Below are 142,040 nucleotides of genomic sequence, written 5' to 3' on the forward strand. Positions count from 1 at the left end.
GTCCAGCCTTCAACATAAGACCACCATGGCCATTGAACCATATCTCAAAGTTCCATGTCCACACATTTCTTCAACACCTCCAGGGATGGTGACCCCACCACCTCCCAGCCTGTTCCAATCCCTGACCACTCTTGCAGCAAGTAAGTTGTTCTTCATACCCAACATAAACCTCCCTGGCACAATTTTAGGCCATTTCCTCTCATCCCATCACCTGGTACTAGGGAGAAGAGGCTGACCCCCACCTCACTCCAATCTTCCAGGGAGTTGTAGAGAGCAATGAGGTCTCCCCTCAGCCTTCTCCAGACTGAATAACCCCAGTTCCCTCAGCTGCTCTTCACCAACCCTGTTCTCTAGACCCATTACCAGCTTCTCTGGACCTGTTCCAGCTCCTCAACGTCCTCTTGAAGTGAGGGCCCCAAAACTGAACTCTGTTTGAGGTGTGGCCTCCCCAGTGCTGAGTACAGGGACAAAATCACTTCCCTATACTTCTTGCACAAATAGGTAGAGGCAGGAGACTTTACTCTTCAATGACATCCCACACAGAAAGCGGGCTAAACAGTGCCAGGGCACAGCTTTATTACAATGAAGACAGAAGTTAATGAGTGACAATTACAACAGCTCCAACTATGCTGTAGCAGATCCATTAAGTCAGCTGAGGATCAAAGGTTGCACTGAGAGACCCAAGTAAACGTGACAGAAAGTGACAGAGGTGGCACAGCACAATGGTCCCTCTGGTCACTTGCAGTGATCCAGCGGATGCTTCCCTCCTGTGTCCAGGTTGGAGTCTTCCTGCTGTTTCCCAGCTGTCTGCGAGCACCACCTGGGCCCCACTGAGTGACACAGAAAACTCACTGAAGACTACAGCAAGAGACTCAAAGCAGCTTTCTAGCAACACACCTCATTTCTGCCAGCAGCTGCTACAGCAGTGCTGGCTTCTTCAGCCTTACAAACCCCAGAAACTGGCATTCCAGACTCATCATCCTCGTTTGATTCTTCGACCGACTTTTCACTTTCTTCAGAAATCCTCTTGCAAGCCTGGGAGAGAGAACTGCCAGAGGGCAGCAATTCTCCTTGCAAATGGTCCATCAGCTGCAGCAATCTCTCTCTCTTTCCTTCTCCCCATACCCAGACACTGTAAGGCCACCTGCCAACATCACATACTTGCCCCACAGGCATTCCACTTTTGTCAAAGATGTGTTTATTTTTGAATCTACCACGAAAAAGACCAAAATGTGTCACTAGCTTGAGCTCAGTGGTCTAAGGAAGGAAAGCGAGACTGATTCAAACAGGGATTAACCAAACCAACCAACCAACCCACCCCCACAACTTTGTTCTTATTAAAAAAAAAAAAGGAAAACCAGGGTTTAAGATACTACAAAGTTCAAGAGTACAAAAATATTCACCTTTTAGAAATAACCCAAAGCCCAGAATCACAATAAAACATCAACTTCATACAAAAATCTCCATTCAGATACAGCCCCCTGTGTTCAACCAAGTCCTCAAACAAGTCCTGTGGCGCTAAACAGGTTTGGATGAGAAATGCAGTTCTGCCCAACCAGCTAGTCTGTAGATTAACTCTGCAAGAAATAAAACCAAGATTAAATACTGCTGTTGTTAAATGGGATTTGGGCTTGACAAGGGATGAAGAACATGGGGGAGGTGGGAGGGTCGCAGGCTTGCTTCATGCCACTTGACATTTCTGGCAAAAGCATGCCTGCAGCAAAAGAGTATGAGAGGAACCCGAGTATTTCCACATCCCAAAAGAGCAGCTTGAAAGAACTGCACAAATTCTTTGCATTTAAATGTTTGAAAGCCTTATATTTGTGCTTGAACCTACTGGGAGAGCCTCACTCCTCTGCCAAGTGCCAGCACAAGACAATTTGCTGTGAGCTCCCCATGTCTGAGATGAGACAGTGTGATTTTGTTGGTCCCTACAGAAGGTGAATCGTGGCTTAGGCTGTCATTTATAGAGCATAAAAATCAGTCTACCAGGCCTGATAGACTCTATGTGACCAAGATGTGCAGGCACACCCAATAAGTAGAAAAATAAAAGGTATTTACTTATTATTTTTCTGTTTGTTTTCAGACTCTGTAGTGTTCATAAAACAGTAGTAGCACAACCCTTAAGTTCCATGTTTGAGTTTTCACCCAACCGAGCTCTGTTGAAGACCTGAAAAGTAGGATTTGGAAAGCAGAACATTGGCTTTGTTTGCTTTTGTTTGGTTTTAAAACAGCTGTGCTCCCAAATAAGCCCTTTAGTGTTTTCTGACAAGCTGCAGGTGAGCATCTCCAGTGCAAAACATCAGCATTTCAGGAGCATCAAATTCTCTCGCAGTTTGTAAATGCTACACAAAGGTTTTGCAGAGGGTTTGGAAACTGCAGCAAGCTTTCTCCAATGGTACAGGACAATGTCATAGCTAGTCAAAGGAGAAATGAAGGGCTTTAAAAACAAACAAACCAACCCAAAAGATCTAAACAACTACTTATGCCAATACACCCTGAAAAACCTGAAAGCTAAAACTGCCCAGCATGTTCAGATAGGACCAGTGACTTCTTAAAGCCTCTGTTTCTTCTGAAAGCAGGCTCAGCCCACCAGAAGGTCAGCAAGCTCTAGACCTGTCTGTGTTAAGGGCTTCCCCCTGTCCTACAAACCCCTGAACACGGATGAAGCCCAAAGATTTCAATAGGCTCAGGCTTTATGAAAAGCTTTTAGAGAGAGAAGTGGATCCCAGCTCCTGAGGAAAGCAAGCAACATCAAAAGATGCTCTGATGCCTTGTTTAAAAGACATCCTCACAGTTAAGCCTGCTTCTGCTATGCTACAACTCAGTTGTGCTCCCACTTAGTCTATGGGGCTTTGGTCACAGATTTCAAAGGAGGCTGGGATCTTTCATTTAGGGGCACATGCTGAGATTTTCCAAGCCAGACCCACAGCTCCCCTTCATCCAGTCAACACCCAGAATGAGAAACCCATCAGTGCTCTGTTGGGTTTTTTGTTCTTTAAGCAGCTTTCATTGAGAACCTGACTGACTGCAGTCTTTGCTGGTTTGTTCCTAAGGCTCATTTCTGGATTGCTCCTTGCATCAATCATGTTCAGCACAGGCAGGCCACCATTTCTCAATGGTGTCTGCTGACAGAGTCCAGGCATCAGGACACTGGATTACAGATAAAAAGTCCTACAGGAGCAGACAGCATCTGTTCAGTTAACTATGTATTTGGGTACAGTAGCACAGGGAATAACAACTATGGCACAGTAGACTTGACTGTTGGGTTTTGTTTGGTTGTAGAAAATGCTTGTTGTGAAGATCTTGTTCTTCTTTTGGCCCCATAGAGTGTGCATCCTTCTTCACAAGGGGGTTGCCAGTATTTTAGGACTCTCCTTTGAATTTCTAATGCCAGTAGTTTGCTGCTCATTCCTGAAACTGAAAGCAAGAAAAGATTCAGAATCACAGAATGGTTCAGGTTGGAAAGGGCCTCAGAGATCATCTACTGTAGCCTCCGTGCCATGGGCAGGGACACCTCTCAACTAGACTTGGTGGCTTCAAGGCCTTATCCAACCTAGCCATGAACACCTCAAGGAAGGGGGCATCCACAACCTCCCTGGGCAACCTATTCCATAACCTTACCACCCTCATACTGAAGAACTTCTTCCTAAGATCCAGTCTAACCCTACTCTCCCTCAGTACAGAGGGTTGGCGCTGTAACATCTGCCTTGCCAGACAGCAGAAGCTGTGCAGCAAACACTTGGAACTTGAACACACAAGATCAGCAGCACAACTCTAATCTCTATGTTAGAGTTTTCATCCAATCTAGTTCTGCTGGACACTAAAAATGTAGGATTTGAAAACACAAATATTGGCTTTGTTTGCTTTTGTTTTGTTTGAAAACCACTGTGCTCCCACACAAGCCCTTTAGTGTTTTCTGACAGCTGCAGGTGAACATGGAATTGTGCTTGACTCTAGGATTTCTAGCTACAGTTCATCAACTGGATGAGAGGGAATAGACTGAAGCTTGAGGAGGGGAGGCTTAGCCTGGAGATCAGGAAGAAATTCTTTAGAGTGAGGGTGGGGAGACACTGGAACAGGTTGCCCAGGGAGGTTGTGGATAGGCTGTGCCTGGAGGTGTTCAAGGCCAGGTTGGATTAGGCCCTGAGCAACCTGGGCTAGCAGAAGACATCACAGGCCATGGCAGGGGGTTGGAACTAGATGATCTTCAAGGTCCCTTCCAACCCAAACCATTCTATGATTCCATGATAGTTGCTTATAAAGGCAAATTCTCTTCCAGTACAAATTCTCACTAAACTGAATGGTAGTTATGAATGGTAGACACTTCAGTTTCCCTGTGATGCTTCCAAGAGTCCTTCTCCCATGACAGTAGCTCTCAAACACTGGCTGTCTCCATTGCACCAGCGCTAGAATCTACATCCACAGATTTCAGTGGAGATGTCTGCCCAAAGTACCCTAAAGAGCAAAAGAAATATCACTGCTTAAAGCTAAACCAACTAAACCATCAGAGAAGCTGTCCTGGTATGCCTCTAGCCTCTGAAAGTAAAAAAGTCAGGGTCTTCAAATCCTGTGTTTAATCTGGAGTAGTTCCTCATGAAATAACACTATGAAACACTTTACTCTTCCATCCTACCACGTGAATAATTTAAGTGAAGAGTTAAGGAGAGTGAAAGATATAAAAGGGTGGAAAGCCTTGGGAGAGACGAAGCAGCAGCTTCAAGGTGATGTGAAGGTCAACTTTGCTTTGCAGTGCCTGCTTTTGAGCACATCAGCTCTCAGGTTCAGAGATTTGGAGAAACTGCCAAAGTCTGTCAAATTAACAAGCCTCAGAAACAATCTAGAGGGCACTTTGGAAGCTTTGGTGTTCTGCAATGGATCTGATGAAACATGTTCAGTGATTGCGAAAAGGGCGTAGAAAGAGGTCCTGAATTCTTATGAGGCAGGGGATGAGTGAAGGCCACCTTACCATTTCACCTTCAGCATTTGCTCAAAGCTCTCAGGCAGAGGATTGCCATAGCTCTCCGGGAGGAACAGGGTGAGGATCCCAATCAGCACAGTCAGGCTCCCCATCAGGATATATGGTAGGAACCTGTCGTAGGCACCTGGCAGAGCACAGGACATGACAACAGTGCTTAATGTCCACAACCAACAGACCCACATGTCAGACTCATATTGCAGGCAGAGATGAAACACAGAATTAATTTGGAATAATTACAGATTCACAGATTGCATTGGGTGGGAAGAGACCCTCAAAGGTCATCTTGTCCAACCCCCCTGCAGTCAGCAGGGACACCTTCAACTAGATCAGGCAGCCCAGGGCCACATCAAGTTTGATCTTGAATTATCTCCAGGAATGGGGCCTCAACCACATCCCTGGGCAGCCTGTTCCAGTATTTCATAACCCTCATTGTGCAGAACTTCCTCTTGATGTCCAACCTAAATCTCCCCTGCTCCAGTTTCAAACCATTGCCCCTCATCCTGTCACCACAGGCCCTTCTAAACAGTCCCTCCCCAACCTTCCTGTAGGTCCCCTTCAGATATTGAAACGCAGCTCTAAGGTCTCCCTGGAGCTTATCCTCTCCAGGCTGAACAGCTCCAACTTTTTGAGCCTGTCTTTGTAAGAGAGGTGCTCCAGCCCTCTAATCATCTCTGTGGCCCTCCTCTGGATCCACTTCAGCAGGCCCATGTCTCTCCTGTGTTGGGGGCCCCAGAGCTGGGCACAGTACTCCAGGTGAAGTCTCACCAGAGCAGAGTAGATTGGCAGAATCCCCTCTCTCAACCTGCTACCCACTCTTCTTTTAACGCTGAAACGTTCATAAATACCAAAGGTGAATCCAAAACTGAATTATATCTGTCACCCATCAGCAAACAAAGGGATTTTTCAGTTAAAAAACTACAGTTTCATGCCATGCCCCATGTTTGTATACAGCTAATAGGGTTTTTTTTTTGTGTGCATTTTCAACTGGGGTAGCAAACATCATCCTAAGTGTGCTCTGCTGTGATCACTGCTGAGTCTCCACTGTCAATGAAGCTGAAAGAGGGTAGATGTAGACTGGAGATCAGGAAGAAATTCTTGACAGTGAGGGAGGAGAGACACTGGACCAGGTTGCCCAGGGAGGTTGTGGATGCCCCCTCCCTGGAGGTATTCGAGGCCAGGCTGGAAGAATAGAATAGAATAGAATAAATAGAATAGAATAGACCAGACCAGACCAGACCAGGTTGGAAGAGACCTTCAAGATCATTGCGTCCAACCTATCATCCAACACCATCTAATCAACTAACCCATGTAACCAAGCACCCTGTCAAGCCTTGAGCAACTTGGGCTAGTGGAAGACATCCCTGCCTATGGCAGGGGGGTTTGAATTAGATGATCTTCAAGGTCCTTTGTCACCCAAACCATTCTATGATCAGGAAACAAAAGCTCCGTTAAATAATTCAATATGAGGGAATAAAACTGCTCCAAAACACCCAAGCATTCATCAGCTGCCTGGGATTGTGCAAAAGGGAAGAGACTGAGAGCAGCTGAGCATGCCAGTTTCAGACTAATGGGCTGTTAACGAGGGAATCCTTAAATATCTTCTTTATTGCAAGGGGAGACAGGGTCAGGCCTCCTGTGACAGACAAGAGGTTCTGACCTTGCTCTGCTCAGAATATTATTTTGGACTGGAAGGCAGCAGCCCCTGCCAGCAGCCTGAAGCTAGAGCACAAATGTTTGGGCTGGGTGCAAGAGCTTCAAGTCACAACAGCACAGCAATGGAAGGTCTTTCAGTAAAGGGATTAGGGGGCAATTCAAAGTTGAGAAAGTATCAAATTGAATTTGACAGCATTATTTTTCAGTTGGGATAGAGCAGTGAGTTTATAATGTAGGAAACAAACTGGGGCTAGAGGGAGGAGCCCAGGGTACTGCACACAGAGCCAACCTTTGTGATTTGATCTGTGTTCATGAGCTGGTCCTAATTTAGCTGGAGCAAGTAACCAGCAGCAGCTGATGAGGTTCTCTTAAACCCTCCAAAAGTTTAGGAAACTGTTATGATGAGTGGAAGATGAGTTTTCTAAAGGCTCAGCCTATGGAACCTTGTGAGAAAACCAAACCAAAACAACAACAACAAAAAGAACAAAAGAGTAAAAACTTTGTACTGTCTACATCTTTCTGTCCTATTACCTATTCTGCAATGGAGACTGAAGACCCTAGGGAGCATCACAGTCCTGCTGGCCCTTTTCCTTTACATTTGCCCTGTACAAGTATGAAATAAAACTGATGTCATGCCATCATTTTTGGTAGAGTGTGCTGCAGCCACACTGGGATGTAGAGGTGAGACAACACAGGTGAGCTACAAGTAGCAGTGTCCTTTCTCCTGGCATGGGGAAACAGCATTAATCCCTTAGCATTAACACCAGCACAAGAGTCAGGCTCATATTGTGTCAGAGGTCTCAGCAGGAAGAAAAATTGAGTTGCAGGGGAGAGCTGAGATGGGTCTTGTAATGGCAAATCAAATCATGTGTGAGCAAAGGAAACAGGAGATTGAGCACCCTGGACTCAGAGAGTATTCAGATACTTCCACTCTTAATCCCCTAAGCCTTGTCACCCTTCCTTGTCTGCAGCATGAGGATCATTTCTGTGTGCTTCAGAATTACCAATTCGTATTTGTGCAGCACTCTGAATGTGATAATAAGGAGGGGGAGGGGGGAAGCCTCTAAGGCCAAAGACCAAGGCAAGAGCAGTATGAAAAAGCAAAATTAAATCTGAGTTTCCTGGCTTAGTAACTCAAAAAAAAACAAACCCCCAAAAGAAAACAATCACTTCATGAAGGTCACAAACACACTCTGGTGCTGCTTGATGTGCATGTTTACCGTGGGTTTCTTCAGGGAGGACAAGTTCAGGGGATGTCTGGATTCTCATCTGGCTCCTCTGCTCCTGACATACCCATCCTGGGATGCCCATGAAGAGAACAATGCAGTGACTTTCCTACTGCTAGATTTCCCTACTTCTTGTCACACTGTCCTGGGACACTAACCGTCATCCCAGAACTGTCATTCTGGTCCTGGCTGGAATAATCCTCACTGTCAATACAGGCTGGGGGAGGAGGTGATACAAAGCATCTCTGTGGAAAAGAACTGGGGGGTGCTGGTGGGTGAGAAGCTGGACACATGAACAGGCAATGTGAGCTTATATCCCAGAAGGCCAGTCACATCCTGGGCTGCATGCAAAGCAGCGTTGCCAGCAGAGAGGTGATTCTGCCACTTTGCTCTGCTCTGTTGAGACCTCACCTGGAGTACTGTGCCCAGGTCTGGAGCCCTCAATACAGAAAGGACATGGACCTGATGGAGAGGGTGCAGAGGAGGGCCACAAAGATGATCAGGGGGCTGGAGCACCTCTGTGAGGACAGGCTGAGCAAGCTGGGGGTGTTCAGCCTGGAAAAGAGAAGGCTTCAGGGAGACCTAATAGTGACCATCCAGTACCTGAAGGGGGCTGCAAGAAGGCTGCAGAAGGACTGTTCACAAAGGCTTGCAGTGACAGGACAAGGGGCAATGTCTTCAAACTAGGGAAGAGCAGATTTAGATTGGATATTAGGAACAAGTTCTGCATCATGAGGGTAGTGGAACACTGGAACAGGTTGCCCAGGGAGGTGGTTGAAGCCCTATCCCTGGGGATATTCAGGGTGAGGCTCAACAGGGCTCTAGGCAACCTGATCTAGTTGAGGATGCCCCTGCTGACTGCAGAGTGGTTTGGACTAGATTACTTTCAGAGGACCCTTCCAATGCAGACCATTCTTTGATTCTATGATCCCAGGGGTAACATCCATTACTAAGATGTGGCCGGTAATCATCCCAGCCACTCCATTTCTACATCATCATCTTGGACCAGCTTGGCCCCACTCTGGTGCTGAATGAACGGCTCCAAACCTCAACAAAGGAACAAAAAGTGCCTGGTTGTGTGAAACCCAAGGAGCTCCAGTTCATTTCCACTGTGTGTACTGAGTTCCAACCAGGAACTCAGACCAAGATGATGACTTAGAAGATGACAAATGAAGGGACTTAAAGCTGAACTGCAGAAGCTCTGATAAATTCCCTGGGTGGCTGCGTGGCACAGGGAAAGAAACAAAAGATCTCTCACCCAGGTACACAAAGTAAGGAGCGATGATGCTGCCCAGCCTGGAAGCGGTGGAGGTAGCTCCCACTGCCATGTTCCGCACCAGTGTTGGGTACAGCTCCACGTTGTAGACATAGAGCATAGAAAACGCAGCTGTGATGCCAAATTTCCCAAGCATCACCAGGCCAATGGACAGCACATAAAAATCTAGAAGGAGAAAAGAATACAATCAAGGTGAAGAAACACCACCCGCTGCGTACCACTTGTGTTGCTTTCACATCCTAAAGGTTGTATCACATTTTATTTCCCAGCAGTTCACAGCATCATTGAACCACAGAATAGTTTGGGTTGGAGAAGACCTCTAAGATCATTGAGTCCAACCTTCAAGCTAAGACCACCATAGCCATTAAATCATGTCCTAAACTGCCATGTCCACACATTTCCTGAACACCTCCAGGGATGGTGACTCCACCATTTCCCTGAGCAGCCTGTTCCAATCCCTGACCACTCCTGCAGTATAGAATTTTTCCCTAATCTCCAACCTCCCCCCCCCCAGCATAATTTCAGGCCATTTCCTCCCATTCTATCACCAGGGAGAAGACATCAATCCTCTGTATCGCTCCAACTTCCTTTTGGGGACTTGTAGAGAGCAATGAGGTCTCCCCTCAGCCTCTTCTTCTCCAGACTAAACCACCCCAGTTCCCTCACCTGCTTCTCACAAGACTTGTTCTCCAGACCCTTCACCAGCTTTACTGCCATTTGTTGTTCTTCCAACCTTCAATTTGGTTGGAAAAGAATTCTAAGATCATCAAGTCATCTAAGATCATTCTAAGATCATTCACCATCTAAGATCATTCAGATTGGATGTTAGGAAGAAGTTCTTCAGCATGAGGGTGGTGAGACACTGGAACAGGTTACCCAGGGAGGTGGTAGAAGCCTCATCCTGGAGGTTTTGAAGGCCAGGCTGGACGTGGCTCAGAGCAACCTGATCCAGTGCAAGGGGGTCACTGCTCATGGCAGGGGGGTTGGAACCAGACGATCCTTGAGGTCCCTTCCAACCCTGACAATTCTATGATTCTAAGTCCAACCATTAAAGTCTTGTACCTGCAGGAACCAGCTGAATGAAGAGGACAACACCCCCTCCCAAGAAGAAGGTGCCAGACAGGGAGTAGCGGCGAGGCAAGGAGCGGAGGAGAAGCCAGGCGATCACGTAAGCTGGAACCTCAATGACAGCTGAGAGGAAACAGTTGATGTAGGCATTGCCATGCCAGTTTGGAGTGCTGAGGGACAGGCCAAAGTAACCAACGGACGTGAAGAACCTGAGAAAAAGCAACAAACCCCGGTTATTCCAGATCCCCCAATCTCTGAGCGCCCCCTGAGTGGCCTCAGGATGTTGCAAAGCGTCGCCACGGGCATTGTGGCGGAGGAAAAACTCTCAGTGGCAACCCCTTCTTTCTAATCCTGCCACCCCTTCCAGTCACCACATCCACAGCGGCTTGAAGAGACCTCTGATTTCTCTGCTCTTCCTGCTTGCGCTACACCAAGTGAAACACGGCCAAGTGCAAGGTCCTGCACGTGGCCTGGGGCGATCTCAAGCACAAATAGAAGCTGGGCAGAGAATGGCTTGAAAGCAGTCCTGAGGAGAAGGACTTGGGAGTGTTGGTTGATGAAAACCTCACCGTGGCTTGGCAGGGTGCACTTGCAGCCCAGATGGCAATCATGTGCTGGGCTGCATCAAAAGCAGTGTGAGCAGCAGGATGAGGGAGGTGATGCTGTCCCTCTGCTCTACTCTTGTGAGGCCCCACCTGGAACACTGCACCCAGTTCTGTTTCCCCCCAACACAAGAGGGACATGGAATTGTTGGAGCAGGTGCAGAGAAGACCATGAAGATGATCAGAGGGCTGGAGAACCTCCCCTAGAGGGCAGGCTGAGAGAGCTGGGGCTGTTCAGCCTGGAGAAGGCTCCAGGTGGACCTTAAAGCAACCTTCCAGTACCTGAGGGGGCTATGAGAAAGCCGGGGAGGGAGTTTTTACAAGGGCTTGTAGTGACAGGACGAGGGGCAATGATTTTGAGCTGGAAGAGGGGAGATTTAGACTGGAGATTAGGAAGAAATTCTTTATAGTAAGTTTGGTGAGACACTGGAACAGGTTGCTCAGAGAGGTTGTGGATGCCTCTTCCCTGGAGGTGTTCAAGGCCAGGTTGGATGAGGCCTTGAGGAAGCTGGTCTAGTGGGAGGTGTCCCTGCCCATAGCAGGGGGATTGGAATTAGATGATCTTTAAGGTCCTTTCCAACCCAAACCACTCTACGATTCTATGACAAAAGGCTTTGTGGTAGTGGTTCACAAAGGCTTTTCACTGGAATGTGCTCATTAATGGCACAATGAAATAACTCTTGGAAGCTTTCCCTGCCAGCTAGGTTCCTACTTGTAGCCAGCTCCAGTGACAGGATCTCCCACCCTCAGCAGTTCCATTCCATCTTATTTAATCTTCACCAGACAGCTGGGTGGTCGGGCTGCACACCTCCAGAGCACCTTGCTGCGGCAGAAGCCATAGCTCAGTGTGCTAGCCAGGTCCTTTCTGCTGGGGAAAACACGGACAGAAAAAGGGTCCTGCTTTATCTACATGCTATAATTTGGGTCCTCATTCCTTGTGGCTGCCCAGGTAGGGACCAGGATCTCACTGAGTTGGGCACTGCACAGAAACGGATCAAAACCGCTGGCCGTGGCTGTGCTCCTTGTTATGTTACTGAGTTGCTGCCTCTGCTTCATGGACAGCTCTCTTCAAACAGAGGCTGGGAGCTTCTTCAAAACAACCACAACAGAGAGCAACAGAATTTCAAATACACAGGTTGTTACACCTGTTTTACACCAGAGTCGAGGCTAACGTCTCCATACCCTTGGCTATAAATGCAGTGCAGGTGCAGGGACACTGAGGGCCACATACTGGCCAAGGACCACCTGTAGATGGGCTCCGAGGCTGAGCTTCCTTATCTAAAGCTGGTGGCACGTGCCCTCAAGGATCAGCAAGAGTTCTATTGCCTGGGTACTTTAGGAATACACATTTCCTTACCACAAAAGTAATGACATAATAGTAATAGTTGCAATGTTTCGGGTTCGAAATAGGTCCAGAAGGATAGCCTTCTGCTGCTGCTCAGGCTTCGAATCCTGCATCTGAAGGAAAGAGGAAAACAAAACCAAAAAAATTCCCACACACCTAAGAGCAAAACAACCTCTGCACACCCAACAAGCCTGGGCAGTTTAGGTAGGACTCTAGCACGGGGGAAGCGCTCAGCCCAAGGGCCACGGCCGCACCGGGGAGGATAGTGCTTAGGTTGAGCTTGTCTCTGAGCCCAGCTGCGCTCATGGGAGCTTCTGGGGGGATTGGTTAACACACAGGAAGCGCTGAGACCACTGCACCAGGCTGACTTGAATTAAAGAGGAGTGTCAGCTGATGGCACAGGTGCATTGAAACTTCCTGCAGGATCTAACAGTACTTCAGGAGTAACTTCATTACTGAAGACATTTCTCCACTCAGCTCTCTTCTGTTCAGCCTTCACACATTAATGTAGAACATCACTCAGCTTTGCTGCCTGCTGGCACTCCACCAGGGAGGGGAACAGCTGCCAGAGCTTGGAATGGTGGCCAAGGCACATCATGGGAGCAGCCACCACCCAAGATGGGAGATGGAGGGTCCAGTTTGAGCCTTAAAGCAGGAATCTTCTGGGGGGCATTCAGGTGCCCTTCTCCCTGCATGGAGACTCCTCCCTGGGGCAAAGCCAGTGCTTGTGGTCAGGCTTTCCCCCAAGCCCAAGTTGCAAACTACCCTGGCCATCCCTGTAGGGCTTTCCAGGAGATTTCCCCTCCAAGGATGAAAGGATGGTTTCCATGGAATGTTCTTCTACAAGCATTTGAAAAGTACTTCCAACAGAGGGCTTAAGGTGCAGACATCATCCTCAGGCTTGCCTTGGCACACAAGATTCCCACAAAGGACAGGACAGCAGAGCTGCCACTTGGTCTCAAAAATACACAGAAGTCACGGTGAAGAACAAACTCATCTCCTGGAGCCTGAAACAGTCATGTCCAGTATGAGACAGCTGAACTCTTGGCTGTGAAGTAAGGAAAGTCTTTTCCTGTGGTTCCTGTAGGATGAGCTTCCCACAGCTGGAATGTGCATGTCAATTTACACCAGAAGATACGCTTGGAAAAGAAATCTTCAGCAGCTCAGCCAAAACCTAAGCACGACATTCAAGAGATGGATCCTGCCCACGCAGCAGCCTTCTCCTGCAGACACTGTGAAGGAGCACATGGTGCTTTGCTTTCTGCTCTATCAGGAGGCACAAAGCATAGGTGCTGGTTCAACAGAACAAGGTCAGATCTGACAGAGGGACACATGGCCACTGTGGACACAAGGCTGGAAGCATCTCTGCTTTCTCTGCACAAGAAAAACATCTGTGGCTCTTCAGCACGGGGACAAAGCCACTAGAGGGGGAGATGAGCACAAGAACCAACCACCCTGCTACTGCTGTTGTGCTGCTCCTTAGCTTGCTGAGTGCTGGGTTTGTGCTGGGCCATCTCCTTTTAACCAGTAAATATGAAACCGGAAAAAAACCACAGCTGGAGGAGAGCTTTGTGTTCTCAGCACTTTTGCTGCTAGCATGGCTTTCAAGTGCCCTTATAGCACTTGGGTGCTTTGGCTGGTTTCTGCAGCCTGAGGAGTTCCCTGGGGCTCCACACAGCCCCCACACGTGAGTGCTGATTGAGGGTCCCCTGCACAGCCCCACTGTGAGGGCTGTTGTTAAACTGCAAATCACTAAGTACCACACCAAGCTGAAATGGGGACAAATGCATCCTCCTCAGGTCTTCTCAGCACCCAGAGGACGAAGCAATCTGGGTCACCCTTGCTCTGAAAACCACAACCAACCACTGCTGAGGAAGAGAATTTAACTGCAAAAACCAAACAAAAACCCCTCTGGCTTCTCATTTTGAAGTCTGCAACCCAACACTTACCTCACACCGACAGCCACTAAAGAACTGCTGGTGCAACCATTTCTCTGCTGGCATTTCCCCAACAACTCAACTTGGCCAAAGAGGGGGAATTGCCAGTGAGATGGAATACCAGGCTGTAGGAAACATACCTCTGTGGTGTCAAAAAGCACAGCTGGGACAGGGACACCATTTATTTTTGCAGCCTTTTGGATAATTGCTTCTGCCTCCTTGTATCTTCCCTGGGAGATCAGCCACCGAGGAGATTCAGGAATGATCCTGCAACAAGGTGAAGAATAAATGACTCAGGGTTTTACGCAGAGCTTATTAAAAACACATGTATGGCTTTCAGGAGTTGGGCTCTCATCTCTCAGACTGCTTGCAGCAGAAGATAGGCAGCACAGAAGCACGTGGGCAATGTAATTTGTGGATTTGTCCCAGGGGGAACCAGTGGGAGAACTCACTTATGGGATGTCTTTATTCTTGTGCTGAAGGAGATGGCCCTTGTCCGTGGTGCTTAGAATCATAGCATTGTTTCAGTTGGAAAGGCCCTCTAAGATCATTGAGTCCAACCATCAACCCAACACCCCCATGGCCATTAAACCATCAACCCAAGTGCCATGGCCACACATTTCTTGAGCACCTCGAGGGATGGTGACTCCACCACCTCCCTGGGCAGCCTGTGCCAATGCCTGACCACTCTTTACAGAAATAAATTGTTCCTAATCTCCAATCTAAACCTTCCCTGGCACAATTTCAGGCCATTTCCTCTCCTTTTTTCACCTGATGCTAGAGCAGAGACCATCCCCCACCTGGCTCCAATCTCCTTTCAGGGAACTGTAAAGACCAATGAGGTCTCCCCTCAGTGTCCTCTTCTATGATGATTATAGAATCATAGAATCAATAAGGTTGCAAAAGACCTCAAAGATCATCAAGTCCAACCTGTCACCCAAGACCTCATGACTACTAAACCATGGCTTCAAGTGCCATGTCCAATCCCTTTTCGAACACAGGATGGGGAGATGATGGAGAGATGCAGAGATCAGGAGATAGCGAGGGACATGGGGAGGAGAGTGGGATGTGGGGAGGAGTGGGACGGAGAGGGGAGACGGGACGGAGGGGGGAGAGGGGAGACGGGACGGAGGGGGGAGAGGGGAGACGGGACGGAGGGGGGAGAGGGGTGACGGGAAGGAGAAGGGAGAGGGGTGACGGGAAGGAGAAGGGAGAGGGGTGACGGGAAGGAGAAGGGAGAGGGGTGACGGGAAGGAGAAGGGAGAGGGGTGACGGGAAGGAGAAGGGAGAGGGGTGACGGGAAGGAGAGGGGAGAGGGGTGACGGGAAGGAGAGGGGAGAGGGGTGACGGGAAGGAGAGGGGAGAGGGGTGACGGGAAGGAGAGGGGAGAGGGGTGACGGGAAGGAGAGGGGAGAGGGGTGACGGGAAGGAGAGGGGAGAGGGGTGACGGGAAGGAGAAGGGAGAGGGGTGACGGGAAGGAGAGGGGAGAGGGGTGACGGGAAGGAGAGGGGAGAGGGGTGACGGGAAGGAGAGGGGAGAGGGGAGACGGGAAGGAGAGGGGAGAGGGGAGACGGGAAGGAGAAGGGAGAGGGGTGACGGGAAGGAGAAGGGAGAGGGGTGACGGGAAGGAGAAGGGAGAGGGGTGACGGGAAGGAGAAGGGAGAGGGGTGACGGGAAGGAGAAGGGAGAGGGGTGACGGGAAGGAGAAGGGAGAGGGGTGACGGGAAGGAGAAGGGAGAGGGGTGACGGGAAGGAGAAGGGAGAGGGGTGACGGGAAGGAGAAGGGAGAGGGGTGACGGGAAGGAGAAGGGAGAGGGGTGACGGGAAGGAGAAGGGAGAGGGGTGACGGGAAGGAGAAGGGAGAGGGGTGACGGGAAGGAGAAGGGAGAGGGGTGACGGGAAGGAGAAGGGAGAGGGGTGACGGGAAGGAGAAGGGAGAGGGGTGACGGGAAGGAGAAGGGAGAGGGGTGACGGGAAGGAGAGGGGAGAGGGGTGACGGGAAGGAGAGGGGAGAGGGGTGACGGGAAGGAGAGGGGAGAGGGGTGACGGGAAGGAGAGGGGAGAGGGGAGACGGGAAGGAGAGGGGAGAGGGGAGACGGGAAGGAGAGGGGAGAGGGGAGACGGGAAGGAGAGGGGAGAGGGGAGACGGGAAGGAGAGGGGAGAGGGGAGACGGGAAGGAGAGGGGAGAGGGGAGACGGGAAGGAGAGGGGAGAGGGGAGACGGGAAGGAGAGGGGAGAGGGGAGACGGGAAGGAGAGGGGAGAGGGGAAGGAGAGGGGAGAGGGGAAGGAGAGGGGAGAGGGGAAGGAGAGGGGAGAGGGGAAGGAGAGGGGAGAGGGGAAGGAGAGGGGAGAGGGGAAGGAGAGGGGAGAGGGGAGACGGGAAGGAGAGGGGAGAGGGGAGACGGGAAGGAGAGGGGAGAGGGGAGACGGGAAGGAGAGGGGAGAGGGGAGACGGGAAGGAGAGGGGAGAGGGGAGACGGGAAGGAGAGGGGAGAGGGGAGACGGGAAGGAGAGGGGAGAGGGGAAACGGGAAGGAGAGGGGAGAGGGGAAACGGGAAGGAGAGGGGAGAGGGGAAACGGGAAGGAGAGGGGAGAGGGGAAACGGGAAGGAGAGGGGAGAGGGGAGACGGGAAGGAGAGGGGAGAGGGGAGACGGGAAGGAGAGGGGAGAGGGGAGACGGGAAGGAGAGGGGAGAGGGGAGAGGGGAAACGGGAAGGAGAGGGGAGAGGGGAAACGGGAAGGAGAGGGGAGAGGGGAGACGGGAAGGAGAGGGGAGAGGGGAGACGGGAAGGAGAGGGGAGAGGGGAGACGGGAAGGAGAGGGGAGAGGGGAGACGGGAAGGAGAGGGGAGAGGGGAGATGGGAAGGAGAGGGGAGAGGGGAGACGGGAAGGAGAGGGGAGAGGGGTGACGGGAAGGAGAGGGGAGAGGGGTGACGGGAAGGAGAGGGGAGAGGGGTGACGGGAAGGAGAGGGGAGAGGGGTGACGGGAAGGAGAGGGGAGAGGGGTGACGGGATGGAGGGGGGAGAAGGGTGAGGGGAGAGGGAGCTAAGAGGGAGGTGATGGGGAGATGGGGAGGGTGGCCTGGGGCCAGGGGAGACTCACCACCAGAGCGGGATGCAGAGCAGCCCTGGGCCGGTGAGCGCCAGCAGCAGCATCCGCCAGTCTCTGATGAAGTAAGCAAACAGTGGCAGCAACATGTAGCCAATTGCAAAAAATATGCAAACTCCTAACGTAGCGAACAGAATACGAACTGATTTGCCCAGAATTTCTGTGCCTGTTTAAAACAAGGGAGCTTGGGTTAGCATTTTAACTCCTCCTTTCTGTGGCTGAAGACTTCACTGCGGTTACAAACGGAGGCACGCGGAGCAGCCTTAGGAGAGAGCAGCACAGCACCGACCCACCTGGTTCCAAGAAGCTGCTGGAGCTTTGGAGAATCACAGAATCAACCAGGTTGGAAAAGACCTCAGAGATCATCAAGTCCAACCTATTACCTAACACCTCCTGACAACTAAACCATGGCTCCAAGTGCCACATCCAATCCTTTTTTTGAACACCTCCAGGGATGGTGACTCCACCACCTCCCTGGGCAGCACATTCCAATGACCAATTACTCTTTCTGTGAGACCTTCAGATGAAGGAGTGACTTCTGTTTGCTTTGATTAATGCACTGTCAGAGGCAGATAAGAGCACAGGGAATGGCCAGCAGACTTTCAGGAGCCTTCTTGACATGCTTGGCTAAGGCACTGCCTACTTCCCCACTTCACCCAGAACATATCCTGCCCCACCATTAACCCAGAAGACAGCCTGCTCCCCCATCTGGGATTTAAGGTGCAATTGTCTGCTAAGCGCTTCTGGAAGAGAGCAGGCCTGAGGACAGCAGACATGAGATGGAAGGATGTGAATTTAGAGCAAGGTGGGAACACATTTCACATAGATTTTTGTGGAAGAGAAGGCTGGAATGTCAGAGGGGCACATACATCATGGGGCCTGGGACACAACCAGGGAAGATGCCACCTGACAGTAACACTGCTGCTCCAGTAGCCAATGAAAGCATCCTACAAGCACTGTGTCACAGAATTCCAGCATGGTCTGAATTGTGACACCACTGCTTCAAAATGACATCTTGATTTATGTGCACACTTGGAAAACAGTTCTTGAAAATCCCAGCTCCAGTCATCCCCATCAGCCACCCATGCAGGCACCTGTCCTGTGACTGGTGGGAGATCCTGTGGGGTCTCCTTCCCAATGGGGTCCTCTCTTCCCCACAGGGTCTCCCCTTTCCTATGGGGTCCCCCAGGAGCATCTGCAAGTGTGCAGCCTCCCCACAGCCACCAGCTCTTTCTTCCTACACTTCCCATAGAAAACAAAGCAAACCCTGGCCCCTAAAAATCAGGACTATGTTGCTAACCTCAGCATGGAGACTGATGACTTTATGGCTAACAGAGCTCTGATGTCCACTCAGCTCCCCCACTTCAGGCCACCCCACATTCACTGTCCCTGGAAAATGGTTTGCTCTGAGGCTTTGCCCTCAGGTATACACCAACCCTGCTGTGAAGCACAGGAGAAACACAGGGAGGAACCCAAATGCTGTCCCTAGCTCAGATCTGCTTCTGCTGATAACAAACCCTGAACATTGCCTTGAGCTCTTGCTGCAACAAGGAGGGAAATGGATTCATAGATTATAAAATGGTTGGAAAGGACCTTAAAGATCATCTAGTTCCAACCCCTCTGCCATGGGCACAGACACCTCCCACTAGCCCAGGTTGCTCTAGGCCTCATCCAACCTGGCCTTGAACACCTCCAGGGAGGGGGGCATCCACGTCCTTCCCAGACAACCTGTTCCAGTGTCTCACCACTCTGTTAATTCAGAGCCTTCCTGCTCTCTTCTTTTTCTCTAGAGCCTATAAGAAGTCCAGACTTGAAGTATCCAGGAGCAAAAGACTCATACTGGCGTAAATCAGGAACTGCACCAGTGAGCATTCACTGCTCATTCAATGGTGATGATTCAGAGAGGGAAAATCCAAACCAAACCAAACAGAGCAGTACATGAAGCAAGCATTTAATCTAATGCAGACATGTTCATACCCAGTATGAAGGCTGCCACGTAGTTTGAGATCTGTCCCATCCCCACTATGACGAAGAGCACCGTGAACATCTCCCAGCTGGTAGAGAAGATCTGTAGGAAGCTGAAGCCAGTCTGCACAGCCATGGTCAAGAAAAGGATGTTCTTCCTGCCAAACCTTTTGCAAAAGAGAAAGACTGTTATTGACACAACAAAGATTCGTGGAGTGGGGATGTGGCAGAGGGCAGCAGGGAGCACAAAGGGCCAACCTCCAGCAATGCAGCTCAGCACAGCTTGCCTAGAGAGGTGGTGGAGTCACCATCTCTGAAGGTATTCTGAAAACAAGTAGCTGTGGCACTTCAGGACATGGCCTAGTGGTCATGGAGATGCTGGGTAGAAGGTTGGCCTTGTCAGAGATCTTTCCAACCCTAATGATTCTGTGATTCTAAGTTTGGTTTATCTTAAAGAATTTCCAAGAACATTGCAGGACCCAGGAAATAGACCAAGAAGAAAAATGAAGATCAGAAGCTACTGGAAGCATTAAAGAGACAACAGTATGCAAGTGAGACACATGAAGATTGCAAGCCGCACAGCTGAAAGTGAGGAAATGATGGCCTTTGGGCTACTGGCATCTATATATTCCACCACCACCACACTTTGAATGTGTGCAGCAGCCTTATCAACTGGTTTCAGCCTCTCTGAGCTGCCACACCTTGCACCCTTTCCTCTCACCTGTGTTAGAAGCACCTTCTGATGGAAGGCATGACCAAGCTTGTGGAGAGGTCTACACAGCCACTTGGGCAGAGGCTCAGAAACAACCCTTGCTCACAGATGGCTTCCAAAATAACCCCAAACCAGCTGACACTGGAAGGTGAGGGAGCTCCTGGGATGCTGACAGGTCATGCTGCCACTGGGGAGCAGATGGCTGCTCAGATGAAGGGGCAAGGGGACCTGTGAGGAGGCTGGGAAGGGACTTTTGACAAGAGCTTGTAGTGACAGGATGAGGGGCAATGGCTTTGAGCTGGAAGAGGGAAGATTTAGACTGGAGATTAGGGAGAAATTCTTTATAGTAAGTTTGATGAAACACTGGAACAGATTGCCCAGGGAGGCTGTGGATGCCCCTCCCTAGACTTATTCAAGGCCAGGTTGGATGAGGCCTTGAGCAACCTGGGCTTGTGGGAGGTGTCCCTGCCCATGGCAGGGGGGTTGGACATGGATGACTTTTAAGGTCCCCTCCAACCCAAACCAGTCTGTGATTCTATGATGATGCTCCCAGTGGGCACAGGGCACCAGGGGGATTTAGTGATTATCTCATCTCCCTTTCAAACAGTAACACTGTCTGACTTCTGTATGAGGGCAGGAGTCAGGGGATTAAGCTCAGATCACAAGGAATTTAATGCTGGAGGTTTGAGGATTAGGAATCCCATCAAGGTTTTGAAAAAACCCCTCTCTGTTCAACAGCCTGAGGAAGGCTGGAATCTCATGAATTCCTCACCAACAGCCAGCAATCCAAGCTGTATTTGAGACCCTACCTTAACTACAGGGGGAAAAAAAGGCTCAGGAGCGTAAAAAGAGGGAAAGAGAGACTGACAGAAGGAATGGATGTTCTGAAAGGGGCTAGAGCACATCCAGAGAAGGGCAACACAGCTGGGGAAGGGTCTGGAGAACAGGGCTGGTGAGGAGCAGCTGAGGGACCTGGGGGTGTTTAGTTTGGAGAGGAGTAGGCTGAGGGGAGACCTTCTGGCTCTCTACATCTCCCTGAAAGGAGGCTGGGGCTAGGTGGGGTTTGTGTCTCCTCCCTAGTATAGGTGATAGGATGTGAGGAAATGGCCTGAAACTGTGCCAGGGGAGACTTAGATTGGGTATGAAGAACAACTCCTTTCCTGCAACGGTGGTCTGGGCACTGGAACAGGCTGCCCAGGGAGGTGGTGGAGTCACCATCCCTGGAGGTGTTCAAGAAATGTGTGGCCATGGCACTTGGGGATATGGTTTAGTGGCCATGGGGGTGTTAGGTTGATGGTTAAACTCAATGATCTTAGAGACCTTTTCCAACCTTAATGATTGTGTGAAATCAATGATCGTGAGGCCAGAACTTCAATGCTGATGAGAGAACTGTCAATGCCTGGGATGTCTTCTGGATATTTTGCATCCCCTTAGTTAGAGGCACAAGACAGCCATCCATTCACAGCTTATCTTTTTTTTAAACACCTCTTGGATATGACTTCATTTGCAGCAAACCATCTCTTCCATGGTTTGTCCATTTGAAGGACAAGCTTTGATCCCACAGTTCTATGAATGCACTGTCAGGTAACATGAGACAAAACCCAACATCCTTTAAGTTACTGTAAGGGCCAGATGAAGAAACTAATGTGGTTGTGAAGTGAAAAACACGTCCACTTGCAATGCAGTTCTTTGTGGAGATCAGCTCTTGGTCTCCTGAAGCACCCCAGAGACAGTAATGCTACCCCTGGGGTAGATGGAAGTTGGAAGGTCTGAAGAAGCCACACCAGTTACCTTGTTTTGAGCAAAACCTCATAGCATTGGACATTTAACTTCCTCACACCTCTTAAAAACAAGCTTAGCAGCAGGCCTGCTCTCTGGAGCAGCAGCAGGAGCTGTGGTGTTACCTGTCTGAGAGCTGCCCCGAGATGAAGGAGCCGATGAGGACCCCCACGAAGAAGAGGGAGGTGGTCAGTGGGGCCTTCCAGTCATCCTCACACACCAGGTTCCACTGCAAGAGAAGGGCCATGCTCAGGTGCAACCACAATGCTACATCCAGCCTCATCCAGGCACAGAGGTCCTTGCCAGGAGACACCATGTGCTGGGTTACACTCATCCTGGATGAGGGCTGGAAGAACCCAGCCCCCAGGTGGACAAAAGAAACTTGATCCAGGTGGGCAGAGAGAGACTTGGTTTTCCCCTCCCAGGAGGAGGGCTCCTGGCTTGGTTTTGTGTATTTTCCTATTTATGCTTATCCCTTACCTTTGTGAACCCTCCCTCTATCCCTTACCTTTGTGAACCCTCCCTCTTACTGCTAGATATATATTTTGTTAAAACATTTACCTCTCCTACTTCCAAACCATTTCTTTTGTGACTTTATCTCCCCTTTCCCCCACCCCTTTTTATTTCATTTTATTTATTTTCCTTACTAGGGAAAGGGAGGAGGGGAGGATTCTCAATGTGTTGTCATTTGAGCTTGTAACTCCAGCTAAAGCTCAAACCAGCACACACCACTTTCCCTTGCCATTTCATTCAGCTTCCCCCACACCCACTGGCAGCAGCCCTGGTTTCACAGCCAAGGTCACTGCTGGAATACCCTGCTTCAGGACAAGAGGTTCCTCCCCAGACCAGTCCCATCAGGCTGAAGCTCTGAGGGGATCCCGTTACCTCTGAAGTGGGTGAGCAGCCAGCAATGCCTCATGGGCACATGGTATGTGCAGCCCAGGGGCTGTCCTGGCCCTGTTTCTGGCTGTGATGAGGAGATCACACTATCAGACCACATAGCACCCAGGACCTGGCTCCTCATGGCCCTAGATGCTCCCCACAGGGATCAGGGTGAAGGGCTGCCCCATCCCCTAGCTATGGACTGTTTCCAGTTTACCTGACCTCATCATCACAGAATGGCTTGAGTTGGAAGGCACCATGAAGATCATCAAGTTCCAACCCCATGCCATGAACAGGGACCTCCTGATAGCCCAGGTTGCTCAAAGCCTCATCCAGCTTGGTCTTAACACTTCCAGAGATAAGGTGTCCACAACTTTTCTGGGCAACCCCTTCCAGTGTCTCACCACCCTCACAGAGGAGTTTCTTCCTAACGTCTGATCTAAATCCACCCTGCTCCGGCTTCAATCCACTGCCCTTTGTCCTGTCGCCACAGACCCTTAGGAACTGTCCCTCCCCAGCTCTCCTGTAGCACCCTTCAGGACCTGAAAGGCCACTTGAAGGTCTCCCCAGAGCCTTCTCTTCTCCAGGCTGAACAACCCGAACTCCCTCAGCCTGTTCTCATAGGAGAGGTGCTCCAGCCCCCAGTCCTCTTTGCAGCCCTCCTCTGAACCCTCTCCAACAGCTCACAAAAACCACTGCATTCCTCTAGCTTCTGGGCTTGACAAAACATCTGCAAGAAGACACCCAAAATGAACTCTCTTTTTCACCCCCCCTGCTGTGGTGCTTCCAAATTCTTCTCCATCCCCACAACCTGCAGGGCTGACTCACTACCTATCCTCACCACCAAAGCCAGCTGGGGCTGGAGGCTTAGGACGGGAGCCAGCATGGAAACTTCCACTTAAAGCTGCTGGTAACCCCAGACAAGGCTTAAAAAAACTACCCCCCCCAGCATCATGTGTCTCTGTCCACCAGAGCACAGCTTGCTTCAGTCCCAGTGACTAATCTCCCAGTCAAGGCATGCCAGCAGTGGTTGGGAATGGACTTCAAACATGTCAAGTCTCAGATCAGATAATTCTACCCACAAAGGTAAGCTAATCAGACCACAGATCAAAGTAGAGCATAATCTTAATAATTAGCCATGCTATCAGAGAGCAGGGCTGAGATGTCCTGGGGAGTGGTGGCCAAGCCTGGGCAAAGGCAGGGGTGGTGGGGCTGAAACCTTTCCTCTGGGCTGCTCAGGCTTCTCACCTCAGCTGCAGGGATCTCTTGCAATACAAGAGATCAGGTCCTATCTGACCAGAGGAAATGGCCTCAAGCTACAGAAGGGGAGGTGGAGGTTGGACATTAGGAACAATTTCTTCCCCAAAAGGGCTGTCAAGGCCTGGCTCAGGCTACCCAGGGCCTGAGCCCCCATCCCTGGAGGGGCTTCACAGCTGTGTAGATGTCGTGCTGAGGGCCATGGTTTAGTGGTGGGTTAATGGTTGGACTGGATGACTTTAAAGATCTCTTCCAACCAACATAATTCCAGCTCTGAGATTGCCAGCACCGAACTTGCCCCTGGACCTTCAGACTTGAGTCGCTCCAGGTGAAGAGTCAGTGTCTTTAACATGCCTGCAACTGTGCCAAAGGCACTTTGGCTGCATTATATTCCAGCTAAAGAATAACTTGCCCATGGAACCGAGCTGCTTCCTCTGTTTCCCTGGTGCCAAGTGCTTCCTGCCCAGCTTCTTGCTCTCCCTCTTCCCATGGCACACTGCACAGGCAGCAAAAACTCACAGCTTGGGGTCAGGTCTAAGGTTTATGGGGTGTGGTAAAGAGCACACAGCAGCTGGCTGGCTGTAGAGAGGTCACTGTTTGCAGGAACTTGCTATGTTTGACCAGAAAACACACAAACACATCAAGTCCATCCAACTCCAAGTATACCTTGAAGCTGTGGAGTAAAAGAACCATGCCATCTACTTTAGATCTAATATCAGGACCTGGGTGATGATCTACAGAATCTCATTTTGGTTGGAAAAGACCTTTAAGATCATCAAGTCCAACCACCAACCCAACACTATCATGACCACTACACCATGTCCACATGGGTTTTGGACACCTCCAGAGATGGGAACTCCACCACCTCCTTGGGCAGCCTGTTCCAGTGCCTGACCAGTCTTCCTGCAAAGAAATTGTTCCTAATGTCCAACCTAAACCTCCGCTGGTGCAACTTGAGGACATTTCCTTGTCCTAGTGCTAATTGCGTGGGAGAAGAGGCAAAACCTCACCTCACTACAGCCTCATTTCAGGAGAGCAATGAGATCTCCCCTCAGCCTCCTTTTCTCCAGGAAGAACAATCCCAGCTCCTTCAGATACTCAAAACCCTTGCTCTACAGCTTCAGCTCATCTTCTCCCCAGACACCAGCCTGCCTGCCCCAGAGGTGCTCACTCCGATGGAAGCTCAGCCCCTAGCACTGCCTGGTGATCAAGCATGGTGACATGTTATTTGTGCTAGATGTACAGAGCTTTAAGGTGCTCATTGCTGACTCCTCATGAACAGTAATTGGGGAGGGGGGAAAAAAGAAGTGAAATTTAACTTATTTGGCCTTTTCCTCAGAGGTTTCACCCGTCACAGCCAGCACTGAGCACACCATGGGCAGGCACAGGAGCTCCAGGGCAGGCACAGGAGCTCCAGGGCAGGCACAGTTGGATTACCTACAGCTCCAACTTCCAAACTCCCGTGGCCAAATTATTCATTAACCAGAAAATAAGTAACTGTAATGGCCCTGGCCAAGCATTCTGGAGAGCAAAGTTTGTATAAGCTTACAGGGAAGTGCTTTGGACACTTGGCACACAACCTGCTTGAGAAGAACACTCTTAAATCACTTCATCACTATCAATCCCTCCAAACTTTCCCCAATAGTTCCCAGCTACTGGAAGAGCCAATCCTGCTGGTGGGAATGCTATGGATGGAGAAGCTTCCTGAAAAACTGAAGGTGCCCTGAGTGCTCAAAGCTGATCAGAAATCACTAATTAACCATCCCAGGTACCAGCCTGTTCACATCAGAGAAGAAAACACTAGCAGAGCCTTGTGTAGATGGCCAAGGCTGTGAATGTGAAGCAGGGAGAACCTGGCCTTGTTTCCAAGAGTAAATCTGAAGGTGAAGAGCTCAAGAGACATTCCAGAGCTCATGGACTGCTCCATGCTGCACCTCAGGCACCAAGCCCGGCAGTGAGACCTGCTCTGCTCAGTGCATGAGTGATGAGCACAGACCTCTCCATGCCCAACCACAGGGTAGAGAGCTGCTCACCACTGGTGGTAAAAGACTTGAGGGAACAGAAAAGCAGTTCACATTCAGCTTCTCCTGGGTTCTGCCTTCACCAAGAAGCCAGTGCCAGGACTGGGATGGGGGTGGTGATAAGCAGCACCAGCAAAGCTTCAGCACTTACTCTGTCCTTGGCAGGGGTCTTGTGGTGGTGCCTGGGGCATGTGCCATGCCCTGACAGTGGTGGGCTTTTGACTGGAGATTAGGAAGAAATTCTTTCCAGTGAGGGTGGTGAGACACTGGAACAGGTTGCCCAGGGAGGCTGTGGATGCCTCCTCCCTGGAGGTGTTCAAGGGCAGGCTGGATGAGACCTTGAGCAACTTGGGCTGGTGGAAGGTGTCCCTGTCCACAGCAGGGGGGGTTGGAATTAGGTGGTCTTTAAGGTCCCTTCCAACCCAAGCCAATCTGTGATTCTCTGATCTTGAAGGCCTTTTCCAGCTGACTATGATTCATCTGATCATCTCCGCTTTAAGACCAAGCAGAGGACTGAGGCTGAGCTCCTCTGTTCCCAGGGTTCAACAGATCCCTGCACACCAGTGCTGAGCTGGCCTCTCCCAGCCTGTTCCCTCCAGGCAGCAATAACAACAGGATTTGATGCAACTGCACAAATCCCATAAAACCTCCAGCACTTAAGCCTGTGTCATCAAGTTTTGCTCCTCAGCTGAGTTCTCAAACTGAAGATTTGTTGTGGTTTTGGGGTGGGTTTTTTTTTTTTGCACTGAGCTTTTCCAACAGCATGTCAGGGCTTGTCTTTCCTAACAGAGAGAGAGAAAAAAACCCAACCCATTGGGTACAGAAATAGTCATCTGCAGTTCCACTGAATGGCTTCTTTTCATCACTGACTCTTTTCCTGCTTTCAAACTCAAATTCTCCAGTTTGCCTTTTCCAAATGTCCATGACAATTTTCAAACCAAACAAAACATGCCTCTTTTCCATCTGCCTGACAGATGGGAACCTGGCACTTGGATTCCCAGCCCTGAACACGCTCTTGCCTCTCTGGCACGTCCAGTGTCCCCACGGCAAATCCCACGGCCGCATCCCACCCGAATCCAGCACGGAAAGCTCTCCTTTGGCATCTGCCAACACCACTTGTGTGCTTACGAGAAGGGACATCATTTCTCCTCCTTCTGCTTCATTTACTGTCTCCCTCAGAGCAACATTTAACTCCAAACCAGGCTAGGAGTCCACAGCCACCCCAGGATAATCCAGTCTCTCTCCAGCAGTGAGCCCTGAGGCACTGCCAGGGCCAGTGGTGGAACCTGGGCATCTCTGGGCAGCTGTGCCAGCCCACAGATCACAGGAGCAGCAGCATGCGGGTTGCAGCCAGGCTGTTGCTGCAGCTCGCCCACAGCCAGGATCTGGGAGAGCTTCCCAAGCTTCCCAGCCTTGGTTTAGTGTTGAGGGGGGATCTCTGATGACCCAGCATCACTGCCAGGAGGATGGCAAAAGACACGCACATGCCAGCCTGTGGATGCTGATGACTTTGCTTTGGGCACCTGAGAGGGGGCTGGTGGCCCCTGCCCAAGTCCTGCACTTTCCTGCCTGCTCCCTGCTTGTCTCACTCCCTGCACACTTCAGTGCAGCTCAGCCCATGCCAGCACACCCCCAGCACAGCCCCTGACAGTATGCTCATGTCTCTGGAGCACAGTGACCATGTCCTCAGATCTCCAGGGCACAGACCCTGCCCATCTTCCCATGGCAAGGATCCTTTGTCTCAGATCCTGACCATGCCCTCCTGTCCCTGTTACTCAGACCCTGACCAAGTCCCCATATCCATGGGGCATATCCTGTGACTGTAGCCTCCTGTGCCTCCACATCCCTGTGACCCAGATTTCAAGGGCACAAACCCTGGCTGCGCCTCCATGTCCCAAATCCTGACAGTGTCTCCATGTCCCTGGGCTACAAACCCTGACAGTGTGTCCCAGCGGCACAGACCCTGACAGTGTCCCCATGTCCCCGGGGCACAGACCCGCAGCCACAGGCTTCTTGGTCGGGACCCTTCCCGGCTGTGCCCCCGGGGGAGCATTCCTTGGTGGCAGATGTTGCTGCTGAGTCACAGAGACACGAGACAGGGGCCACATGCCAGCTCCCTGCCACATCCTGCACCCTGGGCACGAGCAGGGTGTCCCTCGGCTACCCGAGCGCACTGCTGGACCAAACAACTGTGGAGACCACCAGTTGCTGAACCCAAACTCTGGCTGGTGTGAGGATGAGCCTGTTACTCCCTGAATCCCCTCAACACAACACGAAGAGCAGCAGGTGCCCTGCAGCTTCAGGGCCCTCTCCTTTCCCTTCTCCTCCAGGGCTAGTCGCCAGCACAGGTGGGCAGGCAGCCAGCATGTCCCTGCTGTGGCACCACGGCACAGCCACAGAACCCAAACACCTCCTCCATGACGCACCACCATCAACACTCCCACCAGACACCTGGTACAAACGGCACCATCCTGAGCACCAAGCCCACAGCCAGCGTGTCACAGCCAGTGTGCCACAGCCAGCCAGACACGCCACACGCCGTGAGTGGCAACCACGGCACCTGCCTCACATCAGCTTGCCTCACCCAGCACTGGCGGCCAGCAAGCCACCAGGGTGGCTGGCAGTGCTAGCACAGGGCAGTGAGGCCAGCAAGGACTCATCCAGGCTGTCAGTGTGCTTACCAGACATGTCCCCATCCAAAGTGACACTGGGGACAAGTGATTCCATCAGAGAACCACAGAACGCTTTAGCTTGGAAAGGGACCGCTAAAAGCCATCTGGTCCAACCCCCCCTGCAGTCAGCAGGGACATCTGCTACCAGAGCAGGTTGATCAGAGCCTCAACCAACCTGACCTGGAATAGTTCCAGGGAGGGGGCATCTCCCACCTCTCTGGATAACCTGTGCCATGGTCTTACCACCCTCAGTGTCAAACATTTCCCCCTTCTTTCCAGTCTGAATCTCCCTCTTTCAGTTCAAACCACCCCCGCCTTGTCCTGTCACAAGAGGCCCTGCTCAAAACCCTGTCCCCAGCTTTCTGATCAGCCCTTGAGGCACTGAATGGCCACCAGTAGGTTTTCCTGGAACCTTCTCCAGCCTGAACAGCCCCAACTCTCTCAGCCTGGCTTCCAGCCCTCCCATCACTGGATGTGGCCAGGGCAGTTTATGGGCAGAAGGAAACTATTGGGTTTCCGTTGGCATCTTCAGTTTCCCCCCCACCCCAAAAATCCCTCCAAGCAGAACAAGTTGAAGTGCAAACCACAACCCAGACACCTTGCACAGGCAGCTCCTCTGAGGTGCTTCGCCCTACACGTCCTATGCCTGGAGCATCCTACCCTTTCCCACAGGCACTTCGTCTGCTGCTCCTTATTCACCCTCTCCCAATGCAGAGCCCAAACCCCAGCACATCCTGGCGGACGCACCAGCCCTGGAAGGGACTGGGATAGGAATAGGGATGGGTTTGGGAATGGGGATTGGGACAGGCATGGTGTTGGGGATGAGGGCAGGAATGGGGATGGGAATAAGCATGGATCTGGGAATGAGGATGGGGTCAAAGACTGGGATGGGAATGGGAAAGGGGATGGGGACAGGGAGATGTTAAGCTCGTCCCGCACCTCGGTGACGATGGTGGAGTGGTAGACGTCGCGGCTGTACTCCCAGCCGTCCAGGCACGGCTCCTGCTCCAGCGAGCTCAGCTCCACGTCGGAGCCGGGCCGGAGCCCCAGCGCCGAGAAGTTGCGGAGCGCGGCCAGGCGGTAGCGGCGGCAGTGGCTCGGAGCCGCCTGCCCGCCCTGCGTCTCCAGCGGGATGCTGGCGTTGAGCCACTCGGCGCTCAGGTTGGCGCCGGGGGGCACGGCGCAGTGGTGCTCGGGGGTCCCGGCCAGGAACACGGCCGACATCCCGTTGAAGCCGTTGGGGATGGTGCTGGCGCTGAGGAGGAAGAAGACGAGGCGTTGGAAGCGGCCCCACTCGCCCAGGAAGGCGGTGGCGGCATCGTAGTCACGCATCGCACGGCACGGCACGGCGCGGAGCTTGCGCGGCTCTTTGCGCGCACCGCGGCGAGCCCCGGGAAGAGGCTCCGCCCCGGCCCCACTCCCCCCCCCCGGTGGAGGCGGTGCGTCCCAGAAAGGGCCGGGTTCAGGGATGCGGGGAAGGGGGTTGGATGCCGCCAGATCCCAGTTCCACCGCCCCTTCCCCACCCCTCCTCTCCCTGCACCGCTCAACACCCGCGATGGTTCCGCAGCCAGCTCCGGGGCTTCCCAAATAGACCTTTCCTGGTTTTTTTTTCTGTTTGTTTGTTTGTTTGATTGATTGATTTGTTTTTGTTTTCCTCACCCAAAATATTTCCTAGTTTTATTTCGAGTCTCTTCCGGCGCCAGGCCCGGGAAGCCGGGGCTTTGCCGCTCCCGCATCCCTGCTTCCTGACGTCCCTTCATCCCGGCGTTCCAGCATCCCTGCCTCCCGGCATTCTTGCATCTCGCCACCGCGATCCTGGGATGAGGCGGGATGTGTGCGCTGCTGCTGCCGGGAAGGAAGCAGTGCCCGTCTGGATTGGCGTTGCCTGGGAGCAATGGGATGGCTCCGCTGCCCCGAGCCCCTGCATCCAGCTGAATCCCAAAGAGGGCTCTCCTGTAATGTGGCTGCCGGATGAATCGAGATCATCACACAACTGCGCTGGCAGGGCTGGGCAGACTCAGCAGGGAATCACTGAGATGGTTTGGTTACAAGAGACATTTAAGATCATCACGTCCACCTGTTAACCCAGCACCGTCAGGTCACCACCAAACCATGGCCCTCAGCACCACGTTCACAGAGCTCTGAAACCCTTCCAGGCATGGGGACTCCACCACTGCCCTGGGCAGCCTGGGCCAGGCCTTGACAACCCTTTTGGGGAAGAAATTGTTCCTCATGTTCAAACTAAACCTCCCCTGGAGCAACCTGGGACCATTTTCTCTTGTCCTATCACTTGTTCCTTGGGAGAAGGGCTGACCTGGTTCCAACCTCCTTTTAGGGAGTTGTAGAGAGCAGGCTCCTCTTCTCCAGGCTGAACACCCCCCAGATCCCTCAGCTCCTCTGGATTACCACTTCAGTCCCTCAATGTCCTTCTTAGAGTGAGGGGCCTGAAACTGAACTCAGTATTTGAGGTGCAGCCTCACCAGTGCCAAGTTCAGGATGATGATCCCTGCCCTGGTCTTGCTAACAGATGACAGATTAGAAACTGAGACAGGTATGGGTTAGGCCATGAGCTAGGGTTTCTGTGGCTGGTAAGAACACAGCTGGAAGGCAGCAGGCTCTTCACTACAGAGATCTCTTCCAACAACACCTCATGAAATGGGGGCTGAGGGGGAGCAGGGGTGATGTGAGCTCCTTCTACACACTGTCAGAGGGGGAAACACAAGCATCACTCACAGCTTCATTAACCAGCTGTGTTCCCAGCCCTGGAGAACCTCTCATTAGCTGCAGCTCTGCATTTTTCCCAGCAGCATTCACTCCACACAGCAGTCAAGGTCAGTGGGGTCCACTCTGAAGTAGCCTCTGGAGAAGAGCTTTTTATATCCCAGTTTTCTATCTGCTAGCTGTGATTGCCTTGCATGTGACTCTGGGCTTTGCTTGCAGCCAGATCTGGAGATAGCTGCTGTAGCCACCTCAGACAGCTGAGCAGTGCTGTCATCCTCTGAAATAGCTCAAGGGGCACTTAGAAACATGGTGCTGTTTAAAATAGTCACAGCTCCTCCTTGCTTCTCTGCCACAGCTCCCTGGAGGTGTGTGGCAGGGCTCCTGCTTGGGAATGCCCAGAGAATTGTGGAGCCTCCGAGCCTGGAAGCGTTCAAAGCCAGGCTGGATGAGGCCTTGAGCAACCTGGTCTAGTGGAAGGTGTTGCTGCCCATCTACTTGAAACTGGATGATCTTTAAGATCTCTTCCAACCCAAACCAGTCTGTGAGTCTGTGAATGGGACAATTCTGCTGTGCAGAGCTGTCAGTGCTGCTACCAGATCAAGATGCAGTGGAGATGACTTTCCAGAGGGTTATGTGGAAGGTGGAGGCACAGATCAGGGAGCAGTGGCTGTGGCAGGAGGATGGCTCCTAGGGAGGAGAAGCAGATGGCAGATTTTATCCAAGTGTGGCAGAGACCTGCTGCTACTCAGGATAAGGGATGCAGAGCTGGTGTCAGATGGTCATGGAACCCGCTTGGATGGAAAAGACCTTTAAGATCAAGTCATGTAGCAAGCCAGGAAGATTTAGATACCTCCTGCCTGGAGAGGTGACATCTCAATGCCAGGCTTGGGCCACCCCACAGCTAAAGCTGTCCCCAGTGATAAGAGCAGAGCAGGAGCCTGGGTGGGGGCTGATTTGGGCAGATCAGGGGCTCACAGGCAGCAGCAGGCAGCTGCCCTGCCCTGCCCTACCCTGCCTTGGGGCTGTGCAGAAACCATGGTGAAACCAGGGTATGGCTAGGGAGGAAATAAGGATTTTGGAGCAGATTGTCTGAAGCATTTATGCTCATGCAAGCCTCAGAATTATTCAGTCAACAGCAATTGTTTACAGAGGAGTAATCTGCAGTGCTCATAAGCAGCTGGTTTTTGGCAGCAAATGGGGCATGTCGAGCAGAGGGCATGTACAAAGTGATTGGGCTTACCTGGTTTGCAGATGGATCCTTCCTGTCTCATAAATTCCACGTGTTCAACGGGGAAGCACCGTGGGGTTTGCTCTCCTATTGGGAATTTACACAAATCAGCAGTTATAGGCAGACCCTGTGCTCCAGCCAGCCCTGACACAGCACCTACCCCTACTGCATGCTGCTCCTCTGGCCCTGAGTGACGCCACTCTCCTGCCACTTCTGCTGGGCGCTCCCCTCTCTGCAAACCCCACTCATGATCCAGCATAGAATCAGAGAATTGTTTTGATTGGGAAAGACCTCTAAGTTTATCCAGTCCAAACATCAACTTAACACCACAATGGTCATCAAACTATGTGCCATGACCACACACTTCTTGAACACCTCCAGGGCTGGTGCCTTCAAAACCTCCCTGGGCAGCCTGTTCCAATGCCTGACCACTCTCAAAGGAAATAAATTGTTCCTCATCCCCAACCTAAGCATACCCTGGCACAATTTCATTCTATTTGCTCTCCTGATACTAGGGAGCAGAGACCAACCCCCACCTCACTCCAACCTCCTTTCAGGGAGTTGTAGAGAGCAAGGAGGTCTCCCCTCAGCCCCTTCTTCTCCAGGCCTTCATTTTGTGTAGGGATCTGCCATGAGACATCACAAATGCTTCATCCAGACAGGTAGGTGATGAAAAGCAGAGGGAAGTCATGGCTGGGAACTGACTTGGGCTGGCATGGAGCAAATTTCTGTAGAGGAAGGACCAGTTCTAGTTGTCCCAAATGTGCCTGTTGAAAGTGGTCAGTGAGTTCCACTGCAACATTCTGAAACCTGCTATCAGCTATGGATGAGGAGCAGGATGTGGGAAGTGAGATTGGAGAGATTCCTGCATGGTGAAAACAGATCCTGAGGAGCCAGCAGAGCGAAAGAGAATCATAGAATTGTCAAGGTTGGAAGGGACCTCGAGGATCAGCCAGTTCCAACCCCCCTGCCTTGAGCAGGGACACCTCACACTACAGCAGGTTGCTCACAGCCACATTCAGCCTGGCCTTAAAAATTTCCAGGGATGAGGCTGCCACCACCTCCCTGGGCAACCTGTGCCAGTGTCTCACCACCCTCATGGGGAAAAACTTCTTGCTAACATCCAGTCTGAATCTACCCATTTCTAGTTTTGCTCCATTGCCCCAAGTCCTATCACTCCCTGACACCCTACAAAGTCCTTCCCCAGCTTTCTTGGAGCCCCTTTCAGATACTGGAAGGCCACAATTAGGTCTCCTCAGAGCCTTCTCTTCTGCAGACTGAACAACCCCAACTCTCAGTCTGTGTCCATAGCAGAGCAGCTCCAGCCCTCTGCTCATCCTTGTGGCCCTTCTCTGGACACTTTCCAGCACCTCCAGATCCTTCCTGTACCAGGGGCTCCAGAACTGGACACAGTACTCCAGGTGGGGTCTCACCAGAGTGGAGTAGAGGGGGAGAATCACCTCCCTGGTCCTGCTGGCTCTGCTTCTCTTGCTGCAGCCCAGGCTCTGCTTGGCTCTCTGGGCTGCAAGTGCTCACTGCTGGCTCCTGTTGAGCTTCTCCTCCCCCAGCACCCCCCAAGGCCTTTTCTCCAGGGCTGCTCTCAAGCCACTCCCTGCCCAGCCTCTATCAGTGCTTGGGATTGTCCTGACCCAGATGCAGGACCTTGCATTTGGTCTTGTTGAACCTCATGAGATGGTGCCTCTGTCCCAGGAGAAGAAGGAGCAAATCTTAGAACAGCTGAGAATCCACCTCTGGTGCAAACATTTTGTTGTTGTGCAAACAGATTTTTCTAAGGTGGCCTAAACCAGTCAGGCAGGGGCTGGGAGACAAAGCCACACTGGCGGGCTGCTGTGTTGCTACAACAAGCCCAGAGGCCATGGAGCAGCCCAGGCTCTGCTCACTTGTGGTCACACCACCCCCACCCTGGTGACACTGCTGCTAGGCACAGCCAGCACCAGAGCTGGTCTGCTCTGGGTCAGGGTGATTACTCCCCTTGGTGGTTCTGCTCTTACTGTCCTGCTTCAGCAAGATCCTTCTCAAAGGATCCTCTGCCTTGGTGGGACTCCTGTGTCACCCTCCCAGTAGCCCCCTGGAGAGCTGGGAATTAAGGAAAGAGGTGAAAGTGGAGAGCTTTGTAATTGCCTGTTGCTTGTGCAGCATTTGGATTGTGGAGGTGTTCAAGAGGGGATTGGACGTGGCACTTGGTGCCATGGTCTGGTCATGAGGTCTGTGGTGGCAGGTTGGACTCAATGATCTTTGAGGTCTCTTCCAGCCTTGGTGATACTGTGAGAAGCTGGCATATGGCTGGGGCAAAGCAAAAACCCTTCTCTAAGGGAATTTTGGTCTGGCTATGCTCTGCCCAGTCCTGGCTTCATGCTCCTGCCAGCCTGCTGCCCACCCTGGAGTGGCTGCAGTTGGTGATATCCTGTCCCACTGGACCCACAGCACCTAGGAAGGAAATAGCTCTTGAAATGGCAACTCTTGAAAAGGCTCTTAGGATACTTCACCCTTGCTGCTCTGCCAGCAGCGCCTAGAATGGCCCAGGGCAAAGCCCACTCGAAACAACGTTAACAGATGGGACGTAGAGCTCCGGGGGCACTCGTGGGCATGGTGTGTGAACTCTTCCCCTCCTAGGCAAGGGTTGGGCGGATAAAGTCTCCGTGGGGGTTATTCTTCACAGAATCCTGAAGCTGGCTATTTTGGTTTCCATCACTAGATGGTGCAGGAGACAGGCAAAGAGCCTGGCGGGGCGGGGCTGGAGCGGGGCTGGGGCTGTCCCATGTCCCCGAGTCACATTCTCTGCAAGTACCTATGGACCCCCCACACTGCAGAGTCAAAGACTGGTTTGTTTTGAAAGGGACCTTAAAGGTCATCCAGTCCAAGTCCCCTGCAGTCAGCAGGGACATCTGCAACTAGAGCAGGGTGCTCACAGCCCCAAACATCCTGACCTGGAATGGTTCCAGGGATGGGGCATCTCCCACCTCTCTGGGCAACCTGGGACAGGGTCTCACCACCCTCAGTGAAAAACATTTCTTTCTAATAGCTAACCTAAATCTTCCTCTTTTAGTTCAAACCATCACCCCTTGTGCTGTCATAGGCCCTGACAAAGTCCTTCCCCATCTTTCCTGTACCCCTCTTTAAGCACTGAAAGGCCACCAGAACGTCTCCCTGGAGCCTTCTCTTCTCCAGGCTGAACAAGCCCAACTCTCTCAGCCTGGCCTCACAGCAGAGGCCTTCCAGCCCTGCCAGCATTGCTGTGGCCTCCTCTGGCCCCACTCCAAAAGGTATCTTCTGTGCTGAGGACCCCAGAGCTGGATCCAGTACTGCAGGTGGGGTGAAGCAGATGTTTGGAACTCCCCTGGAGTGGTGCCTGCCTAGGGGAGCTGGGACTCTCCATCCTGAAGACCTCCCAGGCAGGGATACTGCCTGGGGACAGCAGCAAGGACTGGGTGGCCTCTTGAGGTCCCCTCCAGATACCTATTCCAATGCTGCTGCTCAGCGTGTCTCAGATGAGCCCCAGCCTTCATATCCCACTTCAGCTTGTGTTTGCTCTAAGTCAGTCATCTCAGGTGGGGGACAGATGCTCACCACTGGTTTCCTGGTACTCCTCCCTCAGGTTTGGGAGTGCAGAACTGTGGTGTCACTTCCAAACAAAAGCAGCAGATTTCATCAATAAAGCTAAACCCCCAAGGGCTGCTCAAGCGGCAGCTTTGCATGGCAAGATGACCCTTTGCACTTTGACCACCTGAAGCAGCCTCACTGGCCACAGCCCCGGCCCTCCCTGCACAAAGAGCTGCTTTAGGACCACATAAAAAATGCCAAACATTTCCAGTTCCCTGCTGGAGAAGCTGCTGCTGGGCTGGGGAGGGTGGTGGTGGTGGGGGAAGCTGGGTGGGTGTTTCCAACCAGCCTGGCCTTTCCCTGAGGAGAAAGAGTGAGACAAAACAACTCCCAGAAAAGATCCCTCACAGTCAGGAGCAGCTCTTCATGTGGGGAAGAGGTTTTTTTTTAACTCCCCCTGAATTCATTCAAACAGCCTCTTCCACAGATGAGAAAAGGAGGAGAGGGCACTTGTCCAAAAAGCCTCTTTCCCTCCTGTGGCACAAGAACCTTTGTCCTCATACAAATAGACCCACTGAGGTTGTTTTTTTTTCAAGATCCCTGGGGCAAGCAGCCAGCAACCAAAGTCAAACAGCTCCAAACAAAAGCAGCAGAAGAAAAGGGGTGTGGTGGTGGAAATAATGCCCAGCTAAGTAGGAAACTTTAATGATGATACATGGAAAAAGTTAAACAATTAGAACTTGAATCAGTCTGGCCCCAGTCCCACCTCATTTAGTTAATAAACCAGACCTTCATCGCGTCTCATCTTACTTTCCAAAGCACTGAGGAGCCTGGACGAGGAGCCTGGGCTTGGGCAGGTCAGAGGGTGGCTGCTGGGCAGGCTGGGGCTGCCATGGGGACAGTGGGAGGTGGGTCTCAGGGAGACCTGTGACTCCCTTTCGGGGTTGGGCAGGCCCCACAGAACCTGACCTGGAATGACTCCAGGGATGGAGCAGCTCTCACCTCTCTGGGCCACCCGGGCCAGGATCTTACCACCCTCAGACTGAAGAATTTCTTCTTTCTATCCCATCTGAATCTTCCTCTTCTTGTTCAAAACATCATTCCTTGTCCTGTTAGAACAGATCCTGCCCAAAAGCCTGTCCTCAGCTTTCTCATCGACCCCTTTAAGTTACAAACTCACCAAAGCCCCACCGACACAGAGACCAAATCTCAGCCAAAGCTCTCAACACATGATGCCAGGAGAAGTGCAGCTCTCCAAGATGCTCTCTAAACTTTATCCAATGTCCTCCTTATCTGGATGCCGAGGCACCTCTGCATGTAGTGGGGCCACCGTGGGAGAGACCAAACCAGGGTCCAGACAAAGTCCAAACTAAGTGATGTGAGACATAAACCCACCAACACAGCTTTATTTTGTGTCTCATACAAACAGCATCCCTGGTGCCACCAGACCCTCACTTGTGGCAGCACCTACAGACCTCCATCATCAGCTGAATGAGGTGGCCCAAAGCCAGGATGCCCCCCAGAATGGGGCTGTGAGAGGCTTTAAGCTCCATGGGGGGATCAGTTGAGTTGGTTGGTTACTCCTAAGGGTACCACAAGCCAGCCACGTGGACAGATGGACTTGTGGGAACTTGGTCTGCAGTGAAAAGAAATGCCCTGTGCCCAGTGCTCCCAGTGCTGTACTGGTGCCCTACCAGCAGCCTGTTACTGATCAAACTGAAGTCACTGAGGCAGGCTATGAATTCCTAAGGTGTTGCTTGTGCCAGGGCTGCAGGACATCCAGCGTCCCCACAAGGACACAACCACCGATGGAGTCCAACAGGGGACAAGAGCTGCCGTGAGTGACCCCTGGCTGGCAGCTGGGGAGGATGGGAAAAGCCTCTTTGCCATTTGTGTCACGAGTTTCCCATGGCTCAGCCAAGATGGATTCAGTCCCAGGTGTGGGTGACGCCTGAACTTGCAAGCTACAGGCACTAGAGCTCAGCCCAGCACAGAGTGAGGTTAGTGGGGGAATCCAGGCCAAATGTTTCTGACAGTTGAGGAGAAGCTCCAAGCAGAGGCTGCAAAAAAGGGCACCAACAATTCCTACCTGATTATTGTCCATCTCCTCCTCATTTACAGTTGTCCCAAGTATTTCCCTTCAGGTGGTCATAGAATCATAGACTGGTTTGGGTTGGAAGGGACCTCAAAGATCATCCAGTTCCAACTCCCTGCCATGGTCAGGGACACCTTCCACTAGCTCAGGTTGCTGAAGGTTCCATCGAACCTGGCTTTGAACACTTCCAGGGAGGGGACAACCTGTTGAGCAAGGCTATGAAAATACAAGAAAAACTGGGAAAGCTTTCCATGTTTTTCTTGCACTTTAAGAACTGAAGCTCCTGATGGCAGGAAGGAGGTGGTGGAGAAGGAGGAGGTTCTGCTCTGAGCAGGAATCTGCATGGCCAGCATCCCTCCATTGCGCAGTGGTACCCAGTGAGGATACCACCAGGCACAGGGCAGGAGCTGCCTCAAATCCTATAAGGCACCTGGTGAAAAGGTCCAGTATCAGCCTAAAACCCTTACCCCCACCCCCTTCTGGGGAGGAAACCAGTAGGATGAAATTGAGTGCTCAGCCCCAGCCAGGATAACACAACCTTCCTGCAGTCCCAGATTTCCTCCTTCCACAGGTGGAAGGGGAAGGAGCACTTTGCCCATCATCCCATCTCTTGTTTTCCTTTTCCATGGAAGAGAAGACAGCACCAAACATTTCTATTTCTCCCTCGTGTCTTCCCTCTCTGAAGTGAGGAGGAGGAAGGAGGCTGTCTCAAAGCAGAAGGAACCTCAGGGTTCCAAACCCGTGGGTGGCTCCCACCAGCACCCAGCAGCTGAGTGACAAACCCTCTCTTCTCCAAACACTACCAGGAACCCTGCATTTCTCCAACCAAGCAACATCCCAACAGCCTTGAAAACCTGTCCCCATCAAATAAGGTGGATGGTGGACCCAGCTGAAAGCACAGCCTTTGGATATGGGGGTAAATCTCAACCCGCTGCCTCTGGACTCAGGGCTTTCCACCACTCCAGCCACTTCCCAAGTGCTTGGAGGGATTTTGTCAGCAGCTCCCTGCTGGCAGGCAGACCCAGATGACAGCAGTCTGGGGATCTGGAAATAAAGGTCAGGATGGCCAAAGCAAGGACAACATGAGTGTGGAAGGTGGGAACAGCCAAGGTGGGCTCTGTATTGCTTCAGTGTCCCTTCAAGGTGTGGTGCTTGGCAGGGTTAGATGACAGAGAACAAATGAATGAGGAAGGAGAGAAGGAAGAAAAAGCCTGGTTGCGTGCTCAGTATGGGGAGCTCAGATCCACCCCTGTCAGCCTCAAACTGCCGTGCCCTGATCCAGGGAATTGCATAGCAAATACTGCCTGAGGAGACCTCCCTTCCTTGGCACATCTGCTGGGGTGGGGCTGAGCTGGGGACCCCAACCCACTGGTGCCACATCCCTGACTCCTTGAGTGGGGTTGGCTTTAATCACCAGGGCAGGAGCTGAAGGTCAGAGGCCAGGAGCCAGCTTCTTCTCTTAAAGTGCCTTATTTTCTTTCAGCTTTCAGAACATCTCCCTGGCTTTCTCGGGGGGAGGGGGAGCAACAGAAAGTTAAAATTAAAATAAAATACAGGCAGACTGCTTTTATATGAAACAGGGCAGAGGATTGCTCACTATTTACACAGACCTTGGGAGAAGGTTACGGCACAGGCTAACAACCCAGCGCGGCAACCCCGAAAGCAGAGTGTCAAGAAGAAGGGAAAAACCTGTTGGGATGCTTTCAACACCATTTCCCCTGGAGATCCCAAGTGTAAACGTTTTTTTTTTCTTTATCTGGGAGAAGGCAATTGGACCTTGGGCTTTGGTAATCGGGGGGGGTGGATTCCAGCCCCGGCGCGCAGCCGGCGGGGAGGACGTGGGTGGGCGGCGGGCGGCCACCCGAGCTCCGCGGAGCTCCGCCGGGGGTTTAGACGAGTTCGACTTTGGCGTTTGGATAAACAGCCACCACGTCATAGCCCTCGGGGGGCTTAACCCTCTCCTTGGCGTGGGTCTCGCAGTACAGCTGCTCCTCGATGAAGAAGTAGCCGCGCTGCTTCAGGTTGAGCCCGCAGTCGTCGCACATGAAGCACTCGGGGTGGTACAGCTTGTCCCGGGCTTTGACGATGGTGCCTCTAGGGAGAGATGGGTGGGGAGAGCTGGGGTGAGCTGGGCAGTCATAGAAGCATGGAATTGTCAGGGTTGGAAGGGACCTCAAGGATCATCCACTTCCACCCTCCCTGCCATGGGCAGGGACACCTCACACTATCCCAAGGTTGCTCAGGGCCTCATCCAGTCTGGCTTTAAAAGCCTCCAGGGATGAGGCTGCTACCACCTCCCTGGGCAACCTGTGCCAGTGTCTCACCACCTTCATGGGGAAGAACTTCTTCCTAACATCCAATCTCAATCTACCCATTTCTAGTTTTGTTCCATCACCCCCAGTCCTCTCACTCCCTGACACCCTAAAAAGTCCCTCCCCAGCTTTCTTGTAGCCTCCTTCAGATACTGGAAGGCCACAATTAGGTCTCCTCGGAGCCTTCTCTTCTCCAGACTGAACAGGCCCAACTCTCTCAGTCTTGTCCTCATAGGAGAGGTGCTCCAGCCCTCTGCTCATCTTTGAGTCACAGAATTGTAGGGGTTGGAAGGGACCTCTGAATTTCACTAAGTCCAACACCCCTGCCAGAGCAGGACCATAAAATCCAGCACAGGTCACACAGGAACACATCCAGATGGGTCTTGAAAGTCTCCAGAAAAGGAGACTCCACAAGCTTCACAGGCAGCCTGTTCCAGTGCTCTGTGATGCTCACAGTGAAGAAGTTCCTCCTCATGTTGAGGTTTATAAACCCAGTCACAATTGTTGTGACTTGCTGTTGGTGTAACACACTGCTCCTTCTGTAAGGCCACAGAAGAACCTGGCCAGATTCTCCTGTCTGACTTGATGATCTTTGGAGGTCCCTTCCAACCCCTAACATACTGTGAGCCTGTGATCAAGTCTGACCCCACTACCAAGACAGGTTCACCTAGAGAAGGTCACACAGGAGCACATCCAGGTGGGTTCTAATGTCTCCAGAGATGGAGACTCCACCACCTCTCTGGGCAGCCTGCTCTAGGGCTCTGTTGCCCTTAAAGAAGTTCCCCTTCATGTTTAGATAGAACTTCTTATGGGAAACAACCAGCATCAGCAGCTTCCTCTGCTGCCTCCAGGAAAATGGAGCAAGGGAAAGCAGCATGTAGGAGCATGTAAGGATGTTATCGTGGGTTCCTATCCCAACATCTCAGCCCACCCAAAGCTGCCACCCTGCTCCAGGCATGGCTCTACTCTATTTCTTCATGAAGGGATGCTCCACCCCCACTTAGATACATAGAACCATAGAATTGTTTTGGTTGGATAAGACCTGCAAGATTATCAAGTCCAACCATCAAACTAAGACCACCATGGCCATTAAACCATGTCCCACAGTGCCATGGCCACAGCTTTCTTGAACACCTCCAGGGATAGTGGCTCTACCACCTCCCTGGGCAGCCTATTCCAATCCCTGACCACTCTGGCAGGAAAGAAATTGTTCCTCACACCCAAACTAAGCCTCCCCTGACACAGTTTCAGGCCATTTCCTCTCATCCTATTGCCTGATAGTAGGGAGAAGAGACCAACGAGGTCCCCCCTCAGCCTCCTCTTCTCCAGGCTAAACAACCCCACTTCCCTCAGCTGCTCCTCCCCAGCTCTGTTCTCCAGACCCTTCACCAGCTTTGTTGCCCTTCTCTGGACCTGCTCCAGCCCCTTGATGTCCTTCTTGGACTGAGTAGCCCAAAACTGAACCCGGTATTCAAGGTGTGGCCACAGCAGTGCCCAGCAGAGAGGCACAATCACTGTGGTCCTGCTGGTCACACTAATGCTGATCCAGGCCAAGATGCTGTTGGCCTTCCTGGCTACCTGGGCACACTGCTGGCTCACATTCAGCTGGCTGTCAACCAGCACCCCTAGGTCCTTTTCTGCCGTGTAACTTTCCACATCCCCTGTGGCACTGCTCCACAGCTCAATCCAAAGCTGAGCCTCTACTAAGCTCAGCCTGAATCTAAACAGTGAGAGCCAGCATTCTCCAAACACTGCTGGGGTTGCACACACAGAGCACAGACCAGCAAGGAAAGGGTTACAAGTGTTTGCAGTGCAGAGGCTCAGCCAGCAGATCTGGCTCAAGCAGAACATAAATTACAACAGAACATAAATTACAACAGGATGGAGCAGAAACCCGCCTGTACTCCCTGAAATCAGACCCAGCATCTGTCCATCCCCGAGTCACTCTTCAACAAACAAACAAAGATCATCCTCAGATTATTCTACTTGACCCTCAAAGTGTTTCTCCCTCCTCAAGGCACTGAAGGAGTGTCAGCTCCACCAGCACTCCTCATAGTCACCAGGCAGCCACTAGGATAAGCAGGAACCATCCCATGAATCATCCCTCTTTTGCTGCCAGATTCCCTTAAAAGGGGCAATCCAAGCTGTGCTTCTCAGGTCCAGGTTTGTATATGGCCAGCAAGGAAACCAGGAAAGAATGCAAGGTGTACCTGGGGGGAATTCTAACCCCTCATGTCTGGTGGGACCCAACCTAGTCATGTTCTGGTCTTACTATCCCCAACCCAGCCAGCTCCCGGTGGTCCCATCCCCAGCTCAGCCAGGTCCCGGTGGTCCCATCCCCAGTTCAGCCAGATCCTGGTGGTCCCATCCCCAGCTCAGCCAGGTCCTGGTGGTCCCATCCCCAGCTCAGCCAGGTCCCGGTGGTCCCATCCCCAGTTCAGCCAGGTCCCGGTGGTCCCATCCCCAGTTCAGCCAGGTCCTGGTGGTCTCATCCCCTGCTCAGCCAGGTCCCGGTGGTCCCATCCCCAGTTCAGCCAGGTCCTGGTGGTCTCATCCCCTGCTCAGCCAGGTCCCGGTGGTCCCATCCCCCGCTCAGCCAGGTCCCAGTGGTCCCATCCCCAGCTCAGCCAGGTCCTGGTGGTCCCATCCCCAGCTCAGCCAGGTCCTGGTGGTCCCATCCCCAGTTCAGCCAGGTCCTGGTGGTCTCATCCCCAGTTCAGCCAGCTCCTGGTGGTCCCATCCCCAGCTCAGCCAGGTCCCGGTGGTCCCATCCCCCACTCAGCCAGGTCCTGGTGGTCTCATCCCCAGTTCAGCCAGGTCCTGGTGGTCTCATCCCCAGTTCAGCCAGGTCCTGGTGGTCCCATCCCCAGCTCAGCCAGGTCCTGGTGGTCTCATCCCCTGCTCAGCCAGGTCCCGGTGGTCCCATCCCCAGTTCAGCCAGCTCCTGGTGGTCCCATCCCCAGCTCAGCCAGGTCCCGGTGGTCTCATCCCCAGTTCAGCCAGGTCCTGGTGGTCTCATCCCCAACCCAGCCAGGTCCTGGTAGTTCCATCACCAGCTCAGCCAGGTCCCAGTGGTCCCATCCCCGGCTCAGCCAGGTCCCGGTGGTCCCATCCCCAGCTCAGCCAGGTCCCGGTGGTCTCATCCCTAGCTCAGCCAGCTCCCGGTGGTCCCATCCCCGGCTCAGCCAGCTCCCGGTGGTCCCATCCCCCACTCAGCCAGGTCCCGGTGGTCCCATCCCCAGCTCAGCCAGCTCCCGGTGGTCCCATCCCCGGCTCAGCCAGCTCCCGGTGGTCTCATCCCTAGCTCAGCCAGCTCCCGGTGGTCCCATCCCCAGCTCAGCCAGGTCCCGGTGGTCCCATCCCCAGCTCAGCCAGGTCCCGGTGGTCCCATCCCCAGCTCAGCCAGGTCCCAGTGGTCCCATCCCCAGCTCAGCCAGGTCCCGGTGGTCCCATCCCCAGCTCAGCCAGCTCCCGGTGGTCTCATCCCTAGCTCAGCCAGCTCCCGGTGGTCCCATCCCCAGCTCAGCCAGGTCCCGGTGGTCCCATCCCCAGCTCAGCCAGGTCCCGGTGGTCCCATCCCCAGCTCAGCCAGGTCCCGGTGGTCTCATCCCCACCTCAGCCAGCTCCCGGTGGTCCCATCCCCCACTCAGCCAGCTCCCGGTGGTCCCATCCCCAGCTCAGCCAGCTCCCGGTGGTCCCATCCCCGGCTCAGCCAGCTCCCGGTGGTCTCATCCCTAGCTCAGCCAGGTCCCAGTGGTCCCATCGCACCGCACCAGGCCCCGGTGCTGCTGCCCCACCCCAGCGGTGGCTGTTCAGCAGCAGACACTTACACGATGCCGTTGCCGCAGCGAGTGCACTCGGGGAGCATCTGCAGCCCAGCCATGGTCCCCCCAAGCTTTGACACCGGGGACTTGATGCTCCGGGGGTTGCTCAGTCTGTCGAGTTTTTCACCTGCCGAGGATTTTAAACAGACACAGATTGAAAACTTGTCCCCCCCAGGGCTTTTATTTCACCTTCTCCAAAGGCAAAGCAGCCTTGTTGGCCCCTCTCTGGAAATGCTAAAGGCTAGGCTGGATGAGGCTTTGAGTAACCTCATCTAGTTGAAGATGTCTCTGCTTACTGCAAGAAGGTTGGACTAGATGAGGTCCTTTCCAACCCAGACCGTTCCATGATTAATCCAGAGGTGGGAAATGAATTTGGCTGCAATGCTATTTAGTGAATCAAGAAGGATGAAGAGCAGAAATCTCACAAAAGCTCCAGAAAGAAGAAGATCCATCACACCAACGCTTCAGGTGTGCTTGGCAGATCCACCATCAGTCACAGAGACACAGACAAAAGCCTGTTGGAGAGCTGAGCAAGTTAAACCAAACAAGAACAGAGTTACAGACACTTTTCTTCCTACAACACTCATTTAACCTCAAATCATCTATTACAAAACAGTGTGACAGAAGAGAAGGTCTTCTGGGCACCTAGCCTCCTTTCATAAAGGTCCAAGCATGGGATTTAACATCTGCCCTCATACTTTGGACAACACAAGCATGCTTACTCCCCACCACTGGGACACTTAAAAGCTTCCAGTATTCATCGTGTGGATTCTTGTGGCTCACAGCTGACTGCTCTTTTGGGTCCCTATTGATCTGTGGTTCCTCTGCGGTGGCTTTAAGGTTGCAGGAAGGAAAAGCTCATGAAGGAAGACAAAGCATTTTCCTCCGTCAGCTGACAGAGCTTGGAAAAGCAGCAGAGAAGCTCTTGGAAGAACAAGACATTCTTCAGTGTTTAGGCTTCTCTTGCCCCCTGACCTTCCAGGGGGTTGTTTCAGCTCATGCTCAGTCTTAAAGCCCGCAATGCTCAGAAGGTCTCAGCAGCAGCCCAAGCACCTTTCTGCCCCAGCTGGCCGTATACACTGCACCAGTTCTGGAAACTTCCACTTGGATTTTGCCCTGAGGTGCCACCCATGGCTCCAGGAATGTCTCTGCCTTTCCCAAAGTGAATTATTTGCACCTGGGACCGGTGCCTCATTGCTGGTGGCTGCTCACTGATCCTGTGCAGGTTCACAGGGTACCTCTTGAAGGGCATTGCTCTGAAGATTGTCATGGCATGGACAGAGCTCTGCTCCCTCACCCAGTGTGTCTTGGGACCTTCCACTGTTCTGGTCTGGGAAGGTGGGAGCACACCCAACCCCAATAGCCTAGGGTTACCATTGGGGTGCACAAGGCTTCCTTATACAGCAGACCCCATCTCCAGCCATGACTCTAATCCAGAGACCAAGGCTCCAAAGTTTCTATCCAAAGGAATAAACCCAAAAGGACTCATTTCTCTCCAAACCTCACTTTCCCAAGACAGACTAGAGATGCTGGGAGCCTCAGTATGTGTGAGTCAGCCTGCCCAGGAGCCAACTGGGGCTACTCCACCCCAGGGGTCCTCCAAGTGCTTGGCTGGTTGCAGCCAAGCTCCCTTGTGGAGTCCTGCTGCTGCCTTGCTGGGAATAAAACAAAACAACTGCTCAAGCTGTTGGCTCCTCCAGCGTGAGATAGGGCACGCCTGGACCAGACACACTCATCTGCCAGCATGCAGCAGTGAAGCTGTCACTGTCTCAGAGCCTTGGACAAGCTGCTTAGGAGAGAGAGAGAGAGATGTGAAAAAAACCAAACCAAACCAAACCAAAGGAGATTTGCAGCAAAACCAGCCCTGCTGAGAGGGCTGCTTCCCATCTGCCCAAACGATGTACCATTTCCTTCCATTTACCAGCCCACAGCCTCAGTGTAATTTATGGTCCTTGCAAGGCAGTGAGATGCTTTAACTCCATAATCTGAACCACCACTGCCTCCATTTGTGGCTGCAGTGCTCATCCTTCCCATGCCAAGTGCACCTACAGAGATGAGTCTTCCAGCTTCCACCAGATCCTTGGCACGAAGCTGCTTATGGGCATGGGATGAGGCTGGCAACGCTGAAGAAAATACATCAACCAGGAGAAACATCTGCCATATAAACCAGGCTGTTGCTTGAGACACTTAGCTCCTCAGGAGAGGAGATCTTGACTTTAAAAGGACAACACACAGCAGGCTCGGGCCAAAATGTATGATTTGAGGCTTAAGGAAAAAGGAGGAGGGATGGAAGCTGTAAAACAACCTAGCAGGAACACTCCCAGGGATTAAAACTCTGCTGGAAGATCAGGGAGCTTTATGCCAAGAGAGATGCTTCTCACTTAATTTCTCATCCTTTATGAAACAAACAGAAAGTTGTGAAGACCAAGGCATGAGTGGGGCTGTGCCTGCAGCCAGTCACACATCCCTGGTGCCTAGCACAGCTTGGAATGGTTTAGGTTGCAAGCTCATCCAGTCCTGCAGTCAGCAGGGACATCTGCAGCTGGAGCAGGTTGCTCAGAGCCCCACACAACCTGACCTGGAATAGTTCCAGGGATGGGGCATCTCCCACCTCTCTGGGCAACCTGGGATAGGGGCCCACCACCCTCAGTGGAAAAAATGTCTTCCTTTTCTCCAGTCTAAATCTTCCTCTTTTGGTTTAAACCCATCACACCTCATCCTAAATTTCTGCCCTGGGGTGCAGGGGCAGGCAGCAGCAAAGCAGCAAAGCTCCATCTTTGCTCCTTTCCCTGGCATGGAGGAGCCAGGCAGGCAGCAGCAAAGCAGCAAAGCTCCAACTTTGCTACTTTCCCTGGCATGGAGGAGCCAGGCAGGCAGCAGCAAAGCAGCAAAGCTCCATCTTTGCTCCTTTCCCTGGCATGGAGGAGGCAGGCAGCAGCAAAGCTCCATCTTTGCTCCTTTCCCTGGCATGGAGGAGGCAGGCAGGCAGCAGCAAAACAGCAAAGCTCCATCTTTGCTCCTTTCCCTGGCATGGAGGAGGCAGGCAGCAGCAAAGCTCCATCTTTGCTCCTTTCCCTGGCATGGAGGAGCCAGGCAGGCAGCAGCAAATCAGCAAAGCTCCATCTTTGCTCCTTTCCCTGGCATGGAGGAGGCAGGCAGGCAGCAGGCTTATTAACTGGGCTTAACCCAGTCGCTTCCCATTTGCTTCTTCCTAACGAGGAGACCTGGGGGTGCAGCAGGCACCTCACTGGGACAGCTTGTGCTTGGTGAGGGATCTGAAGGTACATCTGGAACCTGTAATTAACATCAGTTTTCCTGCCAGGCTCGAAGGGGCTGTAGTGTTTACATCTGGTATTTCCACAGCTGAACCCATCTCACGCTTTTCAGACGTGCCCAAGCACCACTGAGAACAGCTGGTGGAAGCTTGATGCTCAGATGTTCCCCACAGTCATGCTGCTTGTGAAGTGGGAAGCAGTATCCTTCAAGTCACACAGTATCATAGAACCATGGAATCCTTTTGGCTGGAAAAGACCTTCAAGATCACTCAGTCCAATCATTCTGTAACTACCAAGGCTGGTGCTAACCCATGTCCCTCAGCACCACATCTCTGCCTCTCTGAAACACCTCCAGGGATGGGGATTCCGCCACCTCCCTGAGTAGCCTGTGCCAGGCTTTGAGAACCCTTTCAGCGAAGAAGTTTCTTCTAATACCCAACCTAAACCTCCCCTGGTGCAGCTCAAGGACATTTCCTCTTATCCTACGAATTTTTCCTTGGGAGAAGAGACCACTATCCACCTCACTCCAGCCTCCTTTCAGGGAGTTGTAGAGAAAGAGGTCTCCCCTCCTTCTCCATCATGCCACATACAGAGAAGCTGAGGAGCAGCAGCCTGACTCGCTGCCTCTCGCAGCTTCATGATGAGATTTGCAGCCACTGGGATTTTCCCATCACAACTAAGTTCCTGGATTCACATGATCCAAAAGTACAAGGCTGTTAGAAGGAAGCAGAAGGAAGAGCCTTGCCCTAATGATTGTAAAGTGAAGCCTGAAAGTTTGAAGGTGAAAGTCCCAATGGTCTCAAGGTTGAAAGGCAAATAAGAAGCAGCTGAAATGTGGTCTGGGGACGTGGTGGTTTAATGCTCGGAACTGGCTCCTTCCCACATTAACAGCACAGACAGGAAGCTGTGACAGACCTGAGAAGTGAGCCAAGAGCTCCTGATCTCTATCCCTGCCTCGCTGAGGACCATCCCACGTCCTTATGCAAATGCCATTTGCCGAGGCTGGTTCTCCACCAGCGCTCTTACACAACCGCTTTGGCCGTGACATCTCCTAAGCCGTCCCAGGAGCGCAGCTGCTGCGCAGGAGCTGTTTGCAAACCCAGCTTTCACACGATGCTCAAGTCAACTAGAAAATTGGGTAAGCCTCCAGATGCCTGAGCTTCTGAAACCCTCATTTGAAACCTGCCAGCTGGGTGTTCCACCTCACAGGGAGCCTGGACCTTCAAGCTGCACTTGAACTTAAGGAGAAGCTTCTTAACTTTGAGGGCGCAAGAGGCACAAACTGGAACCCAGAAGGTTCCATCTGAACGTGAGAGGAAACTTCTTTAATTGAGGGTACAAGAGGCACCAGGTGCAAACTGGAACCCAGAGGGTTCTATCTGAATATAAGAAAATTCTTTACTTTAAGGGTGCAGGAGCCCTGGAGCAGGCTGCCCAGAGAGCAACCTTCTCTGAAGTCTCCTTCTCTGCAGGCTTTCAAAGCCCACCTGACATTGTTATCCTGGCCAAGCTGCTGTGGGTGCCCCTGCTTTAGCAAGGGGGTGGGAGTGGATGATCTCCAAAGGTCCCTTCCAGCCACTACTATTCTATGATTCTATGGCCTTCCTATTGAGCTGAGCTGCCTCAGCACCAAGGCAATGGGGTGGTAAAAGGACAGAGCAGAAGAGTTTCCAAACCCATCCCATCACCTCTAGGGGCTTCAGCAGCATCCTCAGCAAGGGAAGGAGAAGGCAGCTAAGCATGCATTAGCAGCTTGGTGGGTACAGAGGGACCAGGTGATGATTCAAGCCCTACTGCAGTGCCCTGGTCATGGGGTGGTGTAGGGGACTTGCTGCCAAGCTCCTTACCATTCTCACCAGCCTCCAACATGCCTTGCAAGTATCGGAAGGATCCAGACTGCTTGGGCTCTGAGGCAGGCTTCTCATAGTCCTGAAGCATCTTGTAGACATCTGACTCCACATCAATCCCATTTCTGTTCCGTGGGAGAGACTTCAAGGGGTCAAGGCTGTTTGAAAGAAGAGCAAGAAAGGCTCAAGTCAAATATGAAGGCTCAAGTCAAACATAAACAGCAGTTGTCAGCTCGTCAGGGAGGTAGGAATCCTCCCCATTCCCACAGAGTCATTAAACACCTCACCATTCCCATGGGAGTCTCTGCCTGGAGCTATGTCTGTCCCAGGAACAGCCATTGAAGTTGAACCCGTTCCCAGTCAGCTTGGATTGAGCAACCACGGGGCTGGCCCAGCTACCAGCTGCCTTTGGGAAGGAGGGCAGCGCCACACAGTGCTGTGCCACAGGTGGGGTGGGTTGACAAGATGGGGACAACAATCTGTTCTTTCGCAATCTCACTCATTAAGGAGGGCCAGGGGACGCTCTCAGCGCTCTTACTACTGTCGGGGCATCCAGCAAGGGGACAGCGGGGGCTGCTGCCAGGCACAGGCAGGACAGCAAATCCCCTCACCATCCACAGCTCTCTCCTCTGAAGTCAGCCTTTCTGAAGGTGACTGCAGTAAGAGATCTTTTTCCCAGGCACGGTCCCCCTGTACTGGCCACACCTTGCTGGGTTTGGTTTTGGGCTCCTCACTCCAAAAAGGTTATTGAGGGGCTGGAGGAGGTCCAGAGAAGGGCAAAGAAGCTGATGATGGGTCTGGAGAACAGGGCTAGTGAGGAGTAGCTGAGGGAACCTGGGGTGTTCAGCCTGGAGAAAAGAAGCCTAAGGTGAGACCTCATTGCTCTCTGCAACTCCCTGAGGGGAGGTTGGAGCCAGGTGGAGATCAATCTCTTCTCCCAAGGAACAAGTGATAGGGCAAGAAATGGCCACAAGTTGCTCCAGGGGAGGTTTAGGTTGGGCACGAGGAACAATTTCTTCCCCAAAAGGGTTGTCAAGGCCTGGCCCAGGCTGCCCAGGGCAGTGGTGGAGTCTCCATGCCTGAAGGGGTTTCAAATCTCTGTGGACATGGTGCTGTGGGACATGGTTTAGTGGTGACCTGGGTTAATGGTTGGATTGGATGATCTTATAGACCTCTTCCAAACTAAATAATTCTATTGTTGTATGACACAGCCCACAGCTTAAATGAGAAAAACACCTCCTGTGCTGCTCTGCATCAAGGATGGCACACAAGAGCAGCCCCATAACTCCCCCCCATCACATGCTGACCTTCAGTATCCACACCTGAAGCTGCTCCTTGTCTCTATGCAACGTGAGGGAGCTCAAGAGACAACAGAGAGTCATTTAAACTGTTATTCCAGTTCGTTCAATACAGCAAAACATGAATTTGGAATCCAGTCTGGAACCAAGTGAGTTTGGAATCAAAATCATTTGGGGTGGATGTTTAAGTGTCCTGCTGAGGAGCAGAGCTGATTTCAAGAGCAGGTGTGCTCCACTGAGGCCTCACAGCACAGCAGAGCTTGGGGAAAAGGGGCTCCTCTCTTTTTTTTAAGGAGAAGATCATCAAGGTCATGGTCATGGAAGGTGTCCCTGCCCACGGCTGAGGGCTGGAGCTTGATGATCTTTAAGGTCCCTTCAAAGACCCTTGAAGCCCATCTGAACACATCTGAGCCATCATCTGGCTCATGTTCTCCACCAGCATCACATTCATGTCTGCCTCAAAAAAGATTAAAATGAAAAAAAAATCTAAGAAAGAAAATTCATTTTAAAAGAAACAAAGGAGGGAAAAAAACCACCAGAAACCCCAAACAAAATTCACTTTCAAAAGAAAGCCAAAATTCTGTTTGCTGAGATGGGTGGTCCCAGTCCTTGTGGGTAGAGCAGTGCTGGGCAGCTCTGCTCTCTGAGGTCTTTCCCAGCCTTATTGATTCTGTGATTCTCCTTCATCCTCAGCCTCCTGAAACAAGGGGCAAAGTGCTGCTGCCATAGGAGAGAGCCCACTCCTGTGACTCCCCACCAGCCCAAACCCTCTCTGAGTGCCTGCCTGCCTGGCTCCAGCCCCCTCCTACAGCAATTCACACATTTTCAGCCCCAAAAGGCCACTTCTGGCCCATCCAGCCTGGCTTGGAGGACACACTTTTGACCTGATTCCGCTCCAGCTAATCTCCTGGCTTTTGGCTCACACCCTGAAAACATCAGATTTTCTCCTCCCTATTTTTCTGCGTGGTTCTCTTCTTTCCAGCTCCCCTGGAGCAGCACAGGGAATACTCTGGCTCACAGCACGGCTGGAACATGAATTCATGCAGCACAGAGTTCCTGGGGCTGAGGAGAAGCTCTCTTTGCTCTTTGTGTTCAGCACAGCTATGAGTCTCTTGCAGAGCCTTTTGCCAGCCTGGAGGACCATAAATCATCATCATCAGAAGCCTTGTGAAAGCATTGCAGTCCACAACCTGGCCCGTCTCAAAGTCCTCCCAGGCCCTTCTTGGCTCCACCAAAGCTTTTTCTTTCCTACCAGCATTATTTATTTCCCAGCCTCCTGGACAGCTGCACTGAGCAGATCCTATATTTATAAACATCTCAAGTTGAGTGAGGTCCATTTTCTCCTCTGGTGCCCCCAGCTTCCAAACCAAGACTTTGCTCTGGGGTCTGTACAAGTGTGATCCCCATTCCTAAGAGGGTAAAAATCCTACGAAAGTATCCTGCCTTGAACATAAGCTGTGAAGAATCCTTGGCATTCATCCCAGTTTAGAGACTGGATCTGATGCCACCAATCTACCCACACCCATAAGAAGGATCTTATGCAGCTCTGGGAAACCAGCACCTTCACCCTTGGAGTCCTTTTGATTGGAAAAGACCTTTAAGGTCATCCAACCATCAGCCCAGCACTGCCAAGTACTCACTAAACCATGGCCCTCAGCACCACGTCTCCACAGCTTTGAAACCCCTCCAGGGCTGAGGCCTCCATTTGAGAGATAAATGGTTGAATGTTGCTTCAGCATCATAAACTCAGTGTTGCAGTTGCTACATGCATACACATGTGGCCATTTTGCTCACAACTTGGTATCTCCAAAACACCTTTTTTTGGTGTGTTTTTTTTTCCTTCCCTACACTCAACTAACAGAGCAAGAGCTCAACCCCACAGCTCTGGAGCTTGACCCGGCAGCTCCAGAGCTCAACCCAGCAGCTCTGGAGCTCCAACAGCACCACAACCTCAACACCCCTACTTGAAACCAAGTTTTCATGAACAGCAGCAGGCCCCAGAGCAGGAGCCATGTTCTCATCCTACCTGTGGGCAGGAGAAATGTGGAGCCCACTCAGCTGCCCTGGCAGAGCAGACTCGGAGCTGCTGTTCGTGTAGAGCCGGGTTGGCTGCTGCTGCTGCTGCTGTTGCACATTCACCGTCTGCTTGTTGTCCATGGGGATGCCACCAGCCCCAGAGGGCCTTCTGCTTTGGGCAAACCCATTGTCCTGGAAGAGAAGAAAATGCAGAAACCCCTGAGGTTTATAGGTTTTAGCATGATATTGATGGAGAGTCTGTGCTGGGATGTGCAGTGTGCAGGCTGACAGACCTGGGGCTGTTTAGTTTGGAGAAGAGAAGACTGAATGGAGATCTTCTTAATGCTTATGAAGATCTGAAGGGTGGATGCCAAGAAGAAGGGGTCAGGCTCTTTTCAGTGGTGTTGTGTGGTAGGATGAGGTGCAATGGATACAAACTGGAACCCAGGAAGCTCCACCTCAACATGAGGAAAAACTTCTTTACCCTGAGGGTGCTGGAGCCCTGGCGCAGGCTGCCTGGAGAGGTTGTGCAGTCTCCTTCTCTAGAGAGATTCCAAACCAACCTGGATGTGTTCCTGTGTGACCTGCCCTAGGTGATCCTGCATTTGATCATCTCCAGAGGTCCCTTCCAAACCTGTAGTTCTGTGATAATGTTTTATAGGTGCTGTGGAAAATGGAGGTATGCAGCAGGGAAAGGGGAACTCAGGCTTGACCTGCAGTTAAATCCTGGGCAACATGTGCAGCTCTCCTTGGTTTCCAACCAGCTGAACTTTCCTGCTTCTCCATGGTGAGCCACTGCCAAGCATTCTGCATTTCTGCTCCTGTAAAAGCAGATTTGTTATTTCCTCAAAAATAAGGCTGTGGGTCTGCTTCTCATTAGGTGTTACATTAGCCCAGCAGCACTTACTGCTCCTGAGACAATCAGTCCTGATTGATTTCAAGCAAACTGTGATAAGCCCAGCTCCACACCTACCCAGACAGGTTGGGCAGGGCCTTCAGCCAAGGGGCCAAGCTGGGTGTTCTCACTTAAATGCAGCTACCCTTGTCTACAAAGGTCCATGGTCATTTCAGGAGGTTTTCTCCCAGAAGAAGCTCAATCATTCATAGTGGGAGAAAGGCACTGGGGAAGAGTTCAGCTGGGCATCCAGATTATCATTGGTCCTTTATTCCCATGGCAAAGTTTTTGGGGTAGAACCCCAAGTCAGGCACTCAGCTGCCATTAAAACACAAGTTTTTCACGTGGTTTTATAGAATCCCAGCATGGTGGTGGCTGGAAGGAACCTCTGGAGATCATCCAGTCCAACCAAGACAGGGTCACCCACAGCAGCTTGCCCAAGATCACAATGGTCAGATGGGTTTGGAATCTCTCCAGAGAAGGAGCCTCCACAACCTCTCTGGGCAGCCTGCTCCAGGGCTCCAGCACCCTCTACACCAAGCAAGTTTCTCTCCCTGTTCTCATGGGACCTCCTGGGTTCCAGTTTGTGCCTACTGCCCCTTGTCCTGGCACTGAGCACCACTGATAAGAGCCTGGCCCCAGTCTCTTGGCCCCTGCCCCTTAGCTCTTGCTGAGTATTGTTCAGCTCCCCTCTGGGGCTGCTCTTCTCCAGGCTTAATAGCCCCAGGGCTCTTATCCTTTCTTCCTCACAGAGATGTTCCAGGCCCCCTCAGCATCTTTGTAGTTTCTGCTGGACTCTCTCCAGTAGTTTCCAATCTCTTGAACTGCAGAGCCCAGAACTGGATCCTGTGCTCCAGCTGTGACCTCACTAGGGCCAAGTAAAGGGTAGGAGAACCTCCTTCAACCTGCTGGCCACACTGCTCTTCATGCACCCCAGGATCCCATGGGCTTTCTTGGCCACAAGCACATTGTGGCTCATGGACAACTTGTTGCCCACCAGCACTGCCAGATACTCCTCCACAGACCTGCATTCCAGCAGCTGTACTGGTGCAAGGTGCCCTTGTTGACCTTCCTGAGGTTCCCCTCACCCAGCTCTCCAGCCTGTCCAGGTCTTGCTGAATGGCAGCACAACCTGACTGTGTCTGAGCCACAGGCCCCAGTTGTGTCCATCCCTTCATCCAGCTCACTGATGAAGATGCTGCAGAAGATGTTTCCCTACAGAACATTCCCTTTGTGCTTTCCCAAAGCTGTGTCAGTCAGCCCACACACCCCAGCCACCCAACACTACCCACGGCTCATCTTGCCACGGCCACCTGAGCCAGGCTTTACCAACTGGACTAGGCAGGGGCTAACTCCAGCCATCAGGAAGAGCAGCAGAAAGCTGGACACAGCCTAGGGACACGTGCTGGCTGCTGCTGTTTCCAGCCATGCGAGTCAGAGCCATGCTCATACCAAGGGAAGAAAGAGAGGCTTGTGTAAGAGGCTGTGAGCTGCTTCATCTGCTCTAATCTCTCTAATCTGCTTAACTCTCCTTAAACCAGTTTAATCTGTTTCAGGGCAGGTCTCAAGTGATGCTGCCTTGCACCAGCTTTTCAGCAGACTGAAGGGGATGGAAAACCAAGTAGAAAAAGAACCCTCACTGTCCTGCAGAGGAGAAGGCTCCAGGAAGACCTTAGAGCAGCCTGCCAGTACCTGAAGGGGGCCTGCAAGAAAGCTGGGGAGGGACATTTTACAAGGGCTAGCTGTGACAGGATGATGGGGAATGGTTTGAAGATGGAAGAGGGCAGAATTAGACTGGAGAACAGGGATAAATTCTTTCCAGTGAGGGTAGTGAGATACTGGAACAGGTTGCTCAGGAGGCTTGTGGCTGCTCCCTCCCTGGAGGTGTTCAAGGCCAGGCTGGATGAGGCCCTGAGCAACCTGGGCTGGTGGGAGGTGTCCCTGCCCATGGCAGGGGGGGTTGGAACTAGATGGACCTTTTAGCTCCCTTCCAACCCAACCATTTTTGACTCCATGATTCTCTGAAATACCCAAGTGCACGTTGAGGGGCTCCAACACAAAGCTTACATTTGGCTAAAATAATCCAATAAATACTAATTGGAAGCAAATGTCTGCCAGTGGTGCACAGCAGAAAACACCTCCCAAGCCTTGTAAAAATGAGCAGCTAAGAGAAATAAAAACCAGATCCTGCTCAAAAAGGGGGAAAAAGAAAAAAGATCTTGGAAGTCCAAGGCTTAAGTTTTTCTGAAGGCAAAACTCCCATTGATAAAAACTGGGCTGAATGAAAAACTCCAGGATGGTGCCTTTGAGGTTTTATCCTGCCACCAGATGAAGAACTGCAGACTCCAGCAAGCTCCCAGTGCTTCCATCACCTCAAAAGCCTCAGCAGCCACCCTGAGCACTTCTGGCACTGCTCCTTCCACCCCATACAAGCACATGCACGTGGGGGAAACTGCTTCCAAAGTCATAGCTGCAAATTATCTATTAAAGAAGGAATTTTGCTGCCAGCATTAATGTAATGTTCACTGCTCCCCAATTTATAATCTGAAAATAAAGGAAAACACAACCAGTTCCCAGACTCACATGGTTATTTCAAGGGAAGCCTCAGAGTCCCAGCATGATGGAGTTGGAAGGGACCTCTAAGGATCATCCAGTCCAAACCCCCTGCTAAAGCAGGGCAGCCACAGCAGCTTGCCCAGGAGCACAATGGCTGGGGGGGAGGTGGGGGTTGGAAGCTCTTCAGAGAAGGAGACTCCACAACCTCTCTGAGCAGCCTGCTCCAGGGCTCCAGCACCCTCACACCAAACAACTTTGTCCTCCTGTTCAGGTAGAATCTCCTGGGTTCTAGTTTGTGCCCATTGCCCCTTGTCCTCTCTCCAGGCACCACTGAGAAGAGTCTGGCCTCATCCTCTTGCCCCCCACCCTTTAGCTCTTGCTGAGCATCCAGAAGATGACCTGTTAGGGGATCCTGGTTGTCACCAGCTCCTTGCCCCTGTGGGAGCAGGATGCTGCTGGTGGTGGCATCTCACTTTACATCTGTTCAGCCATGTTACAAAGTCACAGGTGACCAGCAGCATTCATAGGGATCAACAAGCTCCTCCTGAAGGACACCAGAGTGCTCTCACTACCCTAACACCTACCAGCCCAAGATCATGGAGATGAAGGTATGGATGTCCCTCAGCTCTTCCCACCAAGCTCTTTGCAGGCTGTGCTTGGAGGCAGTTAGTGGCTTTGTGGCAAACACACAGAAAGTATTTTCCCCTCTGAGACCAGGACACTCTTTGCCTTCCTGCTTGCTCCTTGTTTCTTTGCTTCTGTTGCACAAAAAGCTGTTCCTGGGACAGTCTCATTATTCTCATCTCAAAGGCAGCAACAGACCACAAGGCTTCAGACTGTGCAAAAACAGCCCCACAACCTCATTTTCATCTCAGAAGCCTAGAACCAGATGGATTTCTGCCTAGTTCTCAAAATCGAGATCACAAAAAGCTTCCCCCTCACCCCCTTTGGGACTTAATTTGCTTTTCTCTGCTGGCTTTTCCTTCCTGCTTTTTATGGCCTCTCTTAAATTAAGAGGCTTTGCAAACCCTTCCTGAGAGCTGGCCTGCAAAGTCTCACCGAGGAGAACTCTTTCAGCTGATGAAACAGAAACTCACAATCTGCTTTCTCACGCTCGCCTTCGAGGACCATCGATTAGGAAGCGTAACCAAGCTCCTGACACGCAGCATTTGGAGCTGCTGGAGCACAAGCCTCCTCCTTCCTGGCAAACACAACTCATGCAGCTGTCCCACACCAGATAAACATGAAGCAGAGCAAGAAAGGAGCTGTTTGAGGTCCAAGTTGCAGGGAGCAGGTGGGTTTTGGGGTGGTTTGGTGTGTGGTTCCAGTGCTGACTCCAGCTGTGATTGGAGTCGAGCCATTCTGGGGTTCCATGAGTTGGGTCTGTTCAGCCTGGAGGAGAAGGCTCTAGGGAGACCTTGTAGTGGACTTGCAGTACCTGAAAGGGGCTTTGGGCTTCAGGAGAGCTAGAGAAGAACTATTTATAAGGGCCTGTGGTGATAGGACAAGGGGTAATGGTTTTAAACTACAGCAGGGCAGGTTGAGGCTGGACATTAGGAAGAAATTCCTTCCAGTGAGGGTGGGGAGACACTGAAACAGGTTGCCCAGAGAAGTTGTGCATGCTCCCTGCCTGGCAGTGTTTAAGACCAGGCTGGATGAAGCTTTGAGCAACCTGGGCTAGTGGGAGGTGTCCCTGCCCATGGCAGGGGGGGTTGGAACTAAATGATCTTCATGGTCCCTTCCAACTCAACCTATTCTGTGATTCTGGATGTGCAGCAAGTGGCTGATGCCCAACTACAGCAACCTTCTCTGGTCACCACCTTGCTGGTGATCCCCAGCCTGTCCCTTCCCACCAGGAATAAGCAGAAGAAAAGGGATTATTTGGGAAGAATGAGGCACAGGACATACTAAATGATGACCTGCATCAACCCACCTGCCTTGGCCACCCCATCCATGGCCTCATACCTCCTCCTCCGGAAGCTTTTATCAGCACTGCACTAATGCAGCCTCTGCCTTATCAAGCACAGGTAAGGGCTGCCCTTATCAAAGCAGTATTTATATGCCTGAGGAACTATTTCCAGCAGGAGGTAAACGTGACAGGGTGTAGGGGAGGGTTTCTCTTGGCAGGAGGTGCAGGCAGCCAGGGCAAAGCAACACTGGCAGCAAGCAGCACCTTGTCCCAAGGTGGTGAGGCACCTGGGGTTGGCCAGTTTGCAACCTCAAGTTTTCCTATTCTTAAGAAGCAGGATTTATTTGGGGACATTTTGCACAATGATCCCTTCTAACTCAAGCCATCCTATGAGTCCATGAATGCCCTATTTGTCCTTCCAGCCTTTTTTACCCACAAGAGAGCACAGGGTTAAGAAACAGCTTTAGGGGGCATCAGACTTCATGTTCTGATCCAAAGCACTTAAAGCTCACTCACCGAGCCACAGAATTGTTTTGCTTGGAAGAGACCTTTAAGGTCACTAAGTGTTAACCCAGCACTGCCAAGTCACCACTAAACCACATCCCTCAGCACCACATCTCTGCCTCCTTGAAACACCTCCAGGGGTGGGGATTCCACCACCTCCCTGGGCAGCCTGTGCCAGGCTTTGAGAACCCTTTCAGTGAAGAAGATTCTTCTAATGTCCAACCTAAACCTCCCCTGATGCAGCTCGAGGACATTTCCTCTAGTCTGGTCATTTGTTCCTTGGGAGGAGACCAACCCCCATCTGGCTCCAACTTCCTTTCAGGCCAGAAGGTCTTCCCTCAGCCTCTTTTCCTCCAGACTCAACACCCCCAGTTCCCTCAGCTGCTCCTCCCAGCCCTGTTTCTCCAGACCCTTCACCAGCTTCGTTGCCCTTCTCTGGACCTCAATGCTTCAGGCCCTCAATGTCTGTCCTTTATGTTTTCTTGTGTCCTTCTGGTGTCACTTCACGATGTTTTGAATCAGTCACAGTATCACAGTATAGCCAAGGTTGGAAGAGGCCTTGAGGATCATCGAGTCCAACCTGTCACCACAGACCCTATGACTAGACCATGGCACCAAGTGCCACGTCCAATCTCCTCTTGAACACCTCCAGGGATGGTGACTCAACCGCCTCCCTGGGCAGCCCATTCCAATTGCTAACAACTCTCTCAGTGAAGAACTTTCTCCTCACCTCCAGCCTAAACTTCCCCTGGTGCAGCTTGAGACTGTGTCCTCTTGTTCTGGTGCTGGTTGCCTGGGAGAAGAGACCAACCCCCTCCTGGCTGCAACCACCTTTCAGGTAGTTGTAGAGGGCAATGAGGTCATCCCTGAGCCTCCTCTTCTCCAGGCTAAACAACCCCAGCTCCCTCAGCCTCTCCTCATAGGGCTGTGCTCAAGGCCTCTCCCCAGCCTTGTTGCCCTTCTCTGGACACGTTCAAGTGTCTCGATGTCCTTCTTAAACTGAGGGACACAGGACTCAAGGTGTGGCCTAACCAATGCAGAGTGCAGGGGCACAATGACTTCCCTGCTCCTGCTGGCCACACTATTCCTAATGCAGGCCAGGATGCCATTGGCCCTCTTGGCCACCTGGGCACACTGCTGGCTCATATTCAGGCAGCTGTTGATCAGTACCCCTAGGTCCCTCTCTGTTTGGCAGCTCTCAGCCACTCTGACCCCAGCCTGTAGCTCTGCATGGGGTTGCCGTGGCCAAAGTGCAGCACCTGGCACTTGGACTTGCTAAATGCCATCCCATTGGACTCTCAGAGGTAGACAATAATCCAAGTAATAAACCAGAAAAATAATTCATCCCATTTCCCAGACCATCAATCCGAGACTGAAACAGTCAATTGCTAGTGCAAGAGGCCAATGTTGGTTCCTACAACCTCCACATAAGTGTCTACACCCATAGGATCATAGAATCATAGAATTAGCCAGGTTGGAAAAGATCTCAGAGATCATCAAGTCCAACCTATTCCCTAACACCACGACCTGGTTTGGAAGGGGTTTGAGCAACAGTAGTTGCTCAACTGAAGTGTATCTGAGAGACATCCCTTTGGAGCAGACTCACCAGCAGAAAGCCTAGCACACCCTTTGCCATTACACCTCCAAGCCCCAAATCCACTCTGGAGCCCACTTGTGCAGTGCTGGGAAGATCTGCAAGGACAGGACCAGCCACTGAAGGGATCTCCTGCAAGATGCTTCTTTTCTTCAGCCCAGGGGAACCACTCCTGCTCTCCATCATAAACACAGGCTGCACCAGGCTGAATCACACCTGAAGGTCATTAACAGCCTGGCTCAGCCAGAAGCATTTTCCTGTTTGATGCCCTTCAGATCCATCCTCTTCTTAAACCCAGAACACCTGGAATATTGCATCCAGTTCTGGGCTCCCCAGTTCAAGAGGGACAGGGATCTGCTGGACAGAGTCCAAGGGAGGGCTACAAGGATGATTGAGAGACTGGAACACTGCCCTATGAAGAGAGGCTGAGAGCCCTGGGGGTGATTAGTCTGGAGAGGAGAAGACTGAGAGGGGATTTGATAAATGTCTATCAATATCTGAGGGGTGGGGGTCAAGAAGGAAGGGGCAGGCTCTGCTCAGTTGTACCCTGGGATAGGACAAGGGGCAATGGATATAAACTACAGCACAGGAAGTTCCATCTCAGCATGAAGAGGAACTTCTTCACTGTGAGGGTCACAGAGCACTGGAGCAGGCTGCCCAGGGAGGTTGTGGAGTCTCCTTCTCTGGAGACTTTCAAGACCCATCTGGATGTGTTCCTGTGTGACCTGTGCTGGATTCTATGGTCCTGCTCTGGCAGGAGGCTTGGACTCAGTGACCTCCAACCCTTAACATTCTGTAAGCCTGTGCACCATGATCAGTCAGGGTCAGCTGGATGTTTGCTGCCAAAGAGCTGCTGTTTGTGCACCAGCAGGTTGAAGCAGCCTTTGGTCATAGGGTCACTTGGAAGAGGTACATCTCATGACCACACTTGGTTAATTGTCTCTATCTTACAGCAGCCCCAGTATGAGCCCAAGTGCTCTGGCTCCTCACCAGTGTTTGAGTCCTCTCTCTCTCCCTTGCTCCTAACTTGGGTAATGGAGCCCAGATTTGCTCTGCAGAGCCTGATAGATCTTCTCTGACTGATTGCAATATATGGCCAGAAGATGTGTCCCTGGCATCAGTCCCTCAGCTGCCTACCATGGAAGAGAAGAGAGCAAGAGCACATTTCTGTGGAACTGGGATAAATATAGAATAGTTTGAGGTGACAAGAACCTTAAAGATCATCTGGTTCCAACCTGCCATGGGTAGGGACACTTCCCATTAGCCCAGGATTCTCAAAGCCCTGTCCAACCTGGATATGAACACTTCCAGGGATGAGGCATCCACAGCCTCTCTGGGCAACCTGTTCAGTGTCTTACTGCCCTCACAGTGAAGAACTCTCTAACACTTGGTCTAAATCCCCCTCTTTTAATTTGAAACCATCACCCCTTGTCCCATCATTGCACTCTCTGACCAAGTCCTGCCCCATCTTTCCTGTAGCCATCTTTAAGTCTCCCTGGAGCCTTCCTTTCTCCAGGCTGAACAATCCAAACTCTCTCAGCCTGGCTTTCAGCCCACCTTCAGATCATCTTTGTGGCCTCTTCTGGCCCCACTCAAGCTATTTAGAGGACCATCAGAGCATCTGCCTCAATAGCTACACCTGAAGGAAGGTTGGCTTAAAGCAAACTCATCATGGCTCCCGCAAAGCTGAGCAGTGGTCTGAGGCTTGTGTCCATCGTGCTGGCTATCCAACACAGCCAGACAGCCTGGGGATGGACTCTGGGCTTCTGCAGTGGGCTGCCAGGGCTCAGTGGGACTAGCTCAGAGCAAGAGAGAAGGATATTTTCATTGAATGGTGTCCTGTGATAGGACAAGGGGCAATGGATACAAACTGGAACACAGGAGGTTCCACCTCAACATGAGGAAAAACTTCTTTGGTGTAAGGGTGCTGGAGCCCTGGAGAAGGCTGCCCAGAGAGGTTGTGGAGTCTCCTTCTCTAGAAGCTTTGAGGACCCATCCAGATGTGTTCCTGTGTGGCCTGCCCTAGGTGATCCTGCTTTGGCAGGGGGGTTGGACTTGATCTCCAGAAGTCCTTTCCAACCCCTACCATTCTGATTCTGTGATTAATAGATAAGGGAAGAGGCTGGAGAGAGGCTGGGTGCAGTTTGCTGAAGCTGGATGAAGGGAGAGCAGGAGTTACTTTATGAGATGGATTTCAAACACTCTGCCAAGTTCCTCCTTCAGTGTATACCACAGCCTGAAGAAAACCTTTCTCCATCACATCCTTTCCCAGTTGCCAGCTAAACCCCAGATTCATTTTTCAGATCTCTCTAAGCAAGAGAGCAAGCCCTGCAGATCAGATGGTCTTGTAGTTACAAAGCTGCAGACAACATCCATGTGAAACATGACTCAAGCTGGAGCCTGGCCGAGCCCCAGCCCCAGCACAGGCTGTACCCAGAGAAGGCACAGCCATGAATGCACAGCAGGCCAGATCTTGGGACAGGAGCTCAAAACAAGGTCATGGGCATGCTGAAAAACACCCACAGGTCACATCCCAGCGGGATGAGCTGCACCCCTGTGAGCATGGCTCAGGTTTGCTTGGCTTTGTGACCCTGGAGCTTGGCCATCAGGCTCCTTTGAAAGCACTTCTTCCCACAACACACTGCAGTTTCTGCTGAAACCCTGCAAGCCACACAAAAGCCTTCTGTGAGTGTCTCCATCACTTTGCTTCATTGGTGCTATGGCAGGGAGCAGGCTGAGGTCAGCCCCACCCCCTCCTGTCAGCACAAACTTCAACCACACAACCCCAGTTCCACAGGGGGCACACACACAGCCCTTCACACACCACAGCCTGGTGTTCTTCAGGAGTAATTCCATGAAAACATGCCTCCAGGAGCTGGGGCTTGACCAGAAGCCCCTGATGCCCTCACCTTGGGCACCACAGGGTCACTGGGGTCAGTACCAGCTTGTGGGTCACACCACCAGGGTTACAGAAGCATAGAATCTTTTTGCTGGGAAAAGACCTTTAAGATCCGCTCCAGCCATTCTCTAACTCTACCAGGGCTGGTGCTAAACCATGGCCCTCAGCACCACATCTCTGCCTCCCTGAAACACCTCCAGGGATGGGGATTCCACCACCTCCCTGGGCAGTCTGTGCCAGGCTTTGAGAATCCTTTCAGTAAAGAAGTTTCTTCTAATGTCCAACTTAAACCTCCCCTGGTGCAGCTTGAGGCCATTCCCTCTTGTCCTGTCATTTGTTCCTTGGGAGGAGACCAACCCCCAGCTGGCTCCAAACTCCTTTCAGAGAGCTGTAGGGAGCCAGAAGGTCTCCCCTCAGCCTTCTTTTCTCCAGGCTGAACAATCCCAGTTCCCTCAGCTGCTCCTCCTCAGCCCTGTTCTCCAGAGCCTTCCCCAGCTCCACTGCCCTTCTTTGCACACACTCCAGCCCCTCAATGCCCTTCTTGGACTGAGGGGCCCAAAGCTGAAGCTGAACACCAGATCAGGAGTGATGGCACCAGAGAGGTGAAAGCTAAACATTTCCTACCAGCTTGAGGCATGTCACTTTTGACAGGAATCATCTGCAATGTTTCTGCACAGACAGGGAAGTTTCTAAACCATTTGTAAACAATGGTTGGGAATGTCTTAATTTCCAGGAGGAAGACATCCACCCCTTTCTGAAGTGCCCTTGGGAGAAGCAGCTCCATGAGGCACAATGAGGTATTACTAAAATAAACTGGTGTTAGGGGAGGCTGGGCAAACAGTCCAGCTCTCCTTGCACAAGTCCTGCAATGTCTGATTTCTGGTGGTTTAAGCCAAAAGAAGGTGGATTCAGCCTGGAGAGAAGGAAGATATTTTTTCCACTGAGGGTGGTGAGACCTTGGCCCACGCTGCCCAGACAAGAGGGAGACGTCCCATGCCTAGAACCAATCCAGGTTAGGTTGTTTGAGGCTCTGAGCAACCTGCTCTAGTTGCAGATGTCCCTGCTGACTGCAGAGGGGTTGGACTGGATGAGCTTGAAAGGTTGCCTTCCCACCCAAACCATTCAATGATATTGTACAGCACAAGGACAGCACCCAGCCAGCCCATCTCACAATTAGAATTAAGCCACACAGACCCTTCTTAAGGAACAAATCCCCCTTGGTGCAGCCATGCTGATGGCCTCTGGTGAGGCTCTGGTAACAGCTGGATCCCAGCAACTCCACAAACATCTTCACCCCCACTGGAGGAGCCACAACCCTCACATGACTTAACTGAAGAGAGACTTGAGCTGTAACACCACAACTCTTTCCCTGGAGCTGCCTGGCTCCCCAGCAGCCTCTTAAATATCCACAGCCATGGAAAAATGTTCCCTCTGACCAGCAGGAAGATGAAAATTTGTTTCCATTTACCTCACCTGCTCCAGTGCAGAGAGCAGGGCTTTAACATGCAGAGGGCATGGGGGTGTTCAACAAGCAGACACAGGAGGGCTTTGTACAGGGGCATGGGGTTTATAACCACCTTCAAAAAGGAAAGCAAGAAAGCTGAGAATCAGCTAAACTGAAGGTCACATCTGGAGTATTAGAGGCCACAGCTGGAGTATTATGTCCAGTTCTGGGCTCCTCAGTTCAAGAGTGACAAGGAACTACTGGAGAGAGTCCAGTGGAGGCTATGAAGATGCTGGATCCTGGAGCATAGTATCATAGTATCATTCAGGGTTGGAAGGGACCACAAGGATCATCCAGTTCCAACCCCCCTGCCATGGGCAGGGACACCCCACACTAGATCAGCCTGGCCAGAGCCTCATCCAGCCTGGGCTTAAACACCTCCAGGGACGGGGCCTCGACCACCTCCCTGGACAACCCATTCCAGGGTTTCACCACTCTCATGGGGAAGAACCTCCTCCTCACATCCAGCCTGAATCTCCCCAGCTCCAGCTTCATTCCATTCCCCCTAGTCCTATCACTACCTGAGATCCTGAGAAGTCCTTCCCCAGCCTTCCTGTAGGCCCCCTTCAGATACTGGAAGGCCACAATGAGGTCACCTCGGAGCCTTCTCTTCTGCAGACTGAACAGCCCCAACTCCTTCAGTCTGTCCTCATAGGAGAGGTGCTCCAGCCCTCTGATCATCCTCGTGGCCCTGCTCTGGACATGTTCCAGCACCTCCACATCCCTCTTGTAATAGGGGCTCCAGAACTGGACACAGTACTCCAGGTGGGGTCTCACCAGGGCTGAGTAGAGGGGGAGGATCACCTCCCTCGACCTGCTGGCCACACTTCTCCTGATGCAGCCCAGGATCTGATTGGCTTTGCGGGCTGCAAATGCACACTGAGAGCTCATGTTGAGCTTTTTGTCCACCAGCACCCCCAAGTCTCTCTCCTCAGGGCTACTTTCCAGCCAGTCACTGCCCAGCCTGTATTTGTGCCTGGGATTGCCTCGACCCAGATGCAGGACCCTGCACTTGCTCTTATTGAACTTCATGAGGTTGGCTTGTGCCCACCTCTCCAGCCTGTCAAGGTCCCTCTGGATGGCCTCCCTTCCCTCCAGCGTGTCTGCTGCACCACACAGCTTGGTGTCATCAGCAAACTTGCTGAGGGTGCACTCAATGCCACTGTCCATGTCACCCACAAAGATGTTGAACAAGACAGGTGCCAGCATGTTTGTGAAGAGCAAAGGCTGAGAGCCCTGGGGCTATTGAGCCGGAGAAGAGCAGCCCCAGAGGGGATCTGAGCAATGCTCAGCAAGAGATAAAGGGTGGGGAGCAAGAGGCTGGGGCCAGACTCTTGTCAGTGGTGCCCAGGGACAGCACAATGGCAACAGGCACAAACTGGAAGCCAGGAGATTCCATCTGAACAAAAGAAACTTCTGTGCTGTGGGATGCTGGAGCAGGCTGCTCAGAGAGGTTGTGGAGTCTCTTTCCCTGTGGAGATTTCAACCCCCCCTGGCACTGTGATCCTGGGCAAGCTGCTGTGGGTGCCCCTGCTCTAGCAGAGGTGTTGGACTGGATGGTCTCCAGAGGTCCCTTCCAATTGCCACCATGCTGGGATTCCAAGGAAGGCATTGGCCATGCTGGCTGCATTTTCAAAACACCTTCAGGCCAAGCTGTCCAGACCAACCCTTCTGCACAGGCAACATAAACACATCTGGATGTGGGAGCAGTAACACAAACCCTGCTAAGGCTCAGGGAGGTGTGAGTATCTCCAGCTCTCACTGTCCTAAGCCACAGTTTCATGTGTGAACAGCACTAATATTCACCAGGGAAGATGCTGCTGTTCCCATTTCAGTGGCACCACTGAAAGCTGCCAGTAAATCACTTTTCTCACCATCTGGTGTTTGGCTTAACCTCAGGCACTGAACCCTAACAGGCAACATCCTGATGTCATCCTTTTCATTTTTTTTCTGCCTTTCTCTTCCACTCACAACTGGGGAATTGCTGCATTTCCAGGTGTTATCATATCACACTTTCCCATAACCACTACTAGCAGCTAATAGAGAGGGGGGGAGAAAAGCATCACTGGCAACAAGCAAAGCTTCAGACTACAGAAATGGTACTTATTCAAACCAAAAAGATGCTAATTCATCAGTGTGGCTTACCCAAACATCTCTTTCTGTAAAAGCCAGGGTGAGGTACACAAGAAAAAAAAACAACCAACAAAAAACACCACCAAAAGCTACGGGGTTGAGTTTTTTGTTTTCCATTTGGGAATGCCCCAATTTTTTCCTTTTCCTCATTAATGATGAAGATAAAACTCAGCTCGAGTCAAAAACCCAGCCTGGACTTTCCTGCTGACAAACAAGCCCTGGCAGTGCCCATGGAATATCCCAGCACTTCATAGCAGGGTTGAGCTGCTGCAGGGAATGGAAGCAGCCAGTGAACTTGGCCATCTTGAGCTCCCCACACACCCAGGCTGCCATTTACCAAACCCAGGCTGCCCAAGAGAGCTTTGGGGGCTGCTCTCTGCCCTCACCCCATCTCTTTCACCCACTGATCCACCCCATGTTGGTCTGCTGGCTGTAAGGAGTTAGGGGGAGCACAGTGAGCATCCCTCCCACACTCCACATCCCCCTTCCTGCAGCCAGCACCCCTTGTCTCACATCCAGCATCCCCCTGCTGTGCACCCAGCACTGCCCCTCCTCTGTATCCCAGCATCCTGCACCCAGCTGTCTCCACACATTCTCATCTCAGGGGTTACCCAAGTGACTACATAGAGCAATTCCTTCATCTGAAGTGAGCACCAAGGCAAGACCACAGCAGCATCAAGGAACCTCTCAGCTTGGAAGGGACCCATGGCAGCTGTTTTTCCCTTTGGACAAGAATGCTGTGCCATACACGTGTGCTCCCAGACAAACACCTGGTGTCTGTGAGCACACAAGCTGGCAGTTCCCTTGCCTGTGTTAACAGAGTCATCATCACTGAAACTGATGTTATCAAGCAGAACAGCTCAGGGCATACCTGTGCTCACTCTTCACCCAGCAGCATTTTCTGCACTGTCCCAAATCCCCCTGCACTGTCTCTATTTCACTACAGATCTTATTTACCTTCATAGAATTATTTTGGTTGGAAAAGGCTTCTAAGATCATCAGTTCCAACCCCTAACCTAACACCACCATGGCCACTAAACAAAACCATGTCCCCAGGTGTCATGGCCACAGGTTTCTTGAACACCTTCAGGGATGGTGCCTCCACCACCACTTCCCTGGGCAGCCTGTTCCAGTGCCTGACCACTCTGGCAGGAAAGAAATTGTTCCTCACACCCAACCTAAGCCTCCCCTGGCACAGTTTCAGGCCATTTCCTCTCATCTTATCACCTGATTCGAGGGAGAAGAGACCAACTCCCACCTGTCTCCAGCCTCCTTTCAGGGAGCAGCAGAGAGCCAGAAGGTCTCCCCTCAGCCTCCTGTTCTCCAGGCTAAGTTCCCTCAGCTGCTCCTCACCAGCCCTATTCTCCAGATCTTTCACCAGACTTGTTGCCCTTCTCCTGACCCACTCCAGCACCTCAATGTCCTTCTTGGAGTGAGTAGCCCAAAACTGAACCCAGGATTTGAGGTGTGGCCTCACCAGTGCCCAGTCCAGGCACTGTTTGATGAGAGCAAACTATTCAAGCTGCCTGGCCAGAAGGACAAAACCAAACCCCACCACCCTTTTGAACTTCCCATGCTTATATTTCCCCCCTTCTTCTTCAGATTTCTCACTCCTCTTTCCTATACCAGGATTACTGAAGCTCACTTAGAGCTGCTGATTTATGGGACCCAGAGGTTTCCACACAGCAGTTACAGCTACAGGAGATCAACACATGAGGTGGCACTGAGCAAATCCCTTTGTTTTCAAATGATTCCATCTGGGGGGAGGCCACAAATGGAATTTTTGAATGATTCCATGTTGTATCATGCCAAAATAAAATAACCCCAAGGGCAAACCCACTTGTGTGTAACCTCTTCACCCAGTGGATGAGGTCAGCAGGTTTTGGTGGTGTACTAAGCCCTGACATCTGAGATGCTGCCCGAGGATCTGCAGCCTGGAGGCTGAGGTGGCTTACGACAGCCGTCAGGATCCAGCATGTTTCTGCTCTGAAATCAAGCCCTCAGACACCATGGGGGAGTTCCCCTGCCATGGGAACGTGAGCCAGGGCATTAGCTCATCCTTTGTTCTCCCAAAAATGGGAGGCAGACATTTCCCCCCTCCTTCTGCCCCAACAGCACCAAGGAGGTGATGCTCCCCCTCTACTCTGCTCTCAAGACCCCACCCAGAGTACTGTGTCCAGTTCTGGGGCCCCCAATACAAAACGGACATGGAATTGTTGGAAAAGGTCTGGAGGAAGCTATGAAGATGACAAGAAAACTGGAGCACCTCCCCTGTGGGGACAGGGATTTGGGGCTGTTCAGCCTGGAGAAGCTCTGGGGAGAACTTAGAACATCCTTCCAATACCTGAAAGGGGCTACAGGAGAGCTGGAGAGGGACTTTTGACAAGGACTGGGAGTGACAGGAGGAGGGACAATAGCTTTGAGCTGGAAGAGAGGAGGTTTAGACTGGAGATTAGGAAGAAATTCTTTGGAGTGAGGATGGTGAGACACTGGAACAGGTTGCCCAGGTAGGTTCATGGATGCTCTCTCCATGGAAGCGTTCAAGTCCAGGTTGGATGTGGCTCTGAGCCGCCTGGGCTAGTGGAAGGTGTCCCTGCCAATGGTAGGTGATTGGAACTAGGTGACCTTTAGGGTCCCTTCCAACCCAAGCCATTCTGATGTTGCAGATCCCACACTGCCTGGAGAACACATGCAAAGGGAAGAAGCAGGTCATCAGCCAGGCTTCACAAAGCAGGGTTACCCATGCCCAGCCAGCACAACACTGGTCTTGCAGCCACACACACCTGAGCCCATCCCACATCAGCACATTTAACAGAGCAGCTCTGGCCCCTTCCTTGTCCATCAGCCTGGCTCACATGTGGCTTTGGGTTTCTTGCCTTGCCTGGCTCAGACTGCTTGAACAGCTCTGCTAGGTTCAGGTTTGCCCCAGTTCCTCCTTTTCACCCCATCCTGGTTGGTATTTTCCCAGAACAAGCTGCACACCTTGTACCTGATTTTAGGCAGAGCAAAGTAACATAAATAGCAGGGGCCTGGATTATATGATCTCATGAGGTTCCTTCCAACCCCTACCACTATGTGGTCTCTGCAGACTCAGAACTTGGTGTCAAGCACAAACCAGCACACTAGAGAGAGAAACCTGAAGTGATGGGCAAACCCAGCCCCTGGCACTACAGGAAGACCAAACCTTCTCCACTGCTCAGAGCTCAACCCTTGGCTGGCCTGGAAACGCTGCTGCTCACAGGGCACAAAAGGAGGACAAAGGCAGGAGGGACCATGAGCCACTCTCCCAGCTGGGTGGCACTGGGATGGCATTCCACTGGGGATGGGGAAGTGTGGGAAGTGCCTCTCCCTCTCCAGGCAGCCAGAGGAAACCCAGCCTTCCACCCCACAGGTTTGCCAAGCGTCCAGGTCTGGAGGACTCACATCCTATCCCAGCCCTGGCTCCGTGCTGCCAATCGAATTCCTGCTGCAAGGGCTCTCACACCCAGACACTTGATCTACCATCAGTTAGCACTGCTGCAGCTCTGCCCCATGGCCCAAAGCCCACGATTCCAGCCCCTCCCCCCCTCGGGCAGAAAGCTGCCAGTTCTGGCAGCATGGGAACAGGCCAGGAGACAAACATCCTCTGCTTTTATTAGCACCACATGCTGGTGTTTTGACTAGAAGCTGCAGACATGTGGGACTTCCAGAACCTGATGGATGGGTGATCCTGCTCTCCTGGGAAGGGATGGCCAGGGACGGTGATGCCAACAGTGGCCAAGCAGCCAGTGGTAAAGCAAGATGAACTCAGCACATCAAGAGTGAGGTCATGGCTGCATGGTGGGAATCCTGACTTCATGTAATGACTGTGGAGAGCACTGAGCTGCCCAGTGACATCTCTGTGGGTCCCACTGACACTCACAGAGATGCAGCCCTTCCTTAATTAGGTTCATTATTTAGGATGCAGGTTTCAATAGCACTGAGTTTGGGTCCTCCTCTCTAGGCCCTTGCTGTTAGGCAAAGGCTGTAACCACCTGACAGCCGTAGTCTATCCTTTTAAAAAGCACATTTAATGAAAATAACTCCTGAGCATCCTGCCCAGAGTTATTCCTGCTCGTTGTCCTCACTCCCAGAAGGACACTGTGGTGCTGGAGTGGGTCCAGAGAAGGGTGACAAAGCTAGCGAAGGGTTTAGAGCACAAATGTTCTGAGGAGCAGCTGAGGGAACTGAGGTTGCTCAGCCTGGAGAAAAGGAGGCTGAGGGGAAAGAACTCATTGCTCTCTGCAGCTCCATGAAAAGGAGGTTGGAGCCAGGTGGGAGGTGGTCTTTTCTCCCAAGGAACAAGTGACAGGATGAGAGGAAATGGCCTCAAGCTGCAACAGGAGAGGTACAGGTCTGTTATTAGAAAACCATTCTTCATTGAAAGGGTTTCCAAACACTGGCACAGGCTCCCCAGGGAGCTGGTTGAATCCCCATCCCTGGAGGTGTTGAAAAGCCACAGAGATGTGGTGCTGAGGGCCATGGTTTAGCACCAGCCTTGGTAGAGTTAGAGAATGGTTGAATTCCATGATTTTAAAGGTCTTTTCCAAGCAAATCTGATTCTATGACTTTGACCAAGCAGCTCTCTCCACTTCAGTTTCCTCAGTGGTGAGGACAGTTCTCCCCTGCAGTCACAGCACTAATCAAGGTTTTAATAAGGATGACTGGTTACACTCCTGGTCTCTGAGTAGAGTTTTCCACAAAGCTCAACTGACAAACCACAGCAGATGCAGAAAGAGAGGAGACCTGGTCAGCTGCTCCATCCCTTCCAAGTTCTCTTGCACAGAGGATAACTGCAAGCCTTGCTGCCTTCAAGAAAAAGACTGCACCTAAATCAAATAAATGTCATTGTAGAGCACATCTTTTCCTAGAAATCACAGATTTGGGCATTCTGCTTCTGCTCACAAGTTTCAGGACCTCTAGCAAGAATTGCTGTAGGCATAGCTCTAAAGACTTTCAAGAGATCTTACCTTAGCAGGATAGAAAAGATTGATAGAGTATAACCTGGAGGAGGGAGAGAGATGTGCTCCCCATTGCTGGAAAGTCAAACCCTCAAAACCCTTTTCAAGGACTAACCCAAACCTCAGGACCTACAAGAAGGCTGCAGAGGGACTGGTTCCAAAGGCCTGGGGATGAGGGGCAATGGTTTGAAATGAGAGAAGAGCAGATTTAGATTGCATGTTAGGAACAAGTTTTATCACCATGAGGGTGCTGGAACAGGTTGCCCAGGGAGGAGGTTGAGGCCCCATCTTTGCAGATATTCATGGTCAGGCCTGACAAAGCTTTGGGTATCCTGACTAGTGGAGGATGTCCCTGCTGACTTCAGGGGGGTTGGACTAGATGATCTTTGGAGGCCCTTCCAACCCAACCTATTCCATGAGTCTATGATTTGTGATTTGAGGGCAGAATACCAGCAGAATTCTTTTCCCTGTTTCAAAGCAGATTGTGTTCTTCCAGATGTGAGGAGGTGCACCTAAAGGTTGCACGTTTTGAGCCAAGCTCTTTCTTTATGAGGAGTCTATTTTTTGTTCCCCTCACAATCTAATAAGTGCCTTTGCTACAGGAGCTGAGTAAAAACAGCATGAATCAGCCCTAGGTCATATGGCATCACTCCACAGAAGGCTCCAGCCAGGCCTGGGAACGCTGCTCCTCATGGATGGGATGCCTGCTGCAAGGGCCTGCACTCTTGGGTGCTGCTCTTCACCCTCAGCAACATGCAAGTCAAAGGACATCTGTAACAAGGCAGGGGTTAGGACAGCTGCTGGCACATGTCCTGAGCAGTCAGCATGAATTACACTCGAGGCACAGTTAGTCTGAGCAGGGAGAAGTCTTAACCAGCACATCTTGGGTGCAACCACAGCGAGAACACTGTAATGCGATGCCTCCTTCACCTCCCCTCTGGGAAACCCAAAAAGCCACTAAGCAAGAAGATGTGGGCATACAGGCACTGAAAAAGAGGTCACCAGAGAAATTTGCTGCCTGGACCTGCTTCTGTCAGTGCCTTGCCACAGCCATGTCTGCTTTGCCCACCGAACAGTCCCCAGATTCAGAGATTTTCAGTGCAGGTCTGGCCTGAGGAAAACCCACCTCTCCCTCTTCATTGTATTGCCTGTAGCTGTCTAATTCTTAAAAAGCTCCATATGTAAGAGACATTAATAGCCAGATTCAAATCCAATCTGCATTAAACCTCAGAAATGTTGTCTCTGGCAGTGGGACGGCTGCACATTTGGTCCTCATTTAATATTTCAGAGGGTTTGGGGCACATCAAATTCTATTAAGAAAAAAAATCTCTGTCAAAAAAAGATTGCTGTAATTGAGTAATGAAGCAAACATGGCCAGAACTCAAAACCCAAGCTCACAGATCTCCCTGCTCTGTCAGTTAGAGCAGGAGAGATGAGCAGATCCATGAATGGGTGGGTGTGATGGTGCCATTCTGCAGTCCCAGCTACAAGCCTCTCTGCCCGCTGCTCCTGGGCAGAAATGCAACATATTGACAGTGAGGGTGGTGAGGAACTGGAACAGGGCGCCCAGGGAGGTTGTGGATGTTCCCTCCCTGGAAATGTTCAAGGCCAGGTTGGACTCTGAGCAACCTGGGCTAGTGGGAGGTGTCCTTGCCCATGGCAGGGGGCTTGGAATTAGATGATCATAGAGTCATAGAATCAATAAGGTTGGAGAACACCTCAAAGATCATCAAGCCCAACCTGTCACCCAAGGCCTCATGACTACTAGACCACGGCACCAAGTGCCACGTCCAGTCTCCTCTTGAACACCTCCAAGGATGGTGACTCCACCACCTCCCTGGGCAGCCCATTCCAATGGCTAACTCTCTCAGTGAAGAACTTTCTCCTCACCGTGAGTCTAAACTTCCCCTGGTGCAGCTTGAGACTGTATCCTCTTGTTCTGGTGCTGCTTGCCTGGGAGAAGAGACCAACCCCCCCTGGCTACAACCACCCTTCAGGTAGTTGTAGACAGCAATAAGACCTCCCCTGAGCCTCCTCCAGGCTAAACAAGGTCTCTTTGAACCCAAGGCCAACAGACTGAGCTGTGACTACACAAGTGTGCTCATCGTGGGGTTTGAAGAATCTCACCTTCTTCCCTATCATTTCATAGAATCACAGAATGGTTTGGGTTGTAAGGGACCTTAAAAATCATCTACTTCCAACCTCCATTTGATGGAGCCTCTGTTGCCAGTGCTCCCTCCTCACTCCTCCCTGAAGGGAAATGAGGCCAACATCACTCCTCATAGTGTCATCCTACCCCCTTCCACACTTGCACATCTTGGGATGGCTGTGAGGGACCTTAAGCCTCTTGCCAGGACACTCAAAGGACCACCTCCAGGAAGGAGCAGCAGAACTAAGCCAGCAGCATCTGCAGGCATCCACTTTACAAGCACCAGAGAGAAAGCTCTCATGAAGCAGCCCTTGACACAAACCACCTCTGTGGGGAAGGAAACCACATGAGCAACAGCTGAATGTTCAGCACCAGCACACAGTGGTCCCACATTGCTGTGGCCACCACAGGAGCTCTCTTGGACTGATGCACTTCTGTTTTTCCATAGCTTGTGGGCAGCTCAGCTGTTTCTCTTCTGGGATGGGCTGGCCAACCTGCAGCAGTGAGAAGTCTTAGCAGGCTTCAGTCCTGCTATCCATCATTCTGTGTGTCCTGAGAAAGCCTGCACCATACTCATCAACTCAGCACCCACCTGAGAAGCAGCAAGACAGCAGGAGCTCCCTCCTGCCCCATCCCCTCCTTGTGATCTCCTCTTTGTTGCTCAGATACCTTTCCAGCAGGCATCAGGGATCAGCACATCCAAAGCCCAAAAGTCAGGGAAGTCAGAGGCAGGAAGGGAGGAGTAAGACACTGTTCCTCTTTGCTTTCAGAAGCCAAAGGAGACCAAGAGTCATCTTTGACTTTGCTAACAGGCTATTAGTCAAGAGATGGTTAAGAAAGATGAATCTGTTCAGCTCCATCCACCTCCTGATAGGAGGCTGCTGCTGGAGATGGATGCCCTTGTCCCAGCTCCTGAAGACCACGGGGTGGGAAGGGAAGGAAGGCAGGTAGTGTGCAGGCAGGAGAATTTATGGAAGAGAACTGAAGACAGAGGGAAGAGCCAAGCTGCAAAGCAGAGAGAAGGAAGATAAATGAGTGAGAGAGAAGAAGAAGATCCCATTACAAAGAAAGTCATCCACCAGCACGTGGAGTGAATCACCACCATGGCCTCAGGAGGGGGTGGTGGATTCCAGAGGCAGCCAAGACAGAGGCAGGTTGGCCAAGGCAGACCCTGTGCTCCTGGAAGGGCAGACACTGGGCAGCACCCTTCAGAAAGCTCTCAACAGCTCCATCAAAAGTAATGCTGACCATGAGCCTGGTCACTGGCTTTGAGGAGGGCTGGGTGCTGGGGCAGGAGGGGCCCTTGGTGCTGCTCAAGTTCCTCCTGCCACCAAGCTGCCTCAGCGAAGCCTGACTTGGGTGGAGGACATTACAGAGCTGGGTTTGAGCCAGATCAGGTCAGGGATCTGGTACACCACAGCAATCTGGGCTTTACCAGCTTGAGGAAAGCACAAGCAAGACCTGCAGGGGAAAAGCCTAGCATGATGTTTAAAGCCACTCCTCAGCCTCTGAGAAGGCTGCAGGGAGAACAGAGGCCTTCCCAGATTCCAGAGACAGATCTCCTCTCCCAGAAAAGCAAGCTGGAGGAGCAGGCTGTGTGCAGGGCTGCTGCTGTCCTACCTGTGGGTCTGGCTCAATGTTGATCCGATAGGCTTGAGCCTTGCCATCTTCCAGGACAGGAGGTGACCAAGCCTTCCCTTCAGCTCTGCAGTGGGAAATGAAAACAACTCAACTTGAACTGCTTTTATAAATAAACCCCAAAACCTCAACAACCCCCCCAAACAACAGCAACTAAAACCCCCAAACCCCAGACTTCTTAAAACAGGCTTGATAGGAAATGAAGAGAATCACAGAATCACTAAGGTTGGGAAAGGCCTCTATGAGCATCAGGTCCAACCTTCTACCCAGAGTGCCATGTCCACAGGTTGTTTTTAACACCTCCAGGGATGGTGATTCCACCCCCACCCCTGGACAGCCTGTTCCAATCCCTCACCATTCTTGCAGCAACCTCCAACCCAAACCTCCCCTGGCCCAGCTTGAGGCAATTTCCTTTTGTTCCATTTGCTGGCAGTTTGGGAGAGGAGACCAACCCCCACCTCACTCCAACCTCCTTCCTTACACACTTGTCTAAAACTCTCCTCAGAAATATCAGGCAGCTAAAGAGAGGAGAGGCCAGTTCTATGCTATTGAAAACATGAAGCTTAAAACCTTCTTGATCTCCAGGCTCCAACTGATGATGCAAACTTACTTCAGCTCAAGAAAGCAGCAGGCAGGCTCGTGGCAGTTCTTGTGCTGCACACTCCTGGCTCTGTCCCCTTTTTGTTTCTGGCTCTGAATCCTGATGATGTGTGTATATATATATATACATATACATAAAATGTGTATACATTCCCTGGCAGCCCTCTGTGCTAGACCACAGCAGGAATGCTATAAATTCCTTTTGGGAAGCAGGTTTATGCAACCCTCCATGAGTCATCTTAACCCTTTCAACCAGTGCCAGACAGAAAAAGCCCTAAAAACACAGTTTCCATTCACAAATGCATCCTCCACCCTGCCAAGCCAGAGCAGGATGCAGCCACTATCCACAGATTTTCCACATGCCTGATCATTTTTTCCCTGCAGAGGCACCTGGGGGGCATGGCAGGGATGTGATGTACAGTGTGGCTGTCTTCTGCAATGCCTGGGGCAGGAGGGAGCTGCAGGGGCCTCAGCAAGGTCCAGTAGGCTCAGACACAGATGTTCCTGGATGCTAAGAGGTTGAATTGGGAGATGGGAGCTCCATGAAGTACCAAACGATATTTCCAAATGGAAAGTGTCCTCTTCACCCTCATTCCCCAGCAGGAGCAGGGAGGTCATTGTGCCCCTGTACTCTGCATTGGTTAGGCCACACCTTGAGTACTGTGTCCAGTTCTGGGCCACTCAGTTTAAGAAGGACATCAAAACACTTGAACGTGTCCAGAGAAGGGCAACAAGGCTGGGGAGAGGCCTTGAACACAAGCCCTATGAGGAGAGGCTGAGGGAGCTGGGATTATTTAGCCTGGAGAAGAGGAGGCTCAGGGGTGACCTCATTGCCCTCTACAACTACCTGAAAGGTGGTTGTAGCCAGGAGGGGGTTGGTCTCTTCTCCCAGGCAACCAGCACCAGAACAAGAGGACACAGTCTCAGGCTGCACCAGGGGAGGTTTAGACTCGAGGTGAGGAGAAAGTTCTTCACCGAGCGAGTCATTCGTCATTGGAATGTGCTGCCCAGGGAGGTGGTGGAGTCACCATCCCTGGAGGTGTTCAAGAGGAGATTGGACGTGGCACTTGGTGCCATGGTCTAGTCATGGGGTCTGTGTTGATAGGTTGGACTCGATGATCCTCGAGGTCTCTTCCAACCTTAGTTATACTGTGATACTGTGATTACCTGGTGCAGATTGGAAGGGACCTTAGAGATCATCTAGATCCAACCCCAGCTTTCACTAGACCAGGCTGCTCAAGACCCTGTCCACATCCACCACAATGAGAATGGGTCTTGTGCGGATGGACACGGGTCCCTCACTGCCACCAAGCACCACTCTACAGACTGTGGCCTCACCACATAGAATCAAAAAGGTTGGAAAAGACCTCAAAGATCATCAAGTCCAACCTGTCACCCAACACCTCATGACTACTAAACCATGGCACCAAGTGCCACGTCCAATCCCCTCTTGAACACCTCCAGGGATGGCGACTCCACCACCTCCCTGGGCAGCACATTCCAATGGCTAACAACTCTCTCTGTGAAGAACTTTCTCCTCACCTCCAGCCTAAACCTCCCCTGGCACAGCTTGAGACTGTGTCCTCTTGTTCATGTGACGTTCAGCTGTGGTTTAAAGATCTGCAGAGCCCAAGCTTGAAAAATAAGCAGCACGGTGTCAACCTAGGAGTCCTTGAGGTGATTTTCTACCTCAGGCATTGTGCACCTTGAGCAGGCAGTATACAAAGCTATCTTTCCAAATGCAGGGTCTCACCCCAAAGCTAGCAAAAGCAAAGGCTTCCATGGCTTGAAATCACTTGGGATCCATCACCTGATGACTTAAGCTCATCATGAGCCAGTAATGTGCCCTCGACGCTGAGAAAGCCAGGGGTCACCTGGGGTGCCCCATGAAGAGTGTGACCAGCACATCAAGCAAGGTTCTCCTTCCCCTGTACTTTGCCTTAGGGAAGTCACAGCTGGAGTATTGTGTCCAGTTCTGGGTTTCCCAGTTGAAGGGTTACAGAGAACTACTGGAGGGACTCCAGCAGAGGCTGCAAAAATGCTGAGAGGCCTGCAGTGTTTCTGTGAGGAGGAAAGGCTGAGAGCCCTGAGGCTGTTGAGCTTGAAGAAAAGCAGCCCCAGAGGGCATCTGATCAGTGCTCAGCAAGAGATAAAGGCTTGAGGAGCAAGAGGCTGGGGCCAGACTCTTGTCAGTGGTGCCCAGGGACAGGACAAGGGGCAATAGGCATAAACTGGAGGCCAGGAGGTTCCATCTGAACAGGAGAAGAAATTCGTTTGGTGTGAGGGTGCTGGAGCCCTGGAGCAGGCTGCCCAGAGAGATTGTGGAGTCTCCTTCTCTAGAGAGATTCCAAGCTGCTCTGGACATGGAAATCCTGGGCAAGCTGCTGTGGGTGCCCTTCTTTAGCAGGGTGGTCGGACTGGGTGATCTCCAGAGGTCACTTCCAACCCACACCCTGCCGGGACTGTGTGATCCTTCCCTGGCACAGCAACATTCCCAGCAATCCTGACTCTCTTTTCACCATGATCCAGAGCTGTGTTTATTGCTTCCACATTGAGACTTTCCTCCAGAGGCCCAGAACAATGGAGATGTCCTAATTACCCTGGCAGACCCACCAGGATCCTCTCTCCTCTGTGATCAGTCTTGCATGGGCTCACGCTGCTGCTGAGAAGGGGCAGTTCCAACATCCCCCTTTGCTCAGCTCTGGAGCCCACATGCCAGACAGCTTAGAGGGGGCCCTGAAGACCTCAGCTTGCCAGTAAATAAGAGCTGAGACTCAGCAAGAGGTTCTGATTGCAGAAGATAAGAACAACAGCCAGAAATTCATTCTGCATGAAGCTACAGCACTTGATCACCAGTACTGCCAGCACTTTCTAGGTGGAATTTCCCTGTTCCTCACAGGCTGATGAACAAAGATCACACCAGCTGCCCCAGAAAGCAGCTCCATTTGTGTTTTCCAGAAGTCATTATGGGTTTCTTCACACTTTATGAAAGACATAGCCTGGCTGAAGTTGCACATAGAAAGTCCCTTTGTATTTTCTGCTTCTAATCATTCAGTTCAGTGCTTCAGCATCAGCTCTTTACAGTGACCAGAAGTTTGTGGACAGCATCATCTAGCTTCCAGCAGTGGCCTGAACAAAGCCAGGCTCACCTCAGCCATGACTACCACTTGAACTGCTCTGAAATTCAGCTGTTATGGCACAGTTTAGGTTCTAGTTGGCACTTCTAAAGGCTGCCTGCAAAGCCAAAGGGACTGGGAGAAACATCAGCCTCAAAAAGAAGTGGAAGTTGTGTGCTTGAGGAGTGTTTGCATTCACAGAATGAAGCTCCCTCTTCCATGAAATAGAAATAATGTGGACCAGGGAAGTGATTGAAGCCTGGGCCCACTTTTGGGTCCCTCACTCCAAGAAGGGCATTGAGGGGCTGGAGCAGGTCCAGAGGAGGGCAATGAAACTGATGAAGGGTTTGGGAACAGAGCTGGGGAGGAGCAGCTGAGGGAACTGGGGGTATTCAGTCTGGAGGAAAGGAGGTTGAGGGGATACCTACTGGCTCTCTACAACTCCCTGAAAAGGAGGTTGGATCCAGGTGGGGGTGGCCTCTTCTCCCAAGGAGCAAGTGACAAGATGAGAGGAAATGACCTAAGGTTGCACCAGGGGAGGTTCAGGTGGGGGATGACAAACAATTTCTTCCCCAAAAGGGTTGTCAAGCCCTGGACCAGGCTGCCCAGGACAGTGGTGGAATCCCCATCCCTCTAGAGGTTTCAAAGCTGTGTAGATGTGCTGAGGGCCATGGCTTAGTGGTGATCTGGCAGTGCTGGCCTAACGGCTGGGCTGGATGATCTCAAAGGTCTCTTCCAACCCAAACAATTCTGTGATTCTAACCGCAGAATCCAAGGTAACCCAAAGCCATGAGGAGATGGCTCTGAGGTGCCAGGGGCAGCTCCTGCAGGGTGGCTGATGGCCTGAGCTCACATCCTCATCCCAGCTGCAGGAACACACCCTGCAGCAAAGGGGATTCCCTGCAGCCCCCCAGGACCTGGGAGCAGAGCAAGCAGAGACCTCAGGGTCAGCTCAACCACCCCAAGGCCCCTGGCAGCGGGTTCATGCTACCGGCAGCCAGATTTTAGCAATGTTTAGGCAACAGCAAGAAAACTTCCCCATGCTTTTCTAAGGTAATGGCTGAGAGATCAGACTCAAATGTTCCATGGCCTTTAATTTACAGCTCAGGGGTGGAAAAGTGCTTTCAGATGTGTTGTAGGGGATTAAATCAGCTATGTGGAAGTCATTACCTGCACTACCCAAGTTCTGTTCTATTCCAATGGCTGCTGGGACAATCCTCAGGAAAACCAACTTGACCTAGGTCAGTCAGTGCTGGACCTTCAAGCTGGAGCTTCGTGGGGAACAGACCCCTTAATGAGACATAGCTAAACAACCTAAGAGCTGCAGCCACCTTTTATTCCACCATTTGTTTTCTAAAAGGCTCAGCAGCATGCCCAGAAGATTACTTGCACATGCTCATGCATTTCACCAGGCTGTTTTTTCACCTGGCAATGATCTGCACCTCCTACTGCCCACAATTGTAGAGCTGCTTTCAAGTTGCAAGAATTCCTCAGCCTTATTGAATTTCTAATTTCTCCATCCTCTTATAAACTGACATTCAGCGCTTAGGGAGGAGCCAGACCAGGCCCAGGATGTCACTGTCTGTTATTGTGCAGCCATGGAGGTGTGAGCAGGACACAGCTTCATCAACCTCCAGAACTACCACCAGCACTATATAACTGCCACCAAAACTGTATAATCATTTCTGGAGGGGAGTGACTTCAGGTTCCTGCCTATCCCCAGAAGGCTATTCACCATCCATGGTGGCACCTCACCACTGGTCTGGAGCACAGTTCTATGAGGAGAGGCTGAGGGAGCTGGGGTTGTTTTGCCTGCTGGAGAGGAGGCTCAGAGGAGACCTTATTGCTCTCTACAACTATCTGAAGGAAGGTTGTAGACAGGTGGAGATTGGTCTCTTCTCCCAGGCAAGCAGCAACAGAACAAGAGGACACAGTCTCAAGCTGTGCAGGGGGAGGTTTAGGCTTGAGCTTAGAAAGAAGTTCTTCACAGAAAGAATGTGCTGCCCAGGGAGGGGGTGGGGTGGATATCCTTGGAGGTGTTTAAGAAGAGACTGGATGAGCTACTTAGTGCCATGGTCTAGCTGATTAGATAGGGTTGGGTGATTAGTTGGACTTGATGATCTTGGAGGTCTCCTCGAGCCTGGTTGATTCTGTGGTTCCCCTGGGTGATCCTGCTTTGTCAGAAGAGTTGGACTCAGTGACCTCTGGAGGTCCCTTCCAGCCTCTAATGTTCTGTGATTCTGCCATTAGCCTTTGACGAGCTGAACTCGGTCTAGAAGCAGCTACAGCTGATGGATCTGATTCCCCAGGACTGTGAGCCTCACCGAGGTGTTTGGCTCCATCCATGCAACCTGGCCGTGCTGGGCTGGCAAGGCATTGCACAGGCTCAATGGCCACAGCAGCTGAGCTCTGCTGAGCACCCAGCTGGACCCAGCTCATCGCAGGGACGTGGAGAAGCTGTGGGATTTCTCCTCCCTTCATTCCTCTCAGCTGAAACCACTGCTGTGTATCCAGGCTCTGGAAAGCTGCCGGTTTTCCTCTCTATTAGTCCTTGAGGAGCTCCAGAGGGGAAGCTGTGATTCACTTTTTCAGTTGTTCAAGTTTCCAGTAAGAGTACATCAGACATTGTCATCCTTCCCACCTCCCAGCAGCATGCAGCAACTGGACCCCAGCAAAACCTCCAGCAGCTGAGCAGGACTCAGAGGAATATCAGCTACGTGAGGTTCCAGGGAGCTGTGGGGCTACACGTCCAGCAGGATCATTACTGGGCTTTGCCTCATAGAAGCTTCCACAGAAACTCCATCTCTGTACAGAGGGCAGGAATAAAGAGGAAAACTTCACACTCAACTTGTGGGTCTCAAAAGGATGAGGCCAGACTCTTCCCAGTGACAGGACAAGGGGTAATGGGCACAAACTGGAACCCAGGAGGTTCCACCTGAACTGGGGATGAAACTTCTTTGGTGTGAGGGTGCTGGAGCAGGCTGCCCAGAGAGGTTGTGGAGTCTCTTTCTCTGGAGATTCCAAACTAACATGGACAAGCTGCTGTGGGTGCCTGGGGGGGTTGGACTGGATGATCTCCAGAGGTCCTTTCCAACCCTCACCATGCTGGGATTCTGGGAACATGAGTTTTAGCTTTCTCTCCTTGGGACATGGGGTGGGTTGAAGTTTCCCCCCAGCATTAACTTTTAGCCAGACTAACTCAGTTAGAAGCAAATGAAGCTGTATTTACAAGCAAAAACTACACTCTACAATGGAATGCAATGAGCATGTACAAAATATACAGGATTCACAATATTATCCAGGTATCTACAATTAGCAAACAACACAAAAATGCCCCTGGGCAAAAAAAGACCAGGGAGAGCTGTACTATTGCCCCTCCAAACCCCCCTGTCCCAGAGAGAGAGGAGTTGAGGGAGAGAGCAGTGGGTTAGACTTATCCAAGGCCAGCCACAAGCATGTTATCTCTGCTGAGCAAAGCAGAAACAGCCAAGATCAGAATAGAAGAGAAATGGAATGGGAGAAGTTGTTATGCTCCAGCTCCTCTTATCCCAGACATTTATCCAATGAATTTGTTTAGAATAATCTTTTGTTTCCCTTTTTTGCACCCAATGGTGATTGATTTATATTTTTCTACTTTTCTGCTCGAAATCTGCAGCTAAATTTTACAGGCATAGCCTAAAGCCACCACAGGACACTGCAGTGTCTGGACTGGTTACGAAGCCCACAGGAGGTCAGGGCTGGAAGTGCAGTGCTGGGGAGGTGGCTCTAAAGATGTGGAGTGCTCGTGGCTTGCAACGAGAAGCAGGGCTCAGGGCAGCTCTGCATCTGCTTTCACATCACTTGAGAGGCTCAGGCAGTGCCTGGAGGGCATCAGCAGCAAAACAAAGAGCGTGGCGAGAAGCTGGCAGGACCTGGGTGTTCTGGCTCCAGACAGTGGCCACCTCAGATGGAAAATCTATTGTGTTATCCAACAGTAACAAAGGACCCAGCACCAACAGGCTTGATAAATCACCCCTGGCTTCTCTGCAGTGAGTTATGTCCTTGTGAACAAGAGCTTGCACATCAAGGTCCATGGTATTTCTTGCAATCAAGCATTTCTTATCATGGAAGAGTCAAGCATACCAGCAAAGGCACACAAGAAGCCCAGGATCCAGAGATAACCAACTCCACAGTGCAGCTTGCCCTGGTTTTGCTTACACAGAATCATAGAATTGTCAGGGTTGGAAGGGATCTCAAGGATCATCCAGTTCCAATCCCCCTGCTGTGGGCAGGGACACCTCACACTAGATCAGGTTGCTCAGAGCCACATCCAGCCTGGCCTTAAAAACCTCCGGGGATGAGGCTTCCACCAGCTCCCTGGGCAACCTGTTCCAGTGCCTCATCATCATCTGACTGGGGATTTTCTTCTCTCTTAAAGCCTCCCCAGCTCCTCTGCATGTTGTTATCTCTCCAGATGCTGCTGCATCTCAGGCTATTAGACAAGACTCATTGCCTCACATCAGGTCATGGCCTCAGAGAAAAGCAGCCATAAAGCTGGGTTGGAGCAGTGCTTTGCTGAAACCACCACCTGAGAACAGAGACCTGAGTGCCCAAAGCACCTCAGGCCCTGGATAGGAGACCTTGTGGCACCCCTGGTGCTGTTCCTGCTGACACAGAGCTCTGGGAAGTCCTGGGCAGTGCTGCCCAGACCTGCCCAGCTGTGCCGGAGGGACAAGGCGAGTCCAGAAGCTGTCTCTGAAGCTTTTCTCATCTGCCAGCTGGAAGCATGAAGGCTTCTGCTGCATCCTTCCTGGAAGAGCTGGCCCCAAGCCACGTTGGGAAAACTGCTGGGAAGGGCATGTGACAGCTTTTCAAGTGTCAGGGCTGTGGCTCTCCTGTCCCTGCAGGCCAGGGTAAGTGTTGTGGGCAGTAGGGTGGGAGAGGGGATTCTGCCCCTCTGCTTTACTGACTCCACCTGCAGTGCTGGGGCCACCTCTGGAATCCTCAGCACAGCACAGATATGGATTTGTCAGAGTGGGTCCAGAGGAGGCCACAGCAATGGTGGGAGGGCTGGAAGCCCTCTGCTGCCCTTTGCACTGAGGACCTTCCCCGCAGCCTCAAAGCCTCACTTCCACTGGGGTCCAGATGCCACCGATTTCCCCCCCCCCACTTCCAGAGCTCAGCACAGTGAGCAAAGCCACACCAGATGTGCTTCCCAACAGCTGGCACTGTCCTCCATGCTTTTCATTATGGTGGTTTTGAAATTATATAGAATCATAGAATGGTTTGGGTTGGAAGGGACTTTGAAGATCATCTAGTTCCAACCCCCCTGCCATGGGTAGGGACACCAGGTTGCTCAAGCCCTGTCCAGCCTGGCCCTGAATACCTCCAGGGAGGAAGCATCCACAACCCCCCTGGGCAACCTGTTCATGTTTGACCAGAAACCTCTCCATTTTTCTCCTTCCAGACTGTGCAGATGGGCAGATGTTGCTGGGTAAGAGCAAAAGCATCAACCCCAGTGTGACATTCCTAACCACAGACTGGGCCAGGGCACAGCCGTGCTGAGCTATTTGCAGTCCAGCCGCACGGGCACCTGTGGTAGTTTTAGGCTATGCCTTTAAAAATGTTTCACAGATCTTGACCAGCAAGCAGCCAAATGTAAATAAATCACTATTGGGTGTAAAAAGGAAAATAATGATAGTTCTAAACAATCTCATTGGAAAGATAACACACTTAAGGGGGGGGATGGGGGGGGGGGAGAAGCTATTAGCTTTCCCTGGTCTTTGACCAGGGGGATCCTTGTGCTGCTCATTAGCTGTAAATACTTGTAAATAGTGTGTATTTTATACACATTCATTGCATTCCATTCTAGATTGTAGTTTTGTTTGTAAATACAGCTTTCATTTGCTTCCAGCTGAGCTGGTCTGGCAAATGTAATGGGGTGGGGGAGAATTTTCAACCCAACACAGCACACCTCCCCGTGCCCAAAGCTTGGTCCAGAAATCCCACTGACTCCAGTTGTTCCCTCTCAAGTACAGGGCAGGGGAAATTTCACACTCCAGCTGTTTATTCTCTCCACTTCTCCTGGCTCTTGCTTTCCTACTGCTGTATCTAAATGTCTCTGTGTTGTTAGCAAGCCTAGCTTCTCCTCCCATCAAATTCAGTGGTCCCTCTGCATCCCCCAGGACCTCCAAAATCTAGATCATGGAATCATTATGGTTGATAAAAGCCTCTAAGATCATCAAGCCCAACTGTCAGCCCAATACCACTGAAGCACGCTGAGAGCGGCACATCTGCATGGCTTTGAAACCCCTCTAGGGATGGGGACTCCACCACCTCCCTGGGCAGCCTGGTTTGATGCCTGACCACTCTTTCAGCAGAGAAATTTTTCCTCATGTCCAAACTAAATCCCCCTGGTGCAACATGAGGCCATTTCCTCTCATCCCAATGCTGAGAGAAGGGACCACCCCCACCTGGCTCTAGCCTCCATTCAGGGAGCTGTAGAGAGCCAGAAGGTCTCCTCTCAGCTTCCTTTTTTCCAGGCTGAACAACCCCAGTTTCCTCAGCCACTCCTCAAAAGACTTCATCAGCCATACAGGTCTCAGGACATCCCACCAGACCACACAATAACTCCCCCTCCATGTCCATGCACACACACATTTCCCCCTCTCATCCTGATTTTTCCCACTGAACTCTCTCATCAAAGAGCTTTTAGTGACTACAGCTTGAAAACAAACCCAATCTTGTTCCCTGCCTTGGTAACACATAATGTCAAGGGTTCATGGAGAAAGGGAACAGGATGGAAGACATCCAGAGGGCACCACAGGGCTGGAAGGCCTTTGCTGCCAAGCTCCCTGCCCACCCTAGGCACACATATGCCCAGCTGGAGAAAGCCTCCTCCAGTACAATAGAATTACCACCCAATTTCATCATCTTCACTGCAGACACACAACAAACAAACTCATTCTCTCAAACACAGAATCACAGAATTGAAGTGAGCTTTCAGATCATCCAGCCCAGCCATTAACCCAGCACTGCCAGGTCACCACTAACCCACGGCCCTCAGCACCACAGCTTTGAAACCCCTGCAGGGATGAGGACTCCACCCCCGCTCTGGGTAGCCTGGGCCAGGGCTTGACAACCCTTCTGGGGAAGAAATTGCTCCTCATGCCCAACCTAAACTTCCCCTGGCACAACTGAAGGTTGTTTCCTCCTGTCCTGTCTCTTGTTCCTTGGGAGAAGAGACCAACCCCCACATCACTCCTGCCTCCTTTCAGGGACTTGTAGGGAGCAACAAGGTCTCCCCTCAGCTTCCTTTTCTTTCAGGCTGAACAACCCCAGTGGGAGAAAAAAAATAATTACATAATAATGATAAAAAAAGAAAAAAAGAAGGCAGGCCTGTTGTTGTTTGTCAAGCTGTATTTTGTTGAAGGCAGCATTCAGAGAGGACTCTGCTTGGAGAGCATCCTTCTGCTGCAGGGAGAGGATTCTAACCCACGCCCCTGCACGTGGGGCTTTCCTGGAGCTCAGCCTGACTCCACCACAGCAGAATCCAGGGCAGTGATTAACAGCTGGTACAAATAGCAGCTCCTGGACATCTCCCCCTGCCCCCCCATCCCACCCAAAATTCCCTGTCACTGCCCCAGGACACTGTTCCCTCAGCAGCAGCAGCTCACCCCCACTCGCCAGGAGCAGGTCCTGGAGCAGGGATCCGCTCACATTAAGGAGGCAGCAGCAGATGTGCTTCCAGCAGTGACTAATGGCTGGGCAGGGTTGTCTGGATCCAACAGGTCACTCAGGAGAGAGATCCAAGAGCTGTGTCACCAAGCACTTACTTTGGGCCAGGCTAAAAATAGACCTGATGAAGCTCTACTGGAGCTGCTGCTCTCCTTGCTGTAGGAAAATCAACTCTTCAGTTTTTCCTCTCAAGAGAGAGGTCACTCCCACAGGCTCCTCTGGGCACAGCCAAGGTGTGTCTTGCTCTTGGAGGAGCCACCTAACCAACCCACCAGTACACCTCATACCTGAGAGGCTGCACCCCATCCTGAACAGATCTTCCCCATCTCCAGCTCCTGCCTCTAGAAACCTCAGCATTTATTTTTGTCTGACTATGAGAGCCTTTAAAAGTCTGTGTTTGTGAAGGCTAAGGTCTGACACAACCACTGCAGTCCTCTTGCCTGCTTTCCTGCCTAGCAAAGTCAGCAACATCTGCTACAGAGAATCCACCACTCCTCTGGGCACACTGCAGGGTCTCACATTTGAAAGACAATACACCTTGCTAGGTGGAGTTGGGCAAACCCAACATGAAGCCACAGACCCTTCTGCTGCCAGATCCAGACCACCACGAGGTTGTAAATGGACATTTCTCAGTGAGACTGAACAGATCACCCTTAACCCCACCAAGGCTGACCCCTGACCTCTGTCCACTCCTCTCATGGTGGAGCGGAGCTGTACCAGTGTGACACAGCCCCTGTCCTGTGTCTGTGTGAGAAGCCACTCTTAAGAGAGGAGATGTGCTTCTGTGTACACTGGCAAGGCAGCTACCACCACCAGTATGGTCACAGCTATCACCAGCAAGATTCCAGCACCACTTCCTAACCACGAGGACCAGGTGGACACCAGCAGACAGCCGAGCGTGTACCGCATGCCTCCCACGGAGGAGCACTCGGGGGCCCCATCTCAGCCAAGAAACAGACCTCAATTGATACTGATGGCTAAAATGAGGTGTAAAAGTGGGAATTCGGCCCATAACTGCACACAGGAGGAACCTTGATACATGAGAACAAACTGCTGCCAGGCTGCAGGTGAAAGCTGTTTTCAGCAGAACTTTATTCTAACTCCTGACGAAGCTGTTCTGCTGCCAAACCACCTCAGCAGCTGGTAGCTCACCAAAACCTTCCGTCACTACACAAGGATTTCCACCTTCTCCAAGGAGAGCTTCACCAGCCAGCAGACGGCCAGGAAGGGAACCCTTGTCCTGCCCTGAGGACAACCCCCTGTTTGGGGTAGGAGACCACCCCCAGTCTCCCTAAAACTGCTCCAAAGGGGAAGCAAAACGATAATTCTCCTTGGCTGGGAGAATCTCAAGAGTGTCTCTTGGCTTTCTTTCCTAACTTTCAGAATCACAGAATGCTAGGTGTAGGAAGGGGCCTTGAAAGATCATCCAGTCCAACCCCCCTGCCAGGCCAGGATCACCTGGAGTAGGTCAGACAGAAACACACCCAGGTGGGTTTGGAATGCCTCCAGAGGAGACTCCACAGTCTCTCTGGGCAGCCTGCTCCAGTGTCCTGTCACCACACAATCACAGAATGTTAGGGGCTGGAAGGGACCTCGAAAGCTCATCCAGTCCAACCCCTCTGCTAGAGCAGACCACACAGGAATACATCCAGGTGGGTTCTGAATATCTCCAGAGAGGGAGACTCCACACCCACCCTGGGCAGCCTGTTCCAGTGTTCCATCACCCTCACAGGGAAAAAACCTTTTCCTTCTGTTTCCATGGAACTTCCTATGCCTCAACTTCCACCACTGCCCCTTGTCCTGCCACCCTCACAGTGGAACACCCCTATGGCATGGGACGCTACTTCAGCTGGGACACCACTGTCTGATGAATTCTGAGGAAGAAGGGGGTTGGAACTAGATGATCTTTAAGGTCCTTTCCAACACAAACTGTTCACCAAGTCTACAAGGAATCAAGGAGGCTTTGCTCCATTTAAGGTAGTGCTCCCTCCCTTCTGCCCAGGCTTCCAGTCAGAAAGGCAATGCTTTCCAACAGAAGTATAAACAGATGGTGATGGCTCCTCACAGCAGGAAATGCCATTTTAATCTGAAGTGGAAGGTTGTATATTTACATCTGCCACAGAGGACACTGCCCCTTTGTGAGCCTTACAAGGGGCACTCGCCTTCCCTGGGTCATTTGTCATTGCTATTGGGAACATTCTGCTGCAGAATTCCAATGGGAAGCAAAAGAAAGCCCCAAGTCTTCATTTTGCTTTGAAATAGTCTAAGAAGGTGAATTTGGCAGGAGCTTCTAATGTCTATTCAGTGAACAGATCTTTAAGAAAATGAGAGGTGGAGGTTAATGAACTGGGAGGCTTTGCCCAAAGGACATTTTGATCCCATTGCTACTCTTGCTTGAGTTGATCAAATCTCCATCGGGTTGAAGGAGCTGACCCAGCTCTCAGCCTGGACAGGCCTTGCATGGTGCAAGTGATAATCCACAGCCTTTGAGATTGACTCTGCGACTGCCCTGGGCAGCCTGTTCCAAGCCTGGACAACCTTTCTGGGGAAGAAATTGTTCATCAAGTCCAACATACCCCTCCCCCCAAGCACAACTTGAGGCCATTTCTTCTTGTCCTATTAATCCTCTCCTTGTGAGAAGAGACCAGCCTCCATCAGGCTCCAACCTCCTTTCAGGGAGTTGTAGAGAGCAATGAGGTCTCCCTTCAACCTCCTTTTCTCCCTGCTGAACAACCCCAGTTCCCTCAGCTGCTCCTCACCAGCCCTGTTCTCCAGACCCTTCCCCAGCTTTGGGCCCTTCTCTGGACCCACTGCAGCACCTCAGTGATCTTTTGAAGGTGTTTTGATGTTGCTGGTTTTAGAAACACAGAACAATTACACAGACCATGGGGATGCTCCCAGAGCTGAGCCTAAGGGCACATCTGCTCTGGGATGAACCACAAACCTTCTGCAGAAGAGCCAAGCAAAGCTGACACAAGAACACATCAGACAGAGGAGGACCTACCTGTTCACTGAGAGCAGCAGCTGGTCCATGCATGCTTTGATCTTGTTTTGTGCTTCCAGGTGTGTCATGTTCTCTGTGCTCTCTCCATTAATGGCCAGAATGACATCTCCTGGGCACAGGTTTGCCATGGCTGCTTTACTGCCAGGGTTAATCTAGGCAGGGAAAGAGAAAGGGGTTATCAAAAGGATGGAGAAGATGTCTTTTGCCTACACTAACAGCATCTAGCAGAGGCTGGATGGCAGAGCCAGGGCTCTCAGGTCAGCCCTGTTTCTCTGAGGGCCATCCTCTACAACAACCCTCTTAAACAAGAGATTTTTGTCAGCAGCAGTTGGGGTGTGACCTCTCCAGATTTGTCTCATCCTTGAAATGACTGCATACCCTCTTCCCAGAGGTGCTTTACACTGCCCTTTGGCTTGCAGGCCAGAGAATAGTCCCTCAAGAGCACATGAAATCCTCCTCTTTGGCCAACTATGTGATCAGAAGATGAGCGCAGTCATCCCTGTGGAGAGGTTCCACTGGCCATCAGTTTTTTCCTGACCAACATTCAGAAGACTTCTCTCTTCCTCCCCCTGCCTATAACATCACACAGCTCATGTAAGTCTCCACAAACTTTTCCTTCTGGTTTTGTAGGAATGCCAGAACCTTATAACACTCAATTTCTTTCCTGAGGAACTAATGACAGGTTCAGGTACTGTTTGTGGTCAGCCAGAAGACCAACCCTGCAGCCCATCAAAGAGTTTCTCCAGAAGTTACCCTTTCATTTGCTGCAGCCCAAGTGTGGTTTTAATTCCTGCAATAAAACTAAATGATGCAAGGTGCAGGCAGGACAGGTAAACAAATGCCTCTGTCCAAAGCCTTAAGGGCTACATGCTTCCCCTTGAATTGCCTCTTCAGTCATTCAGGAGTGAACTAACCACATGGTCTACCAAGTGACAAGGTCCAGCCAGTCCAACTTTTGGTTATCCCCATCACATTTAGAGCATGATGCTGCTTTGATTTGGAACAGGCTGCCCAGGGAGGTGGTGGAGTCCCCATCCCTGGAGGTGTTCAAGAAACCTATGACCATGGCACTTGGAGACGTGGTTTAATGACCATGGTGGGTTTAGATTTACAGTTGGACTGGAGGATCTTTTCCAACCAAAACAAGTCTATGATTCTATGATGCCCTTTAGTCTTGGTTTAAATGGGTGTCATCCCCCATGTCAGGTGATGTGTCTCTGTTCCATCATACCCTGCTCTAAAGAGGCTCTAAAATAGGCTGAACACAAGCCAGCAGTGTGCCCAGGCAGCCAAGAAGGCCAATGGCATCCTGGCCAGTATCAGGAACAGTGTGGCCAACAGGAGCAGGGAAGTCTTTCTGCCCCTGTATTCAGCAGTGGTTAGGCCACACCTTGAGTCCTGTGTCCAGTTCTGGGCCCCTCAGTTTAGGAAGGAGGTTGACTTGCTGGAACATGTCCAGAGAAGGGCAACAAGGCTGGGGAGGGGTCTGGAGCACAGCCCTGTGAGGAGAGGCTGAGGGAGCTGGGGTTGCTTAGCCTGGAGAAGAGGAGGCTCAGGGAAGACCTTATTGCTGTCTACAACTACCCGAAGGGAGGTTGCAGCCAGGTGGGGGCTGATCTCTTCTCCCAGGCAAGCACCACCAGAACAAGAGGACACAGTCTCAAGCTGTGCCAGGGGAGGTTTAGGCTGGATGTTAGGAAGAAGTTCTTCACAGAAAGAGAGATTGGCCATTGGGATGGGCTGCCCAGGGAGGTGGTGGAGTCACAATCACTGGAGGTGTTTAGGAAGAGACTGGATGGGGTGCTTGGTGCCATGGGTTAGTTGATTAGATGGTGTTGGATGATAGGTTGGACTGGATGATCTCAAAGGTCTCTTCCAACCTGGTTAATTCTATTCTAAAGAGGCAGGCCACAACATCACTGCTCTGCCCTCCATCTCCCCTTGAACGTAGCTCATGTTGGTGGCAACCAGACACTAACAAACTAGGGATGGCTTTTCAGACTGTTGGAGACCAAGCAGTGGCCACCTGCCCCACAGTGACTACAAAGCAACTTCCCCACAGCACCACAAGCCCTTGACCACTGCAGGCCATGGCTAACCAGGCAGGCTGGTAGGAATGGTGGCACATGAGTGTGTCTCTCTGTTCTTACCTTTTCCAGATCTATTTTCACAGGGAACACAAAGAGGACTTGACCTTACCGCCAAAGGTCTTTCTGGGTCAAGCTGAAGCTGCTCACAGGACTGAGGCCAATAAAGCAGCCAGCACCTAACATAACATGGACCTGCTGCACTGCTCCCTGTGTGATTACAGCCACCAACACCACCGAAACCTGAACCTGATGGTGCTTGAAGAGCTCCAAACCACTTCTTACGTGTAAGTAGAACTGGCAGCCTGAATTAAGGCTTTTGTTGCCTTGTCAGAATTAATCAGCATTTGCCATTTGCTCTTCAATAGTTTCAGCTGAGCTGGTTTGCTCCAAATCACCTGCCCAGCCAGCTCCTCCTCCCGGGTGACTCAGGCCAGACCAAACAACAGGAGGTCTTTCTGAACACTGCAGCACACACATTAGCTGTAAAGCTTTCACACAGGACATTTCAACCCAGGGTGGATTTATTTCCCTGGCAGGCATTTTTTCTGCTGGGGGTTTTGAACCCATGTAAGAAGACATGGACTTCACAGACCACTGTGGTCCTTCTAAGAAAGCTAGGGAGGGACTTTTTGGGGTGTCAGGTAATGATTGGACTTGGGGGAATGGAACAAAAATAGAAATGGGTAGATTCAGATTGGATACTGTAGGAAAAGATTCTTTACCATGAGGGTGGTGAGACACTGGAACAGGTTGCCCAGGGAGGTGGTAGAAGCCTCATCCCTGAAGGATTTTAAGGCCAGGCTGGATGTGGCTCTCAGCAACCTGATCTAGTATGAGGGGTCCCTGCCCATAACAGGAGGGTTGGAACTGGATGATCCCTGAGGTCTCTTCCAACCCTAACAATTCTATGATTCTACACCCACAGAAGCTGTAGAAGTCAAGCAGAAGCTCAACCAGCACCTCCAAGGAAGCATCTCCATGCACTTGCTTGTTATTATCTGCTTCCCTCAGCGCTCACCCCACAGCCCTGGCTGCCAGCAGGCTTTTGGACTAAGAGACCTTCAGCTTGACCCAGGACGGCTGTAGTGTGTCCTTGTCTGTTCAATGCTGTCTACATCTCTGATGGATTCTTCTCTCTGTACTGATCTCAGCCAGATTGTAGCTCCCTTGGAGAATAAGCTGCTCATAAAAGGGGCTCTTAGCTGGCTCCTATTTTTAGTTTCTGGTTTATTTCAGATTATTTTGGCAGCATCTTCATGTTAGCATCTTATGCTGGCCCTGGAGATGACTGAGGGCTTGAAATGGAGCTGCATTCCAAGAACTCATTAGATTGAGATGCAGCATCAGTGTCACAGCAGCTTGGGAACCACTATTGAAGTGTCTGCCTGGTCCAAAGTATGACTTTTAGTGAATAATGTTTAAAATACTTCAGACCAAGTTCTCCTAGCTCACAGCTGCAGAGCCAGACACCAAACATCACAGAATGTCCTGTGAGCCTGCTTACAGAACAGGGCTACATCTGAACCCTCATGCAGGGCTTCACTCCATGCAGACAGCCTGCTTCAAAAGCAGGACTACCATAAGGAGAAGGATGCTCCTGTAAATATTGTCCATTTTGTAATGGGATCAGTATTTGGAGTGAAGCATCCAAGAGAGATGACCTTCTAGTGCCACATGGAAATGAAGATACACAAGGAAGGAGCAGAAAGGAGCTGGGTCTCTTGTTCAGAGACACATCGAGCTACAAGCAGCCAGCACCCAGACCCAGCTGCCATCAGTTCAACCCAGAATGCTCCTTCGCCAGCCACTTCTCTACAGAGGCCAGCTACTGCCCAGCCAGCTGCTGAGCTTCTGCTAATACCAAAAAAGTAGGGGTTTGCTCAAGTGATGAACCTCCTGTTGTGATCCTTTTGTATATTAGTCTGTTCCCCAGGGACATGGCCCCAAGTGATGTAGAATCATAGAACCATCAAGGTTGGAAAAGGCCACTAAGATCACCGAGTTCAACTATCAACCCAACACCACCATGGCCACTACACCATGTCCCCAAGTGCCGTGGCCACACTTCCTGAACACCTCCAGGGATGGGGAGTGCACCGCCTCCCTGGGCAGCCTGTTCCAACACAACCACAGCTGTGTGAGTTGCCTGTGGGTGGTCTCTCCAGCCCAGCAGCACACTGAGGTTTTGGGGTGGAGCTGTTACCAGAGACATTCCCTCACACCTTGCTCCACAGGACGCTCAGGTCTGCCACAAGCAAAGTGTGCATGGATTTGAGAGCAACTGAATAGGCAACAAAGTTATGGAGTCCCAAGTCACAGGAACCCTGTGTTCAAAACCAGGTTGGATGGAGCCTTGAGCAACCTGGGCTAGTAGGATATGTCCCTGCACATGGCAGGGGGCTTGGAACTGGATGATCTTAAGACTCCCTTCCAACCCAACCCAGCCTGAGATTCTTGAAAAGAGCCTCCAAAGGAACTGAGGTTTGAGGCTATAGCGATCAGGTTTGTGCTTGATTTTGAGTTCCCCATCACACCAAGAGCAAACCATTCTAAAGGTCAAGGTTGAATGAACACAGAACAAGAGACAACAGGAGGAGAGGGAGCTCAGGGTGGTGTGAGTGGTCTCCCACGGACCAGGACACATTGTCTCTGCTCACCAACATGCTGCCTTTATATATGCACCCCGAGTACCCTATAGACAGGGCTTGGAGCAAGCTGCTCCAGCTGCAGATGACCCCTGCCAGCTGCAGGGGAGTTGGACTGGATGACCCTTAAAGGTCCTGTCTAACCATTGTGATGCCAAAGCAGAGTCCCAGCTCACACAGTAGTACTGAACATGGGCTCTGCCCCACAGTGTCTGTTGAGCCCTGCCTCATCTTGCCCACACTGGGTGTCTGCCAGGACGTGAGCTGTTTGCCTCTCTCCTGTGAGGAGCTCAAGCAGGGCAATTACATGCTAGCAAGGAGCCAGCCTGGTCCTTCACACCCTGCTCACCCCTGGGGCTGCAGGGCCCTGGGTGATGGGGTTTTGTGGCTGCAGCAAGAGCAGGTGGAGAACTCTACGGGTGGATGAGGTGGTCTGAGCCTTCACACTGTAGGCAGCTCATGGGGTCTCAGTCTCTGCTAGGTCCCACAGCTCCCAAAGGGCTCTGAAACTCATGCCATGGGTTGACACTAACCTCAATACACACTCAGAGCAGTCAAGTGTACAAAACCAAGAGCCAAACCCACAACAAACACCACAGGCTTAATGAAACATAAATATTTTCATGAAGGCTTTTTTTCTTCAGCTAGACAAGAATCCTGCCTCTTCTGGAAGTGCTGAGCTCCCAAAGCCACTGCTTCAGGCAGCAAGGAAGCAGCACTGATGTTGACTGGCCACCAGCTAACCTGCTCTTCTAGTTATCACCACCCTGCATTTGAAGATACTCTCCCACCAGCATAAATCCAAAACCAGCCCATGGAGACTTGCAGTGAAGTTGCACAAAACAGCCCAGTCAACCCCACAGCTTGTCTACAGGAGGAGAGAAGACCTTCCCTCTGCCCCTTTCTGTTCCTGGATGCCATCCAGCCTCTTGCCTTGTACCAGCCCTGGTGCTCAGCAGGTTTTAAGTACAGTCTGGGATGTGATCCAGCAAAGGTGAATGGTTTTCTGAGTGAACCACAGCAACTCAGAGGATCAAGTCCAGTGTGCTGGACACATCATCTGGGACCAGAGGAGGGATGGAGTTAGCTAGTGCAAAGCTCTTCATGAGCACTGTAGGTGGAAGAGAATCTTGGAACCGTTTTGTTTGCAGGAGACCTTTAGCAGAGTCCAAGTGCTAATGCAGCACTGCCAGGCCACCACTAAACATCATCCCTCAGCACCACATCTACACAGCTTTGAAACCCCCTCCAGGTACGAGGACTCCACCACTGCCCTGGGCAGCCTGTCCCAGGCCTTGGCAACCTTTTTGGGGAAGAAATTGTTCCTCATGTCCAACTAAACCTCCCTCGGCACAACTTGAGGCTGTTTCCTCTTGCCCTATCACAATTCACTGCCCACCTAGGCACTGCTGCATCTTCATCAGGAGGGCTCCGAGCCCAAAATTCACTGAGGCCCAGGCAGTGTGCTGGGGAGGTGACAGGCACTGGTGCTTCCACAGCTCCTTTCATGCCCATAGAAGCACATTTGCTGTGCTCTGCCCCAGGCGACGGCGCACGCACCGCACGGTGTCTGCTCCAGGAACGCGGCTCGCTTACAGCTCATCCGAAGGGTAAAGCAAGCCAAGAGAGAACAATGCTCTGCATTTAACCCCACCACCAAAAATAAGCAGCTGCTGCTTTCTTTCTCTCTCTCTCAAAATAAAAAAAAACAGATGCATAAGAATGTTTATAAACAGAAAATACTGAACTGAACAAAACCTATCCACAGCCAACGATGTCCTACCAGCAGAGCATGGGGAGGTTGGCAGAGAGTGCCCCTGGGAAGTAGCTCCAGGCTCTGAAGAGCTCAGGGAGCGCCATCTCCCCACACAGCATGTGCCTCCTGCAGGCATTTACTCCGGCAGGAAGCCAGAGTCCAGAATCTCCACGGATCTACTAGAGAGGCTATGAAGATGAAGGGACTGGAGCACCTCTGCGATGCAATAGGATAAGAGGAAACAGACTCGAGTTGCACCAGGGAGGGTTTAGGCTGGACAAGAGGAATGATTTCTTCCCCAAAAGGGTTGTCAAGGCCTGGCTCAGGCTGCCCAGGGCAGTGGTGGAGTCCCCCTCCCTGGAGGGGTTTCAAAGCTGTGGAGATGTGGTGCTGAGGGCCATGGTTTAGTGGTGACCTGGCAGTGGTGGGTCAATGGTTGGACTGGATGATCATGAAGGTCTCTTCTAACCTTAATGACTGCATAATTCAACCTCTGAACTACATCTGCACAATTACAAATGCATGCAAAGTTTTTCCAATTATTTTCCCCCACCACCTTTCCCAAGATTCCCCATCCACCTCTCTCCTCTTCTCCTAAAGCCTCCAGCAGCCCCCTCCACAGTCAAGTGGCTACTCAGAGGCTATGGAACAGGCTGGACAAGCCCCAGAGGCAGAAGCAGTTATCTGGGCACTGGGGCCCTGTTAGGATTTACTAAGTGAGAGGCATCTGACAAGAGGCCAATAAAATAAAGCCCATTAGAGCAGCTGGTGTTGGAAGCCCTGCAGCCTCACTGAGCAAGCAAGATTATTTACACCCAGGGGAGTTCACTCTTCAAACACACATGGTGTTAAACTTTCACCCCGGAGATCAAGCACAGGAGCATGTCAGGGCTGCGCACAGCAAGTCTCTGGGGGCAAAGTCCACCGCATCCTCTCACTGTGCACATCCCAGCGCCCACACAAGGACAGCCCTGCCCCAGGGGGATGGCTCAGCTCGGGGGCAGCTTTGCTCAAGACATCTCCTGAGCTAGACCAACAACTCAAGATGGAACAGCTAATGCTTGAGAGGCATAGAATGGTTGAAGAGGGAAGGGACCTTTAAAGCTCATCTAGTCCAACCCCCTGCAGTCAGCAGGGCTATCTGCAGTCTGAGCAGGTTGCTCAGGGCCTCAGACAACCTGTCCCAGCATGGTTCCAGGGATGGGGCATCTCCTACCTCTCTGGACAACCTGGGCCAGGGTCTCACCCTCCTCAGTGGAAAAAATTTCTTTCTCCTCCCCAGTCTGAATCTCCTTCTTTTTAAACCCATTACCCCTGCTTAAGAAAGTCTGTCCCCAGCTCTCAATCCCTTTAAGCACCAAAAAGGAAAGGTCAGTTTGTGGTATTAACATCTGAGGGTTTAAACTCTTTCCCCTAGAAACCTGCCTCTAACATCCCCTGTGACAGGACTCAAGGTCAAGGGACCCAAGCTCAAGTTCTTCCTCATTGCCTGCACAGGTTTCAGCAATGCCACTGGAGAAAACTTGGTGTTTATTCTCCCAGTGGTTTTTACTCCAAGTAGCAAAGGTTCTTCCTGTGTGATAAAAGCAGTTTTATTTCCACCAGATCATAGAATCACAGAATGTTAGAGGTTGGAAGGGACCTCTAGAGGTCACCTAGACCAACCCCCCTGCCAAGATCTCTTTAAAAGCAACCAGCCATTGCACCAATGTAGGCTGCATCCCATCCATTACCTAAGTTCTTCACAATGAGAGTGGTGAAACACTGGAACAGGTTGCCCAGAGATTTGGTTGCTGTCCCATCTCTGGAGACATTCAAAGATCAAACTTGGTGGGGGCCCTGGGCAGCAGGCTGATCTAGTTGGAAATGACCCTGCTGACTGCAGGGGGTGGTTGGACAAGATGATCTTTGAGGGTCCCTTCTGAAGTGATGCATTCAGAGCCACCTTCCCAGAATTCAATGGGTTAAGAGATGCAACCCCACACATCCCTACACAGACAACACCACCCTGCTCTTAAATCAATGGCAGTTTGTTACAGGCAAGGCTGGGGAAATTTTCTGTTCTGCCAGCATGATCAAAAGGCCTTGATGAAAGCCTTCAAGAGAGTGTGACAAAATTCTCAGCTTTCCAACAAAGGCAGCCTGTTCTGTGGGCAGGAAGCAGCCAAGGGGGCAGCAGATGAGCTCAGGGTAGCAATGTCTTTTAGAACAGGAAGACCCAAGAGTTAAATGAATGGCTAATGAAGATGAATTCCCCAAATCCTTTAAAGCATTCCTTCCAGGGATTCTCTTCAGCTTTTCAAAGCATCCTGCCTGCAGCTGAGACACATTCCTCAGACAAGACATTTGCATCTTTCTAATTGCTTCTATGAAGCCCAAGGTATCCAGGCATTCTTCAGGTGTGCTGCACAGCCCAGCACATAAAGAGTATGGTTTATGCAACTTGAAGTCATTTTGCTATTGGAGAACAAGAAGCTTGAGAACATAAAAGGGAAAGAAGCAGACCAGGAATGTTACAAGAAGCAAGACACTTGAAAAGCCTTTTGGATCCAAGTAGTGATAGATCCAAATTTAGGATCAGAGTCACAGAATTAAACAGGTTGGAAGAGACCTCAGAGATCATCAAGTCCAACCTATTACCTAATACCTAACACCTCCTGACAACTAAACCATGGCTCCAAGTGCCACATCCAAGCCTTTCTTGAACACCTCCAGGGATGGTGACTCCACCACCTCCCTGGGCAGCACATTCCAATGGCCAATTACTCTCTCTGGGAAGAACTTTCTCCTCACCTCAAGCTTAAACTTCCCTTGGCACAGATTCTACTCCAGTTCAAAGGCTGAGGTCTCTGAGGCAAGAAAAGGCTGAGAATCAATGAAATGAGCTATGAGTTTTAGAGCAACCAACCACAACCCAAGTGCAAGCCTCAAAAAGCTGACTGACAAAGATGTTCAGCCACACCTGGCTCCTTTGGCTGAAAGCTTGTCTTGCTCAGCCCATGAGCACCCAGAACTCCCACAGCACTTGTACCAGGAGCCATGCTCCACACCATGTCCATGGTCACCAGAAGCCCTCCTACCCATTCCTTCAAGGACACAATACAGACACACTGCTTTACTAGACAGAATCACCTCCAGTTAACAACCATAGCTGCTACTGCTCTTAAATATGTTTCCTCAGAGCAGGGCATGAGAGAAATTGCTCCTCATGTCCAACCTAAACCTCCCCTGGTGAAACTTGAGGCTGTTTCTTTTTCTCCTATCCCTTGTTACTAGGGAGAAGAGAGTGACCCCCACTTGGCTGCAACCTCCTTTCAAGGAGTTTAGAGAGCTACGAGGTCTCCCCACAGCCTCCTTTCTCCAGGCTGCATAACGCCAGTTCTCTCAGCTGGTCTTCACCAGACCTGCTCTTCAGACCCTTCACCAGCTTCATTGCCTTCTCTGGACCTGCTCCAGCACCTCAATGTCCCCCTTTGAGTGAGGGGCCCAAAACTGTGACCTCACCAGCGCTGAGTACAGGAGAATGGTCACTGCCCTCACCCTGCTGGTCACACCACTGCTGATCCAAGCCATACTATTTCCAGTCACAAGCCTTTCTTTCCTGTCCAAAAGCAAGCAGCCACAGGGGTATCTCTAAAGAAAAGGAATTTTTCCAATAGGATGTTTGGATTCTGCTGGTGAGCAAACCTGGAGCTCCACTCTGGTGAGCCAGGCAGGCGCTGATCTCACAGATCCTAGGGTTTGTGCCTTTACAGCATGCTGCTTTCCCCCAGTTTAATTGTGACCACCAGATATTCCACAGGGTTTTAGTCTTTTGTACCAGAAGCTTTACACATCCTAAAAGCTTCTGGGAAATGTTTTGTGGCTTATGGTGAATGGCAGCATTCATAGTCAGCCTGCTGTAACCCTACCAACTGAGCTTCTGCTCACAGTGCCCTGTACTGAACAATCCTGGATTGATCTGTTCAGGACAGTTCACACAGAATCTCAGCATGGTGGTGGCTGGAAGGGACCTCTGGAGATCATTCAGTCCAACGACCCTGCTAAAGCAGGGCACCCACAGCAGCTTGCCTAGGAGCACAATGGCCAGAGCAGTTTAGAAGCTCTCCACACAAGGAGATTCCACAACCTCTCTGGGCAGCCTGCTCCAGGCCTTCAGCACCCTCATGCCAAAGGATTTTCTCCTCCTGTTCAGATAGAACCTCCTTGGTTCCAGTTTGTGCCCATTGACCCTTGTCCTGTCACTGAGCACCACTGAGTTGAGTCAGTCCCCATCCTCTTGCTCCCCACCCTTTTGGTGAGGATAGATCCCTTCTGGGGCTGCTCTTCTCCAGGCTCAACAGCCCCAGGGCTCTCAGCCTGTCCTCGTCATAGGACAGATGCCCTTCAGCATCTTCCCAGTATCTGCTGGACTCTCTCCAGTAATTCCCTGTCTCTCCTGGACTGGGGAGCCCAAAACTGGATCCAGTCCTCCATCTGTGGTCTCACTAGGGCAGCAGAGATGAGGAGAACCTCCTGTGACCTGCTGGCCACACTCTTCTGAATGCACCCCAGGACACCCTTGGCCTTCTCGGGCACATTGCTGGCTCTTGGTGAACTTGTCCACATGACTCCTTGGTCCTTCTCCACAGAGCTGCTTCCCAGCAGGTCAGCCCTCACCTGTACAGGTGCAGGAGGTTATTCCTCCCCAGGTGCAGGACCCTGTCCTCATTCCTCTTCTAGCTGTGCCTTGTCCCTATCTGCTAATTAAGAAGAATTCCTTTAATCTGCTGCATTTTTCTTTCTGGAGCCTGCCCCATGTCCCTCACACACAATCTGCTATCAGTCCACACAAGATGGAAAACTGCTCAAGGTTTACTGGGTGTGAATTGGAGTTGCTCTGCTTGACAGGACAGATGGAGTGTGGCATGGCCTTTGGGTCATCCTGCTGGTGCTTGGAAGCTTCCTGGGCTGAAAAGCTGTTGTGCAGCAGATGTTGGTTTTCAAGAGAGCCCTGTTCTCCATGGTGGGGAAAGGGTTTATTTTAGGTCTCTGCTGGCTGTAAAAGCTTCTCAAATGCCACGCTGCAGCTCCACATTTTTGCAATTGCTCCAAGTAACCCGATGAGTCCTGGCTTTGACTGAAGTTTTGAAGTCCTGAAGCAGACACCAAGCAGAACCTTATCTCCCAGCATGGTGTTAATGGCCGTGGACAAATCCAAGGCATTAACAAGCTCCAGGGCTTTGCTTTGGTCCACATCTGGCTCTACTGCTCTGACAACAAATCAAGCAGAGTATTTGCTTGGGAACATGTTTGGGTTAAGCTTTTTTTTCTTGTTTTAATCAGTGCTACCAGATCTTGAGGGACTGCTGTTTTCTTTCACACTCTGGCACCTGTGGTCACAGATGACTTAAAAAATAGAAACCCCTGCGCTTATTGTTTGGGTATCAAAGAACCGTGAGTCAGCGTGCTTCAAGAGCTCAGAACTCAAAGGAATTTATCATAGTATCAGTCAGGGTTGGAAGGTTTGGTTGGATATACTCATTTCAGAAGACTTTGCCTTCTAGGATTTCGTGTGTCACTCCTGTAGACTTCCGAGGAGGAAAGGCTGAGAGCCCTTAGGCTGTTGAGCCTGGAGAAGAGCAGCCCCAGAGGGGATCTGATCAGTGCTCACCAAAAGGGTGGGGAGCAGGAGGATGGGGCCAGACTCTTCTCAGTGGTGATCAGTGGCAGGACAAGGGTCAATGGGCACAGACTGGAACCCAGGAGGTTCTGTCTGAAGAGAAGAAAATTCTTTGGTGTGAGGGTGCTGGAGCCCTGGAGGAGGCTGCCCAGAGCGGTCATGGAGTCTCCCTCTGTGGAGAGATTCTAAACCCAGCTGGGGATGGAGATCCTGGGCAAGCTGCTGTGGGTGCCCCTGCTTTAGCAGGGTGTTTGGACTGAATGATCTCCAGAAGTCCTTTCCAACCCACACCTTTCTGTGAAATTATAATCAAAGGCCTAATCTAATCCCCATCAGAACCAGGATTTCCACCATCTACTATGCTACACATAAACAAATTTAAGAAAAAGAAAATAATCTCAGGTATCCCTTGTGTGCTTCCTACACACAAGTAGGAAGCACCTGAGTACATCTGCTCTTCAGCTTTATTTTCTTTTATCCCAGTATTAAGTGAGATACAAGCATGCAGTTTTCCAAAGGAGCTCTGAATACCTGTCCCAACAGGCAATCTTTCAATCTTGAAGAAGTCAGAAGAGTGACATCACCATCAGTTAAGAGGAAAAAAGGAAAGGGAGAGAAGAAAACAAAAAGGGAATGGAGAAAGGGAGAGAGAAGAAAAAACAGGGGAAAGAGAAAGGAAGAGCAGACATCAAAAGGTGTTTAAGACCAGGCTGGATGAGGCTCTGGCCAGGCTGATCTAGTGTGGGGCGTCCCTGCTCATGGCAGGGGGGTTGGAACTAGATGATCCTTGTGGTCCCTTCCAACCCTGAATGATACTATGAAAGGGAAAAGAGAAAGGGAGATAGAAGGAAAAAAAAAACACAGGGAGAACAGACAAGAGAAAGGGAGAGGGGAGAAAAGGGAAAAGGTAAAAGAAGGGGAAGGAAAGAGGAAAGGAAAAAAGTAAAGGAGAAAGGGGGGGAAGAGAAGCAGATATCACAGTATCACAGTATCGCTTAGGTTGGAAAGGACCTCGAGGATCATCGAGTGCAACCTATCAACACAGACCCCATGCCTAGACCATGGCATGGTCTAGAGAGAGGAAAGGGGAGTGGGAAGTAAAGGAGTAAGGGAGGGAGAAAAGGCACAAAAAAAAAAAAGGGGGGGGGGGGCAGGGGGAGAAGAGAAAAAGAAAAGAAAACCCTAAACTCAACCCCCTACCTCATCTCTAAAGCCCCCAGCCACACTCTCCCTATCCTGCTCTGCTTGCCCTGGCAGGGGCCCAAGCTGTTCTCCAGGGTTTGTTTTGCTGAACTCACCCCAAGGCCAGCCCTTGCATGAACGTCCAGGAATCATTCTTCCCACCTCTTTCCTGCTCTCTACTACCAGTGGGCTTGGTGATGGCCATTAGCATGAGGCTTTCACCCCAGCATGTTCTACCATTGTTGTCTCCTGCCCTGCACAAGTATGTTTCCCCTTTTGCTGTTATTAAATGAAGCCTTAGTGATAGAATAGCTCCAGCAGCAAATCTGTTTGTCACATACTTCAGTTAGCTCTTATCTACAGTTCAGATTAAGTGTTGTGCCACCAAAGCTCCAAGTGCACCCAGCCAGATCTCTCACCCCAGACCTTACAGCAGCAATCATCAGAACAATGATGAGCGTAAGAAAAGGAATGACAGGGAAAAGGATTTCCTTCCACTTGAAAAGATCATCCCACTTCAACTATTAGGTTATAACCAATGTTAAGATGCAGCCAACAGAGAGCATCACTCAGACCTACACAGGCAATAATGGGGACAGGCTGAGAGAGCTGGAGTTGTTCAGACGGGGGAAGAGAAGGCTCCAGGGAGACCTCAGAGCAGCCTTCCAGTACCTGAAAGGGGCTATAAGAAAGCTAGGGAGGGACTTCTTACAAGGGCTTGCAGTGCTAGGATGAAAGTGAATTGATTGAAGCTTGAGAAGGGCAGATTTAGACCACAGATTAGGAAAGACATTCTTTATACTTAGGGTGGTGAGACGCTGGAACAGGTTGCCCTGGATGGTCACAGATGCTCCCTCCCTGGAGGTGTTCAAGGCCAGGTTGGATGAGTTCTTGAGCAAGATGGTCTAGTGGAAAATGTCCCTGCTCATGGCAGGGTGTTGGAACTAGGTGATCTTCAAGGTTCTTTCCAACCCAACCCACTCCACAATTCTATAAATAAACCCATCAAAGGTGAGCAGAAATCAGCCAGGTTCATGGTTTTAGAGGTCATTAACACTGAGCAACTACTTCAATCCATCTGGGAGGTCACTAGCTGCATAATTTCCATTCAACAAACAAATACATAAAATTCACACTTAAATTCAAGACAAAAACCTTGTAGAAAGCAAAGATGAAAGTCCCATTCCCATAGCTGGCACCTCTGGGTTCTTGTTTTCTCCACCAACGCACATGGAGTTCCCTGGGGTAAGTAAATCTGGTCCCCCAGCAGAGCCCTTCATGCTCTGCCATCCCCACCCTATGCACACAAGGAGAACCCTCATAGGCCACCCCAAAATCATAGAATCAATCAGGCTGGAAAAGACCTCAGAGATCATCAAGCCCAACCTATTACCTAACACTTCCTGACAACTAAACCATGGCTCCAAGTGCCACATCCAATCCTTTTCTGAACACCTCCAGGGACAGTGACTCCACCACCTCCCTGGGCAGCACATTCCAATACCCAATTAATTCAGTATTCAGTATGCCTAAGGTTGGAAAGGACCTCAAAGATCATCGAGTCCAACCTGTCACCACAGACCTCACAACTAGAGTAGGGAGGACACTACTGCCCACTGCAGGCTTGAACTCACAACCTTCCCATTAAGGGTCTTAATGCACTACCAACTGAGCCATCGCCTGTCATAATTGCTCTCTCTGGGAAGAACTTTCTCCTCACCTCCAGCCTAAACTTCCCCTGGCACAGCTTGAGACTGTGTCCTCTTGTTCTGGTGCTGGTTGCCTGGGAGAAGAGACCAACCCCCACCTGGCTACAACCTCCTTTCAGGAAGCTACAGAGAGCAATGAGGTCTCCCCTGAGCCTCCTCTTCAGGCTAAACACCCCCAGCTCCCTCAGCCTCTCCTCACAGGGCTGTGCTCCAGACCTCTCACCAGCCTCATTGCCCTTCTCTGGACACATTGAAGCATCTGAATGACCTTCTTAAACTGAGGAAATCCTCAACTGAGAAATCCTCACTCCAAGCAGGGTCTCTGTGCTTGAGTGGGATCACAGCTTGGGCATTCGCTGGCTGCCCCGACGGAGCCAAGGAGATGACTTTTCCAGGAATCCCTCCCTCAGCAGAATTCCTAACCTTCAGCAGCACACATATTTGCTCAAACACAAAAGCTACTTAAGTTTAAAAGTCGACCTTAACTCAAACAATACCTGGATAATGGATTGCAGGCCAATTACTTCTCACCCTTCTTGTGTTACAGTTCCAAGCTGCATGGGGTTTTTTTTTGCCACTCCACTGGCTAAACTGGTGTAGAAACCAGCAGGAGAAGGGGAAAAACTGTATTAAAAACTTGGTTAAATCCACTGGACTCCATCCATTTGTCAATTATCTTGTTAGCCAAGTAATCTATGGGTGATTCTAAAAGCAGCAGATGCTGAGATGATTAGCAGAGGCGGGTAAATGACGACACCGCCTGCTCTGGGAGCCGGAGGAGCCAGTTGCAGTGATTAAACACTTTGGGCTCCTCTCCTTACGCTAATGAATGATTATCTTTTAATCCCAGGCAAGGGGTAGGTCAGCTGCAATCCCACACAGAACCACAGACTCACTGATGTGGTAAGAAGCACAACCCCAAGGGCAGCCGAGTAGGTGGCTCCACTTCAGTGCCTGAACTGCAGCTGCTGGTCACAGATGATCACAGATCCCTCGAAGCGAAGGTCATAGAATCAGGAAGGTTGGAAAAGACCTCTAAGATCATCAGGTCCAACCTTGGCTACCCAACACTGCTGTGACCACTATATCTTTAAGGTCATTGAGTCCAGCCACCAGCTTCACACCACCAAGGCCATTAAACCATGGGTGTTGTCACTGCCTTGAGTAAGGGCCACCGTAAGGTCCCTTTCCCACGAAGGGCAAACGGAGCACCCAGTTGTTAACCTGCTCAGCCAAGGAAAAGCAGCTGCCAGATACTAGAAATTCCATTACATCTTCAAACCAAGTCATTAAGGCCAACTCCAAGTAGATATTTTGGGTCATTACCCTACCCCCATAAATATCAGGAGGGGGAACAACCATCACTTAGAGAATCACAGAATGTTAAGGGCTGGAAGGGACCTTGAAAGAGCACCCAGTCCAACCCCCCTGCCAGAGCAGGATCACCTACACCAGGTCACACAGGAATTACATGATGTGCTCCACCCAGCATTACCCTGCTGTAACTGGGGGTAGAAAATGAGCCAAATTTATTCCCTAAAGCACAGCCTTAGGCTACAATTCCTTTCCCAGCACTGTGCTGAACACACACCAGCAGCACTCAGTACGTAGCACCCTCCAAAGCTGTGTGTCCCCAATCCAGTCCAGCAAACTCCAGCCCTGTTTGTGTGGGTTCTCCATAAAATGGAAGAAGAAACAGGGAGGGGGAAAGGGGTGACTTGCACACCTAGATTTTTGTGTGACCATATGAGAAAGGTGCCCCAAGCACACTCTTCTCTTTCCTGAGATCCAAGAAATGAAGACCAAACCACTCCAAAGCCCAGCCCTGGATTCTCTAGGATCAGCATCAGCTGTTCCCAGTCACTTGGGCAATGAGATCTTCACCACTTGTCACTTCAGATTGATCAGACCACAGGGGAAGGTGACCTACTTTCATGAAAAACAGATCAGCCCTTGATTTCATGAGCACATTTCAAACAGCTGCAAGCGATGGGCTCAACACCACCAGCTCCACCTGCACCATGCCCTGACCTCACAGCTTGAGCTTTAGCAGCTCAAGGCCCATTCCAAGCAGGACTGTGTGACTGTTATTTTCCCTGCTGCCACATCCATAGTTTTCCAGGTTTATCCCTTAACAACACTGTCAAAATCCACTTTTGGGGACAACCTTCAGCTTTCCTTCCTTTCCCATGCCAGGCACCTCTCCCTGCCCAGCATTCAGCTGCACTATGATGTCCCCCACTCAGCTCAGCCCAGTCTGGCAGCTCCTTCCACAGCAACTGCTTCATTATTTCCTCTCTAGTAGTGACACTTTGGCTTCAGATCCCACAGATGCAACATGAAGGAACCTTGCCTTCACTTAACTCAGAGCAATAGCACTCAGACAGGCTCTGGAGAAGAAGCTGCACCCTTTCTACGGTCCCCACCAGCCAGAAACACTGCTGGATGTGGCTCCTGGGGCAGCAACACATCTTTGTGCTGCTACAGCTAGTGAGAGGTCCAGGGAGAAAACATTTCCTGCAGTAGCTTAGCAAAGAGTAGAGGAAAAAAAAATATCCTAGAATCATAGAATTGTTAGGGTTGGAAGGGACCTCAAGGATCATCTAGTTCCAACCCCCTTGCCATGGGCAGGGACCCCTCACACTGGATCAGGTTACTGAAAGCCACATCCAGCCTGACCTTAAAAACCTCCAGGGATGAGGCTTCTACCACCTCCCCGGGCAACCTCTTCCAAGTGTCTCACCACCCTCATGGGGAAGAACTTCTTCCTAACGTCCAATCAACCTATTAATGACCAAATAATTATTTCTCAACCCCTACACAGATGAATTTGTCTTTTGTAAGCAGGCAGCCAGCCTCTGGCACCTAGAGCTGAATGTGGGTGGCTTTTGGATGCCTCAAATCCCAAACTATGAATTCTCAACATAACCAGTGCAGGTAGGATGCCTGCAGAGCTGTTCACCCTGTGGTATGTTGGTCCTCAGCCCCTTCTTGGGCACAAAAGTGGGGTGGGTGCAACAAACCCACATCCCCCAGGCAGCTCATCCCACCAGGAACATCTCAAGCTCCTCACAGCTGGATGTGGAAGACCCAGAGTCTGGTCCCTCCTCCTGGCTGAATTTCTGCTTCTTGAAAGATGGTTGTAATTTAAGTGGCATTGCACTATCAAATAAATCCAATTAAAAAAAAAAAAGAAAGAAAAAAGGCACTTTGAAGGAAGCAGAAAGCAGCCAAAAGCTGACAGGCTACAGCAAGAGGCTCTCTCACTCCTGCAGCCACCAAAACGTGGGCAAGAGGGCTGGGGGCTCCCCCCACGTGTGGACAGCAAGCCCCCAGCCCCTTTGCCCAGGTTTTATGAGCTGGAAAGAACAGAGTTCCTGGTTGGACACAGAATAAAAGTGAATATGACACCACTCCAGCCCCCTGCAGAGAGGCAGGCTGCATAAACCCATCACCAAACAAAGCCCTGGTTCCCTGGGGACCCCCCAGCAGCCCCTTCCCACACCTCCATGGCTGGGAGCTATGGCAGAAGCCAATTCTTACCCCACTTTAACATTCTCAGGTATTATTTCCAAAGCTAGTGACGTCTTTTCCTGTGCTAAGACACCAGAGCTCAAGCAGAACATCCTACACCCATACTTCCACCCCAGACAGCTGTTTGTTGGCCTCCAGAAGCCATGAGCACGCAGCAGGAGCAGCACGTCAGAGCATCGCCCTTCTCTTCAGGTGGGAGCACAATCAAGACAGGATCTAATTTAAAAGGCTGCCATGCTCAGTGACATGAAGTGACACCCTAGCACTGCCTGTCACAGCTCATCAGGATCCACAGCAAGAGAGGCCTGATGAGAATTAGCCTTGCACCTCCCAGGTTTGCTGAATCAAAGAAGGAATTTGGCCAGCCACCTGCCAAGGCAAAGGCAGACTTTGTTTTTTCTTGTTGAATATTAAACCAGGCTTTTTCTTCCCAAGCAACAGGAAAACAGGCTCCCTCCACTGAATTAAGATGTTCATCTCCACAACAGGAACCTTTTTACAGGCCCTGAGAGGTGGTTTTGTGTTCTGTTGTGATAAACCCCATGTCACTGGGGGAAAAAGAGGACTTCTCCATGCCCAGGAGGTGAATGCTGAGGCCCCAAAGCCTCCCCTGGCCACACAGATATCCCAGCAACCTGGCCAGCCCCACCAGCTGCTGCTCCCCACATCACCCCACCTCCTAGAATCATAGAATTGCTTAGGTTGGAAAAAACCTCAGATCATTGAGTCCAGCTGTTAACCTAACAACACCATGGCTGTTAAACCATGTCCCCAAGTGCCATGCCCACAGGTTTCTTGAGCACCTCCAGGGATGGGGATTCCACCACCTCCCTTGGGCAGCCTGTTCCAGTGCCTGACCACTCTTGCAGCAAAGAAATTGTTCCTAATCTCCAACCTAAACCTTCCCTGGCACAATTTCAGGCCATTTTCTCTCATTTTATCACCTGGCACTAGGGAGAAGTATCAGAAGTATCTTCCCTCCTTTCCATTCATCTCCTCCTGCTACTCCTTCAAAGAAAAAACCCCTCGCTGAAAGACTTGGGAAAGGACAAAGTAAAACCAGAGCCACAATGCTGTGAGGCAGGCACATTTGGACTCAAAAACACAGCAAGCCTCATTAAAACACGCTCTATCCCATAATTACTTCCTTCAGAACTCATGGTACATGTTTTCCCTTTTCTGTCACAGCTTTGGCAGATGAAGGAGAAGACAGCAAGCAGCTTGCACATGTTAGGACAATATTTTCAAGCTATAGCTCCTTTCGAAGCTTTTGAGCGTTTGTCCAAGCTCTCCAGCCACCACTGCCCAGTGGGCAGCTTCAGAGGTCCAGCCTGATGATGGCTGGAACACCAGGGCCCACAGCAACGTGCCCAGGCTGGCCTCAGCGCCTCATCCATCCCCCAGCCCACCACCCCACCTCGCTGTGCTGCACAGGGCTTGGTTTCTTTTCCCAGCTATCTCCACACAAAGCCCATTTCAAGCCAGTTGCTGTGTCTTTGCAAAGAAGTTTCCAGAATACATCTTGGGGAGGTTAAACACGAGTGTGAGTGCACTTACACAGTAATTACTACCAGCCCATGGGGACCTCATCACACAGCAGAAAAACTTCTTGCTGCCTTTACTTCTGCCTTCCTAACAACCCACCCCCCCACCCCCCCCCCCCTCCAGCAGCCTGTGAACTCAGTCCAGGGCACCAGTCCAAACCCTCTGCAGCGCTGAGCACTTTGAAAGCAGAGCTTTATGAATTAACATCCAAAAAAATAAATAAAGCATGGAGAATGCCCTGCTTGAACGCACTGCAACAGTGCTGCAGGCAGGGGGGAACACTTATTTGCTTGGATTTCTAATAATATACAGTTAAAAACACTTCGAAAGCTGTTTCCCACCAGCTACGGGGACCAGTAGCTCGTTACCCTCCCCACCCCCCCCAAACCCTCACCTCCCTCCGCCCCAGAACCAACAGCCTAGGGACCCCCAGGGAACCAGCAAAACGACCTCAGGGACTCCCTCTCCCCGGGGATAAGCAGCCCGGCGACCGCCCGGGAACCAACAAAACGACCCCGGGAATCAACAGCAGAGAGATGCCCGGGGACCAGCAAAACGACCCCGGGAATCAACAGCACGGCGACACCCGGGGACCAGCGAAACGACCCCGGAGACCTGGGGACAAGCAAAACGACCTCAGGGAGCAGCAGCCCTGGGACCGCCCCCGCCGGGGACCAACAGCCCGGGAACCAGCATCTCGACTCCGAGGATTCGCAGCCGGACCTAGTCCGCTCTCCTCACCACCTTCCTCCGGCTCCCCTCTCTTACCCCCTACCCCAGACCTCCCATCCTCAGCTCACCCTGGAGATGGTCAACGGGGCGCTGAAGTCTTTCCCCCCCACCAAGCGAAAACCCCACGGTGAAGGACCACGCAGGACCACCGAGTGGGACATAGCGGCAGTGGGACAATCCCGGCCGGCAGCTCCTGATCCCGCTCCCGATCGTTCTGCTCCGAATCCCCGGGACGGGTGGATCCCGCCTCCGCGACACGCCCCGGGGCGTGACGGGGAGGCGGGATCCACCCCGCCCGGTTGTCATCGGCGGGGGGGGTTGCTGTCGGATGGATTTTTCCCTAAACGTGAGTTTCAGAGCGAGCATGGAACTCAGCATCTGTGTTTGGCGGGGTCAAAGTCTCCACTTGCTGATCCTTCATCCTCTGGAGTGGAAGGAAAGTGATGAAACAGTTCCACAAATAGGTAGTGTTGGAAAGAGAAACTTCCAGGAACATAATTAGGTGGGGTTTCAAACAGTTTGAGAATCTCTCACGGTTATCACTTGGCCAAAAAAGAAACTTCCAAGAAAATGATCAAGTGAGGTTTCAAACAGTTTGGGGACCCCTTGGCCAACACACCCCAGCATTGCTGTATCTTTGCAGGTGTCTCTGGGACAGCACCAGGCACTGCAGAGCATCCCTGCATCCTGGAGCACCCAGAAGAGGTCCCCTCTGCAGAGGGTGCTCAGTGATCATAGCCTGCTCATGGCTGTTGCTCGTGGGCTGTAGGCATGCAGCAGTGGCTCGGAGATGGAGTGGGAGTTCAGCAGAGCTGCTCAGGGCTCCCCCCAAAAGCTGAGAGCAAAGCTGAGAACACCTCTAAACCTCCCTCTCTTCCTGGAAAGGGCTGGGCCGGATTATCCCGCTTCAAAAAGGGACCTAACAAAGGATCCATTGTTTCGGAGGTCCATTTCATCAAGTACCTTCTTGTTGCTGTGAGTTTGATTGATGAGCTCTTTGCTGTGAAGGCTTTGTGCACTCTTGCTGGTGACACGGGAAGGTTTGTGTGACCATCTCCCTGCCCTGCCTGTGTTCTCCGGGGAGTTTTGGTCTGGAGCTGGGCTGGGAGCTGAGGCTTTGAATCACACTCTTGAGCCGTGCTGCAGCCTGGTGATTCAGCAGCAAGCATACGGCGAGAGGATTGAGTTACCAACCCGAAACACAATGACCTTTGTTTGCTTTGCTCCAGAGGTGCCCACCGAGGAGCAGTTGAGCTGCAGCTGGCACCAGCAGAGCTCTCAGCCGTCCTCTGTCCCCCGTGCGAGTGTGTGCCCCCGCGGAGAGAGGCTATGAAGGCTGACCTGCGTGTGTGCGACTGGTGATGAATCACCCCTCCTCATTCCTGCATGATATCACCCAGCCTGACTGAGCCTGGGACTGGGCTGGCCCGAGCTCTCCTTGCTTGCCTTAGAAAATCCACCCAGATTCTGTCCCACCTCTCCTGCTCTGACAGTCTGGAGCATTACAGCAAAGGACTGAGTGGAAGGTGTTGGTGCCATCTCCTTCCTCTTGGGAGGGAAAAGAAAAAGCCTTTCTGTAAAAAGGTGAAGTGTCACTGGTTAGGGCTGTGCTGGCCACCAGACGAGTGCCAGAGGCTCTCTATGAATCCCTCTGCTTCCCAAAGGGAAGAGAAATGGGAAGAAGGGGAAGAGGCTGATGGGCTGGGAAAGGAACTGGGATGGAAATAACAATCCAATGAAATAGAGACACAAAGCAATATGGAACCCAACCCCTGAAGGCAATGATGGCACCATTGGCACCACTGATGATGGGGGCAGGCACTGGGCAAGTCCCAGGATGGACTCAGCAGCAGCAGATGGGAACCAGATTAAGGAGCTGGATTCTGGAACTGGATTCCACAACACATGGATCAGGATTGAAGGCACAACAGAGTCCTCCTGGGACACCAGTCAGTGAAGAAGCAGCTTGACCCTGGGATCCCTCAGCTTGCTCCTGAAGAGGCCATCCATGGGCTGCAATCCCTTGTTGGGCAGTTGAGGGTCACCTGTCCTGTCTGCTCCTCTCTGCATCTACCTCCTCTGACTTCCTGCTCCCCAAGGTGGAGCACAAGCTGTGGCAGTGCCCTTGGTCTGCAGAGGAGCAAGTCTCAGGCAGAGCCTTTCTGCAGCCCAGCCCTTGGTAGGAACTCTTCTCATCAGCTTCTCCCTGCTGGAAGCAGCCCCTGGCTGTGCAAACCTGCCCTGAACTGCAGCAAGTGCCAGGACTGAGCAGAGCCTGAGCTGGGGAGTGAGAGCGCTGAGCAGATCAGTTCTGGTCTAGCTCAAACCGGGACACCAAGTTTGCTGGAAAGTAGCAGCAATAGAACAAGAGAAAAGGAAAAAAAGCAGAAATGAAAACAAACAAAAAAAGAACCAAAACAAAATGAATGAGAAAAAAAAAACCCAAACAAAACAACAACCCAACAAAAGAGCTGTGTGGAGTCAAACACTTCCACTGGCATTTGCCAGGGGTGGTTTCTAAATCACTGTGGGGCTGTCAGGGGGCAGCAAATCACCAGGGCTTTCAAACTCATTCTTCTGGCAGAGGAAAGAGATGATCCACACACAGAAATCCCCACTATTAAAGTATTCTTTTCAAAAGCTGATGGGAAGCTGCTGGCACCCAGGCACTTTCTCCTCAAGGCCTTTTGAATGCTCAGCCTTGGTTATCCCCCATGTGATTTAAGGCTTGTCAAAAGCTTCACCCAAGATAAATACACTCAGCAAAACTGGGATAAACTTGGGGGTGTGCTTGTTCCAAACAGGACTAGATTCCAAAGTCCAGTCAACTGAGCTAAAGCAGAGGCAGTTTTAAGCTGAATAAAAGTATCTACAGTCAAGATGGGACATGACCACATGTAGAGCAGCCCTCAGGTTTCAGAACCACATCAGGGATTAATTTGGCACCCCTCTATCAGCAATGGAAGTTTTCCCCCAGGATTTGGAGGATGGGAACATTGGCTCAAGATCTCCATGTCCTGCAGGTGCCTCATTTTCTTCCAGCTGCTCACACACCTTCTTACATGGGTGAGGCCAGTAGAGTTTTATAGCCTGCAGAAGACCTTCACCCAACCAAAGTGGGCTCATCAGTTTCCATTTTTATCTTTGCTAAACTGGGAATTCTGAAATTATCACAGAATCCCAGCATGGTGAGGTTGGAAGGAAGATCTTTCGGAGATCACCCAGTCTAACCCTCCCTGCTAAAGCAGGGTCACCCACAGCAGCTTGCCCAGGATCACAATGGTCAGCTGGGTCTGGAATCTGTCCAGAGGAGACTCCACAACCTCTCTGAGCAACCTGCTCCAGGGCTTCAGCACCCTCACACCGAAGAAGTTTCTCCTCATGTTCAGATGGAACCTCTTGGGTTCCAGTTTGTGCCCACTGCCTCTTATTGTGCCACTGGGCACCACTGACCAGAGTCTGGCCCCATCCTCTTGCTCCCCAGCCTTTATCTCTTGCTGAGCATTGATCAGATCCCCTCTGGGGCTGCTCTTCTGCAGGCTCAACAGCCCCAAAGTAAGTTTCAAAACCTAGTTTGAGTTCTACTTCTGGAAGAGAACTCTGCCTCAGCTGGGTGGTGAGGCTTGCTCCCACACAGTATCTCCAACATCTCCATTCCTCAGCTGGGTGCTGAAACTCAGCAGCAGGCTCAGAAGAGAGGTCAAACCTCTTCATGGATTCAATCTCATCACTCCATTCACTTTATCTTTTTTTTCCCTCCAGGATTTCCCTCAGTGGTGTTTTCCAGTGTTTTTCCACCCCAAAGCCTTATCAGCTCTTTGTTTCTATTTTCAGTACTCCATTCTGGCTCTCCTTTGCCACTGGTGACACTGCTGGTTTCCTCCCTTTGTTGTCACAGATCAACTGGGTAAACTGTGGCTGTTCAGCTTTGTGTCCCATTCTGAATGAACATTCAGCTTTTCCATCTGCCACCCTCCCAACATTGAATCATAGCATTGTCAGGGTTGGAAGGGACCTCAGGGACCTCAAGGATCATCTGGTTCCACCCCCCCGGCATCGACCTCACATTAGATCAGGTTGCTGAGAGCCACATCCAGCCTGGCCTTAATAACCTCCAGGGATGAGGCTTCCACCACCTCCCTGGGCAACCTGTGCCAGTGTCTCATGGTGAAGAATCTCTTCCTAACATCCAATCTGAATCTACCCATTTCTATTTTTGTTCCATTCCCCCTAGTCCTGTCACTCCCTGACACCCTAAAAAGTCCCTCCCCAGCTTTCCTGTAGGCCCCCTTAAGATACTGGAAGGCCACAATAACATCTAGCAGAGGTCCTGCGCTTATCTGTGAGGCCTGATAATGACCCTCCATGGTGTTGTTTTTGAACATCTGGCTACATGAAAGTTATTCCAAGCATCATTGTGGCTTGATAGGAGACTTTCTTGCTCTACAAATGGCCTTAAAAAATGTCTGCAGGAAAGGCTGGAAAGGACCTTCCAGATCATTAAGCCAACACTGCCAAGCCCACTGCTAAACCACATCCCTAAGGTGCAGATGTGGTGCTGTGGGGACCTAGCAGTGTTGACTTAAGAGTCCAGAGTTGGACTCAAGGTCTTTTCCAAACTAAATGATTCTGTGATTGCTCTGGACAAGGCTTTCTTCTCAGGGTGGTTTCATGAGGCTGAAGTTAGGCATGAGTCCTCCACAGAAGCAGACTGGGTCTAGTGGAAGTAGAAATGAAACCTTCTGATATTTTCACATCAGTTTAAGGTGATAAGTCAATGTTTGGGTTGTTAGGAATATTTCCTTCAGTGTTTTCTTTCTCATCTGCTCATTGCCCCTTGTCCTGCCACTGGGCACCACTGACAGGAGTCTGGCCCCATCACTGTGCCCTCCACCCTTTATCTCTTGCTGAGCACTGATCAGATCCCCTATCAGGTTTGCTCTTCTCCAGGCTCAACAGCCCCAGGGCTCTCAGTTTTTGCTCCTCACACAGATGCTCCAGGCCCCTCAGCACTGAATGGAACCTCTCTCTCAAAGGGTTTTTATTGCACTGATATCTAACACAGCAAACATGAAACTATAAACTCCAGTTAATTTTAACACCTGAGAATGTAAATACTTCTATCAGTAAGGACAATATCTTTACAGTCACTCTGTTTCACCTCATGGTGGTGACCCAAGACATGAGATCCCTTTCAATGTGGCTGTGCTTGGAACTATTTTAACTTAAGCTACCTATGTGTTTCATAGGACGTGGGTTTTAATCCATAAAAGCATCCATATTTAATATTCAAATCACAGAAACATAGAATGGTTTGGCTTGGAAGGGACCTTAAAGATCATCTAGTTCCAACCTCCCTGTCTCTAGACCAGGTTGCTCAAAGCCTCATCCAGCCTGGTCTTGAACACCTCCAGGGAGGGAGTATCCACAACCTCCCTGGGCAACCTGTTCCAGTGTCTCTCCACCCTCACTGGAAAGAATTTCTTCCTAATCTCCAGTCTAAACCTGCCCTCTTCCACCCCAAAGCCATTGCTGCCTGTCCTATCACTACAAGCTCTTGTAAAAAGTCCCTTCCCAGGTTTTTTCTAGGCCCTCTTCAGGTACTGGGAAGGCTGCTCTAAGGTCTCCCTGGAACCTTCTCCTCTCCAGGCTGAACAGCCCCAGCTCTTGCAGCCTGAAGGTGGGAATCTAAGCTCCCTGTCTGGAGAGTGGAACAGTCAATAATGTCCTTTTAGACCATTTGGGAACAGTTTCTTACAGACAGTTGATATTCAAACGTAGCTTTAAGCCCCAAACCAGATGCTGGCTTGTGGGTTGGGTGTCATATTCAGTGGCTCATGGTTGGTGTTTGAAACTCATTTGCTGTGAGTGGTCATTTGCAGGTTCCAAGGCTGGTTGCTCCTCCCAGTATCTGTGATTGGAAACGGGCCCTGAAAGCCATGCCGAGCACATCAAGTGAAAATTCTTGTGGGTTGAAAGACTCCAAGCAGTGTTCCACGACTTGGGTGTGATTTGCCTTCCCAGCAAGTGTTTTCTCAAAGCAGAATCTTCCTCCCCCGCCCCCCGCCTTACATTAACCAGTAATCCTTGACATTTTCGTCTTCACTTCCATTTCCATTGCCTAAATGAGGCCTTTCTGATGTTTTCCTAACCCAAGGGAATTTACCTACAACAGATTCTTGAGGGTTTCAGTTTATTTCTTCATTTAATAGTTTTAAAAAATCCCAAATATCCTAAAAACCAACATCCTGTCAAAACAGTTAATTCAAAAACTCATTGTTTGGATTAAGCCCAGGCATATCTCAACCCTATGGCAGACTTCACTGCAGGTTTCCAAAGGATTCCTTAATTTCCAGGCTTTGCGGGATCTCTCAGATCTCAGTTATTGTTTTGGCTTTTGGGAGCTCCTTGGCAGATGCCCAAGTGTCAGGAGCTGTCATTCTGAATTCCAGTTAATTTGTGTGTTTGTCTAAATCATTTTCCCAACATTTATCTCCTGGATCTAAGTATCCCACAGAGAAAAACCCAGCTGTGATAGAAATTGTTAGGATAATGAAAGAAAGCTAGAAGAATTTCTTCTGTAGTCACCTTCTGGTGGAGCAGGCTGCTGCTTTCCAAGGATTTTTTGCTTCCTTGGACGGATATGGAGAAGATGGGATAGAAGAAGCTACACTGTGCATGGTCAGGTCTATCTTTGGTTCTCCTAAACACCATGGTGTGCTAGAATCATTAAGGCTGGAAAAGATCTCTAAGATCATCAAGTCCAACCTTCTATTCAGCGCCTCCCTGACCACTAGACCATATCCCAAAGTGCCACATCTGTTTTTTGAACACACCCCCCACCCAGGGCTGGTGACTCCCTGGGCAGCCTGTTCCAGTGCCTGACCACTCTTTCAGTAAAGAAATGGTGCCTAATATCCCACCTAGACCTCTGTTGGCACAGCCTGAAGCCATTTTCTCTTGTCGTGTTGTTAGTTACTTGGCAGAAGAGGCCAACATCAGCCTCGCTACACCCCCCTTTCAGGTAACTTTAGAAAGCAATGAGGTCTCCTCTCAGCCTCCTCTTCAGGCTAAAAGACATGCAGCAGACACAGTAAGGACCAAGGTATATCCTTTGTCTTTGCCAGATGCGTGCAGAAGGTAAAACCCAGCAGGGTCTGACCCGAAACCCACTTTATTCTGCTCTGGCAAATATTAACAGACAATTTGAAGACATTTATTCTAATCCTTGCTCATCAGAGCAGCAGTCAGCTAGCAGAACTTCATGCAGCTGGGCTCTTGCAGCCCACTGAGCAGCAAGGATAAATCCTGACCTCCTGAGCGCCACAGACTAAACACAAGATAAGAGCCAGCAGATGGAATTCCCGAGGGGAATACCAGGAAGCGATGACACAGCGCGGGCAGCTCATGCTGGAGCACGGAGCAGCCTGCTCTTCAGGAAGGACAACGCCAAGGAAGGCTGTGGAGGAGGACAAGGCTCAAGGAGGGCACTCAAGGAAAGCTCACAAAACGTTCCCTTGTTCTATGTACAGACCAAACTGAGGCTTTTGACATCCGCTGCTGTTTCTGAGGGGAGACCCTCACCATCTCTACAGCTCCCTGACGTGACGTTGGAGCCAGGTGGGAGTCACAGAGTCACACAGAATCAAAAAGGTTGGAAAAGACCTCAAAGATCATCAAGTCCAACCTGTCATTCAACACCTCATGACCAGTAGACCATGGCACCAAGTGCCACGTCCAACGCCCTCTCGAACACCTCCAGGGATGGTGACTCCACCACCCGGGCAGCACATTCCAATGACGAATGACTCTCTCTGTGAAGAACTTTCTCCTCACCTCCAGCCTAAACTTCCCCTGGCACACCATGAGACTATCAAGTCCAACCTATTACCTAATACCTATTACCTAACACCTCCTGACAACTAAACCATGTCTCCAAGTGCCACATCCAATCCTTTCTTGAACACCTCCAGGGATAGTGACTCCACCACCTCCCTAGGCAGCACATTCCCCTGGCCAATTGCTCTTTCTCTGAAGAGTCAGTCTACTCTCCCAACGAAGAGGATGAGAGGAAAGGGCCTCAAGTTGCACCAGGGCAGGCTGAAGATGGACATGAGGAACAACTTCTTCCCCAAAAAGCCAGGGACAGGCTGCCCTGGGCAGTGGTGGAGTTCCCATGCCTGGAGGGATTTCAAAGCTGTGTAGATGTGATGCTGAGGCACACGGTTTAGTGGTGACCTGGTTAGTGGTTGGACTTGATGACATTAAAGGTCTCTTCCAGACAAAGTGATTCTATGATTCTGTGATTATCAGTGCTCCTGGAAAACGAATTGGTTCCACATTTACCCTACTCTCAGCCCCACTTCCCGTCTCAGGCAGCAGAGCAAACAGATGAGAAAGTGCTGTTGGCTCAGGTCTAACCCTTCTCCTGTCTTCTACTCCCCAGCTGAGACTGACCTGATGACAAGTGGGCAGGTGGGGACTCTGCCAGCACCAGCTGCCACACAGGAGGAGATGGTCAGCTCCTTTTGATCTCACCCATGAGGTTACACGCCTGGAATATATCAACCAGATGCAAGGAGCTGGTCTGTTTGCTTTGGGGGGGTGTGACCTCCTGAGGGCTTCAGCTGCTGCCCCAGTGCTGACAGCAAGGGCAGGATTAACCCTGGCTCTCCCCTGCACAAGCTGTAACCGCCTCACAATGTGACCCATGAGCAGCAGTTGAGAAAACAAGAGAGAATATTGGCATCATGTTGTGAGCAGAAGATGAGATGCCAAGTGGCCTGTTGTTTCTGAAGGGCTAATTGTTCCCATTATGGGATTAAACTGATTGATTTCCCTTCAGAAATGGTGCCTGGAAGAACAAAGGCAAAAACCTCTGGTAGTACATGAGTCACTTCACTGAGCAGCTCAAAACTGAGCAGCTCAACACTGAGCTTTTGTGTTTCCTCCTTGTGCAATCGTGACAGATGTCAGCTGTTGGTGTGCTCCACAAACAAATCTGGGATATTTTTAGTGTCCTTATTTCATGCAGTAGGAACCAAACCATTACACCTATTTAGGAGAGGAGGTCCCCAGCCTTTCATTGGTATTTTAGTATTCATCACCCAACTCTTGGTAGTGAGGCTTCCTTATTTGGGAGTTGTACAGCTCCAGAATGCAGACAACTGGAGAAAATTTGAGCTGAATGTTCCAAATTTATGCAGGTCAAGGAAAGTTTGCCTTTTATCACTCAGAGATAAGTACAGCAAACTCTGAGTTCCACAGATGTGTGAAGCCTCAGCAATCACAGAATCAAAGAGAATCACAGAATGGTAAGGGTTGGGAGGGACCTCTGGAGGTAACAGAGTCTCACATTTAGATGGAACTTCTTATGTGCCAGTTAGTGTTCCTTATCCCTTCAGTGGACATCACTGACAAAAGTCTGGTCCCATCCTCCTAATGCTCACCCTTTAAGTATTGATCAGTACGGATGAGATTCCCTCTCAGTCTGCTATTCTCCAGACTAAAAAGCCTAAATTCTCTCAGTCTTTTCTCATGGCTATGCTCCTTTACCCTCAGCATCTTTGTAGTCCTTTGCTGTACCCTTTCCAGCCAGTTCCTGTCCCTCTTCAACTGGGGAGCCCAGATCTGGACACAGTACTCCAGATGTGGCCTCACCAGGACAGAGTAAAGGGGAGCACTCAACAGGTGCTGGTCACACTCCTCTTGATGCACCCCAGGATGCCACTGGCCTTCTTGGCCACAAGGGCATATTGCTGGCTCATGGTCATTTTGTTGTCCACCACAACTCCCAGGTCCTTTTCTCCAGGGCTGCTCTCCAACAGCTCAGCCCAAAACCTGTACTGATCCATGGGGTTGTTTTTCCCCAGATGCAGGACTCTACCCTTGCCATTAGATCCCTCCCTGTCCAGCTCTCTAACCACTGAGGTTTCTGTAGGTGGGCTTCACCAAAGCTTCTCCCTTCATTTCAGAATCTCTCACAGTCTAAAACTGATAAAGACAGAGGGACAAACAGTACCCTAAAAAATGAGGGGATGAGCCTTGTGATGTCTTACCCCTGCACATTATGCCAGAATTCATTCATCCCAGCTCCTCAGCTGCTGTCTCGCCCCGTGCAGAGGAATTCATCCTGTGCTGAGAGTGTCCAACATGCTGCTCCAGGAGAATCCAGTGGGAGTGTCTCATCCGGTGTAACAGGATGGAAGCTGCATGAAAAGTGCAAAGAAACACTGATTAGAATCACGGAATCATAGAGTCATGGAATCACAGAGTCATGGAACCATAGAATCGCACAATGCCAGGTTGGAAGGGACACCAACATCATCTGGTCCAACCTTTCTAGGTAATAATATAGCACCTACACCTTGTCAAGCTGAGTCTTCAAACTGTCCAGTGTAGGGCAACCCACTGCTTCCCTTGGGAGATGATTCCAATGTCTGACTCTTCTCAAGGTGATTAAATTGCTCAGGGGTGAGGACAGGAGCTCCACACTTGGGGTGGATGATTTCTCCCTCCACTCAGGCTGCTCATCACTCACAGGACATCTGCAGAAAACATCTACAGAGGCACAAACATCACCAGACTGCAGGGGAAGCCACCACCACACAGTCACACCAGCCCTTCTTACAGCCTTGAGGGAAATCAAGGAGACATCCCCCAGAACCGAATGGAAAAGGCAGGGCGTATTCAGTGGTGTTTATCCTGGATGTAAGAGGTGTGTTTAACAATCTCAGCTCTCCCAGTTTCCTGAGTTCCTCACATTGCTGGAGGAGGACTTCCAAAAATCTTTTGAAAAATATTTTGCTTGAACTTTGAGGTGAAGCCCTGTGAGGTGTTCAAGCTTGACAGAAGAATAAAGCATTCATCATCCAGCAGCAATAAATGAAGAAACTCAGCAACAGTAACATCAACTGAAGAAACTCCCTGCTGAGGTCATGGGCTTTGGCTCAACTCACACTTGTTCGTTATTGCAAAGACACAAATGGACTCCATGGAGAAAGACCTGGGAGTGCTGGTGAGCCTGTGAGCCAGCAATGTGCTCTTGTGGCCAAAGAGGCCAGTGGTCTCCTGGAGTGCATTCAGAAGAGTGCAGCCAGAAGGTTGAAGGATGGTTCTGCTCTGCCCTAGTGAGGCCACAGATGGAGGACTGGGCCCAGTTTTGGCCTCCCCAGTTCAAGAGAGAAAGGGAACTACTGGAGAGAGTCCAGTGCAGGCTACAAAGATGCTGAGGGGCCTGGAGCATCTCTGTGAGGAGGAAAGGCTAAGAGCCCTGGGGCCATTGGGCGTGGAGAAGAGCAGCCCCAGAGCGGGTCTGAGCAGTGCTCAGCAAGAGATAAAGGACTGGGGTGGCGGGTGGCAAGAGGCAGGGGCCAAGCTCTTCTCACTGGTGCCCAGTGTCAGGACAAGGCAATGGGCACAAACTGGAACCTAGGAGGATCTATAATGAGATTTTTTTTTTCTTGTGAGGGTGCTGGAGCCCTGGAGCAGGCTGCCCAGAGAGGTTGTGGAGTTTCTTTCTCTGGAGAGACTCCAAACCTTCCTGAACATTGTGATCCTGGGCAAGCTGCTCCTGCTTTGACAGGGGGGTTGGACTCACGATCACCCTTCCAACCTCACCATGTTGGGACTCTGGGATTTGGTGACTAAGCCTTCCTCTCACTGCCAGGGCTTGCAGTCCAGGACTAAGTTGCTCTGGTGTCCAAATCCTCTTCTTTCTTGGAGCACCAAGGCTGACCAAAACCAGGCAAATAACATGCAAAAATCATTTTCAGGATTGCCAGAACAGTTCAAGACTGATCTTCTGAATTCCTGTGTCTCCTGCCTTATTTCTCTCTTCTCACTCCCAGCGCTTGCAGTTGTGCACCCAGATGACATTGATGTGACGGCAGCAGCTCAGAGCCCTGAGGACATGCAGTGACTTCACCAAGTGAGCAGAAAACAAGGGCAATGGCCAATGTTTGTATTCTAGCACATTAGCAGGAATTCATACATGCTCCCAGGAATGCAACATATCAACCTCCTTCAGCAGCCATATCCTGCTTCTTTTGTTTCCTTCTCTGCTTTTGCAGTGACTGTTGCTACAACACCATACATCACCACTCCTTTCATCTGTCAGGCCCTCCAGCTGCCTGCCTACAGCTCCCTACCTGCCCCCTCGGGTCTGAGCTGTCTGGATTTCCCCTGTCTTTGGTGTTTCATGGTGTAGATGCGTGTCCTTTTCAGCCGGAGATGTGTGGGCGATGAATTTCTCCCCTCCAGTTCCTCAGCTCCCTTCCCCTAGCTGCCTGGCTGGTTGCACGGACAGGTTTCAGTCAAAGGAGGTTGTTACTGGGGAGTGAAATAGAATAGAATAGAATAGAATAAACCAGGTTGGAAGAGACCTTCAAGATCATCGCGTCCAACCTATCACCCAACACCACCCAATCAACTAACCCATGTAACCAAGCACCCTGTCAAGTCTCCTCCTGAACACCTCCAGTGACGGCGACTCCACCACCTCCCCAGGCAGCCCATTCCAATGGGCAATCACTCTCTCCGTGTAAAACTTCCTCCTGACCTCCAGCCTGAACTTCCCCTGGTGCAGCCTGAGACTGTGTCCCCTTGTTCTGGTGCTGGCTGCCTGGGAGAAGAGACCAACCTCTGCCTGTTTACAACCCCCCTTCAGGTAGTTGTAGAGAGCAATAAGGTCACCCCTGAGTCTCCTCCTCTCCAGGCTAAGCAGCCCCAGCTCCCTCAGTCTCTCCTCATAGGGCTTGTGTTCCAAGCCCCTCACTAACTTCGTTGCCCTTCTCTGGACTCGTTCCAGCAAGTCAACATCCTTCCTAAACTGAGAGGCCCAGAACTGGACACAGGACTCGAGGTGTGGCCTAACCAGTGCAGTGTACAGGGGCAGAATGACCTCCCTGCTCCTGCTGGCCACACTGTTCCTGATGCAGGCCAGGATGCCATTGGCCCTCTTGGCTGCCTGGGCACACTGCAGGCTCATGTTCATCCTACCATCAACCAGCACCCCCAGGTCCCTCTCTGCCTGGCTGCTCTCCAGCCACTCTGACCCCAGCCTGTAGCACTGCATGGGGTTGTTGTGGCCAATGTGCAGAACCCGGCACTTGGATGTGTTCAATCTCATGCCGTTGGACTCTGCCCATCTGTCCAGCCTGTTGAGGTCCCTCTGCAGAGCCTCTCTACCCTCTAGCAGATCAACTCCTGTCCCCAGCTTGGTGTCATCAGCAAATTTACTGATGATAGACTCAATGCCCTCATCCAGATCATCAATAAAGATGTTAAAGAGGATGGGGCCCAGCACTGATCCCTGGGGGACTCCGCTACTGACTGGCTGCCAGCTGGATGTGGCACCATTCACCACCACTCTCTGGGCTCGGCCCTCCAGCCAGTTCCTAACCCATCGCAGTGTGCTCCCGTCCAAGCCATGGGCTGACAGCTTGGCCAGCAGTTTGCTATGGGGGACGGTGTCAAAGGCCTTGCTGAGGTCCAGGTAAACTACATCCACAGGCCTCCCCACATCCACCAGGCGGGTCACCTGATCATAGAAGGAGATCAGGTTGGTCAGGCAGGACCTGCCCTTCCTAAATCCATGTTGGCTGAGCCTGACCCCTTGGCCATCCTGTAAGTGTTGTGTTATTGCACTCAGGATGACCTGTTCCATGATCTTGCCTGGCACTGAGGTCAGGCTGACAGGCCTGTAATTCCCTGGCTCATCCAACCGGCCCTTCCTATGGATGGGCACCACGTTGGCCAGCTTCCAGTCCTCTGGAACCTCGCCAGTGAGCCAGGGCTGCTGAAAAATGATGGAGAGTGGCTTGGCCAGCTCCTCTGACAGCTCCCTCAGCACCCTAGGATGGATCCCATCTGGTCCCATGGACTTGTGGGGATCCAGGCAGCTGAGCAGATCACCAACTACCCCATTTTGGAACAGTGGAAAACTATGCTGCTCCCTGGCTCCTTCTGCCAGCTCTGCAGGCCATCTGTCTGGAAGACATTCTGTCCTGCTAGTAAAAATTGAGGCAAAGAAGGTGTTAAGTATCTCTGCCTTTTCCTCATCCCTTATCACAACGTTCCCCTCCGTGTCCACCAAGGAGTGGAGGTTGTCTCTGTCCTTCCTCTTACTATTAATGTATTTATAGAAGGACTTTTTGTTGTCCTTCACAGCAGAGGCCAGACTAAGCTCCAAATGCGCTTTTGCCTCCCTAATTTTCTTCCTGCAAGACCTAGCAACATCCTTAAATTTTTCACGGGTTGCCTCACCTTTTTTCCAAAGATGATACACCCTCTTTTTTTCCCTTAGTTCCATTAAAAGTTCTTTAACCATCCAGGCTGGCCGTCTGCCCCGGCGGCTCATCTTCCGGCACATTGGCACAGCCTGTCCCTGAGCCTTCAACAGTTGTTCCTTGAAGTAGGTCCAGCTCTCCTGGACCCCTTTGTTTTTAAGGGCTTTATCCCAAGGAACCCTCTGAATTAGTTCCTTGAGTAGCCTGAAGTCCGCCCTCCGGAAATCCAGAGTGGAGGTCTTCTTGCTACCCTTCTTAGCTTGACCAAATAATGAGAATTCAATTATCTCGTGGTCACTGGCCCCTAAGCACCCTCCGACCACCACATCACCCACCAACCCTTCCCTATTGGTGAAGAGGAGGTCAAGCATAGCCTTGCCTCTGGTAGGCTCTCGCAGCACCTGGGATAAGAAGCTGTCCTCCATGCACTCTAAGAACCTCCTAGATTGCCTCTTCTCTGCTATGTTAAGATCCCAGCAGATGTCAGGCAAGTTGAAGTCACCCATGAGAACAAGGTCAGGCGATCTTGAGACAGCCTTAAGCTGTCTATAGAATGACTCATCAACATCCTTCTCCTGGTTGGGTGGTCTATAACAGGCTCCAACCAGGATGTCAGCCCTGTTGGCCTTCCCTCTAATTCTTACCCACAGGCACTCAACCCGATCATCCCTAATCTCCATCTCAATGGCATCTAGTGCCTCCCTGACGTACAGGGCCACCCCTCCACCCCTTCTTCCTTGCCTGTCTCTCCTGAAGAGCCTGTAGCCATCAATTGCAGCACTCCAGTCATGTGAGTCGTCCCACCACGTCTCTGTGATGGCAACTACATCATAACTTTCCTGCTGCAGCAAGGCTTCCAGCTCCTCTTGTTTGTTGCCCATGCTTCGTGCATTAGTGTACATGCACTTCAGCCGGGCTGCTGGTTTCACCTCTGGCTCTGGCTTATCACCCCCAGACCCCAGCCTGGGGGGACTGATTTCAACCCTTTCCCCCTTCGAAATGATGGTGAAGATGAGCATGGTCTAGGCTGAGGTCAAGAATTTGATGGTTGCAGTCAGAAGACAACATTCAACATCCCTGTTCATAGGAGTTCAAGCACAGCTTTGTCCATCCCTTCCACAGAATCATAGAATGGTTTGGAAGGCACCTTTCAAGCTCATCTAGTCCAACCCCTCTGCAGTCAGCAGGGATATCTGCAACTGGAGCAGGTTGCTCAGAGCCCCAACCAACCTCATTTGGAATGGTTCCAGGGATGGGGCATCTCCCACCTCTCTGGACAACCCTTGCCAGGGTCTCACCACACTCAGTGTCAAACATTTCTTCCTTCTCTCCAGTCTGAATCTCCCTCTCTCAGCTCAAACCACCACCTCTTGTTCTGTCACAAGAGGCCCTGCTCAAAAGTCCCTCCCCAGCTTTCTGATCAGCCCTTGAGGCACTGAATGGCCACCAAAAGGTGTCCCTGGAGCCTTCTCTTCTGCAGGCTGAACAACCCCAGCTCTCTCAACCTGGCCTCACAAGTATCTTTACTCTGGTCTCATTAGTTTCTTGATGTATAATTATGTGGCTAATAAGCTGCAGGCTCCTGCTGCTGAAGATGCTCCTCTGAGCTCCTCAGAGCATTGGGCTGGGTTATCTCCTGGAGCATGTTCCTTGAAGAAGCTAATTCTGCACAACTGGTAATTCGATTTCATTTCCCCCTCCCCCCCGCCACTATCATTCCAAGAGTGCAGTTACTCAGACATGGAAAAGCTGAGCCTGAAACAAACATTTAAAGGATTCTGAAGGATTTGTCATTACTGGAGCACGAGGAAGCCGAGAGAAAGAAATGAAATGTGCTGCTCAGAAACTGCATCAGCCAGGCCAAGGTTCTGCCTTCGGCTGCATCTGGGCAACTCATTTAGGTTGAGCGAGCTGTGTTGGCTGATTTGGAGTAGGATTTGCCCTCAGAGTTTAAACACAGTAAATGCTGCTTAAGAACCTGCAAGGCTGTTGGGTGATGTTGTGCAAACCGCTCTCTAACGGTGCTGAAAACCATGATCCGATATTGAGTGACATCAACAGACAAGCTCCCACCAGGGGTGGTGGCAGTGCTGTTTCCATGAGCAGCTTGGCTATTACTCTAAGTGTTTAGTGGGCAGTAGGAGATTCAGTGATTCCACCTAATAAAGAGCTGGATCTCACTATTTTTTAGCTCATGAAAGCCCTTATGTTCTTCAGCCTTTTGTTGGCTGCTTAGGAGAGGGTCTGAACTGATGATAAAGATGCCTTATGTTCTGAAAAAGGAATGGAAAACAATTGAAACTCGAGGAGAATGGAAAAGAAATCATAGGATCATACAATCATAAAATGGTTTGGGTTAGAAGGGACCTTAGATATCACCTATTTCCAACCCCCCTGCCATGGGCAGGGACACCTCCCACTAGCCCAGGTTGCTCAAGGCCTCATCCAGCCTGGCCTTGAACACCTTCAGGGTGGAGGCATCCACAATCAACCTGGGCAACCTGTTCCAGTATCTCACAACCCTCATTGTCAAGAATTTCTCCCTAATCTCCAGTTTTAGTCTCCCTCTTCCAGCTCAAAGCCACAGAACATTGCTGAAAAGATTCTGGCCCCCTCTTTTTGACACCCACGCATCAGATGCTTGTAAACACAGCAAAGAAGTTTCTCCTCCTGGTCAGATGGAAACTTCTGGGTTCCAGTTTGTGCCCATTCCCCCTGTTCCTGTCCCTGAGCACCACTGACAAGAGCCTGGCCCCATGCTCTTGCTCCCCACCCTTTATCTCTTGCTGAGCATTGAGAAGATGCCCTCTCAGGCTGCTCTTTCTTGCTCAGGCTTAACAGCCCCCAGGTCTTTCAGCCTTTTGTTATTTTTTCCCCCATTATTTTTCACAGCAACACTAACATTGATCTGCTGATGGTCCTGCTGACTGTGTCAGTGGCTGTTCTCAGGCTGCTCCACCTCCACGGCATTGCCCCTGCATGTCTGTGCTCAGGAAAACCTCCTCAGACCCCAGCCACTTCATTTTTTCATTAGTTCACCCCCAAAATCATTCATTCCTCCTTTTAGTATCTTCACTTCAGCACCACTTTGAAGCAGTCAATGTCACTGCTGGGGACAGAGAAGACAAATCCTTGGGAGAGGTCAATATTTCCTTTTGTGTGTTCATGGTGGCTGAGGGGATTGCGCCTGCTCAGAGGGTCTGGAGAGAGCACAAATGGTTTCAACATATGCTCAAGGAAGCTTCTCTCTTTATGGATCCCCAGGTACTCTTCCAAGTTGTGCTTTTGTGGAACTTCTTAAAGAGCTGTGCTATTGTTCTTCTGGAAGAGATGAAATAATAATGCTGGATTGAAGAGGCTTGCTTTACTTTGTGAAAGAAGTGAAATTGCTGAGTTCGTGCTTGGGCTGCCCAGCTCAGTTCCTGATCCTTTTCCACCTTCCTAGGCCCTGCCACGGGAGGCACAACATGGGAGGCTGCCATTGCTACGGGCAGCATCCCTCCTTGGGCAGCATCATAGAATCATTAAAGCTGGAAAAGACCTTTAAGATCAAGTCCAGCTGTCAACCCAACACCACCATGCCCACCAAACCATGTCCCAAAGTGCCATATCTGCACATGTTTTGAACACTTCCAGGGATGGTGACTCTACTGCCTCCCTGGGCAGCCTGTTTCTATGCCTGACCACTCTTGCAGGAAAGAAATGGTTCCTAATACCCAGTCTAAACCTCCCCTGGCACAACTTGTGCCATCACTAGTTATGCGGGAGAAGATCTGAACTCCAGCTGAGAGCAGGACCAGCTTTGTAGTTAGACGTTCTTTTCAAGACAGATGGGGTTTCTCCAGCTGAAGAAAGTAACCTGTCTAATGCTCTTGGAATACCACAGAAACCTCAAGCATGTTAATGGTTCATGAACTGAATGAAGCTGGACCGGAGCAGGCATGAAGCTGACTTCAACATCACAGAGGTCCAGTTCTGGGCTCCCTGGTTCAAGAAGGACAGAGACTTGCTGGAGAGGGTACAGCAAAGGGTGACAAAGATGGCAAGGGGATTGAAACATCTCTATTATGAGGAAAGACTGAGAGAATTGGGGATTTTTAGCCTGGAAAAGACAAGGAGGGATCTCATCAATGCTTAGAAATCCATAAAGGGTGCCTGTCAGGAGGATGGGACCAGGCTTTTTTCAGTAGTGCCCAGTGACAGGACAGGGGGTAATGGGCACCAACTTGAATATAAGAAGTTCTATCTAAACATGAGGAGGAACTTATTTAAGGGTGCTGGAACACTGGAACAGGCTTACCAGGGAGGTGGTGGAGTCTCCATTTCTGGAGACATTCAAAGCCCACCTGGATATGCTCCTGTGTGACCTTCTGTATGTGAACCTGCTTTGGCACGGGGTTGGACTGGATGATCTGCAGAGGTCCCTTCCAACCCCTACCATTCTGTGATTCTGTGAGGTTCCTCTGCATCTCACAGTCACTGAGCATCAGTTGCTGATGACTCATTTGGAAATGATTTGTTGGCAGCTTGTCCCCATCCAGCAGGCAGCCTCCATCTGCCCATCCCCACAGACCCCCTCGCTGCACACATCGCTTCTGAGCTGTTGGGGCAGGGATGAAATCCAGCTGACAGCAACAGATAGCAGGGGAAAAATCATAACCCTAAGAGCTCCTGAACCTGAAAGGCATTTAATAAAGGAAACAGTGGAAGCCCCTTTGCTGAACTTGGCCAAAACCAAGGTTTGGACAGCGGTGGCAGGAAAATATTCCTCACCGGGTGAGTGACGTAGCTTCTTAGGTCTTCACTTCTGTGGCTGCGGAGACAGAATTCATGAGTAAGAAGCTGTCATGGCCAGGGTCCAAGTGAATCCTTACAACATGCTTGGGGAGGCACAATTTTTCTTCCCTTTTGGGCAATCCAAGGTGGTATTTTTAGCCCTGCACTGAGTTTTCTCCTCTGTAGGCTCCTGTTAGCTCATCAGATTGGGCTGTCCACTCTAAAGAGGCTAAAAGTGAAACAAAAACTGCACGGCCCATCAGATCTCAGCATCAGCAAGAGGGAGGGTGGGGTGGCCCTTAGGAAGAATTTGGGGAGTGCCCACCAAGTTTTGAGGTTCTCATAACAATTTGAGATGTTCTTACCAAATTTTGAGAGGGGTTCACTAAATTCCATTGTTTTCCACCAAATTTGAATGGCTTCCACCAACTTTTGGAGGGGGTTCCACTACAAAACTGAGGTGCTCCTAAAAATTTGGGGGGCATTTTCTTTTGCATCACATTTTAGGGGTTCCCTCAACTTTTTAAAGTTTCCCTCTAAATTTGGACATTTTTCACTTAATTTGGGGCATCTCCAGCAGAAATAGAGCTTCTCCTAAAAATCTGGAAGCTTCTTCTAGCAAATCGGGGGGGGGGGGGGGGGTCCACCAAAAATTGAGCTTCTCCTAAAAAATTGGAGGCTTTTCCACCAAATTTGTGGGATTCCCTCACAATTTTGGGGGTTTTCCATCCAAAAGAGGTGAGGTTCTCCTCAAAATCTGGTGGGTTTTTTCCCCCCAAAACTGAGAGTTGCTGCTGCTGAATCTCACCCAAGCAGAGCAGCAGGCAAGATGCAGTAGCCCAAACAAACCACACTTGGGTTTGAGCAGAGCTCTTGCTAATTTATCTCCATTTATGGAGTTATTTTACCTTAGACACAACATTATGCTACTTTATGGCTGCTTCTGCTGAGACCAAATATGTGATGACCTAACCAAAGACCATAATCCACAAATTGTACCCAGGTGGCAAATTTATTGTTGGTGTTTTAAAAAGCCTCTTAAAATGCAATCCTCCTTATGGGCAGCTCGTCAGCGAGGCTGGGTCTCTATTAGGCTGTGTAACTGTGCCCAAGCATGCTCATCTCCACTGTTTCCTGCCAGCTAATGCCTTGCCTCATGTATTTCATATTACTATACTGGGATGTCATGGGTTAGAGCTGGGCTGGGCAGCAGACATGTGCCAGGGACTCTCTATGAACCCCTTCACTTCCCAAAAGGAAGATAAAGGGAAGAAGAGATGAGGCTGATGGGGTGGGAAAGGAACTGAACCAGCTGGGATGGAAATAAGAACAATCCAATGAAACAGAGACACAAAGAAACAGAGACACAAAGCAATATGGAACCCAACCCCTGAGGGCAATGATGGCATCACTGGAAATACTGATGCTGGGGACAGGCACTGGGCAAGTCCTAGACTGGACTCAGCAACAGCAGATGGGAACCAGACTCAGGAGCTGGATTCTGGAGCTGGATTCCACAACACATGGATCAGGATTGAAGGCAGAACAGACAGAGTCCTCCTGGGGCATCAGCCATGGAAGAAGCAGCTTGACCCTGGGATCCCTCAGCTTTCTCCTGAAGATGCCATCCATGGGCTGCAATCCCTTGTTGGGCAGCTGAGGGTCACCTGTCCTGTCTGCTGCTCCCTGCAGCTGCCACCTCTGACTTCCTGCATCCCAAGGTGTGGCCCAAGCTGTGTCAGTGCACAGGACAAGTCTAAGCCAGAGCCTTTCTGCAGCCCAGCCCTTGGTAGGAACTCTTCTCATCAGCTTCTCCCTGCTGGAAGCAGCCCCTGGCTGTGCAAACCTGCCCTGAACTGCAGCAAGTGCCTCCCTGAGCAGAGCCTGAGCTGGGAAGTGAGAGCGCTGAGCAGAATTGGCTCAAACCAGGCCATGAGAAAACCCTTAACTTTTGTTGCAGCTATGCTATTTCTCAGCAGTAGGGAGCTTAAACCCAGAGTGGTTGTTTTAAGTTATAAATATCTTAATTTTCTGGGTGTTGGTTTGCAAGAGGGACAAAGAGGCTGTCCTAGTTGAAGCTGAATGAGGACAGGGCCCTCCCTGGTGGCTTTTTTGTGGTCAAGACCTTTGAGGCTGGAGTGGCTCCGGTCCAGCAGCTGCTCAGCAGAGCCTTCTCTATGGCTGGAGCAGATCTCTTTGCATCTCCCCCCTCCTGCATCCCAACATCTCTCTGCTGTGGACACGGTTTCTGTGTAGCTGGAGATCTCTGCTCACGCCCACAGGGTTGTGTAACTCAGCTCTAAAGCTTTCTCAGGAGGGTTTTTTTTTCTGTCTCCTGTTTTTTCCTCTCGTAGGCAATCAAATCACATTCACCTAAAGCTTTTCTATACAAGAAACCAAAGCAATTTCCTTTAAACATTCATTTGAGGCTTGTTAGTTTATAAAGAACTCTGGTTCTCTTCCATCGCCCTTCCCAGGCACTTCCTCCACATTCCTGGCCAGCATGTCAGGAGGAAATGCAGGTGCCTCAACCTTGAGCTGCTGGCACCCCTCACCGTGGGAGAACAGAAGTGTGAAGCTCTGTGCCTTCAATGGTTTCCTAAATCCCCCCCTGCACACAGAGTTTGCAGCTCCTAGTTACAGATGCTCAGCACTCTATAAACTCCCCCAGCTCCAGGGTCAATTGCTCACGTGCTGGGGGTCAGTGGGGCTGCTGTGTGTATGGAGCTGTTTCCATGGTGCATTGCAACAAGTTTTCCTTCTTGGGTGTATGGTCCCTCCTTGGCTGATCTGCTGTTGAAAGCAACAGGACATTTGAGGTGGATGGGTGCAGACAGATGTGAGCTTCAGGTGACGTCTCACCCACAGATGCACCCCAAAATCATTTTGGGGGGTAGAAAAGAGTTTCCTGGCCCACTGGAAGAGCCTGAGAGGGGAGTTTCTGAGCGAGGCTGGAGCCTAAATGGGATTTACTTTAGCTGAAGGCACTAAGGGGCCCCTAACCGTTTTGTGTGCTGGCTCCCCTCCAGCCCACGTGAGCCTTCCCAGCACTGTGGCTTTTACTGAGCGGGCCAGGAGATGGAATGGATTGCTTGTGATATTTCCCAGGCATTTGCTTTATAGTTGCTGAACACAAAATGGATTTGGTTTCTAATGAAACAGGGATGTCTCTGCGCATAATGAAGTTCTTGCCTTTGTTTTGCTTTTCATAGCCCAGCCTTATGTGCCATATAAACCCACCCCATTTGTTTTCCATTACCTGTGAGTAATTTCCCTCCTAAGACCACCACTGAGCAGACAGAATCATAGAAGCATAGAATTGTTTGGTTTGGAAAAGACCTCTAAGATCATCCAGTCCAGCCATCAACCACCATGGCCATTAAATCATGTTCTGAAGTGTCATGGCCACTGGTTTCTTGAACAGCTCCAGGGATGGTGACTCCACCACCTCCCTGGGCAGCCTGTTCCAGTGCCTAACCAATCTTGCAGGAAAGAAATTGTTCCTAATGTCCATCCTAAAGCTCCTCTGGCACAATTTCAGGCCATTTCCTCTTGTTCTATCACCTGATACTAGGAAGAAGAGACCAACCCTCACCTCAACACAACCTGATGCTATCAATGAGGCCAGCTCTGCTCTCCTAGGCTCAGCCAGCCCCCTGCCTCCCTCACTTCTCCACAGCACATTGACCCACTGGGTGATGTTGGGTGCCTTCATGCAGTGTCCACCCTGTGCAAACCGTGGACACTTCCCAGTACGACATAGCCCAGACAGGCACAAGACCATCTCTGTTGTGACTGTGTCACAGCAGATGTTTGGTCCTAACTCCCATAGCCCTTTCCAGCTGGGTGCTCCTCAGGTAACATCTCTGAGTCAGTGCAAAAGTGTGTGCTTGGTTGAGAATGGTGCTTTGTCTCCTCCAGGAGCAAACCACACCCCTGTCATAAACTGTGGTTGTAGTGAATGCAATTGTAGATTGGATGTGAATAGGGTACAGCTGGTTTGGCTTTTGAGCCTGAACAGGTTTTGTGGCAATAGTTTCTGTTTCTAGGGCAGAACCAAAGAATTGTTTTGGTTGGAAGAGACCTTTAATATCATCCAGTCCAACTGTTAACCCAGCACTGCCGGAGTTGAGGTGTGCAGAAATGAAGTGACCTCACAGAGACCTTTGAGACCAGAAGCACAGTTTGTGTCTTTCCAGTCTGAATCCCATTAATTAATCCAGGACTATGCTTTCTGCTATCCTCTGGCTGGCTGTAGATGTGCTCTGGTTGCTCAGGGATCCAGCACTGCTTCTAGAAGCTCCCTGAGGAGCAGAAGCATGGAAGCAGGGGGTGGTAGAAGCCAGTCTAGGGGGTGTCACACCCAGAGGGGCCCACAGCTCCTCTCCCATGGCATTTGCTGCTCTCTCACTGGAGGATTTTGAATGTGCATGGAGAAGGACAGGGAACTGCTTGAAAGAGTCCAACACGGAGCCACAAACATGCTGAAGTGAGTGGCACATCTCCCTTGTGAGGACAGACTGAGGGAGCTGGGTCTCTTTAGTTTGGACAAGAGGAGCTTGAGGGGTGACCTCATTCTTGTTTATAAAGATATGAAGGGTGAGAGTTGGGAGGACAGAACCAGGCTCTGCTCAGTGATGTCCAACGACAAGGGGCAATGGTTGCAAAGTGAAGAAGAGCTTGCCTGTGAACATAGGGAAAGCTTTTCCACTGTGAGTGTGACGGAGCCCTGGATCAGGCTGCCCAGAGAGGTTGTGGAATCTTCTTCTCTGGAGACATTCCAAACCCACCTGGATGTGTTCCTGTCTGACCTACTCTAGATGATCTGCTCTGGCATGGGATTTGGACTAGATGATCTCTGGAGGTCCCTTCTAACCTCTAACATTCTGTGATTCTGTGTGATCAGGAACATTGTGATGGAGGTTTTCCATCTGAAGTCTGCTTGCCAGAGCTCGCAGGCTGCTCTGGGTCTTCATTTCCTTCCATGTCTGGAAGCCACGTTAGGAGCACCTGCTTCTCTTCACGGGCAATAACTAACACACACTGTTGGATTTCTTCTGCATTTAATGAAGGAATTGCTCCCTATAGGGCTCAGCACAGAATTCCTACGTTGTTAAAGATGTGCCAACCTTTTCTTCACAACTCTTTGGTTCCCACTGTAGTGGAAAGATGTCTTTTCACTTGCCCTGGCTGGGTTGGGGCCCTAAATGGAGTTCACTTCAGGATAAACCCAAGAAAACTTGTTTTCTAAATGTGGAAGAAATCAGATTCCACTTGCTGTGATTGCCAAGGGGGAAATGTATGGATTTTGTTCAGCTTTAGGCTTTTATGCTCTAGGACCAGGTGCTGCCAAGTGCACGTATGCTGATCTACACCACGAGTGCAATCCTAATATCAACAACAACAGGGCCAGGAAAATAGCTTGATCCTGGTTAGACAATGAGCTCCTGCAGCATAGGAACTTTACTAAGTATTTGGGTTTCGAAGGACTGTGAGTCAGTGCGTTTCATGAGCTCACAAATTAAAGAAATTCAGTTGGAGATGCTTATTTCAGAGGACTTTGCCTTCTAGGATTTGTTGTGTTGAGTCCTGTAGACCTCTGAGGAGGAAAGGCTGAGAGCCCTGGGGCTGTTGAGCCTGGAGAAGAGCAGCCCCAGAAGAGATCTGATCAATGCTCAGCAAGAGCTAAAGGGTGGAGGGCAAGAGCATGGGGCCAGACTCTTTTCAGTGGTGGCCAGGGACAGGACAAAGGGCAATGGGCACAAACTGGAACCGAGGAGGTTCTGTCTGAATAGGAGGAGAAACTTGTTTGGTGTGAGGGTGCTGGAGGCCTGGAGCAGATTGCCCAGAGAGCTTGTGGATTCTCCTTGTCTGGAGGGATTCCAACCCCTGCTGGCCATTGTGATCCCAGGCAAGCTGCTGTGGGTGCCCTGCTTTAGCAGGGAGGGTTGAACTGGATGATCCCCAGAGGTCACTTCCAGCCTCCACCATGCTGGGTTTCTGTATCTCTCCCTATATCTCTGGGATTCTTGAGCAGAACTCAGCCAATTTGATTAATTTGAGTTTGCCTACTGAATCTACTGTTGTAATTGTATTGAGTGCAGCAGTAATACTCTGCAGAATCTGGGCTTCTAATTAATTCCAATAAATGTTCCATTAAAGGACATGGAACTTCTGCTTGGCTGTATCAGCTCTTCCTTCTCACAGTGCTTAGTGAAGGAGAAAATGCAGCTGCTGAAATCCAACATACCCTGGCAATTAGTGCCACAGATAATCCCTCATCAAAGTGAGATTTTTCAGGATACTCTCTCTGCAATCAGTTTATAAACCAGCTCATTTATAAATCAGCTTATTGGAGGTCAAATCTTTGGATGAAGGTCACATCATGAATGCCAGCTTCTCCTGTGCTGATCATCAGCCAATTCTAGACAGAGAGAGAAACAACCTGCCTTCAGATCTCTTCATTTCAAAGCAACAAAAGGCAGCCATGCTCCTTGAATTCTTTAAATCAGAGAACTACAGAACCCTTTGGGGTGGAAAATCCCTTTAAGATCAAAACATCCAACTGTAAAAGGATGGAGGGGGACAGCCTTGAGCTGACTGTTGAGTATCTATGTGACCTGGGTTGGAAGGACCCAAGAGCCTCTGCCCCAGACCTGGCTCTGCTGCTGGAGATGCACCAGCTCCATGCTCCTCCTTAAACCAGGGAAATGTCTCCAGCTTCTGCTGGAAAACCGTTGGAAATCCACAAGGAAAGGAGCAGCATCTTTGATTGTTGCAATTGCCCTGGGCATAAACCCCCTCTGAAACAGCCTCTTAGCTTTGGAGGCTGTGCCCCAGGAATAACCACAGTACTGGGGATTGTTGACTCATTCAGAAGCTCCACAGAGAGGCTTGTTCAGAGAAGGTTTAAGATAAATTGCATTTAATTTTCTTTTTCTTTTCAGATAGGCTCTGAGGTGCATTGAGGCTTGCTCTATGAGGTTCCTGGAGAGAGGATTTGCTCTTGATTTATTCTTCAAGCCTAACTTGCCATGTTTTGCCTGTTTTCTACGTGCCAGTAGCCAAAACAGCCCTTACAACTCTTGAGCTGAATCACTTGGTGAGTCAGTGTCTGCTTATCCAGCAGAAGGCAAGTGAGGGTTACCATGGGGGTTGTTTATGTGCAATCACATTCATTAATTGCTGAAGATACGCTTCGGGTTGACCTCACCTCATAGTTATTGAGCCGTGCTGATCGTCTTGGCTAAACGGGGTTTATTTTCAGCTGCTGCCCTCTCTTTCCCTTCCAGCTGTTCACATTCATGTGCCCCAGCATGAAATACATGGAGGCGTTGGAGCCGGAACCCCCTGACTCCTGTCACCACCTTCACGCTGGCTGCAGCTGCGACTCCTGGCTTGGGACAACAGTTCTGAGCGGCTGGACCCTGAGCCCCAGGGCGCAGTGTGGGGAGCAGCTCTTCTGCAGCTGGAAAGGGCCCTTCCAATTAGTCACTTGCCCAACTACTGTAAGCACCTCTCTGAGACTCTCTGTTTGCTTTAAAGTCTGGAGAGCACCTCTGCTAATGAAGCTCTGCCAATTTGTCTCAGCTAAGCTCCTGGCCCCACGCATCGATTGACTCACTGCTAATTATTTATCTGAGGAAATTAGCTGTGGTTCACAGAATCCCAGAGTGACAGAATGGTGGGAGCTGGGAGTTACCTCTGGAGATCATCCAGTCCAGCCCTCCCTGTTGAAGCAGAGTCACCCACAGCGGCTTGCCCAGGATCACAATGGCCAGGTGGGCTTGGAAGCTCTCCAGGGAAAGGGACTCAGCTTCTCTGGGCAGCCTGCTCCAGGGCTCCACCACCCTTCACAGCAAGGAATTTTCTCCTGTTGAGACAGAATCTCCTGGGTTCCAGTTTATGCCTGTCGCCCCTTGTCCTGTCTCTGGGCACCACTGAGAAGAGCCTGGCCCCAGCCTCTTGGCTCACACCCTTTAGATTTTTCAAGATATATTTGAAAGTATTGATTAAAAAAATAATATTATTTATTTAGAGATTTATTTGGGGGCCCTTAAATATGTTCTTAATATCCCATCCAAACCTCTCCTGGTGCAACTTGAGGCTGTTTCCTCTTGTCCTATCACTTGTTCCTTGGGAGAGGAGACCAACCCTCACCAGGCTCCAACCTCCTTTCAGGGAGCTGTAGAGAGCAATGAGGTCTCCCTTCAGCCTCCTTTTCTCCAGGCTAAACAACCCCAGTTCCCTCAGCTGCTCCTCACTAGCCCTGTTCTCCAGACACTTCCCCAGCTTTGTTACCATTCTCTGGACCTGCTCCAGCCCCTCAGTGTCCTTCCTGGAGTGAGGGGCCCAAAACTGAACCCAGGATTTGAGGTGTAGCCTCCTCAGTACTGAGTAGAGAGGGACAATCTCTGTCCTGGTCCTGCTGGCCACACTATTGCTAACACAAGCCAGAGAGGACAATAAAATCAGGAAGACATAGAGGAGCAAACCCACACTTGACTCTCCCTCCAGACTCAAGACTACATAAAACTAGGAGCAGTATTTCTGGTCTGTGAGGTGGACAGCAGACATGAGCAGGGCCCACAAGCTCTCCTGCTAATTTAGTATAATGCTGGTGGGAGCAAAGGCCAAATTGCTGGCTTGGTGATGAATGAAAAGAATCATCCTGCCAGAGCGTTGCCACCGAAACTTCAAACCAATGACAACAGCCTGGCCCAGAATGAAATCCACTCTTTGTGTCCAAATGACCATAACATCTTGTGCACATCCATTGCCAAGTATCTTGGCTTTTGGGTTCTTTGACGAAGAATGGCCTCAACTCCTCTCTGCTCTTTGGCACCGTGTCAGGAGACCATGGAAAACAGGGAATCCTATTCCACAGGCTTTTAGAAAGGAGGAGAGGGGGGGAAAGGAAAAGAAAGTCAACATAGTGTATTTTTTACAGCAGTGTCTTAATTACACAAGCAATTTGATTGATTTTGTGTGGTTTTTATTTCCTGGTTACAAAGAGGGGAGATTTTGGGGGGGGGGGGAGTGGTGCTCGTGAAGCCTCTCTGCCATTTATCCCCTTGACCTCTGCGTTACCCCAGCTGTGGCCGTGCTGACAGATGTGCATCCATGCACTCGCAGCACTGAGGTTAAAAGGAAAAGTGACTCATTCAGTATGAAACCCCCAGGAAAAAAGAAACCCCTGGGGATGGAGAGAGGTGTCAGATCAGCTGCTTCATTTTGGCTGCTCACTGCTGTCCCACTGGGTTCACACTGGGCAGCCACAGCTGATTTGGGGTAGACTTTTGGGACTAACCCCTGAGAAGCATCTGAGGTCAGGAGCTGGGGGTTGTCTAGCCATCAATGCTGGCATCCACATGTAGGTCATTCAGGGAAGGTCCTGGCTCCAGTAGAAGGGGGAACAGAGAACTTTTCCACCTTGAGTGCCCTTATCCAATGACCTTCAATGCAATAGGCACTGGTTTGGCTTCTGCCAAGGACAGGCAGCTTGTCGGAACTGGGGAAGACACAGAGCTGAAAGAGGCTGAAAATTCATGAGAGAGCAATATGTAAAGTAAGTAAGAAGCAGCTCAGTGGGCAACTGAGCTGCAAAGTGAGGAAGAGCAATTGCTTCTGCTGAGAAGAGATGGTGAGCATCACTGGCTGCATGAGTCCTGTAGGGACAGCCCATGGTGGAGCAGAAGCAGGAGAGCTTTATGTGAGATGGATAGAGCAACCCTGCAACTGTGCCTGCCAGAGGAGAGGCTCAAGATGGTGTGGGTGTGTGTCATGGTCCTTTTTAGGGCAGAGACATGAATTAAATGACCTTTGGCAGCCTTCTGTCATCACTTCCCCTCTTGTAGCTTCTAAGGCTTGTAACTGAGGTCCAGACTCAGACTGTTCCCCCTTGTGCTTTTGGTTTTTGAAAACTCTGCTTTTACTTAAGAGCAAAAGTGGCATTTGCAGATCTCAGTGTGTAAATCTGAGCTTTACTATCACCACTCTGAGGATAGCATCACTCTATGGGTCACAGCTCTGTGCTGGGGATGTGTCACATCATAACCCATGCACAGAGATTCCCAACAGTGAAGGCAGCAGCTTGAACCATCCCAGGGTGGGTATTTGGAGAACTTTTGATGCTGTTAATGAACTGGAAACAGAGATGTAACAGAGCTCTGCCAACACTTATCTCTGATTTACATCCTTAACTCCATTGATTTCAGGGTTCTTCCCTTTCTGAGCTGTGCTGTACTGATGTTGGGCAGTTCTCAGCTGAATTTGGGCTGTGGTATCAACACAGGAAGCCATATGTGGGCTCTACCTGTCTGTATCAGCTTGGTGTGTGGATGTTACCACCATCATAGTCATCAGGCATTGGACTAGGCTGCCCAGGGAGGTGGTGAAGTTACCATCCCTAGAGGAGTTAAAGAAACAAGTAGATGTGGCACTTCAGGACACGGTCTAATGGTCATGGAGGTGTTGGGTAGAAGGTTGGACTTGATGACCTTAGAGATCTTTTCCAACCTAATGATTCTGTGCTTCTATGACCATACTGGACTCCTCCAAAGCTAAGCCTCTGATTCATTGCTCCCTTTGCTCCAACCCTTCCAGAACAGTTGCCTGCCCCTCTGCTTGGATGCCCTCACAGTCACGGGGCCCTTCAGCCCGGGGCAGAGGGAAATTGCATGATTGCATGGAAAATACCAATAATGTTGTGGAGTTTTGTTGCCATGGGAACAGGAGCTGAAACAAGAAATAGAGGCCATCAGATGGTGAAAGACTGCCTGTTGTGGAGGGTACCCAGAGTTCTGTCCTTAAATGATGACATTGCAAAAGAATGAGACCTGAAAGGCCAAGAGCCGCTCTCTGGGTTAGTCTTCCACTTCTCCTGACCTTTAACTACAAATTGTCCCTCATGACTGTTTCATAGTAGAATGATAGAATCATAGAATGGTAGGGGTTGGAAGGGACCTCTGGACATCATCTAGTCCAATCCCCTGCTAAAGCAGTTTTGCCTGAATCAGGTAGTCCAAGACTGCAATGTCCAGACAGGTTTTGAGTCTCCAGAGAAGGAGATGCCACAACTTCTATGGACAGTCTGGCCCTGGACTCCAGCAGCCTCACAGTAAAGAATTCTCTCCTTAAGTTCAAGTGAAACCTCCTGTGTTCTAATTTGCACCTGATGCTCCTTGTCCACCACCCAGAAGAGCCCAGCCCCATCCTCTCATCTTATCTGGCATGTCATCTTCCACTATCAAGCAGGACTGTGTGTTCCTCTTTCTCTCTTTCAGTATCTTTCTCCGACTGAAATGCTTCATGAAGCAATGAAAGCCTCCATTCACCCCCAGTCCACAGAAATACCTTATGTTCACATCCAGATGTGTGAGACCTTCTGCAGTCTGTACCCAGATGTTAGACAGAATGGCTTTTCATATTCCACTCTTTTATTTAGGAGTGAGTAGGATTCAAAGAGGAGCTGAACTCTTCTGTGGTTAGTGAGCACATCTGCAGCTATAAAAGCACCAGGCCATGGAGGAGTGAGAAGGTCAAACTGCCCCACATGTGTCCTGCAGACAGATGAGCTCCCCAATGCTGATGGAGATGCTTTAAATAGCTAGGGCTGGTTCCAGCACTGCTGGCAGAATAGTGCTCAGCATCAGGAAGCTGCCCTATGGAAAAGGACCTGAGGGTGCTGATCAACAGCCAGCTGAACATGAGCTAGCTTGTACCTAAGAGGCCAAGAAGGCAAACAGTGTCCTGGCCTGGATCAGCAATAGTGTAGATAGCAGGACCAGGGCAGTGATTGACAATCTGTATTTGGCACTGGTGAGGCCACGTCTGGAATCCTGGGTTCAGCCTTGGGCACTTCGCTCCAGGAAGGGCATTGAGATGCTGGAGCATGCCCAGAGAAGGGCAATGAAACTGGTGAAGGGTCTGGAGCACAAGTCCTGTGAGCAGCAGCTGAGGGAACTGGAGGTGTTCAGCCTGGAGGAAAGGAGGCTGAGGGGAGACCTTCTGGCTCTTTCCAGATCCCTGAAAGGTTAGAGCCAGGTGGGAGTTGGTCTCTCCTCCCAAGTAAAAACTGATAGCATGGGGGGAAATGGTCCCAGAGTATGTCGGGGGAGGTGTAGGTTGAACTTTAGGAAAAACTTCTTCACTGAAAAAGTGGTCAAGCCCTGGAACAGGCTGTTCAGGGAACTGGTGGAACTGCCATCCCTTGAAGTGTCCAAAATATGTAGACGTGGTGCTGCAGAAGAAGGTTCAG

At 51.0% G+C, this 142,040-nt stretch overlaps 2 protein-coding genes across 2 annotated transcripts; both read right to left on the reverse strand.

Moving 5' to 3' along the window:
• Positions 1-546: 546 nt before the first annotated feature.
• On the reverse strand, positions 547-29,878 carry SLC22A4 (solute carrier family 22 member 4). Its single transcript, XM_068158063.1, has 10 exons — positions 29,428-29,878; positions 21,782-21,885; positions 19,178-19,332; positions 17,195-17,366; positions 14,229-14,355; positions 12,164-12,264; positions 10,199-10,413; positions 9,119-9,301; positions 4,970-5,105; positions 547-3,420 (listed from the first exon to the last, which is right to left on the reverse strand). The coding sequence occupies exons 1-10, from the start codon at positions 29,818-29,820 to the stop codon at positions 3,345-3,347; spliced, it is 1,662 nt and encodes a 553-aa protein (XP_068014164.1). The 5' UTR covers positions 29,821-29,878; the 3' UTR covers positions 547-3,344.
• A 7,498-nt stretch (positions 29,879-37,376) lies between these two features.
• PDLIM4 (PDZ and LIM domain 4) lies at positions 37,377-110,951 on the reverse strand. The gene is made up of 7 exons (XM_068158072.1): positions 110,786-110,951; positions 89,863-90,014; positions 75,409-75,493; positions 52,677-52,858; positions 49,353-49,510; positions 44,237-44,357; positions 37,377-40,188 (listed from the first exon to the last, which is right to left on the reverse strand). The coding sequence occupies exons 1-7, from the start codon at positions 110,876-110,878 to the stop codon at positions 39,984-39,986; spliced, it is 996 nt and encodes a 331-aa protein (XP_068014173.1). The 5' UTR covers positions 110,879-110,951; the 3' UTR covers positions 37,377-39,983.
• Between the last annotated feature and the right edge of the window lie 31,089 nt (positions 110,952-142,040).

This window comes from Melanerpes formicivorus, unplaced genomic scaffold (assembly GCF_026170545.1).
Source record: "Melanerpes formicivorus ecotype bairdi unplaced genomic scaffold, bMelFor1.0.p_v2 SCAF_2, whole genome shotgun sequence".
Classification (NCBI taxonomy): Eukaryota; Metazoa; Chordata; class Aves; order Piciformes; family Picidae; genus Melanerpes; species Melanerpes formicivorus.

What these genes read in the sequence shown, in the direction of transcription:
- SLC22A4 (XM_068158063.1), bottom strand. Translation starts at nt 29,820, where the DNA reads ATGCGTGACTACGATGCCGCCACCGCCTTCCTGGGCGAGTGGGGCCGC. An exon ending in CTCTGCATCCCGCTCTGGTG is followed by an intron (nt 14,356 to 17,194) that starts GTGAGTCTCCCC and finishes ACCTTGTTGCAG; the next exon opens with GATCATTCCTGAATCTCCTC. An exon ending in ATTATGTCATTACTTTTGTG is followed by an intron (nt 10,414 to 12,163) that starts GTAAGGAAATGT and finishes GCTTTTTCTCAG; the next exon opens with GTTCTTCACGTCCGTTGGTT.
- PDLIM4 (XM_068158072.1), bottom strand. Translation starts at nt 110,878, where the DNA reads ATGTCCCACTCGGTGGTCCTGCGTGGTCCTTCACCGTGGGGTTTTCGC. An exon ending in CTGCTGCTCTCAGTGAACAG is followed by an intron (nt 75,494 to 89,862) that starts GTAGGTCCTCCT and finishes TTCCCACTGCAG; the next exon opens with AGCTGAAGGGAAGGCTTGGT. An exon ending in CACATTTCTCCTGCCCACAG is followed by an intron (nt 49,511 to 52,676) that starts GTAGGATGAGAA and finishes TCTTTCAAACAG; the next exon opens with CCTTGACCCCTTGAAGTCTC.